Source organism: Cynocephalus volans, chromosome 8 (assembly GCF_027409185.1).
Source record: "Cynocephalus volans isolate mCynVol1 chromosome 8, mCynVol1.pri, whole genome shotgun sequence".
Classification (NCBI taxonomy): domain Eukaryota; kingdom Metazoa; phylum Chordata; class Mammalia; order Dermoptera; family Cynocephalidae; genus Cynocephalus; species Cynocephalus volans.
Window position 1 is genome coordinate 32341482 of NC_084467.1, and position 111081 is coordinate 32452562.

The 111081-nt window shown below is 37.2% G+C and overlaps 1 protein-coding gene and 1 pseudogene across 1 annotated transcript; one reads left to right on the forward strand and one right to left on the reverse strand.

Annotated features, from left to right (window-relative positions):
* Positions 1 to 25301: 25301 nt before the first annotated feature.
* Positions 25302 to 26891, reverse strand: LOC134384978 (elongation factor 1-alpha 1-like; annotated as a pseudogene).
* An 8276-nt stretch (positions 26892 to 35167) lies between these two features.
* On the forward strand, positions 35168 to 106068 carry RLF (RLF zinc finger). Its single transcript, XM_063106350.1, has 8 exons — positions 35168 to 35405; positions 57062 to 57216; positions 58608 to 58689; positions 62054 to 62186; positions 67460 to 67662; positions 91073 to 91209; positions 95699 to 95840; positions 100925 to 106068. Exons 1-8 carry the CDS (start codon positions 35169 to 35171, stop codon positions 105578 to 105580), a joined length of 5745 nt encoding a protein of 1914 aa, XP_062962420.1. The 5' UTR covers position 35168; the 3' UTR covers positions 105581 to 106068.
* The last annotated feature ends 5013 nt before the right edge of the window (positions 106069 to 111081 follow it).

Sequence of the window (111081 nt, forward strand, 5' to 3'; positions counted from 1 at the left end):
CGATTATAACCACTGGGAAAAAAAATATCGACAGGTAAGAAGAAATTGGATAAGTGCATTAAAAGTTTCTGTCAGGCTATATGAAAATATTACAATAGGAAACTTTTGGAGAATGTAGCTTTTCTCAACCATGCCTTCTATTTGGGAGTCATCCATTTTCTGCCAGCAAATGTCAGTGGACTAAAACTTTATCAGAGAACATAAGCTTCAACTCTCTGCTGCCAACACCCATTAAAAGTCTATAGTATTAAGTGTAAAAAAGTATTTTTCAACTACAAAGTTAACTTTTAAAAATTACAGTCTAACAGAAAGAGCTTGTATGTATGGAGGATTACGTGAGGGACACTCATTTGTTCATAGTTTTTTTTTTTTTTTTTAAACATGACCGGTAAGGGGATCTTAACACTTGACTTGGTGTTGTCAGCACCACGCTCTCCCAAGTGAGCAAACCGGCCATCCCTATATAGGGATCCGAACCCGTGGCCTTGGTGTTATCAGCACCACGCTCTCCTGAGTGAGCCACGGGCCAGCTCCAAACATAGTTTCTGAGTGCCTATTATATTCCAGGCACAATGCTGGTCCTGAGGATACAGAGATGAGCAAACACAGACAGGTTCCTCATGGAACCTGTTGATTTGTGGGAAGGCAGATACAATGAAATAACTATGTAAGAAATTGTAAAATTACACTTCCGATCAGTTCTATGCAGAAAAGGCGTAGAAAGGGAATTTTACATAGACTCGGAGGTCAGTGAAGGTTTTATTATGGAAGCCACACTTGAAAGATAAGTTTACTTGCACAACTAGGGAGCATTCTAGGCAGAAGAAGGAGGCCCTGTGGGAGAAGTAAGTACAGAATCTGCCTCTCATGTTGGTGCTGTTAACATCATTTATGGGTCAGATCAAAATCACCAGACAACTACTTATTTGTTAGTAGCATAGCCTCCGGGGAGAAGACAAAGACTAATAATTGTCATTAACAGTTATTGACCACTTACTACGAGCCATGAACTTTGTTAGAGGCTTATGGAAATTATCTAATGTAAGCCAGCATCAACCCTGTGAAGTGAACTCAATCATCCTCGGTTTTCAGGTGAAGAAACTGAGACATGAAGCTAAGGCCAAGGCAAGAGAGCTAGGAAGAAACAGAACTTCAAGCCAGCAATTCTGACTTCACAGCCCAAGTACCTAGCCTCATCGCTCGTTTAGGAGACTTCATGAACTCATGACGCACAATGGCATCTTGGGGTCAGGCACAATTCTGAGGAATCAACTTTTACAAAGGACTTTATATGATCTGAGCTTGTACGTGCTAAACCATTCCCTCCCAGCCCAGCTCACCTCCTCCATCTCAGGTAGGTCCTATACACCAGTAGCATACAAGCAATGGTGGGTGGAGAAGATTTTTGACCAGGAGAGACGGGAAAAAGAAGCCAGTTTGCCCAAATTAAGAGATATTTTCCTGAGGAGGAAAATATCTCTTAATATTTCCTGAGGAGGTTCTTGCTGCCTTACGTCCTGTGGTGAGTTCTTGGTGTCTCGGAATGTTGTAATGTCGAGCATGTCCTATAAGCATTGGTAAAGCTCTCAGATGGACCTCCGGGAATGCCCAATACTTTCTCCATAAGGCTATTCCTTCCACGGTATCTAGCAGTACATCAACAGAAAATAAATTGTGGCAACATTTTCTAACCATTATCCATCTTCCAAAGGAGGATGTAAAATATGCTATTGAAAGAGAAACAAAGAAGCACAGAAACTAAAGGAAGAGAAATGCTGTGGACTGATTGAATTGTGTCTCCCAAAGTTAATATATTAGAAGCTTAATTCCCACTGTAACTGTTGAGGGTGAGAAATCCTATTATGGTAATTGAAATGTGAGGACTTGAAGAGGTGATTAGATTGTAGGACCATGCCATAGGAAATGGATTAGGAATGGTGGCCAGGGGTGTGGTTCTGAGGGCTTTAAAAGGAGAGCACATGTGGAACTATCTCTCTGCTCTGCTCCATTTTCTGCCATGTGAGACCCGTGGGTCACTGTCGCCACCACCAAGACCCTCACCAGATGTGTTCCCTGCACTGTGGACTTTCCATCCTCTAAAACTGTAAACGATAACATTCTTTTTCTTTGTAAATCACCCAGTTTCAAGTATTTTGTTATAAGCAACAGAAGCAGACTAATACAAGAAATTAGGCCAACGTGTCCAAGGACTGCAGGCCCAAAGCTGGGTGCCTGCTTTTCTCAATAAATATGATGCTCCATTTTAGCTTCTACTTTATTGCATGTGTTCTTGCTATAAATTTCTTCAAACATCTTGAGTTAGGACACAAATAAATCTATTTAGTAAGTCATATATTGTTAACACAGAAACCTCTTCTTTACTTATTAGACCTGAAAAAAAGATAGACCCCAATATGATAATAGTTGGGGACCTGAATACCCCTCTCTCAGCACTGGACAGATCATCTAGGCAACAAATCAACAAAGAAACACAGGATTTAGACTGCACTTTAGACCTATTGGATCTGGCAGATATCTATAGAACATTTAATCCAACAACTACAGAATATATATTCTTCTCATCAGCACATGGAACATTCTCCAGGAAGACCACATGTTACGTCATAAATCAAGTCTCAACAAATTTTTAAAAATCAAAATCATTTCAAGTATCTTTTCAGACCACATCGAATTAAAACTAAAAATTGAAAACAAATGAAATTCTGGAAACTATACAAATACATGGACATTAAACAACATGCTCCTGAATGACCTATGAGCCCAAGAAGAAATTAAACAGGAAATCAAAAAATTTCTTGAAATTAATGAAAATAAAGACACATTATAGCAAGACCTGTGGGATACTGCAAAAGAAGTACTAAGAGGGAAGTTTATTGCAATAAATGCTTACATCAAAAGAATAGAAACATTTCAAATAAATGACCTAATGCTAAACCTCAAAGAACTACAAAAACAAGAAGAATCCAACCCCAAAATTAGTAGATGGAAAGAAATAATTAAGATCAGAGCAGAACTAAATGAAATAGAGACTCCAAAAAAAGACAAAAGATGAATGAAACAAAAAGTTGGAATTTTGACAAGATAGACAATATAGACAAACCATTAGACAGGCTAACTAGAAAAAGAAGACAGAAGACTCAAATAACAAAAATCAGAAACAAAAAAGGAGACATTACAATCGATACCCCAGAAATATAAAGAATCATTAAGACTATTATGAACAACTATATTCCAACAAATTTGAAAACCTGGAGGACATGGTAAATTTCTCACACATACAAATTACCAAGACTGAACTAAGAAGAAATAGAAAACCTGAGAAGATGAATAACAAGCAACAAGATTAAAGCACTAATCAGCAGCCTCCCAGCAAAGAAAAGCCCAGAACTGGATGGCTTTACTGCTGAATTCTACCAAACCTTTAAAGAGGAATTAATACCAATTCTCTTCAAACTATTTCAAAATATTGAAACAGAGGCCATTCTCCCAAACTCATTCTATGAGGTCAGCATCACCTTGATACCAAAACAAGACAGATACAACAAAAAAAAGAAACCTACAGGCCAATATCTTTGATTGACATAGATGCAAAAATCCTCAATAAAATATTAGCCATCAGAATACAGAAAAACATCAAAAAAATTATACACCATGATCAAGTGGGATTCATTCCAGGGATGGAAGGGTGGTACAATATGCACAAGTCAATAAATGTGATACACCACATCAACAAGACCAAGGACAAAAATCATATGATTATTTCAATAGATGCAGAAAAAGCATTTGACAAAATTCAACATCCTTCATGATAAAGACTCTCAGCAAATTAGGTATAGAAGGAAAGTATCTCAACACAATAAAAGCCATATACAACAAACCCACTGCCCATATCATCCTGAATGGGGAAAGGCTGAAAGTTTTTCCCTTAAGAACAGGAACAAGACAAGGATGCCCACTCTCACCACTCCTATTTAACACAGTATTGGAAGAATTAGCAAGAGCAATCATGCAAGAGAAAGAAATAAAGGGCATCCAGATTGGAAAAGACAAAGTTAAACTGTCCCTGTTTGCAGATGACATGATCCTATATATAAAATAAAAACTGAAGACTACAAAAAAAAAAAAAAAAATTCTTAGAGCCAATAAATGATTTCAGTAAAATTTCAGGATACAAAACCTACACACAAATATCAGTAGTGGTTTTATACTCCAATAACAAACTAGCAGGAAAAGAAATCAAGCCCACTTACAATAGTCACCAAAAGAATAAAATACCTAGGAATAAATTGAACCAAGGAGGTGAAAGAACTCTACAGTGAAAACTATAAATCAGTGCTGAAAGAAATTTAAAAGGACACAAAAAGATGGGAAGATACTCCATGTGCTTGGATTGGAAGAATTAACAAGTCATATTTTCAATTGTGAAAATGTCCATACTACCCAAAGTGATCTACAGTTTCAATGCAATCCCCATCAAAATACCAATGACATTCTTCACAGAAATAGGAAAAACAATCTTAACATTCATATGAAACAACAAAAGACTGCAAATAGCCAAAGCAATCCTGGGCAAAAAATAAAAATTAAAATAAAGCTGGAGGCATAACACTACTGGACTTCAAATTATACTACAAAGCTGTAGTAACCAAAACAGTATAGTACTGGCATAAAAACAGACACTTGGACCAGTGGGACAGAATAGAGAACCCAGAAATCAACTCACATGCTTACAGCCAACTAATCTTTGGCAAAGGCAACAAGAATATACAATGGGAAAAGGACTGCCTCTTCAATAGATGGTGCTGAGAAAACTGGATATCCATAAGTAGAAGAATGAAACTAGACTTGTACCTCTCTTCATATACCAAAATCAACTCAAAGTGGATTAAAGATGTAAATATAAGACCTGAAACTTTAAAACTCCAAAAAGAAAATATAGGAGAAACACTTCAGGAAGTAGAATTGGGCAAAGACTTTATGAAGAAGACCCCCAAAGCACAAGCAACAAAAGAAAAAATAAACAAATAGGATTACATGAACTAAAAAGCTTCTGCACAGCAAAAGAAACATTTAACAGAACAAAAACACAGCCTACAGAATGGGAGAAAATATTTGCAAACTACACATCCAACAAAGGATTAATATCCAGAATATACAAAGAAATCAAACAACTTAGTAAAAAGCAAGTAATCCAATCAAAAAATGGGCAAAGGAGCTGAATAAGCAATTCTCAAAGGAAGATACACAAATGGCCAATGGACACATGAAAAAATGCTCAACATCACTAAGCATCAGGGAAATGCAAATCAAAACCACATTGAGATATCATCTCACCCCAATTAGACTGGCCATTATCAAAAAAACAGAATAACAGATGCTGTTATGGAATATGTAGTGGATTGAATTATGTCCCCCCGAAACTCATTGAAGCTTAAATTGCATCCCCCATGTTTTATGTATTAGAAACTTAGCCCCCACTGTGACTGTTAAGAGGGTGGGAGATCCTATTATGGTAACTGAAAGGTGGAAGCTTGAAGAGGTGATTGGATCGTATGCCTGTGCAGTAGTGAATGGATTAAAAATGGTGGTCAGGGGCATGGATTTGAGGGCTTTAAGAGAAGAGGAAAGTCTACCTTTTGCTCTCTCTGCTTCCACCATCTTGCAATGTGAGACCCCTGGGTCACTGTCACCTCCACCAGATGGACTTTGGACCTCTCAGACTCAAAAACTGTAAGCCATAAATTTTGTTTTCATTGTAAATCATCCAGTTTCAGGTATTTTGTTATAAGCAACAAAAATGGACTAATACAGAACACTACTCTGCCATCAAAAAGAGTGAAATTCTGCCATTCGCAGCAACATGAATGAAATTAGAGAAAACTGTGTTAAGTGAAGTAAGCCAGGCACAGAAAGAGAAATACCATATTTCCTTACTCATAAGTGGGAATTAAAAAATAAATAAGTTGGGCCGAGCCTGTGGCACACTCGGGAGAGTGCGGCGCTGGGAGCTCAGCGACGCTCCCGCAGTGGGTTCGGATCCTATATAGGAGTGGCCGGTGCACTCACTGGCTGAGTACCGGTCACGAAAAAGACAAAATAATAATAATAATAAATAAATAAATAAGTTTAAAAAGTAAGAAAGATAAAACAATCACAATAGTTCACTAAACTTTCAAAAAGAGAGAACAGAACTGAGGCCACCAGAGGTGGGAAAGTTGGAGGGGGGATTAGCAAGAAATTGGTAAAGGACCACAAAGACTGATAAATGATTCTATTGTGTGATGTTGAACATACTTATCCTGATTTAAGTATCACATAATGTACATAGGGATATTCAATGCTGTACCTCAGATATGTACAATCAATTATGTTTCAAAAAAAAAAAGGAAAAAAGTAAACGAAAATTGAGAGATGGTATGTTGGAAAATATAAGTATTATGGGAAAAGTAGAGCAGGATAAGAGAGATTGTGAATGTTGGAGAGGGGGATTGCAATGTTAAATTATTAGAATTTTAATTTTTATTTAGAGTTATTATTTGCATTAGATTAAGATGAAAATAATGAAGTTTAGGTTAAATTGAACTCAAGACTCTGAAAGGCGTCCACTCAGTGAGTGACATGGTTAATGTTTGCTTTGTTTTGGGCCCTGCCGACACCCAACGTGTTGTCACTGAGAATGATACAAATGCAGCCCTGGTGTCTAAATCCTTCACACCATCCTTCACATTACCCTTAAGGAACTAGGGCTTCTTGTGCCAAATCTCCAGGCAGAGAAACTCCGGTACATTGTGTTCCTTAAGGGAAGCAGCAATTCTTTGGGGATTTCAAGTATAGTGTTGGAGAAGCTAATGGGATAGTCTGAGAAGAAAGTTTTCACAACCAGGGTCAGTCAAGCCATGACAAGTTGAATATTGAAATCAATGACTGTAATCAACTGGAACAAGTTGAATGTATAAAAATGCCCTGAATCTAAGATAATATGGGAAAAAAAGATGTTAACATAAAGTATAGTTAAAATACATTTTGCAAGCTGATAGAGTTTGCATGTGTTGTCCCCACCAAAACTCATGTGGAAATTTGATCTCCAATGTGGCAGTGTTGGAAACTGATTAAGTCATGGGGCAGATCCCTCATGAATGGATTAATGCTCTCCTTGGGGGAAGGGGAATTAAAGAGTAAGTTCTCACTCGACTAGTTCCCACGAGAGCTCATTGCTTAAAAAAAAGACCCTGGCTCTCTCTTGCTTCTCTCTCTCTCTCTTGCTTCTCTCTCTCTCTCTTGCTTCTCTCTCTCTCTCTCTCTCTCTTTCTGCCTCTCACCATGTGATCTGCTTGTACTCACCGCTCCCTGCCACCTTCCGCCATGAGTAGAGGCAGCCTGTGGCCCATGCCAGATGCAGCTGTCCCAGAATCGTAAGCCAAATAAACCTCTTTCCTTTACAAATTACTCGGTACCGAGGAGTGGGGTGTTGCTAAACAGATACCTGAAAATGTGGATGCAGCTTTGGAACTGGGTAATGGGCAACGGTTGGAGGAGTTTGGAGGACTTAGAAGAAGAGAAAAAGATGAAGGAAAGTTTGGAATGCCTTAGAGACTTATGTAGTGGTGAGCAGAATGCTGATAGAAATGTGGACAGTAAAGGCCATGCGGACGATGAGGTCTCAGATAGAAATGAGGAACTTATTGGGAGATGGACAAAAGATAACCCTTGCTACACCATAGCAAGGAACTTGGCTGCATTGTGTCCATGCCCTTGGACTTTGTGGAAGGTGGAACTTAAGAGTTGTGAACCAGAGCATTTGGCCAAAGAAATTTCTAAGCAGCAAAGCATTAAGAACGCTGCATGGCTACTTCTAACAGCCTACTCTGAGTTATGGCAGCAAAGGCATAACGTAAAGCCAGAATTTAAAAGGGAAGCAGAACATAAAGATTTGGAAACTTTGCAGCCCAGCCATGCGGTAAAGAAGCGGAGAGCCGGAGAACAATGCAAGGGTGAAGCAGATAAACTGGTTGCTAAAGACATTATCTTGGCGATGAGGCAGCCAGATGCTAATAATCAGGACAATGGAAAAAATGCCCTAAAGGCATTTGAGAAGTCTGGAAGGGTGCCCCACCCATCACAGGCCCTGGGGCCTAGAAGGACTGAGTTATCCTGGAGGAAAGACCTGGGGCACAGCTGTCCTCGGGATCCTGCTCCCTACATTCCAGCTGCTCCGGCTGGAGCGGCCCCAAGTGTGGTTCGCCCAGCAGCTCTGGAGAGTAGAGGCCCAAAACCTCGGTGGCACCCACGCTGTGTTAAGTCTGCAGGCCTGCAGGACGTGAGAGCAGTGGAGGCATGGCAGCCTGGTCCACCCAGATTCCAGGGGATGTATGGAAAAGCCTGGAAGCCCAGGCAGAGACCTGCTGCAGGGGCGGAGCCACCACAGAGGTCATCTACTAGAGCAATGCCAAGCAGGAAAGTGGGGTTGGAGCCCCCACAGAGAACCCCTACCAGGGAAATGTCTAGTAGAGCCAAGGCAGCAGGGCTGCCGCCAGGACCCCAGAACTGTGGCTGCCGCCAGGACCCCAGAACTGCAGGGCCACTGGTAATGTGCAATGCAGGCCTGGAAAAGCCACAGGCACTAGCATGGCCCACTGGGCCTGCCTGATGCTTTGGGGGCCCAGATGCCCCAGTGTGCCCAGGACGCAGGAGTTGGAGTCAAAGAAGATTATTTTGGAGGTTTAAGACATAATGTCTGCCCTGCTGGGTTTCGGACTTGTTTGGGGCCTGTTTTTCCTTTTTTTCTGGCCTATTCCTCCCTTTTGGAATGGGAATGTATGCCCAATGCCTGTTCCACCATTGTATCTTGGCAGTAGATAAATTCGGTTTTGTTTTTACAGGTTCAAAGCTGGAAGGACTTTTGCTTTTGGTCTCAGATGAGATTTTGGACTTTGGACTTTTAAGTTGGTGCTGGAGCAAGCTAAGACTTTTGGGACTGTTGGGATAGAATGATTGTATTTTGTATGTGAAATTGACATGAGTTTTGGGGGGCCAGGGGCGGAATGATGGAGTTTGGATGTGTTGTCCCCTCCAAAACTCATGTGGAAATTTGATCTCCAATGTGGCAGTAGTGGAAACTGATTGAGTGTGGGGACAGATCCCTCATGAATGGATTAATGCTCTTCCTGGGGGAGGGGAGATTAATGAGTGAGTTCTCGCTCTATTAGTTCCCGCGAGAGCTCTTTGCTTAAAAAGACCGTGGCACCTTCTCTCTCTCTCTTAGTTTCTCTCTTGTTTCCTCTCGCCATGTGATCTGCTTGTACCCGCTGGCTGCCTGCCACTTTCCGCCATAAGTAGAAGCAGCCTGAGGCCCGTTCCAGATGCAGCTGTCCCAGAATCGTAAGCCAAATAAACCTCTTTTCCTTATAAATTACCCAGTCTCAGGTATTTCTGTCATAGCAACACAAAACGGACTAAAACACAAGTAGAGGTAAATTATCAATATATGTTTACAAATATTTGGAAATACTACTTATTGATTAAGACAAATCATGGGAAGTCCACCTTAAAGCTCTGGTCATGACTTGAGTAAATAATCACAAATTATAACCGTATAAGGCAGCACTGTGCAGTAGAAATAAAATGAAAGTCACATATGTAAGAAACAAGTAAAATTAATTTTAATAATATATTTTTTAATCTAATATATCCAAAATATAATTTCAACATGTGACCAATATAAAAAAATTATTAATGAGATTTTTTTTCTATTCTTTTTCTCATACTAAGACTTCAGAATCTGGTGTGTGTTTTACATTTGTAGTTCATCTCAATTTGCACTAGCCATACTTTAAGGGTTCAATAGCCATATGTGGCCACAGCCTACCACATTGGACAACTCAACCATAAGGCCTCAAAAATTAGTTGCTTGGCTGAAAATTAACTATGAAAAAAATCAGTGTTTATTATGGTAACAAATTTCCCATATATCCAGTTGTGAAGAAAGGTAAGTTGCACCTAAAGGTGTGGTCTTCATAGGAAATCATACAAGTATCTGTTTATAGTGATAGCCAACATTTACTTAGCACTTTCTATGTGCCAGGCTCCGTATCATGAGCTTCACAAGGGTTGTCTCATTTACCTTATTTCTTACAACACCTCATAATGTAAAAATAATGTCTGACATTTATATAACACAGTCCTAAACATTTTGCATATATTAATGCATTTGATCCTCAGGCAACCCCACGATGTCATTTCTACTATTTTTTTCAATTTTAAAGCTCTGAGACATGGTTCTGGTCAAAATGGTGGAATAGCATCGCTCTCTCCCATGAATCAACCAATTTACAACTATAAAAATGTAGCAACAGCCAAGCTGGGGCCACTGGAGCTCAGGGGAAGAGGAGGAGAGACCTACGGAGTTCATGAAGGGGGAGAAGCCACATGAGAGAAAGAAAAAATTGCTCGGAGCATTTTGGGCCACAGCCACTTTAAGACTGGAACTGCTGAGTGCATGGAGCAGGAGCCAGCAGACGCCACAGCTGTGCCCTCTTAGATGGAGCCTCTTGAAAGCAGCAGGGGAGAAGAGGGTCTTGGTGGCCCACAGGACAGTAAGACCACTAATAGGGTTCCTGTGGACCCATGCAGGAGCGAGGAGCCAGAACAGCTGAAAATGGCGAGCCATTCAGAGGCCTGTGAGTCATCACAAGGGACTGGCACAGGGCCCATCCCATGGGAGGTGTTTGGAGCACGGACAGTGGGAAAGACAGGCCCACCAGGGGAACACTGGGGTACAGCAAGGACAGCCGATCCGCCTTCTAATCACCACAGGACCACTCAGAGGAGACTGGTCCGGAATGCAGAATTTCATGGGGTGGAGTTTGATGAAAAGATTCAGGCCAAGATCAGAGTTTCTTTTTTTTTTTTTTTTTGTCGTTTTTTCGTGACCGGCACTCAGCCAGTGAGTGCACCGGTCAGTCCTATATAGGATCTGAACCCGCGGCGGGAGCGTCGCCGCGCTGCCAGCGCAGCACTCTACCAACTGCGCCATGGGCTCGGCCCAAGATCAGAGTTTCTACACAACCCAGGTACACCTGGTCTTCCAGAGCCAGAAGTACCTATCAAGTCAACCATTAAACCCTGAGCTGCACAAAAAGTCTTCCCTAGGGAAACAGCAGCAAAGCAGCAATTTAGCTCAACTACACAGCTCAAGTACTGGTTCCCACAAGAAATTCCCCCATTTTAGAAGTAAGCAAAGGACAAGAAATTAGTTCCAGCCTAGGCATACCACCAGTGCCTCAGGCCCACCAGGGGATCTGAGGTATGGAGCCAGGGACCAGACCCCACTCCCACATCCAGGCACAGGGCTAGTGCCTTGGGCCCCACCCAGGGGTCTGGGGCATGGATCCAAGGACTGGGACCCCACCCACAACCAGGCACACCACCAGCACATTGGGGCCCCAACAGAAACATCACCTCCATATGGGTGACCCACCATAGCCACCACAGTAACCTTGGCTGCCGTGAAAGTGGCTAGATGTCACAACCACCACACAGATGGTCCTCCAGCCACTGGAGTGCATTGACACAAGGAGAGTCACCAGCAGAGACCAAAGAAAAGGATAGGATGTCTCTTTCCACAAAGACCATGCCAGATTGACAGAAGAAGCAGCTGCTCTATGATAATATTGGGGGACCTGAACACACCTCTCAGCATTGGACAGATCATCTAGGCAACAAATTAACAGAGTAACCATTACTCTTTCAGAGGGAGAGAAGAAATCTAGAGTTATCAGTGATGGGAGGGGGGACAGAGAGGGGAATAGGGAGAGATTAGACAAGGGGCATAAAGAATAAGTATAATTTGTAACAATATACATACTAGTAATATTGATTTTTTTTTTTTTTAAGATGACCAGTAAGGGGATCTTGACCCTTGGCTTGGTGTTGTCAGCACCATGCTCAGCCAGTGAGCTAACTGGCCATCCGTATATAGGATCCAAACCCATGGCCCTATTGTTATCAGCACCACACTCTCCTGAGTGAGCCATGGGCTGGCCCTTACTAGTAATACTAATTTGATCAACATATGTCAACATCAAATCCCAAATATATGTATAATCAATTATGATTCAATAAAAAATAATAATACATACATAAATAAATAATAATAAAAAGAAAGCCTTTAGCTCACCAAGTAAATAAATAAATAAATAAATAAATAAAGCTCTGAGAAACAAAAAGTTTAAGAACCTTACCTAGCAAGTGCAGAGCCAGAATCTGTGTACATATATTTTAAAAGTATACAGTTTATTCTTTTTCTTCTCTTAGAAAGAGAACGGTCGATTTCTTGTACATTGTTTGAAAAATAAAAGAAGTTATGACTGTACAGTACTTGTTAAATTTTGTCTCCACGAATAAGATAAAGCAATCCTATCAAGAAGCACTAAACTCTTCTTGACTCTGAAAGGGCTTGTGAAGCAAACCGATGAGAGAAAAGCTGTCTTTTCTGATGTGATAGCCTTGGGGAGATGGGCCAGAGGGTTGCTGAGCCTGCTCTAATGTACAGAACCAGGCAAAGAATATCTCATAAATGTTAAATCTTAGGCTTTTCAACTTTATCTGGACGGGAGTCCAGTACTATTAAGGCATGTCTCAAAAAAGTCTCTAATTTCATGTCTATGGCCAGTCATGACCCTTTTAAAGACATCCTGAATTATAAGAATAGGTGATGGGTACCATTTCCTTCTATAGAAAAACATTTTAAAAACTTTTTAGTTTTATATAAAAATCTATCTTAAAATTAATATGGAATCTCAAGGAACCCTGAATAGTCGAAACAATCTTGAAAAAGAAGCACAAAGTTGTAGGTCTCACACTTCCTGATTTCAAAACTTATCATGTTTCATACCCATTGTAGATAAAATTTTTTAAAAAACTCATCACAGGGCCGAGCCCGTGGCGCACTCGGTAGCGTGCTGCGCTGGCAGCGCGGCGACGCTCCCGCCGCGGGTTCGGATCCTATATAGGAATGGCCGGTGCACTCACTGGCTGAGTGCCGGTCACGAAAAAGACAAAAAAAAAAAAAAAAAACTCATCACAAAGCTCAGGTAATTAAGACAGTGTGGTACTGACATAAAGACAGACATACAGACTAATGAAATAGAAATAGAGCCCAGAAATAAACCCTGCCATATTTTATCAAATGATTTTTGACAAGGGTGCCAAATTTATTCAATAGGGAAAGAACAGCCTTTTCAACAAATGGTGCTGGAAAAACTGGATATCTACATGCAAAAAATGAAGTTAAACTCTCACCTTATGCCATACACGATAATTAACTCAAGTACCTAAAATAATTCATCAAAGACCTAAACATAAGAACTAAAACTATAAAAGTTTTAGAAGAAAACATAGGAGAAAACCTTCACAACATTGGATTTGGCAATGATTTCTTGAATATAACATCAAAAGCACAGGCAACAAAAGTAAAAATAGATGAATTAGATTACATTGAAATTTAAAACTGTGCATTAAAGGACAAAACAGAGTGAAAAGGCAATGAGGGGGGAAAAGGCAATAGGAGAAAATATTTATAAATTATGTATCTGATAAGAGATTAATATCCAGAATATATAGAGAATTTCTACAACTCACCACCAACAGCAAAACAAACTACCCATTAAACGAGAGGGCTTATTGGGCCAGCCCCGTGGCTCACTCAGGAGGGTGCAGCGCTGGGAGCGCGAGGCCACAGGTTCGGATCCTAAATAGGAATGGCCGGTGCACTCGCTGGCTGAGCGTGGTGTGGACCACACCGTGCCGAGGATTGCGATCTCCGTATCGGTAAAAAAAAAAAAAAAAAAAAAAAAGCTACACTTATGTGAGGTACTCAGAGTAGTCAAATTTATAGACACAGAAAGAAGAATAGAGATTGTCAAGGACTGGGAGGAATGGAAATAGGGAATTGTTTAATGGGCACAGAATTTCACTATTGCAAGTTAAAATGAGTTTTAAAGGTTGGTTGCACAATGTGTATCTATTTAACACTACTAAACTGTATGCTTAAAAAAGGCCAAGACAGTAAATTTTTTGTTATGTATATTTTATCAAAATTAAAAAAAAAAAAAACTTTTTAGTTTGGAATAATTTCAAACTTACAGAAGATTTGCAAGAATAGTAGGAAGAATCCCAAAGAACCTCCACTCAGAAATCTTTTATCATATTTGCCTCCTTATTGTCTCTCTAAATGTATATATATGTAAATTTCTCTGAATCGTTGGAGAGTAAGTTGCAGACATGATGCCTCATTACCCCTTAAGACTTTAGTATCTATTTCCTAAAAATAACTGATGTTTGAGTGGGGGAGGGGGGCCAATATCAGTCTTCAAGCCACCTCCTCTCACCAGGTTCTCGACTCCACCAGAGGAAAGAGTTCAAGAGCAGAGTAACCGTAGAAAGTGAGAACAGGTTTAATATAATGAATAAGAGATACATATTTCACAGAGAGTGCAGCCTAGCTCCAGAGACTTAGCAGGGCTCACATCAAGTTTAATACAAAAGCAAGAAACACACACTTAAAGTTCAGTACAGCGTGCAGGCTGGCTCAAGAGAGTGAGCAGCCGCTTGCTGAAAGTAAGTTTGATACAAAAGAAAGCATACACGCTTCAGCCTGCAAAATGTGGGTTGGCCCCAGGAAAGTAAGCAACAACTTGCTGAAAGTAAGTGTGATACAAAAAGAAAAAAATACATATTCCACAGGCAGAGTGTGGGCTGGCTGCAAGAGAGTGAGCAACAACCCAGCCTAATGCTGGAATTCGGCTTTTATAGTTACACTGTCCAATGAGTATTCAATTAAGGAGTGGTTCCTTGTTGGGTAACATGGTCTTGCACGTGCTCAGTTGGTCTTTTTTTTGGAGTGTGTTCATTGGTCAAATCCCATCACATGCACCAGATATATTCAAGAACATTCTGTGCTCTTTAGCACCCCTAATAGAAAGTCATTCAGCTACCAGGGTTATATAACTCTTCTCTACTGAGCATGCCCAGCCACTGGATTTACATAAGCCAGCCCCCTGAGTCCCATTTTCCCCCCATTGGTGCCGATAATGTGTCCAACTAGCAATAGTCACTTTCCTCTAGGGAAGGGCCTAGAAGAGGGGCCTGAATCCTTGGGGAATGGCTTGAAACCTAGAGGTGTGTCCTGTAACTGAGCCCAGGGAAACTGAGCACCTCCTGTCTCATAACCAGTCTTCTACAAAACCACTATACAATCATCAGAATTAGGAAATTAATGTTGTTATAATGCTATTATCTAACCATCTATTGCTCAGACCCTACTTAAAATTTGCTGATTGCAGGGAGCTGGCCAGTTAGATCAGCTAGTTAGAGCTTGGAGTTGTAACAACAGATCCCTGTGCTGGCCAGCACACACACAAAAAGAAAGCTGATTGTTTTTAAAATGTCCTTTCTAGGTACTGGATACCATCCAGTTGCCAAGTATCTTTAATTGGGAACTACTCCTTAGTAGTTTTCTTGCCCTTTGTAACCTTGACATTCCTAAAGAAAATATAGGCTAGTTACTTTATAGAATGCCTCCAGTTTGGTTTATCCAACGTCTCCTCATGATTAGATTCAGAGTACACATTTTTGACAGAAATATCACAGAAGGGAATTGTGTTCTCAGTGCATCAATCAGAAGGTATGCAAAACAAATTTGTAGTAATCTTGGTGATTTAAGATGATGTCTGCCTGGTTTCTCCAATAATTATTAGTAAATAAGCAATTAATATTGTCTTAGTCAATTTGGGGTGCTATAACAAAAGATCATAAACTGGGTGGCTTATAAACAACAGAAATTTATTTCTTACAGTTCTGGAGGCTGAGAAGTCCGAGATCAAAGTGCTAAGCAGATTCAGTGTTTGGTGAGGGCCTACTTCCTGGTTCATGAACAGCTGTCTTTTCACTGTGTCCTCAGTTGAAAGAAAGGCAAATAGCTCTCTGGGGTCTCTTTTATAAGAGCACTAATCCTATTCATGAGGGCTCTTCCCTTACGACCTAATCACTTCCCAAAGGCCTCACTTCCAAATATTCCCACATTGGGGGTGAGGATTTCAACATTTGAATTTTGGGGGAATATAAACATTCAGTCTATATCAAACACTTTGGGGGCAGGGGGGATTCTTTAAGAATCACTTGTTCCTCGTCAAACTTACACCCAGTAGTTTCAGCATCCATTGATGATTCTTGCCTGAACTAATTATTACTATAATAGCTGCCAACTAGTGATAGAAGTCTGTTACTTCTTCTACATTTATGTTAGAATTCTACTGTAGAGTAGAACTTTCCTTTATCCCCTTTTAATTTATTTTTTGTTTATGTTAGTATGAACTTAAGGATTCCTAATTTATTCAATAAGTTATAATTCCTCAGTATCATAATTTATTTTGATGACTAAATTGTCCCCAGTTTGGGGCTGGCCATTTAGCTCACTTGGGAGAGCGTGGCACTAGTAACACCAAGGTCAAGGGTTCAGATACCCTTACTGGCCAGCCGCCAAAACAAAACAAAACAAGCAGTCCCTAATTTGGCCAGTGGGAATCATTTTACACTGGCTCCTGTGGTTTTTTGACATTTTTCCATCTGTATTAGCTTCCCGTGGCTGCTGTAACAAAGTACCACAAACTTAGTGGCTTAAAACAACAGCAATTCTCATAGTTCTGGAGGCCAGAAGTCCGAAATCAGTTTCACTGGGCCCAAATCAAGGAGTTGGCAGAGCCATGAGGAGAATCTGTTCTTTACCTCTTCCAGCTTCTGGTGGCTACTGGTTTTCCTTGGCTTGTGGTCACATCACTCCTATCTCTGCCTCTTGTTTTCTCTTCTGTATAATCTTCCTTACAAAGACACTTGTACTTGCACATCTCTCTTACAAACACACTAATGACTGTGATTATCCACTTGGATAATCCAGGATAATTTCCCCATCTCAAGATCCTTAACCATATCTGCAAAGATTCTTTTTTCCGTATATGATAACATTTACAGATTCCAAAGATTAGAGTTTGGTATCTTTAGGGGCCATTATTCAGCTTACTACATCATCATTCTTAGAGTACTTTCTTTCTTTCTGAACCAGTAAGATTTTTCACTGTTGCAGTCATGGAATCAGCCATTTCTCCAAGAAGCTTTGGTTCCTTTTTAGTGAAGAATGATATTTGGAAATCAAGATGTAGGTGTTAGGTGTGTGCTCATTGTTATTGGTGTGTCATTCTTACAGGTCCTTTCAATAAGACTAGGAAATAGGACATCAACAAGGAAAAATGTCTGGATATACATACACACAAATGTACATATTATGTGCATTCTTAAGTGTTGTGGTGAAGTTGGCTCACGTGGGCTTGCAAAAAGCAGATTGTTAAATATTCAGGAATTCTGTGAGTGGCTGTTAAACTGATGCTAGTTCAAAATCAGCCATGCTGGGAGTATTTACACCATGGAAATCAGCAAAGTCTACAAATCAGTGTTTTTTTAAAATCAGAAAGCCACTTTACCAGCACACTGCTACATATATATCACACATATATACAACTACCCTTCTCTCTCTCTTTATATATAATGCACAGTATTATTCACACACACACCACAGGCTCACACCTCTAACTCTAATTCTAGTCCAACATCACAAGGTTTGTCCTAGTCTTCCCCTTTCCATACTTCTTTTTCAAGAGTGGGAAACCTGGCTCCCATTATTCTCAATATGGGAATTATCTCTAATTATTTGCTCAATCTCCTGACCACATGGTCCATCTTCCTGGCCCATCCCAACTGACCCTGACCAAGAAAGCTGCCTCCTTTGCCTGACCTTGCCAGTCCTGATGGCCATTTATTTTGCCCTGGACCTATTAGTCCTGATCTTGTTAGCCCCTACCTCAGCCCCAGCCCTGCCAGTCTAGATGACCAAAGTTGTTTCTTTGGTCGGGAATCTACCAATCTAAACTCACTAGACAAATCTTTTTTTTTTTAAAGATGACCGGTAAGGGGATCTTAACCCTTGACTTGGTGTTGTCAGCACCACGCTCTCCGAAATGAACGAACCGGCCATTCCTATATAGGGATCTGAACCCGTGGCCTTGGTGTTATCAGCTCAACACACTCTGAGCCATGGGCCAGCCCCCTCGCTAGGCAAATCTTGACCCTAGTCCCACATTTCCTTCTTTGTCTACTCTTCCTATTAAAAATGCATATTTCCTCACTGTTTTTAAGTGCATGGTGTTGAGTGGTCAGTTTGATTTATTCACATTGATTCACATAGGTGGGTTAAATAAGGTTGCCAGATGAGATACAGGATGCCCAGTTAAGTTTGGATCTGGGACATAGTTACACTAAAAAATAATTTATTTATCTGAACTGCACATTTAACTCGGTGTCCTGTATTTTTATTTGCTAAATCTGGCAATCTTAGTTAGAGAGACTATGACTAAGCTTCCTTTAATTCTTCTAATCAATGCCTGGGTCATCTGAAATACTATAACTCAGGACTTCCCTGTACACACTGGGCTTTCAGTTCTTCCTATATTAAGCTCTATCCACCCCACATCTCTGCTCAAAAGGTACAGGGCATGCCCCTGTCCGGTCTTACTTTCTGTGCAACACCTTTTCTCCACCCTTAGCCTGCACATACTGTTTTTGCTCCCCTTCAGACAACTATCAGAGTGTTAGCAGCACACAGTTTAGTATACAGCTAGAGAGTTTGGTTTACCAAATAGTTCGTGTATTTTTTTCTTGTAGTACTCATAAAAGAGATAAAGCAGCCTTATCAATTCTCCAGGAAGCTTTGCTTTTTATTATGTGCCAGTAGTCTGTATACTCACAGCACTTTTTTTATTCTGTTACCACTGTTCTTACCTTCTTATATTGAAAGCTATCTGTTTGATATGTTTTGTTGTGGAATTATCTCCAGGATAGCACGTTAAGTTTTAAAAAAATAAAAGGCAAAGAGGAGAACTAGAGTAAAGAGAGAGTAAAACTATCACATACAAAGGTACCATATACATATACTATGTACAATAGAATATCTCTGAAAGGTTGTAAAATAAGCTGTTTTCAGTAGTTGCTTTCAAGGAGGAAAACCATAGGACCAACGGACAGGGGTGGGGGTGGAGACAATTTTACTATCTATTCCTTTACATAGATTTTTAAAAATTACTTACATATTTTAATTATTCAAGAATATTTAATTTTTTAAAGGTAAAATTATCTGTTTATGTGTGTGTCTCCCTTGCTGGACAGTAAGCCGCTGCTTGAGGTCAAGAACCATATCTATTTCAATTTGTATTCCAAGAGCCAAGCACTGTGTCCAGGTCAGAGATATAGATCTGGGCTCACGCTCACGTGAGTTGTCTCTCTCTCTCTCTCATTTCCCCCCACTGATTCATCTCTGTTGCTATTACAGATAGCATTCAAATTAAATTTCAAATTCAATTATTACTTTAATTAATTTAAATAAAAGTTATTTGAAAAATAAAACCAATGAAACTAATGGAATTTTCAAAAATCAATTCTATTGAGGTATAATTTATATCCAGTGAAACACTCATTTAAGTGTACAGTTTGATGAATTTTGACAAATGTATATATCCATGTAATAATTACCACAATTAAGATATACAACATTTCTTTCACCCTAGAAGGTTGCATATACCCTTTCTCAATCAATTTCTATGCCCACCATGTCCACTGGCAACCATTTAGTAGTCACATTATTGTCTATGAATATATTTTCAATATATTTAATTAAATATATTTATTAACATAATGTCTATATTTTATAATTAAAACAGAAAAGCAAAGGACTCCCTATAAAAAGTGCATAGCTTGAAAATATTCTTGTTCTAATCCATTTTTTCTGACTCTCTTTTATTAGATAATAAGTTTGTCATGCTGCATAAGAAAGGAGAGTGGAAAGGCTGCCTTATTTTCTACCAAAAAAACAGCAGTAGCCATTTATTGAGCAAGTATATGTATCAGACACCATATTAGCACATTACATGAATCTGCTTTCTCATTTGATCCTCACAGCAACCCTGAAAGGTGGTCACTTATTATTATCTCCATTTTACATGTGACTCAGAAATAGCCCTGACCTCACCTATGGTTAGCACAAATGTATCAAACATTTAACAATATTATAAATCTTCAAGCACTGAACAACCCACCACAAGCTTAAATAGCCGTAAAGGCAGGCTTTCAGCCAGGACCCCCCTCCAATTCTCAGAAATAATTGGAACTCCCACTGTCACTCTGCTGCTCCAGGGTTGCTGACCTTGCCAGTGTCTGCGCTACCCTGTCCTAGACCACTAATCTTTTCATCCGTGGCCCACTGCTATGCTGGGGCCAACTTCCCCAGGGTTGATCTGGAGCCTTCCTCTCTTTCAGGTGTGTTTAGGAGCTCAAAGATCCTCAAACAGTCCTGGGGGTCAGTCATTTGTCCTAGAAACAAAAGCCCTCTAGGGGGCAGTGTCGATCAACTCCTTGGGCCCACCTAACAGGTACCCTCTGCCCAAGTTAAAATCTATACACATAAAGGATAAAGGCTGAGGCTCAGAGAAGTTAAAAACCTTGGTCAAGATTACCAGCTAGTCAGCAGCAGGGCTAGGATTCAATCTCAGTCTGTCTGACTCCAGAACAACGACTTCTTTTCATTCTGTTGGGCTATCTTCCTGACCATTCATTAGACTGGAGAGAAAAGGACATTGACAGTAAATAGTAATTAAATAAATTATGTGGAGCACCTACTCTATGCCATGCACTAATCTATGAAGTGAACAAAAGAGAAAAGAAACCACTTGGGAGAAGCAGTATACTTTGGAGAGAGCCAGGTCTAAGTGAAAGCAGAGAAGCAATTGAGAATATATGGGATTTTGCTAATGACAGACCATGAATTCTATGCATTATAACCCGTTCAATCACCCACGCATTCAGCAAATATTCATGCTTACTATCGCCTGATACTGTGCTAGGTGTTAAAATACAGTGGGGAACAAACAGACATGAACACGGTCTGCACAGTCTAGCAGGGAATTAGACAAATAAATGGATACTTAAATATATAATTGTAGATTTTGGTAAGTGCTCTAAAGGAAAAAAGAATAGGATGCTAGAAGAGGGAAAATCAAGGGACTTACTTTAAGTGAAGGGCCTGGAAGATTGAGAAGGAACTAAACAAGTGAAGAAAGTTCCAGAGAGAGAGAAAAGCAAGTACAAAGGCCCTCAAGTGAAAAGAAAAAAAAAAAAAAAATTAGGGCTTGAGGGGGTGAAGAAAGGCCCATGTAACCGGGGGCCACTCTGCCATGAATGGATGATACTATTCCATAATTCCATTTAGTGAAAACAGGAGAGAGTTCCAGGAAGAGGTGACAAGTTGACCAGACACAAAGGCAGGAAAATGTTTAGACTGGGGGTTAGGGTAGCAACATGTTTGGGGAGCTAGCAAGGAACTCTGGTACCCTTAGGACTAGCAGGTGATAAAGCTGATTGGTTGGACTTAAAAGGCAGGCTGAAGATTTTTGATTCTATTTGAAGCAAGAACAGGCTGAACAATTTTAATCAATGGAGTGAAACTTATGAAGATGAATCTCAGGGGGTAAGGGAGTGAACCAGAATCAGGGATAACTGTTGAGAAGCTCTTGCAAAAGTCCAAGCAAGAGAAAAGTAGGACTTGTGTAAGGGCGGTGGTACTGTAAAGGCATAAAGAAATCCTCCCTTAAATCCAACAAATATAAAATCCCCTAAAGGGCAGAGCAAAGAAGTGCTCTCCAAGGTGAATCTCTGGCAGGAAGGGAAAGGCTGTAAGAGCGTCTGTGAGATTTTTGAGTTTCTATCTCCTTTGGGGGTTCTCTGACTTTGCACCCTCAAACCTTCATCAAAACACAGCAACAAAGCGTCCTGGGGAACAATCAGAAAGCTCTTGGGGTCTCAGTGAGGTGACAAAATGCGGTTCTGGAGCACATACACTCCTCCTCCCTCACCTGACAGCTACTCTCACCTTCGAGTTCTTCTCCCGGTAGAGGACATTATGCTGGGGTATCTATATAACAGGCATGGATAAGCAGAAATGGGGCAGAAGATTTCCTGAGGACAAATTGATAGAACTTGTAATCTGATCTGATCAGATTTTCAGGAAGAGAAAGAGAGGGAATAGAAAATAACTGTGAGACAAGCCTGGGTGTTGGAACCATGGTGATTTAAGATCTTCTAGCTCCATTTTCACCGATTCTGCCCTCCCTAAGCAACCTTCTGGTGCTAATTTTGTTTCCCAAGCTGACTTTTCTATAGGGATGCCATTATATTTCTTAGGGTAAATTAGTAAACTGGGCTCTTGTGACTTAATCACCACCTACGTGAAATGGTAGAATCAAGTTCTTGAACTTGTAAATCAGAAATTCTAGCCTAATCACCTCCTTTCATGATTCACAGCATAGGTCTGTCCTCTGATCATTTTGTCACTCCCAGAACAAAATCATGAAAATAGAGGGCTTCCACAGTCAGTATGTGTGGAGGGTCTACAATAAGAGCCACTAAAGTTATCCTCTGGAACTGAACCTTGTAGAATTAGTGGTAATAACTTCCGTTATTATTGAGTGCTTCGTATGTGTCTGGCCCTGATCTAGGCACTTTGGATGCGTCTCATTAGATCTCACAACATTCCTGTGAGATAGAAGCTATTATGCGCATCTCAAGTTGAAGAATCTGAGGCTCAAAGAATTTACCAGCACCATGCTCTAACCAACTAAATAACTGGCCAGCCCTCAAAGAAATGAAAGAGTCTAAAGGCACACAACGCACAAGCAGTTGGAGCTGCAATACAAACATGACAAACTTGACCCCAGGACACTCTGGTTTTTACTGATATTGGAAAAAACTTACCATGACCATAGTAGGTGTCCACAATGTTTCTTTTTCTTTTTTTTTTTTTTCTTTTTTTTGACTCTGAGTAGATGAATCTTCAAAATTTAACTACCCTGGGGCTTCACTTGTAAATGTCTGACTGATGGTGTAATGAAAAATACCGTGTTCAATCAAGGAGAACTGGGAGTATCCACAGAACTGGAATATAACTAAAGAAAGTTGCAATTAATTCTAGAAAAGAGCTCTCACAAAAAAGAAAGCAAGAAGGAAGAAAGGAAGGAAGGAAAAGAAAGTTGCAATTACATTAACTGTATTGTATCTTTTGAGAAAAAACGAATACAAAACCCAGGACTTGTTTTATTCATGATGTATTTTCAGCCCGTAGGATAGTGCCTGAAACATAGTAGTCTGTCAATGAATATTTGTTGAGCAGATGAATGGATGCCACTCAATGCTGCCCAGCAATCTTCCTGCACATGCCTTGTATGTGTTCTTTCCTGTCTCACTCTGGAACAATTCTAGCAAAGTTTTTTCTCTCTCCACAAAAGCGCAACATTGCCTCTCTCCCTGCATCTCAGCTGATGACTTTATCTCATATTTTGTGGAGTAAAAAGAGACTCAAGCAATGACTCCCAGATCTCCCACTGCTGAATCTACACACCTGACCACATCTGCACCCACCGTCTAGATTTCCTCCTGTCGAAATAAAAATGCGTCTCTAACTTCTACCTGACACCAAACTTCTTGTATTTGAGATGCCATCCCCTCTTGCCTTCTCAAGGACTTTTCTCCTGCAGTTCCCTCTCTCCCCTTTTCTGCATTACTGTATATTTTTTCTCTGCTTTTCTGTATCAGTTCCATACACATACAACCATGGTCTAGACCTATCTTTAAGTATTATTTTCAAAATTTCATATCCCCCAAAATGGCAAAGCTCCACTTTTATTCTCTTCTTTCACGGAAAAACTTCTTAAAGGGGTTAACTTCCCCTCCCCCCACACACTTTAAAAAAATTTCCTTATCTCACATCCATTCTTCAACCCTCTCCAATCAGGCTTCCATACCCAAGACCCACAAAAACTTCTCTGGTTGAGATTATCAACCATACCCATGATGTCATATCACATGATTACTTTTGTGTCCTCATCTTACCCAGACTCTTGTCAGCAGTCTACACAGTTGACCGTCCTCTTCTTCCTGCCACTTTCTTCTTTTGTCTTGAGGAACATCACACTCTTCTGATTTTCTCTCTACCTCTGCTGGATTCCTCTCAACATTCTTGCTGCCCGGATCCTACTCTTCTGACATCTCTATGTTGGAGTGATCCTGGATCTTCTTCCCTTTTCTTTCCTTTTCTTTCCTTTTTTGGTGGCTGGCTCATATGCGATCTGAACCCATAACCTCGGTGTTATGCTAGCTGCGCTCTAACCAGCTGAGCTCACTGGTCATCCCTTCTTCTTCCTTTTTCTGTTTTGAGGTTGCAAATTGTTGGCTCATCAGCCATATCAAATTCAGAGATGGGTGTTACTTGGCCTTCAGTTTTTAAAAATAAAGAACTGTGTTAAAAAATAAAACACCTGGATTTCCAATTTTTCTTGTAGAACTAGAAGATCTAGCAAAATGGGATCTGCATTCTCATGTGGCAATAATTTTCTGGAGCTGAGTACCTGCTGCCTGGTTCCTTTTTCAGTCAGTTCACTCCTTCCAAACATCTTATATCCAGCTTGCTTCACTTATTTAGGTTCCCTGACTAAGGAATGCAGCAATATCAGTTTGTTGCCCTTGATTTATACTTTCTCTAGGTGATCTCATCCAGTCCTATTCGAATACCATGAGGTTTTAAAATTTCTTCTTTTGTTTAACAAATATGGGTGCCCATAGTATGTCAGGAACTACTGTACCAGATACTAGGGATACTGCAGTGAATAAAGCTAGTCATCCTACTTTCGAAGAATTTACCTTCTAGTGAGGGGAGATACACAAAACAGTGATAATTTAAAGCCAAATAATATGAAAAGAGAGCAAGGGGATAGAGAAGGTGCTTTTAGATAGGGTCATCAATGAAATAAAAAAAGGAAGGGTCTCCCCAGGCAGAGGGAACAGTAGGTGCAAAAGTCATGGGGCTTGTTTGTCTTAAGAATGGCAAGGCCAATGTGGCTAGAGCCCAGTGAGTGAGATGAAGTGGTGAGAAGTGAGTTTATTTTTTTAATTTATTTTTTATTTTTTATTTTTTTTTAATTTTATTTTTTTTCTCATTAAACTCTGTTTTAATGGGTCTCAAAATTCTGTGACAGATTTTTGGTCAAGTTGTTTCCATTAAAAAGTACTGATTTTTTAAAAACTAATAACTTAAAACTGCCACACACACACACAAAAAAATGGTCCACAAAACATTCTCCTTTCCTTCTGAAGGTTTTACGATGCATTGTTATCATTAACCAGTCTTTTACTATTAAACTTAAATGGCCAATTGTGATAAACAGTTCTGAGACCGTTCTTCCACCACTGATTAAGACTGGGGTGGCAGGTATTAGGGATAATATTCATTTAGCCTTCTGAGCTTTCTGGGCAGACTTGGTGACCTTGCCAGCTCCAGCAGCCTTCTTGTCCACTGCTTTGATGACACCCACAGCAACTGTCTGTCTCATATCACGAACAGCAAAACGACCCAGAGGAGGATAGTCAGAGAAGCTTTCAACACACATGGGCTTGTCAGGAACCATATCAACTATGGCAGCATCACCAGATTTCAAGAATTTAGGGCCATCTTCCAGCTTCTTACCAGAATGCCGATCGATCTTTTCCTTCAGCTCAGCAAACTTGCAAGCAATGTGAGCTGCGTGACAATCCAGTACAGGGGCATAACCAGCACTGATTTGGCCTGGATGATTCAGGATAATCACCTGAGCAGTGAAGCCAGCTGCTTCCATTGGTGGGTCATTTTTGCTGTCACCAGCAACATTGCCGCGACGAACATCTTTGACAGACACATTCTTAACATTGAAGCCCACGCTGTCTCCAGGAAGAGCTTCACTCAAAGCTCCATGGTGCATTTCAACAGACTTTACTTCAGTTGTAACGTTAACTGGAGCGAAGGTGACCACCATGCCAGGTTTGAGAACACCGGTCTCTACTCGGCCCACAGGGACAGTACCAATACCACCAATTTTGTAGACATCCTGGAGGGGCAGACGCAAGGGTTTGTCAGTTGGACGAGTTGGTGGCAAGATGCAATCCAGAGCTTCAAGCAGTGTAGTTCCACTGGCATTGCCATCTTTACGGGTGACTTTCCATCCTTTAAACCAAGGCATATTAGCGCTTGGCTCCAGCATGTTGTCACCATTCCAACCAGAAATTGGCACAAATGCTACTGTGTCAGGGTTGTAGCCAATTTTCTTAATGTAGGTGCTGACTTCCTTAACAATTTCCTCATATCTCTTTTGGCTGTAGGGTGGCTCAGTAGAATCCATTTTGTTAACGCGGACAATCAGTTGTTTCACACCCAGTGTGTAAGCCAGAAGAGCATGCTCACGGGTCTGCCCATGCTTGGAAATACCAGCTTCAAACTCACCAACACCAGCAGCAACAATCAGGACAGCACAGTCAGCCTGTGATGTGCCTGTAATCATGTTTTTGATAAAGTCTCTGTGTCCTGGGGCATCGATAATAGTCACGTAATATTTGCTGGTCTCAAATTTCCACAGGGAGATATCAATGGTGATACCACCCTCACGTTCAGCTTTCAGTTTATCCAAGACCCAGGCATATTGGAGGAGCCCTTTCCCATCTCAGCAGCCTCCTTCTCAAACTTTTCAATAGTTCTTTTGTCGATTCCACCACATTTGTAGATCAGATGGCCAGTAGTAGTGGACTTGCCCTAATCTACGTGTCCAATGACGACGATGTTAATATGAGTCTTTTCCTTTCCCATTTTGGCTTTGACTTAGCGGTGGTTTTCACAACACCTGTATTCTGGCGGCAAACCCGTTGCGAACAAGCGAGTTTATTTTTTTAAATTATTTAGTTTTGTGGTGGCTGGCCAGTACAAGGATTAAACCCTGGACTTTGGTGTTACTAGCACCACACTCTAACCAATGGAGGTCAACAGCCAGCCTGAGGAGTGAGTTTAGAGAGGTATCAGGGGCTTTGTGCGGGTAGGACTTTGTGGGCTCTGGTAAAGATTTTTGCATCTTATTCCCGGAGTGATGAGAAACCATTGTAATATTTTGAGCAGGGAGAGTAAAGCAATCTGAATTATGTTTTAAAAGGATTAATGTGGCGATTGTGTGAATGACTGACTTCAGGAGAGCCAGAAATGAAATAGGTAGTCCACTAAAAAGGTTATTTCTTAAATTTGGATGGAACCTGGCAGGTTAGCTCAGTTGATTAGAGCACTGTATTGATAATACCAAGGTCAAGATAACCCCATACCAGCCAGCTGCCAAAAAAAAAAAAAAAAAAAAAAAAGAAGAAAGAAAGAAAGAAAAAGATTTTAGATGGGAGGTGTTAGTGAAGGGTACTGGGGGGTAGAGCTGGAAGAAGTGGGAAGGGATCAGATTTGGGAATATATTTTCAATCAAGAGCTTGGATTGGATATGGAGTGTGAGAAAGAATGGGGTTGAGTACAACTCCAAAGTTTTTTGCTTAAGCAACTAAATGAATAGAAGTGTCTTTCCCGGGAGAGCAGCAAATTGGAAATGTTTCAAATGAGATTCCATTAGATATCCAAAAGGAGATAGTTAGCAGGCAGAGATGCAGGGCAGTGGTGATAGTTAAACAGGCTCGCTCTTATTATCATAAGGTCTGGGAGCAAGAGCACAAATGGAGGCTCACATACGATCTGTCTAAATACTTAGAAGTTGTAACTGAGCTAACAACACACTGTTTGATAAAATAAGTTCATCCTCCTTGTTAAATATACCTTTACAACAATAAAATTTTAAAAACATTGTAAAGCTGTGATTTTTATGACTGAATGTTTGAAAATATCAAAGATGACTGAATTTAATTATTATTGTGCATGTCTGGGTGTTTTATACTTGGGCCAGGGATGTTTAGATAAATTACAAATTATATACATAATTAATATATTAGTTTATATTTTTTCCATACAATTAATTTTTCTTGCCTTAGCAAAATCACTAGTTATGTCGTTACAATAAATTTTTTTCACATAGTTTGTGTCTACTGACAATAACAAGCTCAAAAGGATTAAAAATAAAATGTAGTTGTATTTAATGTGCACAAAATTTGAACATATTTTCATAAAAGTAAAAAATGTAAAATGTCAAAAACTATTTTTCATGTTTTCAAAAAAGTTATTTTTGTCTTAAAACATTCAAATTACCTATGAAAATTGAAAGGTCAAATACAAAATATAAAAACATCAAAATTTTAAATCAAAATTATATAAATAATACTGGAGATTTAAATTTAACAACCGTTAATTTAGTCTTGTTAAATATTTTATATGAATAAAGTTATTCCCAGTGCTAGCAATCATTGTCCGTCTATTAAAAATGTAAATGTTCAGCCTCACTCTTCACTCATGTTACATCTAGACAAATATTTGTATGTATTGCTGAAGATTTTGTAATATTAACCAATTCCTATTACCCTTACTATACATATATAGTAAACTGTTGTGAATACTGTGCTAACTCATCAGTTGTTTCTGAACCATAAAAAAAGGAACATTTGCCACTACCAGGAAACAATACTTGGCTATGCAAGAAAATTGCATTTGAATAGTCTGAGAGGAAGGGTATGACAAGTTAATTTGTGTTTTTTCCCACCGAAGTTCTTCTGCTGTTTAAATTCTCTCTGCATGGCACTTCAAAAGCAGTGCCCATTTCTCTTAAATGATGTCTTCTGAAGACTGATACTGCCCTACAGGCAAGAGGGGCCTTGCCCTGGGTCCCACGTCCCAAGTGGCATAACCCCAAACCTTTAAGGCATTAGGATGCAGTTGCCTTTCATTTTTAAAAAATTGTGGCAAAGGGCTGGCTGGTTGGCTCACTTGGGAGAGCACGGTGCTGGTAACACTAAGGTGAAGGGTTTGGATCCCCACACCAGCCAGCTGCCAAAAAATAAATTGCGGTAAAATATGCATAATGTAAAGCTTACTACTTTAACTATTTTTAAGTATACAGTTCAGTGGCATTAAGTTGATTCACATCGTTGTGCAACCATCACTGCCCTCTATCTACAGAATTTTTTTCATTTTCCTAGGCTAAAACTCAATAACCATTAAAGAGTAACTAACTTCCATGCCTTTCTCCTCCCCAGATCCCGGCAATCACTATTCTACTCATTTTACTTTCTGTGTCTGTGATTTTTTTTTTTCTTTTCTTTGATGGCTGGCTGATACAGAGATAGAACCTTTGATCTTGGCATTATAAGCACCATGCTCTAACCAGCTGAGCTAACCAGCCAGCTCCATGTCTATGAATTTGACTACTCTAGGTACCTCATATAAGTGGAATCATACAATATTTCTCTCTTTGTGACTGGCGTATTTCACTTAGCATAATGTCTTCAAGGTTCATTAATGTTGTAGCATGTGTCAGAACTTCCTTCTGTTTTAAAGCTGTGTAATATTCTGCTGTATGTATACATCACATTTTGCTTATCCATTCATTCATTGACAGACATTTGGGTTGTTTCCACCTTTAGGTATTATGAATAACAGTACTGTGAACATGGATGTATAAGTATTTGTTCAAGTCCCTGCTTTAAATGCCTTTCAGTTTTGAGGACACAGAGCAAGAGATGTGATGAAAAGGTTCCATAAAGCCTGAATAGTGGTAGTTATGAAAGCAAATATCTATGGTTGTATTTCATGCTGAGTGCTGCATCTTGAACTATGGGGTGCCTATGTACTTTTTTTCCCCACTGTCTCTATCTCGCCTTTCTTAGCTATTCTGAAGTAACCAAATAAATAGTTGTATATGTAGCCCTTTACATCTTTCTCTTGCTCATCTACATATACAAACAAATATACATTGAAAGCTTTTTAAATATTTATTTATACAAAAATTCTGTTATAGTTTATACATTTATTTGCAACTTGCTTTCATACATCATGTACATCCAACATCTGCTTCATTGCTCATAAAAAACATGTAATGTGTGCTAGAATTGGCATCTATTCTTACTCCCAAATTATTTTTTAAATTTTATTTAAAAGTTGTTATTACTATATTTATCATTACACAGTATAATCATTTTTTGTGGCCCTTTACCAATTTCTCGCTAACTGCCCCAGCTTCCCACCTCTGGTGGCCTCAGATCCATTCTCTCCTTTTGAAAGTTCAACGAATTATTATGATTGTTGTATCTTTCTTTATTTTTTTTGTTTATTTTTTTTTCAGCTCCCACATCTGAGTGATGATATGTGGTGTTTTTCTGTGCCTGGCTTATTTCACTTAACATAATTTTCTTTAAGTTCATCCATGTTGCCATGTATGGCAGTATTTCATTCCTTTTATGGTATAGAAGCATTCCATTGTGTATATATGTCACATTTTCTTTTTTATTTTTTTTTTATTATTTTTTTTTTTTAAAGATGACCGGTAAGGGGATCTTAACCCTTGACTTGGTGTTGTCAGCACCACGCTCAGCCAGTGAGCGAACCGACCATCCGTATATGGGATCCGAACCCGGGGCCTTGGTGTTATCAGCACCGCACTCTCCCGAGTGAGCCACGGGCCGGCCCCTATGTCACATTTTCTTGATCCAGTCATCTATTGTACATTTAGGTTGGTTGCAACTCTTAGCTATTGTAAATAGAGGTGCAATAAACATTGGGAGTGCAGGTATCCCTTTGACATGATGATTTCTATTCCTCTGGGAATACACGGAACACTGGGATTGCTGGAGGAAACTCCATACTGTTTTCCATAATAGCTGCATTAATTTACAGTCCCACCAACAGTGTAGGAGGATTCCCCTTTCTCTACATCCTTGCCAGCATCTGTTATTTGTTATACTCTGTCTTTTTGATAATGGTCAGTCTAACTGGGGTGAGATGCTATCTCAATGTGGTTTTAATTTGTGTTTCCCTGATGCTCAGTGATGTTGAGCATTTTTCATGGATCTGCTGGCCATTTTTATATCTTCCTTTGGAAAATGCTTATTCAGCTCCTTTGCCCAGGGATGCAAGAATGGTTCAACATATGCAAGTCCATAAATTGATGCCCTTTATTTCTTCCTCTTGCCTGATTGCTCTGGATAGTATTTCTAATACTATGTTAAATAGGAGTGGTGAGAGTGAGTATCCTTGTCTTGTTCCTGTTATTAAGGGAAAATTGTCGTTCTTTGCAGATGACATGATCCTATTTATAGAAAACCCTAAAGACTACCAAAAAACTCTTAGAGTTGATAAATGATTTCAGTAGAGTTGCAGGATACAAAATCAGTAGCATTTTTACGCTCCAATAACGAACCAATAGAAAAAGAATCAAGAGAGCAAGCCCATTTACAATAGTCACCAAAAAAACAAACAAAAAAACCAGGAATAAATTTAACCTAGGAGGTGAAAAACCTCTACAATGAGAACTATAGATCACTGCTGAAAGAAATTAAAGAGGACACAAAAGATGGGAAGACATTCCACACTCTTGGATTGGTACTACCCTTCAACCTCTTTTCTATCTACACCCGCTGCTACACTCACTCAGTCCTAATATGATTTATATACCATTTATATACTTATGACCATTAATACCACTCTTATCCCAGGCAAGAGAGGCCCTGCCCTGGGTCCCACACTTTAGAGGGCACTTAGAAATGAGAAAGAGAAGGGAGAATAAGAAAAGAAATCAAGAAAAAAATACCAGGAGAGTGTGGAGACTTGGAAACCAAGTGGAATTAAATTCTGGGGAATGATCAACAGTGCAAATACTGCTAAGAGACTGAGTAAACAATGATTGAGAACTTACCATGGGACACAGCAAAAGTGGAAGTCATTGGTGACGTTAAAATGAGTAGTTTCAGTGAGTGGTGGAGATGAGAGCCTGATTGAATAGGGTTCAAGAGAGAGTGAGAGGAAAGTATGTGGAAACAGATGATATGGTGCTCTGTAGATACATTTGTATGTTTGTTTGTTTCTTTAGTAAAAGGAAGCAAAGAAGTGGGATGGAAGCTAGAGGAGAATGTGATCGAGTCAAGGGAGTTTTTTTTTTTTTCTTTTTCTTTTTTTGGTATAATAATGGGAATGTAACAACTGATGGCTCTACAGCTTCAGTCCTGCCCTGTCTGAAGCTCCAAAATCATATACCCAAGTGCCTATCTGGCATTTCCATTTGGACGTCTCAAAGGAAAATCAAACTTAACCTGTCCCAAACAGAACTCTTGGTTCTCCCCTACTCTCTCCTCAATCTTTCTTTCCTAAGTCTTCATTTTCTCCATAAGTATCATTGCCAACCATTCAAACCAAAAGCCATTCCAAATTTTTCCATTTTTCTCACTCCTCAGAAACAACACATCACCCTGTTGGTTCTACTTCCAAAGTACATCTTTAACCTCTTCACTTTAGTCATCTAGACTACTGCAATAGCTCCCCTGCTTTCATTCTTGCCTCCTACTACCTATTCTGCATATAGCAGTATCTTAGTTCATTTCTGTTATTTATAACAGAATACCTGAAACTGGGTAATTTATAAAGAAATGAAATTCATTTCTTACAGTTTTGGAGGCTGGGAAGACTGTGGTTCAGGGGCTTATCTGGTAAGGGCCCTCTTCTGGGCAGGGACTCTCTACAGGGTCTCACAGCAATGCAGGATATCAAATGGCAAGAATGGCAAGAGCTAGAGATCTTACCTTCTCACTCACTCTCCTTATAAAGCCATCAGAACCATTCCCATGACAACCCATTAACTCCATTAATAGATCAATCCATTCATTAGGGTAAAGTCCTCACGAGCCAATGACCTCTTAAAGGACTCACCTTCCACCACCAAATTGGGGGTTAAGTTCCAACATGAGCTTGGGGGAACATTCAAACCATGGTCAACAACAAGAGTGTAAATCAGGTGATATTACACCTTCACTTATAGTTTTCTAGTGGTTACTTGGTACACTTTAAATCCCACTGCTTACCTTGAGCTATTACCTTGAGCTATTCTATATGATATGACCTTTTCATCTTCTTCAATCTCATGCCCACCTCTTTCCCTCTCCTACACCATACTCCAGACATTCTGGTTTAAACCTGATTATTTGTACTGAAAAGAAACAAAAAAGAATATAGAATATTATTACCAACAACCATGTGCCTACCACCCATATCTAATACATTAATACCTAGCTACATTTGACCATTAAAATGTAAACTACACATTCTCCGCTAAATTTCTATTATCTGGGAAAGTTCTCAGCACATAATAGATGCTTAAAGCATCTGGTATAATTGATTGAATGAATGTTTGCTTCAGATTAAAAAAATAAATAAAACATTACGGATACAGCAAATGCTCCTTACACCTCCCTCCCTTACTCTTTCCTCAAGGGAACCTCTTCTAAAGGTGATATATGTCATTCCTATGCTGTCCCTTGTTTTAATAATTTTATTACTTGAGCATTTGTTTTCTAAGTTTTAAAAGTTTATACTATGGAATAGTACATCCTATATCCCTTGCAACTTGCTTTTTATTATGCTTTATGTCTATTATGTTGACATATGAAATTTTAATTCCTTCTCTTACTGGCTATATAATATTGCAATGTGTGAATATACCATAATTTGTTTATCCATCTCTTACTGTTGAACATTTAGATCGTTTCTAATTGTTTTTAACTAAAAATAGTGCTGCAATGAATATGAACAACATAATAGTTAAGAGGTCAGATTCTGGAGGCAGACTACCTGGGATTGAATTCCAGGCACCATCACTCATTAGTTGTGTCACTTTTGGCAAGTGACTTAGCTTCTCTGTGCCCTAGTTTCCTAAATTGTAAAATGAAGGTAATAACAGTAACTTTGTATGATATTGTTAGTAGAATTAAATGAGTTAATATACGTTAAGGACTTAGAAAAGTGCTTGGCACATATTAAATCCCAGTGAATATTGACTACAACTATTATTACTCTTATTATTAGGAATTACAGGACATGTGCATTTCCAATTTTAAGTATTACAAATTCTTCTCCTAAGTGATATACCAATTTATATTTCCACCAGCAGTATGTAAGTTCCATTTTCCTAAATCCTAATACATCATACTAATTTAAAATTTCTGCCAATCTGATGGATATAAAATTATATCTCATTGCTGTTTTACCTGTACTTTGTAATAGTTAAGTATCCTTTCCTGGGTTTATTGGCCATTCAGTTTTTTATTTATTTATTTATTTGGTGAACTGCCTCTTTATATCCTTTATCTACTTTTCTATTGGACTGTTTGCTTTTCTCCTTTTGATTTTGGGAACTGTTTCGGATACTAATCCAAACAATGGTTATATGTGTGGTGAATATCATTTAGTCTTTGGCTTGTCTTTGTGTGCCATCTTTTTTAACATCTGCTATTACAGAAGTAACATATTTTAATGCAGTCATATCTAACAATATTTTTCCCTATGGTTTGTGCTTTCTGGGTCTTATTTAAGAAATTCTTCCCTACTTTGATATCATAAAGCTATTTTATATTTTCCGAAAAATGTCTGGAGGTCTTTAATCCATCTGGGCTTTATTTTCGAATATGGTTTGAAGTAGAAATCTAATTTTATTTTTTTCTCTTTTGGAAAAAAGGTCTCAACGTCATTTATTGAAAAGTTGATCTTTTCCCCCACTGACTGGTAATGCCATCTCTGTCATAAACCAAGTTCCCTTGTAGTTAGTCTTCATTTCGGCCTCACGGCTTTGCTTCTTATTTTCCTTCCACTGGGAATGCTTTTCTCTAGGCTCCTCTCAGGGATAACCTTCCTCTCGTTCTTCAGATCGCAGCTCAAATGTCATCCCCCTCATGTCTAGATTATCTGTCTGCATTTCCGGCTCCGGGACGCCATGAATCTAGAGGGTCTCGAAAAACAGGTGAGTACGAGCCTTTGGACAGTTGTTACTAGGCTGTTGCTAGGGCGGCTGTTGCTAGGGCGGCCGTTGCGGAGGCCGTCAAGAGGAGTGGCACTCGGAGTCCTAATGATGAAATCAGGCGGGCGCCGGCGTCGCCAGAAAGTGTGTCATCAGGCGCGGGCGCCTGGGGGCGGGGCCAAGGCTCAGTCACGTGGCTTGGTTGCCTACGCGCTGCTGGGCCGTGGGAAGATGGCGGACGGAAAGGGAGACGCCGCCGCTGCTGCCGGGGCCGGGGCTGAGGCTCCGGCAGTGGCCGGAGCCGGAGACCGAGCCGAGACTGATTCCATGGCTCGGGGCCATCGCCCCGTATCTCCTGCGCCGGGAGCCCTGGGACTGCGACCTTGTCTGTGGCAGCTGGAGACAGAGCTGAGGGAGCAGGAGGTGTCGGAGGTCTCATCTTTGAACTATTGCCGGAGCTTCTGCCAGGTGAGGGGCTTGCTGGCTGGCTGAGGGCTGCGGGGCGGGGAGGCCAGGGGAAGAGGCCCCGGATCTGTTGCAGCAGCCGGGGCCGGACTGAAAGGCGCCACCTCTGTGTCTCGCCGCGCCCCCGGGCTGGGAAGGCCCAGCTCGGAAGCTCCACCGCTGGCCCCCCTCCGCCACTGCCCGACTTTAGCCACCGCCGGGGCGGGTTGCACTGGGCTAGACAGAGAGGCTGAAGGGCGCCGGCGGCTCCCTGGAAGGGTCGTGCCCTGTCCCCGTTGCCTGTGTCCCGGCCCGGGTGGTTGAAGCGCCACTGCCCCCTGAGGGACTGATTGCTCGTTCCTGCCGGGAGATCCTTTTTTTGAGTAGAGTGCAGATATCCTAACTGGAAATCCTGGGTTTTTCTGAATAAGCCGGAGAGGTGTGTTGGGTTCAGAGATTTATGTTTGGAGTCAAAGTCTTCTGGGCCCCTAAAAGGTATGACAGTTGGCTTTGAAAGGCATCCAAGGCTTTCTGATTAGGGATCGCGGAGCCAGTTGTTTTGTTTTTGCCTTTTTTTTTTTTTTTTGACGTTTAAGCCGTTCTTTTGCCTTTTCTATATTACTTTGGAGATTGCGCTACCAGGAATGAAGCTGGTGAGCTTTGTAGTAGCGATTAGGGTCTTTGAGTAGAAGAGAATAGGGAGAGAGATGTACAATGTGTCCTCTTCTGGCAGTCGTATCATCCTTTCTGTACCATAGTGGTCCTAACCTAACACATGTTTATTTATGGATGTGTTTAGTTTCCATGGTAACTCCGAGATTTTTCTCAATGTTTTCAAGTCTTTTACAAATGTAAATATTTGCCATTATTATTTCTATTTCTTAACGTTTGTTATCAAGTTTGGAACCACCCTGTGCTCCTCACGTGGTGTACCTTAGAGAATGCAAAATAATCGTAGTATGTTGGCACTTGGACACTTAGTGAGTAGTCGAGCGTGCTGAGTAAATCGCGGTGTTCCAGAGTTATAATTTTGGGAAGCAGTTTGCTCTCTTGATCCGAAGCAGAATCAAGAATTGACTTGCTTGATTGCTTTTCTTCTTCTCTCCTGAGCCAGAGCACCTCATTTCTTTGAGTGGAATTCTGTTCTTGCTAATATTTTCTGTACATTGTATCACTCCAGTTTTTGTGGTACGATCTGCAGCATTTCCCTGCACTATTACATGTTAAAGTGTAATTGTTCTCTGCTTCCTTGCTAGTAATGATTGTTGTTATTTAATACACTCATTTATTAACTTTTACTGACCCCATAGGATGGTGCCAATGCTAAGAAAACATTAATAAGACACAGCACTTACCCTTGATGAGTTTACAGTTGATGGGAGGTGGTAGAAGTGACAGTATTTCCAGTGCAGTTTTGGTAATGATGGAAAAGGTGGTGTTGTAGAGACAGTGGTGAGGAGAGAGCCTTTATGGTACATCCTAGTGGGAAAGACAGTTAAGGAGTAAAAAATGAAAGGATAATTGTAGATTGTAATATGTGCTCAGAAAGAAGTAACTGGAAGAGGCCATTTTAGATAGGGTAGGCCCTATGGCTGAAAGGATGAAAATGAGTCGTTTGAAGGTCTGGGAGGGAAGAGCAATCCAATGCCAAAAGTAGAGATGAGAAGGGACACAGAATGCTATGAGAAAAGGGGGAGTTAATGGACAAGGCAGAGGGCAGGAAAACAACCGTGGGTTTTGGGTAAGTTGTCTCCCTTGAAAGATAAGAATGAATGTAGCCTGTCGGATTGAAGCTTGTCAGAGGATGCCATGTATATGAGGGGTGTTCAAAAAGTTCATGGAAAGATTCTTACTATCTCTTAATTCCATTTTTCCACGAACTTTTTGAAGTACCTGTGTATGTGTTCCGCTTTATGTGTAGTGTGTGCAGTTCCAGTTTCCTTTTAACGGAATGTTCTAATGTCTTGAGTATTGGTGATACCTAGAGATGTGAGGGCCCAGAAGAATTTTTGAAAGAAAGTTCTTTTGTAATTTGTCTTTTCTATGAAGTTTTTGTTTTGTTTTGTTTTTCCTGAAATTTTTCCAAAAATGTTTTTTGGAATAATAAATAAAAACAGGTGTTTCTGTATGTTGGAATGGAAAGCACATTTGATTGGGAGTTAGTTGGGTCCTAATTGTGACTACCACTTCTTAGCTAATAACCTTGGGCATACCATGACTGTGAAATTGTGTCTTGTTTTCTGACCTTTTTCTCCTTATAATGGTTTATACAAACAGTAGAGTAGAAAATTTATGAACAGCTCTTCACAACATTTTTCATAATATTTTTGTCACATTTTTTTCCAGTAGCCTGGATAAAATCAACTATGTTCTTGATTGCCAGATACAGAAAAAAAATTAAAAAGTTTATGGCAAATCAGGAAAATTTTCGCCATCAATTTGAATAGCTCTTGGGTTCACATTTGAAAGGCAGAATGAGATTTATTCATCCACTTAAGGAATACTGTGTGACTAAGTGCTGAAGGTAGGAACCTAGTTAAGATAGGATTTCTGTGCTGTAGGAGAGAAGCACATAATATGTAAAGAAAGGTAGTAAGCATTTATTGCATTATCATAAATCCCTGACCTGTACTCATAGAATGCTTAACTATCACAAATGTATTTTCATCAGGTGTTTAGTTAGAAATGTCCTAGAAACTTAGATTGTACCAAGTAGATCCCTTCTGCAACATACTGGGACTGTGTTCTCTCCATCTCTTGCAGCCCTTAAAAGAAATGGTCGGAATTGCATCAAATCAAGAAATAAACTAACGTATGAGTGAACAGAGAAGCTTGTTTCATTCTGGGCATGTTTTCAATTTTCATGAGTTTTGAAGATGATAAAATGAAACTCCAGAAGTAATAGTTACTAAGAAAATGATACTTAGATCAAATTGTATATTCAGTGAAAATTTGTATTCAGTGACTGTGGGATGTAGGGACTTTTTTTTTTTTTTTTTTTTTTTTCTTTCCTTCAGTTCCTTTTCTGAAAACATTGTCTGCCAGACAGTGTGGATAAGATTAACTTCAGAAAACAGTCTTTTTTTGTTTTGCTGAAAAATTGATGATGTCTTCTCAAGTTTTTGCTTTATTTTGGGAACCGAGATTTCTAAAGTTTTACAACTGGCAGCTCTATTTGTAACAAAAGTTTTGAAGACTTTTTAAATACATTTCATTAACAAACTTAAAATTACTGGGTGAATGATTATGCTTTGAGAATACCAGGCAAAGTGATTTTATCTGAGACACTTTTAGGGTCTAGTAACTAAGAGTGACTTTGTGGATTTTTCATGGTTAAAATAAGTAGTGCATATATTTCAGATTTTTCCTGGATTAGTGATTGAGTACAGGGGCTCTGAGTCAGATGGGCCATACTGGCTTTACCATTTAAACTAGCTGCATGACCTTGGGTATGCTGTTTTCTTTAAATCTTAATTTATTCATTTGCAAGTAGAATAATAGTACCACTTATTGTTCTGTATGTAAATGTATTGTTGTGAGGACTGAATAAGACAATCTATTACAAACAATGCCTCTGGAATTGTTTTAGTTATCCAGTTTTCTTAGGTTTGAAATAAAAAAAATCTTCACAATCTTGGCCCCACTGCTTCTTAGCTCTTACCTAGTCAATCACATCACCCTAATCCTACTCTTACTGGTATTTAGTGGTTCTTTACCTGGAGTCCTTGCACAAAAGTGTGATCTCAGTTATTCCTGTGATTAAAATTTTGCCTGTGAGTTTCCAAGTGCATTATTTTGGGGAAGGTGATTTTATTTTCATTTGATTCTTTGAGGTCCAAGACACATATTAGGCTTTCAGTAAATATTTACCAACTGATTGATCTCTAAAAGGCAGAGAATTGCTACTTTAACAAGCTCTCTGGTCATCAAGCATTCTTGTCTTTCTCTTTCATTGTGCTGTTCTATCATTTTCTTTTTTTTTTTTAAAGATGACCGGTAAGGGGATCTTAACCCTTGACTTGGTGTTGTCAGCACCACGCTCAGCCAGTGAGCGAACCGGCCATCCGTATATAGGATCCGAACCCGGGGCCTTGGTGTTATCAGCACCGCACTCTACCGAGTGAGCCACGGGCCGGCCCTGTTCTATCATTTTCTGCATGGCAAATTTTCTTTCTTTAGAGCCCAGTGCAAATGTCATCTCTGTGAAGCTTTTCCGATTTCACCAGGTAGATTTCCTCTTTTTTTTTTTTTTTATGCTGTACATGCATATAGTTTTAACTCTTATTTTTCTTGCTGTCACTGTCTTAGTTTAGGCTTTCTTCTGTTGCAGTGACCTTTTCACTAATCTCTCTTACCTTCTGACTGTCTTTATCTACATTCCATCTTTGTATTCTTTCTAAATTGTGAATATAGTCTTTTTAATCACTTTATTCTCTAAAATACTTCAATGGTTTCTTTTCCCAAAGGCAAGATAAAGTTCAGATTTATTAGCCTGGCATACAAAACCTTTTAGAATCAGAACTCCCAACTCCTACCTTTTCTGCCTCATTTTTTAAAAAAATTTTTTATTTTTGGTCTGCCTTCACCACAGTGTCCATCTCTCTGCCTGATTAACCCCAGGATCCTCCCTTCCCCATCTGCCTATTCATCCTTCAAGACCTGGATCAAATATTAGGACTTTCAGAAGCTTTTTCTTATTTCAGCAGACAGAATTAGGTGATTCTTTGACCAGTATATTCTCAGCATCCTGTTCATAAACATGCTACTTAAATATTTGTTCCCATGTTTGTCTCTTGTATTGACTAGTAAGCTAACAAGAGCAGGGATCTTGTTTATTCTTTTTTGTATACTTTGTACCTAGCAAATTAATACAATGCCTGGCACACAAAACTAATTTCTTGAATGAATGATATTGTAGGTAATTCATGATACACTCAAGAGATGAGTACTTCAAAAGGAACACCTAATGTAAAATCTAATGTGGAAAAATAATTACCATAAATGCTGAAATGGAACAAGATAGGAGATTGTGGTCATTTCTTGAAGGTATTACTTATCATCGTAAGCCTACATTTATATAATAATGTACACATTTACATAGTGCAATGAGGGATAGTGTTGATGGAGAGAGAAAATGGGAGGCATTATAGCATTGGGGAAGAGTTAGCCACTTAATAGGACAAGTTTGCAGGTGTTGAGATGAGGAAGATCAGTCTCCCTAACTCCCTGAAGTTGGTGACCGTGAAGACTCTCTAGCTTAACCTCTTTCATATATTTTAAAGAATTTTTAATTCATTAGCTTCTCTTCTTGTGCTGCCTTCTTTTGGGAGTTGTCTGAGTAGAACTACATGATAAGTAGTTATCATAGCAAAAGCTAGCTTTATGGTGCATATGACCAAAACATAGAATAAATGTGACCTGTGAAGCAATAAAAACTCTTGGTGCTGTCATTTACTGTGGTACCATCCTGTTTCTTGCTGTGTACTGTGGCCCCTAGTGGTTTCTCTTTCTTCCTGTGTTTCATGCCCTCCTGAACACTGTTAAATAAAAATCTAAATAGAAAGTGCTACTCACTGCAAAACTGTGAAGACATTGGTAAACTAATGTGTTTTGTTTTCATTCAGGTCCAGACACCTGTCACCTCTCCCAGAGGCCCTGACTATCTTATCTAAAACAGCACTTCCCCTTTACATTCCACTTCCTAACTGCTTAATTTTTTCTTCACATAACTGACTACTACTATCTGACATACCTGGCTGTCTTCCCACTGGAATGTAGTGCCATGAAGGTGTTGACTGTTTTGTTTACCAGTGCCTAGAAAAGCTCCTGGCACTTAATGGGTACTCAATAAACTTGTTGATCTTTATCTCCTCCCTGCCCTAATCCCCCCACTTGACTTTTTGAGGCTAACAAGCAAGTCTTACCTGTCTTTATCAAGAAATAAGGACATTTTTTGTCAATTAATTTATGCTGCCTCCCAGCAGGGAGCAAGTCTTGTTGTTCTTTGTATCTTGATGACCTAAGAGTAGACTCTCATTTTCATTTTATTATAATAATAAAACTTAAGTAAATAAAAATTTGTACAATAAATTTTATAGAAATAAGTAATTTAATATAACTTTTAACAGAAATAAAATTTTATATAATAAAACTTTCATTGCTGGCACAAAGCCAACATATAAACCATTATATGAAAAATTAGAAGGGCTATATAATTTATTGACCATCTTCTATGTGCCAAGCACTCAGGTGGATGGTGTTATTTTAATTTTACAGATAGAAAACTGAGGCCCAGGGAAATTAAGTAACTTTCGCAAAGTCACACAGCTAGTAAAGTGGTGCAATGTCTTTAGACTCCAGAGCCCATGCTCTTTTCCCCTATATCAGCATTTCCTAAACTGTATTTTGTTCCATAATATACTGTATGTATTAGTAAGTGCTTCTTGAAGTAAAGGTTCTGTGTTGATATAATTTGGGATAATGTTGGGATAAACATTTTTTAATGTGTCTTTTATATGTTAAAATGCATTGTGAATCTCCTAGAGAGACATTAAGTATTGTGCAGCATTTGCCAAACTTACTAGGTCCAAAACATTTTACCATGTTCTAAAGCCTGTATCAGCCCAGAAGTCACATGCTTTTTTTCACTACAGTAAATCAAAACACGTAAGTGAAGAGTTGATTGCTTTGTCTTTCTGCACACTACTGAGTTTTGAGTTTTTCGTTTCAGTGTAACACATGACTGTGAGCTTTTTTATGAAAAGATTTCCCCTCCAAAGTTCTTGTGGGTTTTAAATTATACTTATTGTTCCACATGAAAAGTATTTCAGTGTATTATAATTTGGGGGAAGTTGTGAATGAATTGTTTTTGTTTCAAACTTATCTTGAGTTCAAGGTTTATTTCTCTGGGTTTATCTATAATTTCTGCAACATGGCTAGCCTGGGAATTACTAATATATTTGTCTGTTTCTCTCCACTTTTGTGCTAAGTCTGATTTCTCTGTTGCCTTGTTGTTTTGAGTGCTGTTCTTGTCTTTTTTTGGGGGGGGGGGATCTAGTAGCTTATAGTGCTGACATTTGATCTCATAGTAAGTATTTTTACTCCAAAGGCAATAACCTGAGAGTGTCACATTAGTCAGCACAATAATGTCTTCTTAATGTGGACACCAATTATAAGAATTATTACCGGATATGGTAAAATGGATAGCCTAAATTGAGAATTGCAGGCCTAGCTGGCCAGTACAGGGATTGAACGCCGGACCTCGGTCTTATCAGCATCATGCTCTCACCAACTGAGCTAACCAGCCAGCACTGTTTTTTATATGTATGAAACATTTAAATTTTTTTCTTGTGATGTTTTTGCTTTTTTATACATGACTATTTTGAAACTTTGTTAATTAAAAGTCATTAAAACTAGATTTTGTCGGGCCGAGCCCATGGCGCACTCGGGAGAGTGCGGCGCTGGGAGCGCGGTGACGCTCCCACCGCAGGTTCGGGTTCGGGTTCAGGTTCGGATCCTATGTAGGAATGGCCGGTGCACTCACTGGCTGAATGCCGGTCACGAAAAAGACAAAAAAAAAAAAACAAACAAACTAGATTTTGTCTGATCAAGTATGACGATGTGATCTTGAGATTCCATGCTGCTTTGAGGTTCTCAAGAAGCAGAACATATATCCTAAAGAGTTATAACATAGAGTCGAAGCCTAATCTGAAGCCATTGGAATGTATGATATGATTTAGTGATTGCTTGTGACCATGAGAGATTTGTCAGTGTATTCATTTATCGATCAAACATTTATTGATCTTTTGTATATTAACGCTACTAGACTCTGGAAAGACTAAGTCATAGCTGAATAACTGGAAAGCTAACTTTTTCTTATATTTTGACCTTTGTATGTTTTCAAATAGAGTGTTACTGAATGGATGTGTGACCTTGGACCAAATCAGTTTGTTATTTGGGGGTCTCAAATTGCTGCTTAAATGAGATGACATTTTAGGGTTTGATTCTACTCTAAAATTATATAATTCTATTGAGAAATGTTTACTAAAGATTATTTTCTACGTCATCTCCAAACATTTGTCTTGTGCATCCTTATCAAAATAAATGAGTATCTGTAAATTTTATTTATGCCATGCTGATATATTGTATAAGTTACAATGCAAATACAGACATACATAAAATGGATAAGATTTTTTAAAAACTTAGTTAAATACAAGTATTAATATTATATTCCTGCCCTCTGATGGGTTATTATTTACTCTGCTAGGGTAATTACCCATCCCAATGGAAACTACTGTACTAATTTGGACTGAAATTATTTGTTTATATTAGTTCTTATGCTCACTCTCTTTATTTGGCTTTTTCCTTCATATTGAAATCTTGATTTTAGTCTTTGAAGGGCTTGGTTAAACAAAAATGTTAAATCTAGAGCAAATTATCCCATAATGTTCTAACAGTAAATGTGGGAAAAAACATCACATTTGGATCAACCTCATGTATTGTTGCCATATGAAATGAAGAACATATATACATAGATTTGAAGTTAAGAAATTTCACTTTAAATCTTCATTCTATCACTCTGTGACCTTAAACTTGCCTTGGATCTATATTCTTGTCTATAAAATTGGGGGTAATAGAAAGCTACCTCTTAGGTGGTTGTAAGGATCAAATAGGACGGTATAATGCTGCCTTTAGCATAGCTTTTGATAGAAGATAGGTGCCTAGTATGTCAATTTCCTGTATCCTTTCTATCCTGAAGATTGTTTCAAAAAGGTATTTCATGTCGAGCAGCTTTTCTCTATTTTCTATTTTGTCGCTGTTCAGCCCATTGAAAGAAAAATGGTTTCCTAGATGTTTACAGAGCATTTGTTTAGCATAATTTTAGATTCAGATTGCCCAGGATGAGCTTTGTAGAATGGAACTGTAGATTGCAGTGAATTTCTGTTATATTGAAGCAATATGGTAGCCCTTTGGAGGTTTATAGTGAATATAATGGATTTGACCTGTTGCAACCAAGAGATCATTCTATGTAAAATATTTTTTATTTATTTGGCTATTGGCTTTAACTTGGTTTATTGTTTGGTATTTAAATTACATTTTGTTTTATTGAAATGTGCACATATCCAAAGTGACTTGAATTTGTAACACATTAAATTTGAGTCCCTGTGGGAAATGTGGCCATGTTTTCATAAAATCATAGCATCTCATATATGGAGTAAAAACTTTAGAGCTCATCCAGTCCATTCACTTCCCAGCTTAAAATTTTAAGGGGGAAACTCCCTCTCAGTCTAGAATGTCAGCTGACGATCAAAATAGGCTATACTATCAAAAATACTTATCACCAAACAAAATTCAGGACTAGTATATCGTTGTAATCTGCTAAGCACCTTCTAAAATATAAGATCTAAGCATTTCCTTTTTAAAATTTTCACAAGTGCAATTTGGTCAACATAATGCTGTTTTCCTTTACAGGATTTGAATGAAGCAGTGAGACTTGGGAATCATATTTCCTTAATTGAATTTGTTTTATTATACAGGCATATTTCACTCTGATCAAAGATATATGTCTGAAAAACTCTTCAACTTTGAAATAAGCATATCCTTTAACAAAAGTGCAAAATAATCAAAAGCAGATAATTACGGGAGTGCCTGCTCTGTGGTAGTCAGTGTGCTGTTGTCTGGTTTACAGTACTGAAAAAACAAATGTGGTTCTTGCTGTCTATCGTCTAATACAGAAGATAAACATAATTAATTTTTCATATTATATTTGCTTACGTGGAATAGAGCAGTAGTCAGTGTTTGAACACGCATATTTATCCACCTTCTAACTAGTTTGGCCTTAGGGAACAGGAGCATAAGTAAAATAACAGTGCCTAACTATTGTACAACAATTTTGAAGTCTAAATATATGAATGGTTTTGGAAAGCAACATTATTACTCTTTTCCAGTTAGTATAGATTATAAAGTGAGGATTATTTATGCACCATTTCTATAGTCAGTTTCAGCGGAGTTGGTTGCCAAACTAAAACTTTGAAGGAAGTGTGTGATTAAGAAGGGAAGACCCTGCTAATTTAAGGGAGAGGAAGAATGCTGGGAATTCATCTTGGACTGGATGAGGGGTTTTATAAGATATTTTAGGTTTGGAGATGCCAAAAAATAAGTTTGCGTTGAACATCCCAGAGCCATAAAACATTTGAGACCTACAAAGAGAAAGCATGCCTATGTATAAAAGGCATTAGGAACCAAATTGTAGGGGTTAGTTGGGGATGGAGTGGAATTAGATAAAGCAGAGGTGTGGGCTTTCACTTATTTATTGTATGCAAAATTTTTAAAAGGTGGGAAAATGTGTGACTTTTACTTTTTGTGTATTTTAGTATTTTTTCAAATAAAATTGAAACAGGCAAAAAGGTAGTGCTGTTGTATGTATTGCTCTGAAAGGATAACCAAGATACGTTGTTTAAAAAAAAAGGTTAGAAAATTATATTATCCCAATTTGTAAAGCAGTGATGTATAGGAAACATTTTTAAAAACAGTTACTAAAGTGTTATTCGTTACATTATCAGTGAGGAATTAGTGGGACATTCACCTTGTGTCTCTTGTGTTTTTGTATGGTTTGTGCTTTTTATGATATCTATGTTACTCTTTTTAATTACTTTTCTTTTCATCAGTTGTCTCAGTTCTCATTGTTTCTCTCCCTTGTTTAATCCTGTTTCTTGGCTCTTGTGTCTTTTTCTTGTTTTACTTTCTTTCTTTGAATGTGGGGGGATTCCCTCCAATAAACTTTCTGTGGAGGTCTCTCTCTTGATTATATTAGACTGGCAGGGTATAGGAATGTAGGTTGAAAAATCAGTTTTGTGTAAAACTTTGAAGGGCATGTTACTTTTTAGAAAATCAAATATCTCCAACACACAATGTACTAAAGAGCGTGCTATAATGAACACAACCTAAGAAATAAAACAATTGAACCTGCCTATGTATCCCCTCACCAAATCAGGATCTCACCACCATCCTGATTTTGGTATTTAATCATTTCCCTGAATCTCTTCACTTTGTATTTGTGCATGTTAAAACAACATGTAGTATTATTTTATGTGTTTTTCACTTTTACTAAATGTACTCTATATATTCTTTTGAGACTTAAAAAATTCAACATGTTTCTAAGAATTATCTATATTCATATGTGTAGCTTTGTTACATTCATTTTTCACTAATGTGTAGTATTTTTGTTTGTAAATATGTCATAATTCATATCTTCATTCTTTTATTGATGGATTTAGAGGCATTGACTTCTGTGGTGGACATCCTTCCAATCCTTACGTATGTGCAAGAATTTCTCTAGGGTATATACCTACAGTGGAATTCTGGGTTCATGTATAGGTCTATCATCAACTTTAATAAGTACTACCAAGTTGTTCTCCAAAGTATTTGTACCAGTTTATGCCAGTTATCAGTGTCTGAAAGTTACCATTGCCCAACATTCTTGCCAATACTTGGTGTTGTCAGCTTAATTTTAGCCATTCTGGTAGGTGGACTGTGGTGCCTCATTGTGATTTTAATTTGTATGGTTGTGTTTACTAGGGAGAAATTGCTTCTCTTTTAATGTATTTGTTGCTATTGAGATTTCCTCTTCTTTGAATTGCCTTTTCTTATTTTTTGCTTATTTTTTCAGTTGGGTTATTGTCTTTTTCTTGACAATTTTTATAAAATTGTTATGTATTCTAGACATTAATTTTTGTGGTTTATATGCTTTAGAATTATCTCGTCTCCAGTTTTGTTTTTGTTTTTGTTTACTTTTATATTATCCTAATGCACAGAAGTTTTACATTTCATTGTAGTAAACATTAGAAATTGTCAGTTGAAATGCAAAATTTATTTCCTTTTATGATTCTTTGCTTTTTGTGGCCCATTTGCTTTTTTAAAAAACAGCTTTTTGACATACGATAAACTTCTTCAATTTAAGATGTACAATTTGATAAGCTTTGGCATGTCTTTACACCCACGAAACCATCATCATGATCAAGACGATGGTTGTATCCATCATCCCTAGAAGTTTCTTCCTATCCCTTTATATTCTCTTTCTTACCCTCCTCCCTTTACACATACCCTTCCCATTCCCACTTATCTACTGATCTGCTTTCTGTCTCTATAGAACAGATTGCACTTTTTAGAATTCTATATAAATGTTATTTTATATAGTCTCTCTTTGTTTAGCCTGTTTCTTTTTTTCCCCCCTTCATACTTCTTTTTATGTTTGGCTTCTTTCACTCATTATAATTATTTTGAAATATTTCTTTTATTGATGAGTATTTGTTGTATGGCTATATCATGATTTGTTTGTTCATTCGTCTATTGATAGACATTGGGGTTCCCAGTTTTTGGCTACTACAAATCATGCTGCTATGAACATTCAGAGTATAGGTCTTTGTGTGGACAAATGTTTTTTTCCTCTTTTTTGGGTAAATATCTAGATGGTATAACTGGGTCACATGACAGGTTTTCCAGAGTACAGTAGTTGAATCATTTTACATTCCCATCAACAGTGTATGAGAGTTCTAGTTTTCCACCTCCTGGCTACTACTTGGTTTGACCAGTCTTTTTAAGGTTAGCCACTCTAAAATTAGTGGTAGCTCATTGTGGTTCTAATTTGCATTTCCCTAATAACTTATTATGTCGAATATCTTTTAATGTGTGTTTTTGCTGTCTTTATATCTTCTTCAGTGAAGTATTTGTTCAAATCTTTTGCCATTAAAACAAAATGAGGTTGTTTTCTTATTGATGAGTTTTGAGAGGAGTGTGTATGTGTGATTCTGGATACAAACCCTTTACTAGATACCTGGTTTGCAAAGATTTTTCTCCTAGGTTGTGCCTTATCTTTTTATTCTCTTAAAATTGCATTTCAAAGAATGTAAGTTTTTAATTTTGGTAAAGTGCAGTTTGTCATCTTTTAATTTTATGGCTTGTGTTTTTCACATTATATCAAAGAAATTTGCCTAACCCAAGACCACAAAAATATTCTATGTTCTCCTCTAGAGATTTTATAATAGGTTTTACATTTAGGTCTGTGATACATTTGAAGTTCATTTTTATGTATGGTGTGAGGGATGGATAGAAATTGTTTTTTGTTTTGTTTTTAAATATAAATATCTAAATGTTTCAGCACCATTTGTTGAAAAAACTGCCCTTTTCCCACTGAATTACTTTTGCACCTTGATGACAATCAATTAGCCATATGTATGTGGGTCTATTTCTGAATTCTGTTCTGTTCCATAGATCTCTTGCCTACTCTGATACTAATACCACACACTTGTTTGCTTTTCAAACAGAAAATATAATATTATGAAAGCGATATTGCACATAGAGACAAGAAGTAGCATGGTGGTTGCCAAGAGCTGGAGGGAGTTGAGAGTGGGGAATTATGTTTTAATGGGTTCAGAGTTTCAGTTTTGTAAGATGACAAGTGTTCTGTTGATGGAAGTTGGTGATGGTAGCATGGCAATGTGAATATACATAATACCACAGAACTGTACACTTAAAAATGGTTCAAATGGTAAATTTTATGTTATATGTATTTTACCACATTTTGTTTAAAAGCTCTATTGCACAGTGTCTGGTTCAAAATGGGTACGCAGTCAGTTTCAGTTGACTGATTTAAAAAAATCAAAGCCCAGAGAGGTTGTCTGGTAAATGAGGGGGCAAAGATTTGAATCCGCAGCCAAAAGGCATGTTATTTCACTCTATTACACAACTGCCTCATAATTGTAGTACTTTTACCCAGTGTGATAAAGCTTGGATTTTAAAATCTAGAGACTTAAGAAGTATTATAGAACAGTCCTTTTTGTATTAGTGACTCACTAAAGCAGAAATGGGGGATAGTTAGAATTTATCCGTCTTCTCTCCTTTCAGTCTTCCTTTTGGCATACTTACTTCAGTCTTTTGGAAATTTCTAGTCTAAAATCTTAAGACTTAAACTCTTTTTTGGTATTTTTTTATTGTGGTAAAATATGCATAACATAAAATTTACCATTTTAACCATTTTAAGTGTACAATTCAGTAGCATTAAATACATTCACATTATTTTGCGACCATCACCTCCATTCATCCATCTCTAGACCTTTTTTAACTTCCCAAAATGAAATACTGTATCCATTAAACACTAATTCCTCTCTCCCTCCTTTCTCTAGCCTCTGGCAATGGCCATTCTACCTTCTGTTCTATAAATTTGACTTTTCTAGGTATTTCATGTAATGGAATCATACAGTATTTGTCCCTTTGTGACTGGCTTATTTCACTTAGCATAATGTCCTCCAGGTTCATTCATGTTGTAGCATGTGTCAGAAATTTCTTCCATTTTAACTGAATAATATTCCATTGTATGCATATACCACATTTTGTTCATGCATTCATTGTTGATAGACACTTGGGTTACTTCCATCTTTTGGACATTGTGAATAATGCTGCTGTGAACATGGGTGTCCAAATATCTCTTTGAGGCCCTGCTTTTAATTCTTTTGGGCATATACCCTGAAGTGAAATTGCTAGATCATATGGTAATTCTGTTTAGTTTTTGCAGGAACCACCATACTGTTTTCCATAGCAGCTGCTCCATTTTACAGGTCCACCAGCAAAGCACAGGAATTCCAGTTTCTCTACATCCTTGTCAACACTTGTTATTTTCTGATTTTTTGATAATAACCATCCTAATGGGTGTGAAGTGGTATCTCATTGTGGTTTTCTGTTTTTGTTTGTTGTTGCTTTTTGTTTTTTCATTGTGGTTTTGATTTCCATTTCCCTAGTTAGTGATGACAAGCACCTTTTCATGGGTTTGTTGGCTATTTGCACATCTTCTTTGGAGAAATGTCTATTTATGTCTGTTGCCCATTTTTAAATTGTTTTCTTGTTGAATTTTAGGAATTCCTTATGTATGTTAGCTGTTAATCCATTAACAGATACATGATTTGGAGATTTTTTCCCCATTCTGTAGGTTGCCTCTTTACTCTGTTGATAGTGACCTTTGATGCACAGAAGTGTTTAATTTTGATGAAGTCCAGTTTATCTATTTATACTTTTGGTGTCATATCCAAGAAATCATTACCACATCAGTTGTCATAAAGCTTTTTCACTATGTTTTCTACTAGGACATTTAGGTCTTTGATCCATTTCATGTTGATTTTTATGTATGGTGTAAAGTAAGTGTTCAACTTCATTATTTTGCATATGGGTATCCAGCTTTCCTAACACTGTTTAATGAAAAGGCTGTCCTTTTCCCACTTAGTGGTCTTAGCATCTTTGTCAAAAATCATTTGACCATGTATTTATTTGACAAGGATTTATTTTTGGGTTTTTTTCTGGGCTCTCTTCTGGATTCCATTGGTCTGTATGTCTTTTATTGATAACTGTAGTAACTAAAATTTAAGACTACATCATTACTGCAACACATGGAAAATTTTTTTCAACTGAAACAGTGATGAAAGGATTATAAACTGAGTAAGTTATTTCTCTTATCAAACTGACCCTCATAAAATTATATTCAAATTGTAATGTCCAATAATTGCGACAACTCCTCAATCTGTCATTATCTTACACAGATAATAGGAATGTAAATTGGAACAAATTTTCTGGAATAGAATTTGACACTATGTAAAGCCTTAAAAAGTATGCATCCAGTAATTCCATTTATAGGACATTATTCTAAGAAAATTGTCATGGATACATGGAAGAAGTTAGGTATGGAGTGCTCATCTCAATGTTATGTAATAGTGCATAATGTCCATATAGAGAATTGGTTAATAAATTGTGGTATCCACACAAGGTTGTGCAGCCATAAAAATACTGATGTTGGAGAAAACTTTACAATAAATGAAAAGGCATATAGGATGATTATTAAAATGCTTTAATTTAGGCATTTTAAAAACCTTCAAACTTAATATTAACTGTTAACAGTAGTCTGTTTCTGGTGATGGTATTATTGGGTTATTGAAATTTTTATTTTTACGTATGTATTTAACAATAAAGAATGGTACTTTTATGACAAAACAGCAAATGATATTTTTAAAAATTGAAAATGAAGCTAGAAGGCATAGTTAAATCCCATGACAGTATCTAAAAATAATCTTGGTCAGCAGGGACGATGGACTGAATCCAGTGAAATTTAATCGGGATGGAAGAAAAAGTGTAGATAGATAGAGTAATAAGTAAGTCATATTTCTGGCTTTAAAAAATCAACTGTAACCAATATAGAACGTGTGAAGGGGGGGGCATAGTGGCAGGATATGTAAAAGACTTCGGGGTTTTAATTTACTCTAGACACTTTCTCAACACAAGTAGCTAGCTGTTCCCTTCCCATTCCTTTTCATCTCCCACCCAGTTTAGTCTCTTCATGGGAAACCTTTAGTGCTTCCTCATTAGTGACTGACGTTTAAGTCTCTTCACATTTATCGCCATCTGTTGTAGTCTTCTAGTCATCTGTTCATCTTTTCTGACTTTGTTCAAGTTGTTCTTTCTTTGGAGTTTTCCTGTTCTTCTCACCTTTGCATTTTAAAACTTGACCCATACTTCACAGATGCAGCACAAGTGCTGCCCCCTCCTGGAGGTCTACCTCTTGTAGTGCAATCACATTTTAGTTAAATTTATAATTCTGGGAATTTCATGTGTTGAGAAATTTAAATCAAAATAAGGTTTCTTTATTTTCAAAAATTGAAATAATACAAACCCCCTTCTTAAAAAATCTTGTAACTTCCTGTTGTCATAGGACATACAGCTTTAAGAATAAACTCCAGGTATCTTTTTGTCAGTTTTCTTTCTTTTTCTTTTTTTTTTTTTTTAAAGATGACCGGTAAGGGGATCTCAACCCTTGGCTTGGTGTTGTCAGCACCACGATCAGCCAGTGAGCTAACCGGACATCCCTATATAGGATCCGAACCCATGGCCTTGGTGTTATCCAGCACCGCACTCTCCCGAGTGAGCCACGGGCCGGCCCTTTTTTGTCAGTTTTCTATGAACCACCAGCATTCTAAATATGGGATGTCAGGCAGCACCATTGTTGGAAAACTTTCCCCAGAAACAGTCACTTTAGAATAGAAGAAGGCCAAATGATGACCATGGTACTACTTGCTTCAAAATATTAAAGATAATGCTTGGGGGGGAGCGGGGAGGCAGAATTTAAAAGCAAACTTAAAATAGTTGTAGAATTGTGCATTCTAAAAAGACATAAAGCATAGTGATTAAGTGTGGGTTCTGGAGCCAGATGACCCTAGTTCAAATCCTGAATCCAACACTTACCTACTGGATAACTTTGGGCAAATAACTTAATCTCTCTGTTTCCTTGTTTTAAAAAAGGGGAGATGTTAAATCACTTACCTCATAGAGTTGTTGTGAGTATTTAATAAGTTAGTAGCATGTAAAGCTCTTGGGAAAGTGCCTAACCCATACTGTGTGCTCAATAAATGTAACTATGATTATTGCATTGGGAAAATTAGTCCTGAACTATGTGAATTTCAGATTGGAATACATCCCTGCTATAAAACGTGACCATCCTGAAAGACATTCTTCCTCCATCATCATTTCAGAGGATAATCAGGATGCTGCCAAGCTCTCTGAAACCATGTAGTGAGAAGTGTAGATAAAATTGGGGGTGAGGGGAAATATTTTTTCCTTTGTAAATGTAATAATGCTTATTAACGAAAGTTTGGGAAGTTTAGAAAAGTGTGGATATAACAAAAAAATGCTCATAATTCTATTACTACCCCAGTGCCAACCATATTAGCATTTTAGTTAAGCTTCATTTAGCCTTTTTTTCCCTGTGTATTAATTTTTTTATGTACAAATATGTTGTGATTATAACACATTACAGAACTGCAGAGTCTTTAGCCTAGGGAATTGTAGCAGTCCAGATGAGGGATGTTGGGGGTCCGTGAGGTCAGTGATTATAGAGATGAACCACAGGGACAGGAGACAATGGTATGTCTGAGGTGGATCAGCAAGCTTTGGTATGGTGGTTTCAAAGGTAGTTTTTAAAGCTCTATCTCCTGAAAGGAGGCAGATGGAACATAGGAGGACAAGCATATTTGCTGGAGAAGATGTTTGGTTTTGGACATGTTAAATTCGAAATTTGAATAGGACATCCAAATGGAAATATAAAATAGGCAGTTGAGGTACATAGCCAGGACTTGAGAGAGTGATCTAAGGGGATTCTGCCTGGGGTGTGAATGAGAGCACCCAAAGAAGAATGTTGAGAATAGTCAAATATGATGCCTAATTGGGCTAATTTTCTACCTATGTATCTGACCTCTCAGTATACATAGCTCTTTAAGGCAGGAATAGTCTCCCCATCCCCAGTACCCAGCACAGTACTGCTACATAGTAGATGTTTGTGGAATAAATGAGTTTGAATCAAAGGGAAGAGGGCATTAATTTGGTCTTTGTAGAATGCCACTGAACTTGAGGAGGTCGTAGTTATCATTTATTGCCCCTTTTTTCTTTCAGAATTGTTGGTGTCTTCTAAAATTTAAATTCCTAAAGAGAATAAGAGACCTCTGTTTTTCTTTATTGTTGTGATGGAATTTTGTTTACCTGGGGTACTTAAAATGTTATTTGGATGGCTGTAGTTCATTCAGCCTAATCTTGGGTTTTAAAAAAAGATGGTAGTGAAGATTGTTCCAGTGATTCTTCAAAGGCCCGGGGTATGCTTATAGGGGGCATGTTAAAAGAGACTTCACTATTTAATTTCTGCTGACACATGAGGGAGTAAAGATGTAGAAATATAAAAAAGTATAAATCCGTATAGGGCAAACCGTAAACTTAAATTCCATCAGGTATTGAATCTTTGAAATTGTGTAACTGTGGAAGTCTTAATGGAATGTCAATGTAAGAAGATACTAAGGTTGGTGGCAGGAGCATTCAGAGTGGGCAGATGGATTATGAAAAGACCAACCCCATCTGTATGCACTCTGCCCTTCTCTTTGCATACTTTACTTAGTAGTTGATTAATTTGCATGCGTTGTTTCCACTATCATTTTGTGTTGATTCATTCTGAAAGCCCATGAGGATGTCTTTTCCCCCAGCACCTAGCACTGTATGTATGAAAGGCTATCAGTAAATATTTGTCAAATGAATGAAATGGTGAATGTATTCAGCAAACATTTAGAGAGACTTGAGAATGTTCTGTGGGATGTGATGGATGTAAGTGGTGGAGGAGTGGTAGGCCTATAAGGATTGATAAGACATGATATGTTGACTTCAAGGAACATAAGATCTGGTACCAAATATACATTTTTGGTTTTATTTTTTTTATTTCAATTTTTAAAAATCTTTTTAAAATTTACATTTCTTTGATAGCCAAGACTTGGAAGATAGTTTCAAATTTTGTTTGCAATTTGTATTTATTCTTTTTGGATTGTAATATTTAATATTCTGTGCTCATTTTTTCTTTTTGGTTTTGGTCTTTTTCAGATTTATTTATTTTTGTGGCTGGTGACAGGGATTGAACCCTGGACCTTGGTGTTATTAGCACCATGCTCTACCCGGCTTAGCTAACTGGCCATCCCAAATACACATTTTTAAAGTTCACTGATTGTTAGAGTAGCCGATGCAGACAATAAGTAATTGGCTGACCTAAACCAGAATTTCTTTGTAACATAGATTTTAATAAATTTCTTGAAGGCGATTAGGTAAAATCTTATTTATACAAAAGATAAGCACATATGAGAGCACTTCAAAAAGTTTGTTGAAAAAATAGATTTGAAAGATAACACAAATCTTTCCCTGAACTTTTTTTTTTATGGTGGTTGGTCAGTATGGGATCTGAACCCTTGACCTTGGTACTACAACACCGTGCTCTGAACCAACTGACCAACCAGCCAGCCTTCCAAGAACTTTTTGAAGACTTCTTGTAATCTGCATTTCTTCTCTCTAATCATGTAGCTGAGAAACAGGATTGTTTTAGGGTCAGTTTTATGATCCTCAGTTATTTAGTTTCTTTCTTTTGTTAAAAGTTGGGGTTTGATTAAATGGCAACATGATGCTCTTCTGAAAATACAGAAACCCACTTACCTAAAGTGACTGTGACCAAGTAGTAAGGTACTTAATTGAATGGGTGTACTAAAGTAGCTTAACTGGCTCTGAGGATTCTGGTATGCAAAGATCAGATAATCCAATGAGTTAGTTAAGAGAGCCTTATGGTGTAATGATTTATCATGTGTTTCCTTGTAAGGTTTTTTTTTTTTTTTAAAGTAATCATGACAGTGCTAACAATCAATTCTCAATTATCAGAACTGATATAGGGAGCATTAGTGTAGAAACTAAAGATGCAGAAAATTCAGTGGAATGCCATTTGTAGTTCTTTAGGCTTGAAAATCAAGGAAAGACAGGAAGTTAGGAATCTTCGAAGACATTTTTCTGGAGTAATAAATTCAGATCAGATGTAATTCACTCAATATAAAACTACTCTCTGAAAATAAGATTTGCCTATAGAAGTAGCCCTAATCAAAAGGCTACTGTAAGGAACTCCCTAGCCTAGTCAGAATGTGTATTCTAGGAGGAAAAATGGTTGTATCCTGCCTGTGTTAGGCTATAACACATAATTCAAGTCTTAACCTAACTAGATCTATCAGTTGAGCATAGGCAAAACCTAATCACTTATCAGAAGAAAGAAATATATTAACAGGAGAGAGAACAATTCCATGAAAACTTCCAGAGCCCCAAACAAAAATCTGGCACTGGTTTTTCAGCACCATCCAGGGAGAACATAAGCCAGCTGTCCACCATTATTTAAACAAATTCTTAGTATTAGAATATGTTATTTATTAGACTTTATCATGATTCCATTTTCTTTTGGTTTAGATTCCATACTCAACAGATAACTTCTCAGATACCACAATGTGGGGAATTGGCCACTCTGGGTGGTAATATGACTATCCACCATTGTAAACAAATAAACTGGCATTTGGCCTACCTGATTTATTTATTTATTTATTTATTTATTTTTTAAGGTGACTGGTAAGGGGATCTTAACCCTTGATTTGGTGTTGTCAGCACCACACTCTCCCAAGTGAGCTAACCAGCCATCCCTGTATAGGGATCCGAACCCGTGGCCTTGGTGTTATCAGCACCACACTCTACCAAGTGAGCCACAGGCCAGGCCCTGTATGATAATTTTTTAAATAAACTTTTTAAAAAGTAAAAATATAACATTAAGTTGGTTAGCATAAATTAATCCCTGAAAGCCTAATCAATTCTATTCAGAAAAAAATGGGTTTTATGGAGCTGTACAGCTGAGGGCCATACTCAGGAATGTCTCTTCTTGTAGAAGAAAGGGATCAGTCTTATACTTGGTATATCCAGTACTTGGCACATAATTGGTTCTCAATTTAATGCTGTGTTAATGAAACTCATTATTGAATTTCGGAGATGGTAACTCCAGACCTGCCTAGTGAAAACAACCATAGGTATTTTATGACTCTACTCTTAGATTTATTCGCATGTCAAAAGAGCAGTTCCGTTTTTTCTTTAACTCAGCAGAAACAATTCATCAAGTGATGAAAATAGATAGGACAGTGCTAAAAGGCAAATAAAAGGTGTTTGTGTCTGTTAGAAAAAAAGGGCGGGGTAGTGCATTTGAGAACAAAGACAATCTATTTTATTATTTTTATTTGTAAATTAATTAAATCTTTAATTTTACTTTTTAGACCTTATTGCAATATGCAAGCAACAAGAATGCATCAGAACATATTGTGTATCTTCTGGAGGTATATCGACTTGCCATCCAGAGCTTTGCCAGTGCACGTCCATACTTAACTACTGAATGTGAAGATGTCCTCTTAGTGCTTGGCAGACTAGTACTGTAAGTTTAAGAATTTAAATCATTCTTAAAATTGAGTATCCTTGCTCGTAATGTTTGCCTGACCTCTCTCTAGAATGGCATCATATTTATTCTCCAAAGCACCATTAGAGTCATACCTTTTAGTTTCCTTTGTTCTGAGCCCTCCTATTCAGGTCCCAGGAGATACAGTCCAAGTGAAGCGCCAGGCAAGCAACGTTATCTTTAACCGCTTCTAGAGTCTTTTTTTCCTACTTAGGCTTGGCATCCGAGAATGGTACATTTTCTCTCCGTCCCTTAGTTATAGATTAATTCAAGTGACAGAGTATCTGGAAACTATGGTGGTCTTTAAGCAACACTGTATACTTTGGGGAAAACACCATGAAGTTCTGAAATTTGCTTATATTATTTGAACTAAGAATAATTTTACTAGCAGGAAATAATGGGGTAGAGTATAAGATTGCCACCCTAAGAGTCCATGATCTCCTGTTTTAATATTTTCCTGCCTAGTAGCAGAAAAAATTACACCTTTAATGTAATTTTCATCTTCAAATTGAAAAAATACAACAGCCATTTCAGCTGGGGATTACCTTGTTCAGCTTACAAATTGTGTAGTGGGATAACTTCTAGTCTAGGTGGTTCATTTTAAAATTTTTCTCTGGCTTCACCTGTTTTTCTTTCCTATCCTCCAAAGCCCAAACCCTTTTAAACACCATGCCTTTATGGAACACAGCACTCCTGGTTTTATAATCTCGTTGTTCCTTCTACCAAGTCCCACTTTCTGTGTTGCCTGTGCTAATCCCTACGGGGTAAAGTAATATTCTGCAAGATTTTAGAGAAAGGTTGCTTGATTAGTATTTTGAGTTGATCTTTATTCAAGTTGTTATGGATTTCCTTTTCAAAATTCTTCCTGTTATTTCTTCTCTGTGCCTTCTGGGGAATGGTTAGGGTAGAAAGAAGAAACTCTTTTTACTTGCTTGGCTTGTTAGAAGTAAAGAAATGACTTTGCCGATCGTTCTGCTTCCTCTGCAAGTGACGGAAACCTGTATAGATGACAGTTACATGTATTTATCACTTTATCGGCTGAATTCTGTTTTTGTCTTCTGGAATTAGAATTGTTCCTATGTGGGAATTCTGGAATTAGAATTGTTCCTACCCCCACACACCTCCACCCCCCCAAATAAACTAAATAGAACCACTTGGAATATGATTTCTAAAAGGCTTATATTATTAGCAAATGTATTGTGGGTTTTCTTTTTTTCTCTTTTTTAAAGTCAGAAAGCCAATATAACAACTTTGAAGAGTAAAAAAAATTTTAAGTAGTCTAAACAAATGTAAAATATACTTTCAGTATTGTGGTCATATTGTACTTAATTATTACTGTACCCACCTTTATATACTTATTTATATTGTAGGAGTTGTTTTGAATTACTGCTTTCAGTGTCTGAAAGTGAACTGCCATGTGAAGTCTGGGTACCATTCCTTCAGTCTCTACAGGTGAGTTGATTTTAACTATGAAACATTCTCTGTATAGGTATCTAAGACACCTGGCTAATTACTCCCAGCAAACTAAAATTGGAAACTTAGAACAAAAACAAGTTCATTATATGTTGATTTTAAGTTCATGAAATGAGAAAAAGGCCCTCCACATGAAGGGGATGTGTTAACATATTTCATCACATCCAAGATTCACTTTTTCCCCTTAACACTTCAGGGATTGTGCCAAGCATTATAAATCTCTGAAACAGCCAAACTAAGTCATCATAGATTCTGTTTATGCATTTTACTTACAGGCAAACTACTGGGGCTCTCACATTGGCTTGATTACCACCTCTCTAGGTGAGCATATCAGAAAGTGGCAAGTTAGGGAGGGAGAGTAAGGATTGGAGAAGAAGCAAGTACTGTAGTGCCAACAACAGGAGGCAAATTTGCCTGTTTATAATGGGAACAGAAAAACTATTTTTAAAAATAGCAATCATTCTTTTATCAATTACTAATTATGTGCCAAACACTGCCCTACACTATGTTTTACATATTTTATATCTTTTAATTAAATTACAAACTTTATAATGTGGGGTATTATTTGAATCTTCCATTTACAAATGGGGAGACAGGTGCAGAGAGGTTCATTAGCTTGCCCAAAGTTACATCCAGATTTAAACACAAAGCCTGCTCTGTAAACTGCTTCCTTGAGGACACAATCTCCATAGTAGCTTGGACTGTTTCATGTATGTACAGATAAAGATTTGCATATTAACAGACACACCTCATTATTTGGGAATTTCTTTCCTTTGGGGTACATAACCGAAAATGAAATGATACAATGTTAATGTTTTTCTCTTTGTCGAGAAGAGGGTTCTTTGTCATGTTCTTGACCTATTTTAATCCCTGTAATGCTAGTCCTGATTTCTCACATATCCTTAAAAAGCTGCTAAAATTATCTTTCATGCATAGTATATTGATTTTTATCACTGTGTTTTGAGGACCACTAGTGATTTTGTCCTGGCATATGGCATTCTAGAAGGGTAAATCTACTTATTCTTATTAGGACTGTTACTATTACTTTTTAAAATATCCTTTTTAGAGAGAATGCTCTCATATTTCTTCATTCTTTTCTTAGATTGTTCACCTGAATGAGATAATTGCCTTTTTTCCCATCTGTGTCTTTTCAGTATTTATTAGACATGTAGGATATATCTTGAATATGTGTTCAGTAAAATAAATGCAGTAGGAGTACAGGTAAATTTAAGATGTAGTTCCTGTTGAAATTTGAAAGATAAAACCCTGAATTTTTCTTATTTTATGTGATATGTGGACAAGGCAGCAGATGGTATTGAGGATACTTCTGGTAAGAGAATAGTTTTTATCAGAGCAGGCCACAAATAGATCTTTTCTCAGTTGCTGTTTACAGCTGTATAACCCTTCCAGACTTTTTCGCTATGGATAAAAAAATAATCTGAAATGGGTTTTTTAATAAAGAAAGATGAGAGCCTATTTTCTGCAACTTGTTTTTTTTACTTAATAATTATCATGGATACATGTCTAGGATTGCATATGTAGATCTCTCTTTTTGATGATTGCCTAGAATCCTGTTTTGTGGCTGTACCATAAATTATTTGACTAAATTTCTTTGCTATTTGTTGTAAATGGTGCAAGAGTCAACATCTTCTGCTAGTATTTCTGTATTGTAGATTTCAAGATATGGGCTAGGATATTTTCATCTTAAAAAGAAACAAATCTTAGTTTTTAAAATTATTTTTTAAATGCCACGATAGTTTTTAAAGACTCTATGTAATGTTACTTTTTTAGTCAGTTTGCTATAATAAATATATATCTATTGGTAACAAAATATTACACATCATTTTCCTGAGTAAACTGAATTTTGAACTTTAACAAATGAAAAAGTAGAAAACTTTTTTTAAGCCATGCTGTGGCTTTTTATTTCAGTTGCTGTGTGTGGTGGTGGGTGATAGTATTTTCTGCTAAAATGTAATGTAGAGGTCTGTTAGGTATTATGAATACAGTAACCTGGCACAGCAAATTCTGAAATTTTCACATAGAGTCATTTTCTCCTTTGCAAAGAAAATGCCTGTAATCTTAAGGACAAAGAAGCCTGAGGACAGGTCAAGCTGTTAAAGGAAAATTGCTGCATTAGGTGCATTAGTTAAATATTTCTATTAGTAAACTATTAATTGGAAATATGGCTTACTGTATTAGTTTCCTATCTTAAACCTTTTCTCAGCAGAAGATAACTCAACAAATTGTGTGTGTGTGTGTGTGTGTGTGTGTGTGTGTGTGTAGTAAAAGCCTGTCTTATTTTAACATGAAAGTTAACGAGGGGAAAAACTTTATATCTTATATTTCATTTGAGTGGATATAAAACTATATCCTTAGGTCTGTGAACATTTTTGGCTTATGTTTTCCAAAGGAATATTGCTGTAAATGGAAGCTCATGTTCCTAGAGAATTTCAGCAGTTGAAAATAAGGGAAACAAGTTAAAACCTCAGTGTAATCAATAATCCTCACTAATATACAGGACAGTGAGATATGTACAGAATCATTTATATTGAGTTAAATTCTTGACCTCTTTTTCCCCTTATCCTTTGTGGATAGGTACTTTAAGGAACAAACTATTGGTAATTACATTTTGTTTGTTTGCTAAGAAGATAGAATGACAGCTAAAACCCTACACATTTCATGACATTTTATATAGAATCACCTCTCATTTAAATAGTAATTTAATAGAAGAATTTAAACAATTATGTAACAGTTGGTCTCATTAAATAATATTTCTTTTAGAAGGAATAGACTGCGTGTATGAATACTGCAGAATCCTTTAAAAGAAAGCCATACCAGTGGGCTTACAATAGTATAGTCAAGGGCTGGCTGGTTAGCTCAGTTGGTTGGAGTGCAGTGTTATAACACCAAGGTCAAGGGTTCGAATCCCAATACTGGCCAGCTGCCAAAACAAACAAATGAAAATAATAAAATCAATTACTACTAGGGCTATTGGTCTGGTCTTCAAAGAGTCTTCTAGTAATGTAAGCCGTCTTAATAATAGGGCACTCCAACTATCCAGTAGGAATGCAGGGACCTAAACTGAATTGCAGTAATAATTTTACCTGAGAAGAATTCAGGAAAGTATTTTAAATGTACTCTTTAACTTTGTTAAAGCATCCAAGTTTTGTAAAAAGTGACAACAGAATTTCACAAAGTGGATAGTGTTTTTTTGTTTATTTATTTTTAGGAAATTCAGTTATAGATTCTTCCAATTTATAGATGTTCAGATATATTGAACAGGCAACGTTACTTTTTATATAAATCATTAGCTTGTTTTCTAAATATACTGTTTTTGTTTTAGGAGTCACATGATGCATTATTGGAATTTGGAAATAATAACCTACAAATATTGGTTCATGTTACCAAGGAAGGTGTATGGAAGAACCCAGTTCTTCTTAAAATTCTGTCTCAACAGCCAGTAGAAACAGAGGAAGGTAAGTCTTAAAACTTTTTGACTATACAGGAGAATGGTTTAATTCTGAGAGAATTGAAATTGATTATGGGTTAAAATTTTGTGAATTTCACATCTGTATGTAAGCCTGATTATTCTGTTGTATTTTCAGTAGAAAAAATTAAGTATTAGCATTTAATATTTTGCTTATTTAAGTAAGGATACTTGTATTTTTAAGAGGTGTTCTAAGTGTCCCTTTGCACTTATTTTAGAATGTTGCATTGAGTAACAATGTTTTCATACAAATTTCCTGAGATAGAAATGAATAATCTGCTTCTAGTCTTTGGTATTTGGTGGAGTTCTGCTATACTTTGTTCACTGGTTGCAACAGCTAAGGGCCATGAAAAAAATTGCTTTTTTATTTTATACTCATGAAATAATTGGAATTCAGTGTTTCATAGAGAAAGGCAAAGAATGAAATTTTTTATTTGCAAAATTGTCAGTTTAAGACCAGAAGAATTGTAAATTTGAGTTGATGTTTGAATTTAGACACACAAAAGTATCTCATTTGATAAAGTCAACAGCTGTAACTTTATTTGCACCAAGTTAGTGGAAGTTCAAAGATCATATTCTGTTACATATATTTCTGGAATAAAAACAGATTTCAGAACAATTATTAAATTTTTTGAGATATCTTTACTGTAGGACTTAGTACAAACAGTTTGAATGTTGATGCCTTAAAATATCCCAGGAAGCTTTTTCATTCACCAAGTTTGACTGCCTACTACATACATGCCATTAAGGGCCTTTCTGTATAGTGAGAAGTTTGGCATAAGCTCACTTAGATTTTCTCTTGGTCCCTTTCTTCTGATAATTCTACTGCTTATCACTTGCACCAAGGAAAAAAACTCTTAAGTAGAAAATAGATCGGTGTTTATTGTTTTCCATCTATGTCCTAAATAAGTGGCATCCCTTTGTAAATATAGGCAGATGGAAGCTAAAATGTTACTTTTATTATTAATAAAAACTGTTAAAAGACAGAGCCAAGTAGTTTCAGAAGCATCCAGAATTAGGCAGATCTCAGTCCAGGTAAGTCCTGACTGGGGAAGAGAAGAATGAATGCTCTGTGCAGGCAGCCCCAAGCCCAAGAGGAGAAAGGGTGGAGTTGAATTAAACATTCCCAATATATTTTCCCCTGATATACTAATCAGATATGTCACCCCACCTTAAGACTTAACTGTGTTTTTTCACATAGAAAAACATCAAGAAATGGGGAGAAGCATTGCTTCTCACGTAGCATCTTGTGTGGTATCTTATGCATTTAGTAAAGATTAGTTAAGCACCTTCTATCTGTAAGACTCCAAATGGGTGCATGATAGCTACATATCTAAGGAATTATACGGAGGACTGTAGTATAACTGGTGAGCAACCTATGGCCTGCCTACTTCCTCAGTTGACCCTTAACCTAATTTCAGGTCAAAAGATTAGAAAGCTTCCTTTATGTCTCCACTGCCTCTGCAGCCCAAATATTAACATATTTGACACCAAAAAGCAGTGATTGTCATCTCATTGATTGTCTTTTGTTCAATAAAATAGTTATCAGATGCTTAAAAGTACACATTTTTTTGACCTCCAAGGAGCTCAATAAATGTTTTTCAGTTTAATTTTTTGAATTAAAAAAAGGCCTATAAACAAATGTTTTTGTTTTTCTGCCTTGAATTTTGCCCCCCTCTCCCCTCCATTTATAACTGAAGTATGTAATAAATGCCAGTTGTTGGCATTTCTGCCTGGCATGACCAGTAAAGGCACTATGGAAGAGCTGTTTCTTTTAACTGGACCTTAAATGTTATTGTTTTTACATAATGAAGTGTATTCAAGATAAAATGTCACAGTGTCTATAGCTTATTTTTAAGTGGTTCAGAAAAGGAAAAGCTAGGTAAGGAAATATAGCAAAACAGTTCAGTTTTTGAATCTGGGTGGAGGAGAGGGTTATAGGGTTTTCTATATTAAAATGTTTGGAAAATAAAATACAGAAAGGATCACGATTGGGAGTGAGACTTCTCAGTGTATACTTTATTATATTATCTTAAATATTGAAGCATATGATGGATTTCCTTTTAAAAGATAAATTTAAATAAAGATTGGTATCTTAAAATTATTTTTAAAATTCAAGATTAAGGTATGTATCAAAAACTGATATAGCAACGGTTTAACTGTAGTTGTAATATATTGAGTAAAATAGTTTTACCTCATAGAAATAATAGCTATGATTTTTAGAGTGTCTGCTATGTGTCAGGCACTGTATTAGTGCTTTTTTCATATCTCATTTAATCCATAAAGTAGGTGAGAGATTACACCTGCCCAAGACCAGTTGAAATTGCAGAGGCAGAATTTAAGCCCCAGATGAGGAGATGTTAAAAGTTTTTGATTGGGAAGTGATACCCCTTCAGTTGTTAAGTACATGGTTTTATTCAACATATAATATACAAGGCATTGTGCTTAGTGCTTTGGGGAATACAGAAGTTAACAAAACATGGTATTTGGTCACAAATTGCTAACAGTGTAATAAAGGAGACATCAGAAACAAATAATAGCGAGTATTATTGAACATTTACTCTGTGCCTGGCCTTGTGCTAAGTGTCTTATCTGCATTACTGGTATTTAATTTATGATTCTTTCATCCCTATGAGGTGGACATTACTAACGTTTTTACAGATGAAGAAATTTGAGGCTCTGAGAGGTTGTTTAATTTGTATAAGGGTCTCACAGCTATGTGTCAGAATCAGGATTCAACCTCAGATCAGTGATTCTAAAACCTGAGATCTTAACCTCGTACACCATAATTATTACCGTAATCGAAGAGAAAAAAGAAAACTAGGTGTGGTCAAAGAAGTAAAATGCTGTGGGAACTTAGAAGGAGCATGCCTGTTTTCAGGTGTGTTGCCTCCTGTGGGATTTCTGTAATTGCTTACAACCTCATAGGTCAGATAAATAGAGCAGAATCTGATGTTAGGCAGAATAGGATATACAGGGGACAGATGTGACAGGAAATAATATGGAGGAATTAGATTGAAGAGAGTTTAAAAAAAAAAAAATTGCTAGGACACAATAACCAAGTTAATCTCCTTAAGGAAAGGAGGTAGCAAGGAAAGATAATGCCAAACTTTTATTTTTATATAATTGAGAGAATACCATTACTGAAAATAGAAGTAAGGAATGAAGAGCTATTTGAGTGGGAGGTATGAGTTTATTTTGTGGAGTTTAGTGACCGTAGGACTGAAATAGAAAAGTCCAAGTGAATGTTATCTGTTTTCCCTCCATGCTTTTTGACCTTGGCTACATATTAGAATATCTGTGGAATTTAAAACTGAAAAACACACACACCAAGTTCCAGACTCCACCTGTAATATCAAAATCTCTGGAGTTGGAGCTCTGGAATCCAGAACTTTTTGCAGTGCCTTAGGAAATGGGCACTTATATGTTGCTGCTGGGAGTATAAATTGGTACAGTTTCTGGAGAGTAATTTTGCATTATTAGTATTACAAATGAACAACACCTTTAATCTAGCAATGCTACTTCAAGGAATTGTCTTATAGATGTATCACATGTGTGAAATTACCTATGTGTAGGATTGTGAATTGTGAATTGATGATTGCCAAAGATTGGAAACAACTTGCAAGTACATCAATAGGGGATTAGTTAAATGAATTACATGTACATCCATACAGTGGAATACTCTTCAGTTGTTAAAAATAATGAGGTGTCTCTAAATGTGCTGATGATAGAATGACCTGTGTGATACATTGAATGGGAGGGAAAAATTTCTTCTGTACTCAGAGTATTTCTGGAAGGATAAAAAAGTGGAAACAATTGTTTCTTAGGGAGGGAAACTAGGACAGTGGGGTCAGAGTAGAAGGGAAACTACTTTTAACTGTACGCTTTTTTGTGTGCCTTTTGAAATTTGTGATATATATGTTTATCTGTTTTAAAAAGGTAATTTAAAAAACTATACAGTTGATTGTCATATGTAGTTAAAATTGGGCTAGTGGCTTTATCCTTCGCATAGATCATTGCTACTCCATATATATATATATATATATATATATATGAGGGTGCTTCAAGAAGTTTGTAGAAAAATAGAATTAAAAGATAGTAGGACTTATCCATGAACCTTTAGAAGTACCCTTGTATGTAGGCCTGCAGACCTAGAAGCATGGTTATCACCTGGGAACTTGTTAGACAAGCAAAATCTCAGGCACCATCCCAGACCTAATGAATCAGAATCTGCATTTTAATAAGCTCCCCAGGTGATTCAGAAGGCACTTTCAAGTTTGAGAAACACTATTTTAGATTAACCATGTAAAGCAGTTTGTTCACTCACCACTAGGCTTGAAATGCAATATTCCCACCTCTGTCATTTAAGTAATACTACGTAACAATGTTACACACTTACTGAGTATCTACTATTTAAAACTAGAGGGCTTGTCCAGAGCACTGTACAATGAGTGCTTGGGTTCTTAATAGTACTGGTCAGAGCAGCATTTTCCAAAGTGTGTACTGAACCAGGAACATTATTTTGTAGGGTAATAATAATACATGTAAAAGGGTTCTCTGGTCAAATCAGTTTGGGAAACATTGGGTTAAATAAAAGTGAACAGTTTTCTTTATTGCAGGACTGTTCAGAGATTTGACCAAGGAATCCTTTTTTTTTCTAGGACTATCTCTCAGGTCATTTGGTCGGTGGAACACACTTTGAGAAATGCCTGGTTTAGAGGAAAGAGCACCACTGGCTTTGGAATCCTTGGCAAGTTACCTAACTTCTCTAAATATTAATTTTCCTTACCTTAAACTGGGGATAATAATACTTGCCTTGGTGGTGGTGTGAAGAATAAATGAGAGGTATATAAAAACATTTATCTTAAAACTTGGTACCTCATGAGTGTTCAATTGATAATTATTAATAATACATAGATTACCTAATTTTCTTGCACTAAAGTTCATTTTACTGTTCCTTACTATCCTCATCACAAAGTGAGAGGAAAAGTTCAAATAATTAATTTTGATAAAATGTTGTTAGTTTAATGAAAGGTTTGGTATTCAAAATAAAACTACTAACTAATGTGGAAATCAGTAGCAAAATGAATTTTCTTCTCATCTCTGTTGAATATTGAGACCAGAATAAACTTATCATTTATATCAACTGAATTTTAACTAAAAACAAATCAATAAATGTAAAAAAAGGTATCAAACTTTCAGCTTAACAAGCCTGACATTTTTGTGGTATGTTGTCAAACTTTTATTTTTCCTTTTTTCTAGTCAATAAATTGATTGCACAAGAAGGACCTTCCTTTCTGCAGATGCGAATAAAACATTTGTTGAAATCTAACTGCATTCCTCAGGCTACTGCTTTATCAAAACTATGCACAGAATCTAAAGAAATTACAAATGTGTCATCTTTTCAGCAAGCTTATCTCACGTGTTTATGTTCCATGCTCCCTAGTGAAGATGCTATTAAGGAGGTGAGTAAATTAAATAACTGTTGTCATTCACACTTAGGTTTTGATAGATGTTTCATGGTATGTTTTTTCCCATCGGAATGAAAACCAAGACATTCTTTTTCAGGCTACTGAAAAGTACCATTTTAATTGTATATTTAACTCTTCAAGAAATTGAGCATAAAGTTTTGTTTTATAGGTGGATTTGAAAAGTAGGTAGTTAAAGAGTATATTAAGGAATGTTTACATGTTTGGGTGATGGTTTGCTGTGGCATCTTTAAATGTGAAAGTTGTTTTTCTCCCTAAAGTAATGATTTCTCTATGTTTGGGAAATGCAGAAATTGTTAATAGTGGTGTCAAGAGATAAACTAAAGGAATGGCACTTAATTTTAGCTTAAGTTACACTATACATTTAACTTGTTAAGCAGAGAAGTGTAAGACTCTAGACCCCATGAATACATTTTGAACAACAATTAACTGGCCAAACAGGATGCCATTTGTATTAGTCCGTTCTCTGTTGCTGATAACAGAATACCTGAAACTGAGTAATTTGTAAGAACATGAAATTTGTTTCTTACAGTTTTGGAGGCTGGGATGTCCAGGGGCTGCATCTGGTGAGGGCCTTCTTTTTGGTGGGGACCCCTGCAGAGCCCTGTGGCAACATAGGGTACCATATGGCAAGAATGGCAAGAGTGCTTTCATGTGCTCCTAATAAAGCCACCAGTCTACACCCATGATAACCCATTAAACCATTAACTCATTACTCCATGAATGGACTAATCCGTTCACAAGAGATAGTCATCACCATCCAGTCACCTCTTAAAGGCCCCACTCTTCAGATAACATAATTGGATTTCCCACTCTCTTAACACTGTTACAGTGGAGATCAAGTTTCCAACACATGAACTTTTGGGGGACATATTGAACCCATAGCACTATGGAATAGTGGTTGAGTCTTTTTTTAAAAACTATCAAGTAGATTGCATCTTTTTTTTTTTTTTTTTGAACCTGAATCATCATTTTCCTTAGAAAATTTGGAATTAGTTTTCTCTAATAGTTAATCAGAAAAAGATTAAGAATTCCTAGGCTTTATTTTGTCATCTGCCTTTAATTCTCTCACCTGCCATTCAGATCTGAAACATGGATTCTCATTTTACTTCTAGCTGAAGTTTCTTACTAAATGTAGGAATGCCAAGGATCTGATTCTGTGGTAATTCTTAAACTTTTATGATAATTTTACCCTTAAATATTCTACATTCCAGATACAACACTTTTATCTTGTTGCCACACTCCCTTTAATATACAGGTTCCACCAGGACCATCCAGGATCTATTGCTCCTATCACCTTATCATTCTCCCTTAACGCCCTCAAGTATCACTTTCCTCCCTCCTCTGCTTTTCCACAGTCAGTCATCTTCACTCCCTTGCATATACTCTCAATTCTTCTGCTGGTCTTTTTCTTAATTGTACTTGTTTGACTACCAGTATCCTGGTTATCCATAAGTCTTCACTTGCTCTTTATATTTACCTGCACTCATGGAGCTAAACTTACGTGAAGGAAAACCTTCCAACTAATTTCACTTTAAATCAATCATACTATATTTCTTTAGTCTATTTACTCTCCTAGTCTCTTAGATTACATACTTTTCCCCTTCTCTTGAAACCTGTACTATAATAGTCTCTGCCCCATGTCACTCTCTGTTCATGAACTTTCTCCCTGTTTGTCTGAGGAAATTGAGGCAGCCAGAAGAGAACTTCCGTAGGCTTCCTCCATGACATCCACTAACCCCCCTGCATTCATGCATGTAAATCTTCCCTGCTGTTATTACAGATAGATTATATCTGTTCTCATAGCTGATGCAAACCCCTCCGTTTCTGTGTCAGATTCCATTTGTTTTTGCCTCCCATGAGGTTAATGCTACAGCAGTTTTCCACTTCTCTACTATATCATTAGTTTCCCCCTCTCTGCTGTAACCACTCTACCAGCATTTATGGTCTTACTTCCATCTTTAAAAAAGGAATCTTCTTTCTTTCTTTATTTTTTTAATTTTAATTTTTATTTTTTTATGTGGTTGATTATTGTGGCCCATTACCGAAACTGCCCTCCCTCCCCCCTCTCCCCCCTCCCTCCCAGCAATGTCCTTTCTGTTTGCTTGTTATTTTTTTATTATTATTTTTATTTTTTTTTTAAAGATGACCAGTAAGGGGATCTTAACCCTTGACTTGGTGTTGTCGACACCATACTCTCTGAAATAAGGTAACCGGCCATTCCTATATAGGGATCCAAACCCGTGGCCTTGGTGTTACCAGCACTACACTCTCCCAAGTGAGCCATGGGCCGGCCCTAAAAAAGGAATCTTTTTTAGATCCCACTTCCCCTTCCAGCTACTACCCTATATCTCTCCTGGCCTTTTTAGCATAATTTTTTGAATGAATTGTCTAAATTTACTGTTCAACATTTTTCTCCTTTCAAGACATTCTGATATGATGTTCACCCCTGCCAATTTACCACATCACTAAATCCAGTGATGACTTTTCAGTTTTTGCCTTACCAGTCTAACTTCTCAACTTTGACGTTTTTCACTTGGCTTCTAGGGTACCACACTCTCTTGGCTTTCTGTCTGCCTCACTAATGGCTCTTTCTCAGTTCTGTTTTGCTCTCTGCTTAGTAAATGTTGCAGTACCCAACGATTCTGTCATTGGGTCATCTTCTCTTTTTCTATCTACACTAATTCCTTTAATGATCTCATCTAGTCTTATGGCTTTAAATACTAACTATGGTCTGAATTCAGATATTTTCTCTCTAGCCCAGTCCTTTCCTCTGAACTCCAGGCTCATATCCAACTGCCTAATTACCATCTCTGCTTGTACAGCTGATAACATCTCAAATTTAACATGTTCATAACTAAGCTCCTGATATTATTAGCGCTTTGTTTTTATGAACTCTCTTTTAAATGAACTCAATTGCCTTCCAACTATATTCTGTGTTGCAAGTTGAGGGGAGGTGTGGGCAGTAGTGAATAACTAGCTACCATTTTTTTAGTTCTTACTGTGTGTTAGGCACTGTGCTAAATGCATTACAACTTTGTCACTTTTAAGCCTTACAACAACTCTGAGGTAGTTTCATTTTATTGATGAGGAAAGTGAGTCCCAGATTAAGTAATATTTTAAAGTTACAAAGCTAAAGTGGTTAAGCTGGGATTAAAACCTGAGTTTGGTATACTGTCAAGTGATACATAATATGAGGGTTACCTTAAGTCTTTATTCTATGGGCCTTGGGCCTTAGCTACCTTTCTAGTCTCTGACCATATGTTAATGCTCACCACTCTTCGGTCTCCTTGTCTTTGCTATTCTTTAAACAAGCCAAACTTGTTCCTGCCTTAGAGCTTTGTACTGCTATTCCCTCTGCCCAGAATGCCTTTCCACAGGATAATTTGGGTGGCTTACTTCCTTACCTGATGTCTGTTCAATATTTATGTCTGTTTAATATTACCATATCAGAGAGGCCTTCCTCACTGTCCCATCTGAGATAATCCCCTATCCTGCCTTATTTTCCTTCAATAAATATCTGCTGTCATTATTATGAATACAGTTGGTCCCCAGTATCCATAGGGGATTGGTTCCAGGACCACCCATGGACACCAAAATCCATGATGCTCAGGTCCCTGATATAAACTGGTATAGTATTTGCATATAACCTATGCACATCCTCTCATGTATCTTAAATCATATCCAGATTACTTATAATACTTAATACTGTGTAAATGTTATGTAAATAGTTTTTATGCTGTATTGTTTAGGGATTAACAACAAGAAAAACATGTCTGCACATTCAGTACAGATGCAGCTTTTTTCCCCGAATATCTTTGATCAGTGGTTGGTTGAATCCGTGGATGCAGAACCCACCAATATGGAAGGCCAATTGTATATACTAACCCATCTAAAATGGCTTCTGTCACTCTCTGTCCTCCTACCTAGCTGTATTTTCTTTATAGCACATATTACTACTTCCACTGAACAGTTTGCTTTTTCTCTATTTCTTCCCACTAGATTATAAACTCTGTAAGGATGGGAAGATAGATTGTTGACTGCTACATTCTTATATTCTGGAAGAATGCTTGGCTGCATAGGCACTAAGTACTTATTTGTTGAGTGAATGAGTGAAAGGTACAGCCCCATACCTTGATGTTTTGTTACTGGGATTTCTAGCTGTCATTACATGAGTTATGACCAGAATATCAAAGCTGAAACATTCCACTCACGCTTTGTATGCTTTAAATTTTTGCTTGAAGGTCTTATTCAGTCCTAAAATTGTGATTCCTATTTTTCTTATCAGCCTTATTTCACTTTGAAATATAAAACTTATGTTACATGTGTATTTACCAAAATGTGGACCAAGGTGAAACCAAGTATAGTGCAGTGATACACATTTCTGTATAGGTTGACTGAATCAATGTTTGGGTTAATAGTTATTTCAAATGGCTGAAATTTCCTGTAGCCCAGATCCTGTTCCCCATTGCGAGAAGCTTGTTTGTCAGAGTACATACTGAAATTTAAGATGTACTTACCAATGGCCAAAATAGTGACAGAGATTTGATTCTATCCTGGACTAGTAGCCTTTGCATTTCTATCAACTACCTTACATTTTCAAGTGTTCACAAACTCTTTATTCTGGGATATTGGATTAGAAACATCCCCGTGGGAAGCGATGTAGCCTGGACTTTGAGATTTATTGGTTAACTTGAATCTGAGAGGATTGTGCAGGCAGGGAATGTGTGGATAGAGACACAGAATGCTTATCATCTTTGTTTTGGGAAATGGCCCTAGAGAGGAGGTCTGATATAGGATGCAGAGATGAAACAGCCAGGTGGTTGCTGTGAAGTGGCAGACATGTAGTTTCCCCAAATGGGGATTGAAGCTATGACCCCTAGCATCCTTAATTATTGTTCTAATTTGTTGGACTTTAATCAAAGGATAAAATATTTTGCCCTGTCTTTTCAGACTTCCCACTTCAACCTTAAAAATAATTACAGAAAACATTTATTGAGCACTTAGGTCTATTCCAAGCACTGTGCTAGGTTCCTTAAATGTGTTGGCATTTAATCTTTATTACAATCCTATGAATTTTATAACAATTAACTGAGACTTAGAGAGATTATATAACTGGCCCATAGTTACATATCCACTAAGTGGTGGGCCCAGGATTTAAATCTGAGGTGGTCTGCCTCTGTTTTGCTTTTGTACATATTAATCTTACACTCACACATCTCCTTATATCATGATCCATTTCACTCGCACTGCCAACTTCCTGTTATGGATGTCTGGTTATTTCTGAATTTCGGTTCTGAGTTAGAGTAGACTTGTTCCTTAGGGGGGTTTTTCATATTTCTTTTGTTTGCCCAATGGGGAAACAAACAATCAAACTTGTGACTGTTATGTCAGAAAGGATGAGAGTGGACTTTGGAGTTCTGAGACTTCTGGATGGCTCATTACTGGATTGGATTGACTGAGAGTGTAGGAAGAATATGTTTTTCACAAGACCTCTAGAGAAGGAGAGCAACAGTCAGAATATGTAGGTTTGAATCCTGGCATTGTTATTTACTAGCTATACAACCTTCGGCAGATAGCTTCATTTTCTTTATCTGTAAAGTGGGCGGAACAATAGTAGCTATCTCACAAGATGGCTGGATAGTTCAAATGTGATAATATTTAAAGTGTCTAATACTGTTTTTGGCATGTAATAAACACTGTACAAATACAGACTCTAGTATAAGGATGCTTTAGGCCTAGAGTACAGAAATAGGGATGAGTGATTGAGGAGACTGACCAGAGATGAAATCTGGATTTGATGGAGAATTGTGGTATATACAGAGATAATTAGCCTCCTATGACTTCATCCACATTTTTAAAAGCATTCATAAGGGACTGACTATAAACCTGTATGCTAATTTATTTATTTGCCATGTCGGATAGGATAGGGAAATATACCGCTTCACTCTTATAGCAGCTGCAATATTTTGTTTGGGAAACTTAATCAGAGTAAAGTGTAGTAATGGTTATTACTACAGAAACTTAATCAGAGTAAAATGTAGCACTTGACACATGTCAAAAGAATTCAACAGCAGGAGCAGCAAAAATGGTACACCTTAGATTTGATTCATCCTCATCCTATAACAACTTTTCCTTTAATCTCTCAGCCTTTGTTTTTTTAAAACCTAGCATTGTATCAGTCATTGGCAAGTACGAAAGTATGCGTATGGCCTAGTTCATTTGCCAGAAACAATTATAGGAAAATAAGTACTAAGCTGTATGATACTGCCCCTAAGTTCAGTAGGAGTGTAGAGATAGAGAATATCTGTGTAGACTGGCAAATAAGGCTTTATAGAAAAATTGATCCTTGAGTTGGACCTTGATGTAATGATGGGGTTTGGATGGATAGTTTGGGGGTAACTGATTGTGGTAATAAAGGCACAGAAAGTAATGTGTACTCTTCAGGGACCCTCCAGAGAATATCCTGCCTAGGGCAGAGAGTGGGTGTTGAGGTCTTGTGAGAAATAAGACCTGTTGGGTGGGGAAAAGGAGGGCCTTGGAAATTCCAGGCATTAGAGCTTATATTTGATGCAGTAGAAATTGGGAAGGTTTTGAAGGTAGGAAGTGACATGATTGAGGTGGTGTTTTAGAAAGATGAGATTGAAAGAGTATAGTTGACCTTTGAACAACACTGTTTTAAACTGCACAGGTCCACTTCTGTGGATTTTTTTCAATAAATATACATACAGTACTATATTTTCTCTTCCTTATGATTTTCTTAATATTTTCTTTTCTCTAGCTTACTTTATTGTAAGAACATATGTATTATATTAATATAACATACAAAATAAGTATTCATCAACTTAGTAAGGCTTCCATTTAACAGTAGGCTATTAGTAGTTAAATTTTGGGGAAGTCAAAAGTTATGTGTGGATTTTGGCTGTGTGAGAAAAGTTATGTGGTTGGCACTTCTAACCCCCACATTGTTCAAGGGTCAACTGTATGTATTAAGTTTAGGATAAGAGATTGGAGTTTCAAGAGACGATAGCACAGGGCTTGCTGACAGGGCAAAAATAGAGGATGATGCCTTCAAGAGGCTCATAAGGTGGCTTCTATCCTGGAAGAATGGTAGTGCTCTGCTACTGGCTAGAATGGCAGAGAAGGAGAGGAGGGGCAGGGAGGGCATAGAAAGATACAGCTTTGTTTTGTACATCTCTTTCCTGGTTTATTGATAGCAACATAAGGAAACAGGGTTTTTCCTAAAGTTATATAATGTTTTTTGTCAACCAATGTGTTGAGTTTGCAAGGAACTCTGTTATTTATAGGAAATATGATCTGCTACTACTCTACAAGTTTTGTTTTGTTTTGTTTTTTTAATGCTCCATCTTATAGTTCTTTTAAATAGCTTTGAAGAGAAGACTTCCCAGGACTTAGTATGTATCTGGATCTCAGGTCTAGTCTTACTTTCACTTGTGAATATTTTGGCTGATGTGTGATTACCCTGGAGGAGTCGTTACGGAGTGGTTGGGAGACTATGGCCTGTAGGACAAAATCCACCTAACTGCATGTTTTTGTAAATAAAGTTTTGCTGACACACAGTCAGGCCCATTCATTTATTGCCTGTGGCTGCTTTTGTGCTACAATGGCTACTCAAGCTACAGGTGAATAGCTGTAATAGACTGTCTGGCCAGTAAAGCTGAAAATAATTTGTATCTGGCCTTTTACAAAAAATGTTTGCGGACCTGTGCTCTACAAGAATCAGATTTTTTGGTCTATTACAGCCATTAAATATCAGTTAGTCTAACCCTTCATGATTTACCAGTGAGGAGACTGAGGCCAAGATGGTAATTTCCAAGGCCCTTACCTACAGTAAGCTGATTATAGAGTTGAAGCCCCTGCTAGAATGCAGCAGGTCACCTGTACTCCACACCAGGCTCCACTGTACCACTTATTTCCATTTGGTAGACACTGATGAGTCATGTTCCACTTCATATTTATATATACATACAGCTATAATTTAAAACATCTTTTATCATGATTTGGATTAATTTGTTAAATATATTAATGCAAACAAAATTATTTTAAAAAGAACACTGGTACTGTCACAATTAGTCAGTTTTCTGATCTAGTGATGCTTTCTTTTGCAAGTGACAACAGAATTAGAGAATCTTTAGTTTGCTTTGGAAAAGTACTAATGAATCACTGGATGTTCATTAATTGGAATTTAAAAATCAGCATATATTCTAAGGTAGCAGAGTTACACACACATTTGCCATCTACCTCAGCTGAGTTCAGAAGAGTTAAATTAACTTGAGCAACAGCTGGGAATAAAAGTACGTTGTATGTTGGCACCTGTGGGTATCCTAGTAATGGGTGTGTGTAATGGGAAACCTCTGCTGGGGAAGATTTAGCCAGACACGTACAATTAAGATTAATTGACTGGGTCATCTGAAAGCCAAAATTCAGAATCCAATGCATAAAGAGTCCTTTCAGAAATCTAGAAGACAGAAGAGTTCCATGGAATCCTGGAGTTCTAGGTTGTAATACTTCATTTATATAGAATTGGAATGAGATGACATTGCTATTAATTTTACGTGTGAAAGGATTTTTAATGAAAGTTACAGACTTGGCAATGGCTTAGTGTCCCAAGTGGATGTTTCTCATATTTTTTCATTACTGAAAGGGGAAATCTTTGCCAAGATCAAGTTTTCCACATGTGAAAGAAAGGGTAATAATGTTTTAAACATCTTAAACATGAAGCACTTCTATTATTTGAAAGAACCAAGAAAGAATTCTTGGCACAGTTAAGGTAGGGGTCTATTTCAGTCTTGATTTCTGAATGAACTATATCTTCAGTGTCTAATATGGTTGACAGACAAAATAGCAGAGGCTTGTTTCTTCTTTTGATGGGGAAAGGAAAAGACAAACAGGATCTAGTTTACTCACCAGTCTAATACTATTGGGAATTGACACTAGGTATAAGTGATAAACAGAACAAATACATTTAAATAGGACCCAGTGGGAATTCAGTTTGGGAGTAAGAGAAAAAGTAAACAACAGAAATTCCGAGTGTATCTTAAATAAGAATCAAGATTTTAAGAGGAATCCTGAACAAGTAATAATTACAAAGTGTGTGATTAAATTTAAAATTGCAATCTTAATATTTTTACTTTATTTATCCTTATGATTATATGGGGAATGTGATGTACACAAAAAATACATTAATGATAGGCTGTATGAAAAATTGAGGATTTGCCTATTTAAATATTTTATTTCCTAAAGCAGAGTTCTTTTAAATAGCTTTGAAGAGAGTTCCTTTGAAGGACTTATAGTATGCATCTGGATCTCACTTCTAATCTTACTTTCATGGGTTTATATGTGAGTATGTTGGTTGGTATATGGTTACACTAGAGGGTTCATTATGGAGTCAATCAGAGCACATCATTTTCAAGAATCAATAGGACATTTCAGAGTTCTCAGATACACACAGTCATAGAGTTTAAATAGAAGCATCAATGAAGGACCAGCCCGTGGCTCACTCAGGAGAGTGCGGTGCTGATAACACCAAGACCGTGGGTTCAGATCCTATATAGGGATGGCCGGTTCGCTCACTAGCTGAGAGTGGTCCTGACAACACCAAGCCAAGGGTTAAGATCCCTTTACCAGCCATCTTTAAAAAAAAAAAAAAAGGCATCAATGACCATATATTTCTTTAAGAAACATACAAGTGTCCACATGACAGCATGGTGCTGCTCAGTGGCATTGCTGCAATCTAAAAAAAGCTTGATGTTTTAAAAATTGTGGTGCATAGCCTTTTCCCAGGTGGTGTCTATGAACCTAACACATGATTTTTCTAAAGATAGACCCAGGTTTCATTGAAATATAAGCTTGCTAACTGTAACTGCCACCTTTCTTGTAGTCAAGGATGCAAGTGGCAGGAATATTATATGAATAACCTTAAATCTATTTTGATTCCTTTTTGAAAATATAAACCAGTTACCAACTTGAATTTTTAAAATCTATTATTATTATTGTAAATTATTTGCAGTATACCTCAGAACTGATCTGGAAATACTGTATCGAAAACCACTATTTTAGACAAAGGTAAATGATAAAATATTCCTTTAATGGCACTGGCCAGAACACTAGTTTACATTGGTAGCCTGAGCAGGAAAATAACTTAGAAAGACAAATGTGCTGTCTCTACGCACCTTCTCTTATGCCAGTCGGCTGACTGTTATTGCCTAATTATTTTGAAAGCCTCTGTTCTTGTCCCCCCAATTCATTTTCTACAGTAGCTAAGGTTATCCTTTTTCTTTTCTTTTTAAAATAAAATTAAACATTTTATTTTGAGATAATTTTAGATTCACATGTAATTGTAAAAAATAATATAGAAATGCCTTCTAGTCATTCAGTATATATTGGAGGACTCTACTAGGCACTGGGGATGCAGAGTTGAACAAGACATGCTAGGGAGAGGGACAGCAGACAGTGTTCACACAGTGCGAGACTTAGGGGAGAGGTCTGAGCTGGAAATTAAAAGTTCTAAGTCATAACAGGTACAAAACTATGTATCTACCCTAAGTGAGTCATTGTGCAGTATAGATAAATACTGAAACAATATATTGTACCCCACAAATATGTATAAGTAGATGTTAAAAATTTTTTTAAAATAGTTCCAAGTTATCAGCATTTGAAACCAGAAAGTGAATGAGATTAACTTTTTCATAACTCTGGAAATTAAAGGCTTATAACAATCTGAGGTTTTATTCAAGAAAAACATAAATCTCAGTAAGAACAGTGAGGTTGGTGGCATTTTAACTTACCCTACTTCCCATCCCCCTTTCCCCAGCTCCACATAGTCTTGAAAATGAACGGCCTCACGACTACAGTAGATGTGAAAACCAGCAGTGTAGCAGCTACCCAAGGAGTCAGAATGGGTTTGGAGTTCCCCAAAAGCCCATTTGCAGAGAATTGTCATTATTTGACAACTCTCAGGAGTTGTCTTTATTTGACCCGGTGTGAGCACTGTGCCAAAAGCCCTATCCCCAGGGCATGTCAAAAATGATGAGTGAGAATTGTTTAACATGACAGTTGCCTGAGGAGTCATCGCCAGTCGGGCTAACAAGAGACTGGCCAAAACAATTGAAAGAAAACCTGGAATACGGGATGTCCATAGGGGACTTTGAAAGCCTCTGATATATGTTGGGGACTCTAGCAGGAAATATGCATGTGCAGGGCTGTTGTGTGCCTGCCACAAATGACCTGAGGAGGCCTTATCCCTCCTTTCTGGTTTACCTGAGGCTCTGCAAAGTAGGAAATAGGGGCAAGGCAGAGTTCTAAACTGCCTGCTGAAATATTGAAAGCACGCCCCAACACATACACAGAGCCACTCAGCAAAAGCAGTCAGACTGGATCCCTGTCCTGGCCAGCTGCCAAAAACAAACAAAAAAAAGCAGACAGACTTATTTGTTCAAGGTATTTAAGGAAATTTCTCTTGAATATATAGCTGATCGTTAAGCTAACTGAGCAGAGACTGCAGTGGCCACACATGACAAAGAATACAGACTTTACAGAATTATTCCAGAAAACTCTCTAAATGAACAGTAATAATAACAAACCCTAGTGAGGTGAGGGAAACTCAGTATTTCCAGAGTTGCCACAATGTATTATTTAAAATATCCAGTTACTATACAAAGAAACATGATAGCGCATACACAGGGGAAAAAAAGCAGTCAATAACAACGGTTCTTGAAGAAGCCCAGATGCTAGGTTTTACTAGACAAAGATTTTAAATAAGCTATTACAGATACAGTCAGTTCTCATCATTCATGCTAGTTATGTCCTATAGAGTTGCTACAAACGCTGAATTAGTGAATACTGAACCATTGTTCCTCGGGGAAATACATGGTTAGGATCCTAGGAGCCTCTAGTCATAATATTTCCATCAACCAGTCATTGCATAACCTTGTTTTATGTGTGTTAAAGAAACCTTATTTAATTTATATGTTGCTTCATTGACAGTGAACTCATGGACTGCAACACTATAATTTATGCCTGAATGAAGCTTATCTAACATGTATTTTCTACATAAGGCTCATAACAGTCTTCTCGCACTTAGAAACACTAGACAGCACTTCAGTTCCATATATGGGGGCCATTTTAAACAGCAAATTTACCAGTGAAAAGCACAATAGTGAGAAAAATATGACACTAAATAGAATGCAAACAGGACCTTATTTACAGTATGACAGTTGAAATAAGAAGGCAGAATATCACCTTGTTGACCTCAGCTGGTGACATGTACATCATCTGACTCAAATTTTTTACTGCTCTTTGCATGTTCATGAATGACCACAAAAATGCCACGAGTATTGATTTCTGGGGTTATAAGTAAATTTTATTTTAGCAAGTAGGCTAACTCACAAATACAGAATCTGCATTTAATGAGGATCAACTGTATGTTCAAAGAACTAAAGAAAATGTATGTAAAGAATTACAGGATAGTATGAGAACTTTTCTTTAAAATAAATGTCTCAGTAGAGAATATCAGTAAAGAGACAGAAATTATATAAACAAACCAAATAGAAATTCTGGAGTAAAAAAGTACAATAACTAAAGTTTATTCACTGGAGAAGCTCAGCATCAGATTTTAGTTAGCAGAAGAGTCAACAAACTTGAATGAAACAGGTCAAATTGAAATTATCTAGTCTGAGGAATAATAGAGCCCCCAAATACATAAACTGACAGAATTGAAGGGATAAACAGACAATTCAAATATGATAGTTGGAGACTTTAATAATACTCACTTTCAGTAATGGATAGGTAAGGCAACAAGGATGGAGGACTTGAACAACACTATAAACCAAGTAGACTAAGCAGTCATCTGTAGAATACTCTACCCAACAGCATCTGAGCATACATTCTTCTCAAATGCCCATGGAATATTCTCCAAGTTAGACAATATGTTTTGCCATGAAACAAACCTCAATACATTTAAAAGGATTAAAGTCATAGGCGGTGGCTCCATAGCTCAGAGGTCAGAGCACTGGTCTTGTAGAAGGATTAAAGTCATGTAAAGTATATTCTCTGACCACAATGGAATTAAATTAGAAATCAGTAACAGAACGAAAGTTGGGAAATTCAGTAACATGTGAAATTTGACAGTACCTTCCCAAATAAACAATGGATCAAATAAAAAAAATAAGGGAAATTAGAAAATACTTTGAGATGAATTATGAAACAACATGCCAAAGTTTATGGAATCCGTCTAAGTAATATTTAGAGGGAAATTTATACTTGTAAAATGTTGATCTGAAAAAAAAGATCTCAAACTAATAACCAGAGCATCCACATTAAGAAACTAGAAAAAGAAGAGAAGATTAAACTCAATGCAAGCAGAAGAAAGAAAATAATAAAGATTGGAGTATAAATAAATGAAATAGAATACAGAATCAATAGAGAAAAGTAATAAACAAATTTGGGTCTGTGAAAAGATCAACAAATTGATACATTTTCAGTTAAACTGAACAAAAACAAAGAGAATACTCAAATTATTAAAATCAGGAATAAAACGGGACATCATTATTGACCTTACAGGACTGTTTGTCAACAAATTGGATTACTTAGATGGAAATGGACAGATATATAGAACGATTAAAACAACTGAAACAGAGTCACAGAAAAATAGAAAATCTGAATATACATAGGACTAGTGAAGAGACTGAATTGGTAATGTAAAAATTTCCAACACCCACATGATTTCACTGGTGAATTGAACAAAACATTTACAGAAAAATTAATACCAGTTCCTCATAGAGTCTTCCAAAAATAAGAGGGAACACTTCCCAACTTATGCTATGAAGCCAGTGTTTTCCTGATACTGTAACCAGACAAAGACATCGCAAGGAAGAAATTACAGACCAATGTACCTTATGAATATAGATGCAAAACTCCTCGACAAAAACTAGCAAGTTGAATTCAGCAATATAAAAAGAAGTATATACCTTGACCAAGTGGAATTTATCACAGGAATACAAGATTGGTTTAAATCATGTATAAAGTGTATATGTATACCATGTTAATAGAACACAAGACAAAAACCACATGTTTATCTCAGCAGGGACAAAAAGCATTTGACAAGATCCTACACTCTTTTCATGTTAAAAACACTCAACCAACTAGGAATAGATGGTAACGTTATCAACCTGATATGAAAGGCACCTGTGAAAAACCCACAGATAACATCATACGTAATGGTGAAAGCTTATGTGCTTTCCCCCTAAGATCAGGAACAAGACAAGGATGTTCTCTCTCACCACTTCTATTCAGTATTGTGCTGGAAGTTTTAGCCAGGGCAGTTAGGGAAGAAAAGAAAAAAGAGGCATCCAGATTGGAAAAGAAACTATAAAACTATCTCTACTTGCAGATATCATGATCTTGTATACTAATAATTCTAATAAGATCAATATACAAAAATTATTTTTATTTCTGTACACTTAAAAATGAACAATGCAGAAATGAAATTAAGAGAAGTCCATGTACAATAGTATCAAAAAGAATAAAATATTTAGGAATAAGTTTTTTTAAAGATATACGACTTATAAACTATAGAGTTCACATTGTTGAAAAAAATTAAAAATCTAAGTAAATGTATTGACACTCTGTGTTCATGGATCAGAAGACTTAATGTAGTTAAAATGGCAGTATTCCCCAAATAGATCTGTGGTGCTATCCCTATCAAAATCCCACCTTACTTTTTTGCAGAAATTGACAAGCTGATCCTAAAATTCATGTGGATATGCAAGGGGCCCAGAATAATCAAAACAATCTAGAAAAAACAAAGTTGAAGGACTCATACTTCCTTATTTCAAAGCTTACTACAAAGTTACAGTAAACAAAATAGGGTGGTACTAGTTTAAGGACATAGAGATTGATGGACTAGAATAAAGAATTCAGAAATAAGCCCTCATACTTACAGTCAATTGATTTTTTACAAGGATGATAAGACAGTTCAAGGGGGGAAAGATCAGTCTTTTCAGTGAATGGCGTTTTAACAACTGGTTTATCCACTTGCCAAAGAATGAGGTTGGACCCTCATACCTTATGCAGAAATTAATTCCAAATGGATCATAGACTTAAATGTGAACAACCAAAACTAACATCTTAGAATAAAACAGGAGTAAATCTTTAAGACCTTGGATTAGGCAATGTTTTCTCATGTCTGATACCAAAAGCAGAAGCGACAAAAGAAAAAATAAATAGGACTTCATCAAAATGAAAATGTTTGTGCTTCAGAGGACATCATTAAGAAAGTGAAAAGACAGTTCACAGAATGGGAAAAAATATTTGCAAATCATGGGGGGCTTGAATGCAGAATATATGAAGAATTCTTAACTCAGAAATAAAAACACCTCATTTCAAAAGTGGTCAGAGATTTTATTTGTTTGTTTGTTTGTTTATTAATTAATTAATTAATTAATTATAAAGATGACCAGTGAGGGGATCTTAATCTTTGACTTGGTGCTGTCAGCACCACGCTCTCCCAAGTGAGCTAACCGGCCATTCCTACATAGGGATTTGAACCCGTGGCCTTGGTGTTATTAGCACCACTCTCTCCCAAGTGAGCCACGGGCTGGCCTCTAGTGATCAGAGATTTTTAAAAAATTAATAGACTTTATTTTTTGGACAGTTTTAGGTTTACAGAGAAAAGTTGAGTGGAAAGTACAAAGAATTCCTGTATTACATGCTCTCCCTTGCCCCCAGTTTTACCTATTATTAACATCTTGCATTAGTATGGCTAAGTTTTTACAATTGTTGAGCCAATATATTATTAACTAAAATCCGTGGTTTACATTATGGTTCACTCTTTGTGCTGTGCATTCTTTGGGTTTCAACAAATGTATATGGCATGTATTCACTACCACAGTATCGCACAGAAGTTTCACTGTCCTAAAAATTTCCTGTATTTCATCTATTTATCCTTCCCTCCCTCCCCGAGCCCCTGACAACCACTGATCTTTTTATTGCCTCCATAGTTTTGCCTTTTGCAGAGTGTCAGATAGTTGGAATCAGATAGTTTGTAGCCTTTTCAGATTGGTTTCTTTCACTTAGTAATATGTGTTTAATATACCTCCATGTCTTTTTGTGGTTTGATAGCTTGCCTCCTGCCTTCCTTCCTTCCTTCCTTCCATCCTTTAGACTCACATTACGATCTATTTAATTTTTTTTTTCTAACCAATTAAAGTTCGTGGTTTATACTAGGGTTCACTCTTTGTGTTGTATATTCTATGTGTTTTGACAAATGCGTTTTGACATGTATCCACCACAATAGTATTCTACGAAATAATTTCCCTACCCTTTTCAGATGTCTCCTTTCCCTTAGCAATATGTATTTAAGCTTCCTCCAAAGTGCTGAGTAATATTCCATTGTATGGATGTACCACAAAAATCTATAAAGTAGATTTTGATAAGGTAAGACCTTGAGGGACCTGGTTAGGATTTGGAAGAGGCTGAAGGTGAGAATAGGGTGCAGAGTGAATGATCTTGAATATTCTTTTAAATTCTTCGAAGTTCTTATCTGGCTCTGCTCACAGTCCATTCATTTCAATTCAGTAAATGTTTATTGACTACCCTTGGAAATAAAACAATCAACATATTCCTTGCCTTCAAAGAGCACACAATTAGGGGAAGCCAAAAGTGTACAGGTTTTCATTGTATTTAATCAAAATGTGTTATGGATTCTTCTTTTAAAACATCTTAATGTAGCATAGTGGCTGAGAGTATGGACTCCACAGCCAGACTTTCTGGGGTAGATCCTGGGTCATTTGCTACCTGTATAACCTTTGGCAAGTTATTTAACCTCTCTGTGTCTCAGGTTTTGTCGTCTGTAAATGGGGATAACAATAGTGTACCTGTTTTGTAGGGCTGTTGCAAAGATGGAATGGTTTGGTATATGTACACTTGTAGGACAGTGCCAGGCATACAGTAATGCTATATAAATGTTAGAAATGTTATCATCATTATTTTTACTTTTTCACTGCCTTTATTTCTTCATACTGAGCATATTGATTTCTCTGTCTCTTTATACTCTGCTTGCTGTCTCCTGTCTATCTTGTGGGCTATTGAACACATCTATAAAAATTTTTACTTAAAAAAACAAACAAAAATTCTTACTTAAGTTACAATATAACGTAAGAAAGAATACACAACCAGCACAATGCCACCTTTCTTTAAAATATGTACGTATTTTCAGTAGTCATATATTGAATCCATGCTGTGCATTGTGTATAGACATAATACTAGAAGAAAATTTACCACATCATTAACATTGGTTACCATTGAGTTGTAAGATCTAAGGATGATTTTTACTTATATTTTTCAGGTTTTCTATGATAAACATTTTTATAATCAGCAGAAATCTAATAAATAGAAGTCAGTTAAACTAAATACCGATTTCAGGTGATCCCTTTTGATGTATGTTCAAATGAAAACAACAAATCCTCTGACTTTCCCCACAAAACCCCATAGATAAATTCAGTGTCCTTCAGTCTCTCATTGTCATTAGCCTATATGGGTACCTTTATGGAAATCAGCAAAAAGTACCTTGCCCCCCATCTTCCACTTTGTTTGGTTGCCTTTCAAAGGTTGTCTTCTGTGGGGAAGAGCCTCATGCCAAAACTTAGAGCTTGGAAAGTGGACTGAATTTCAACCCCCACTAACTCCCTTGGCTGGTTACTTTTGTGCTGTGCAAAATTGCACAACTCTGTGATGTGGCCTTATTCAGGATGTCTTTCAAATAGTGTGCAATTTAGCTCTGTCCTAAGTCTAACCTTATTTAATGTCGTCTTCCATTCACTGAGTGCCAGCTAAGTGGTATCACTCTTTACAGTTACATTAGATAGCCTTTCCCCTCTTTATATGTCATGATTATTCTCACATTTATTAGTTTGCTCATTCTGGTATCTTGTTTTGGGGCTGCACCCTCCCCCATCCATCTAAACCCTAATAGTCCCCCAAGAGCTATTTTCCTTGAAGTCATCTTTGCTTACTCCAGTCCATGTTATTCTTCTTGTGTTCAGTCTTCCGTCCCATTTGTTCTTCATGCCACTCATTTTGTGGCCACTAGATTATTTATCTTGTAGTTATCTTTCAGTCCAACAAATTTGTATTGATGTTTCCTTATATGCTAGGCACTGAAGATACAGTGGTGAAAGAAACAAACTTTTGCTCTCATGGAACTTATATTCTAGTGGTAAGATAGGTAATAAACAAAGATTTGATTATTTGGTGCATGTGTTCAACTTGTCCACAGCTATAGAATATAAGCCCCAGGGATAGGAATCATATTTAAGAACAAAAATTTTTTCAGTATCTATCCAGGTACAAGGTATTTCCTAGATACTTATTGAAATTCTCAAAAGCTTGTCAGTGACCTTCATTTTAATTTAATTTAGCTGAGAGGTGTTTTGTAGCATATATATTTTTTGGTTTTTAGTGTGGTCTTAGCTATTTATTGCAAAAGGTTGGGGACAAGTAGTGTGACCGTATTGTATTACTGGTGAGGTGTTAAAAGTGTGTCATTTTAAGTTACCTGAAGTTTTCCAACTATTACTTTTATCATATCTTTTTTGCCTCCGTTTTCAAGAAGGAATAGGTATTTGGGACATAATACTGAGATTCTATTCAACTAGAAAAATTTTAACCGAGTTCTTACTTGTCATGTGAAGATCTTAAAGCAGGCACTAAGCAGGATAAAAGTATAAAATAAGTTCTGGTACCTGCTTTCAAGGGAGTCTACAAGGAGGGACAGATAACAGACTGAAGAAACTCTGGCTTCGATTTCCTCATCTGTAGAAATGATCAGATGTCTTGTTATTTAGTTAAATGAAAGTGGCAAATAAGTCTAGAGTTATGTTTCTGTGTTATTACCTCAGATAAGTATGTATAAGGCAAATGAGTTCTTGAATTGGAAGGTCGAACAAAAACTCCACCATAAACTAGTCCTGCTTTCTCAATAGAAACCTTTATGGAAGTAAAACAATCAAGCTAATAGATAATAAAATGTGTAAGATACCATGTTTAGGTGTTACGAACCTCTTAGAAACCTCATTATCGGCATATAGTTATGTTTTAAAGTGCCAAGTAAACAGCAATATTAAGTACTAACTAAGAGAAGGTTAGTATTTCAGGTTTACTGGAAAATGTATAATATTTGGAGAAGATTGAGATTAATCCGAGAAGTTGGTAGAGAAAGTTAAGCCAGTACAGGGGCATGGTTACCAGCAAACATTGTGGTAGACTCAGAAGGCACTGAGTTACTAGAAAAACAAAAGTGCTTCTGCTCCTAGCAGCTCCCTAGATTTGATGCTCTAACACTACTACTGGTTACCCTTAGCTATACTGAAATACCATATTTCTGTTCCTCCAGTACTTGCTCACTCTTACCCTTTGGGCCCTTGCATGGTTTTTTCTCCCTGTCTGAAATATTTTTCTCATTTCACTCTCCCCTTTCTAATAGTTTATTCCTACTCATTCATTGATTCTCATCTTAAATGTTACTTCATCCAGAAAGTCTTTTTTGATTCCCCAGACATGGGTTGGATTCTTCTTACCAAAGGTATTTTAAAAATACTCTATACTCCCCCATTGTAGCTTTTAACATATTTTATAATTCTTAGTGACTGTGTCTTATTAATTATCCCTCATTAGACTGTGATATCCATGAGGGCAAAATCAGATTGGCTGTATCCCCAGTACATAGCCCAGTGCAGATATTTAGTAACACTGCTTTGCCTGGCACATACATTTGGACATGGCTGTTTTCTTTCTTACAGGATTTTGTGCACAGAAGATTTTGGATGTTATTTATAGGGTTGTGCTCTTGTCCTCAAGGAGTTTATAGTCTAGTTGAAGAGCATAAAAATGTAAAAGCGTATAAAAAAGTAAACTAATAAAAGGTAAAGGCCAATGTGAGTGACTAGTAGCCCAATTTAAAGTGTTGACAAAGGCTGGCCAGCTAGCTTAGGTGATTAGAGCACAGCCTTATAACACCAAGGTTATGGGTTCAGATCCTTGTACCAGCCAGCCACCAAAAAAACCAAAAACAAAATGTTGACAAGATGCCATGAATTTAGAGCAGAGTAAGAGATCACTGGGTGCTGGAATAGTCTGTGAAGGAAGACTTCATAAAAAAAAAAAGACCTTTCAATTAGACCTTGAAGGATGGGAAGAATTGTCTAGGCAGATGAGAGAAAGAGTGACCTTTTAGGCCTACTATACACTAATCATTAGACAGTTTTCATCTGTAAAGTGTTTGTAATAAACAGAAGTAATAAAACTGTAGGTCTTTTAAACTACTAATCCAGATTTTTCTTATCATTCTGCCATTATTGTAGGTTAATGAATTTTTACTTCAAATGCATATTTCTAAATTACTTTTGTCTCTTTTTTCTTACCACTTTGTTTCTAAAAGGTGAAAGCATATATATCTTTGAAACGTAAGGGCTTCCCTGTAGAAATAAAATAATGTAAGATTAGTTTTTTATTTTGTTTACTGTCACCTCTGATTTTTTGCCACAGTTGATTTGAAACCAGAAGCAGCTTCTTCTTAGGCTCATTTTTTATTTGTGGAGTAGAAATGATATATTGCCTGCCTTGCCAATTATATAGATTTGTCAGTTGAAAAATGACAAAAAATGAGATGATACAGTAAAACTTACTTGAAAAGGATAAAAAAAGTTCTAGAAATGCAAGTTGTGTACTATTTCCACTCTAATTTATATATCAGGTTTAGAGAGTTTTCCTTGCTATTTCTCAGCTTGGAGATATTATGTTGCTGCCCAAATTGGATTTTAGAATTCTTAGTTTTAGGGGCCGACCGCGTGGCCCACTCGGGAGAGTGCAGCGCTCCCGCCGCAGGTTCGGATCCTATATAGGGATGGCTGGTGCGCTCACTGGCTGAGCGCAGTGCGGGCGACACCAAGCCAGGGTTGTGATCCCTTACCAGTCACAACAAAGACAAAAAAAAAAGAATTCTTAGTTTTCGGTAGGAGTTTTAAAATGGCATGGGTGGTAAGTGGTGTTTGCTTTTGGAGCAGATATTTTCACTTAGTATGGAACTCTGATTTAGGTCTTTGGATCAGTGCAGTTTTAAGTGGCCATGTGGTAGGCATTTTCTCTCTGGATGACCCTTCTGATTCCTTCAGCTATGAATGAGGACATGGTTATTTAAGGCATCACTAAAATTTTCATCTTCATGATGGGGTCCCCCCCCGCCCCCCTAAAAAAACCAGAATTTAACTTTATGTTTTTAGCTTTAACAACTTGACTTTACCTCTCAGTACTCCTTAGATATAAATTTGCTTCAGGGCATTTTCTGAGAGTGATGTTTATCTTTTGCAATGTTTTCTAATATTCTTAAGGTTCACTTACTTTTTTTCCCTCTCTTTTTAAGATTTACATATTTCATGAAAACAATTTTTAATAACACCTATAAATTGCTCCCTATTTGCCAATCCCTTGTAAAATATAGTATTCTTAAAATAACACTACAGGGGAAATTCTGTTATTAGCGTTTTACAGTTGAGGAAACTGAGGCAGAGAAGTTACGTAACTTGTCCAGTTATGTAACTAGTAGCTTTAGTACTGGGAATAGAATCTGTACAGTTAGATTTTGTATGACTTATTTTACCCAGAAGCTCCAAATCTGGCTCTAAAATAATTGCTCTTAATCACTACTCTATACTGCTTCTAATGTCATCACATTGTACTTCTAAAAAGATTAGAAAACACAGAATTGTTCAAGGTGGTTCACTTTGTAAACTTGAATTTCTTTCCCTGATTAAACTTGACTCATTTATTCCATTCATCACTGCTTATTTACTGAGTATCTTTTATGTTCCAGACACTGTGGTAAGTACTGAGTTTTGAAGAAGACATAACTAGCCCTGGACCTCATGGATTTTATATTCTAACAGATAAGTCAGATGCTAATAAGTTGCTCAACTAATCGTTGAATTGGAGTTGTGATAGATGCTACAAAGTAGGAATTTCAGAATGTTTGAGCAGGATTCTAATAACCTGGTCTTAGAAGTTAGGAAAGGATGCTGTGAGGAAATGGCATTTGAACTGAGAAAGAAAGAATCCTTTCTACGCCTACCTGAGGATATGACTAAAATTAGAGATTAGAACCACCCCTTGGAACTGCATAGCACTATAGAGGAGTTGAACTGTTTGTCCTCATTTGTCCTGAGATTATCACTGTTTTGTGTATTTGATGCCTGATATAATTAATGGCATATGCTGACAGTCATGAAATAGATTGTGTTCTTCATATTCTGTTTACCAAGCAGAGAAGCAATAAAGAAGAGAGTGAGAAAGTGTCTTTAAAGGTCAAATTCTCCAATTTTATACTCTTTCAGTATAGAAAAAGATCCCCAGAAAATTTGACTGATTTGCCCAGTTTTTAAAAAAAATTTTTTTTATTTTAAGATTTCCTAAGTAGTATAAGTGAAAAGGTATGTTTCTAAAAAGGGTCTTAATTGTTTGAAAAGCTCACTTTACAAAAGATTTTTTTCCTTAATTCTGTGAAAAAGTGGTATGTTAATACATCATTTGTATTTACAAGTTTCTGGCCTATTTTAGCCCTTCTGGTAGTAAGGGTGAGCCCTGTGTTTTACTATTTGTAACTAGAGTGACTTATCGTAGTGTCTGGAACATAAAAGATACTCAGTAAATAGGTGTTGATGAATGGAATAAATGAGTCAGGTTTAATCAGGGAAAGAAATTCAAGTTTACATAGTGAACCTTGAACAATTCCATGTTTTCTAATCTTTTTAGAAGTACAATGTGATGACATTAGAAGCAGTTAGAGTAGTGATTAAGAGCAATTATTTTAGGGCCAGATTTGGAGCTTCTGGGTAAAATAAGTCATACAGAATTTAACTGTACAGATTCTATTCCCAGCACTGTAGCTACTAGTTACATAACTTCTTGAATAAAATTGGGTAGAGGGGAATGAGAACAAGAAAGAAAAAAACAATAAAAAAGATGATGGTACTTGAGGTGCGAATAACCTGAGGTTATTATGCATAATTTGACTCATTTAGCAATGTTCTTGAGTAGTTTTTTTTTTTAACTGTACAGAAATGTTTATCTGTGTTGAGACTATAGTGGAACTTCCTTATAGCGTCTATTTTCTTCTGTGTTTAATATTTTCTTATCTGAAATATTCATGCCAGAAGACTCAGCCATTAGTCAGTAGAAGAAAATTATGTCTTTCTAATTCTTGCCACGCCAATTATCAAAAAATAGAAAACGCTATAAAGAAGTTTCACATTATATAACAAAAGTTTACTGGAAAGTCACCATTTTCTTTTTGACTTAGTCATCTCATTTTTGATAGATTGCAAAGGTCGACTGCAAGGAAGTACTAGACATCATATGTAATCTGGAATCTGAGGGTCAGGATAACACAGCATTTGTTCTTTGTACGACTTACCTTACCCAGCAGCTCCAAACTGCAAGTGTATATTGTTCTTGGTAAGTATATTTAGTTTTTATTCCCTTTATTTGTTAGTACACAGTATAGTATTTAGGGTTTATGTAAAACACAATTTTGTTTCAGATTTAAAGTTAAGCCAATTAAATGATGAAGTGAATAAAATCTTGCTTCCAAGGGAACTCATTTAATTTAAAATGTCACTGGTTTAATCTAGTCAGGAAAGTAAAAGTTTCTCTTGATCATCCCATAAAGGTTTGTCTGTTAACTCCAGTACATGTCTTCTACCTTGAAGGTGAAATTTTGTCGACATGAAACAAATTAGTATTAGATTGTTTTCCTTTACATCTATTGGTATCTTCTAGGCTGCTGTTCACTCTAGAGCCAGCCTGCACTTTGTCTGTGAATGTGTATTTCTTACTTTTGTATTAAACATGGTGTGGGCCCTGCTCAGTCTCTGGAGCTAGGCTATACTTTCTCAGGGGGTGTTGGTGGAATCTGTTAGTTATAATAGCTAGATTCAATGCAAAGAATAAATCATATTACACATATATATGGAATGTGTTATAGATTATAAGTGTTTTTTAAAATATATTCACATAGTTCTCTTAATATTCCTGATACAGCTTCACTTTTACAGTGCCCGTAAGTTTTTTTCTTTCTCTCTTTTACTCAGCCATCATTTGCTCTTCCAAAGATGTTAGTTGCTCTAGGATTAGTGCTGTTTCCCTACAGCAGGAAGGGATTAATAGGGATTTCCCTCTTATTGGCCTCCTGAGGAGCTATAATGAGTAAAGGAAAGATCTTAGTCATTTCACACTTTGTTAAAAGTAGTTTCTTCCAAGCAGTTCAAAGAGAAATAGTATCTAACTTATTTTTTTCAAAGGCTTTTTTTGGGGGGATAGTGGGATATTGGAGTTAGAATAGCCCTAACACAAAACAATGACTTTTACTACAGAAAATTAATCCCAGGAATTTCGTTCAAATAGCATAGATCCTTTTGTTGTGCTGGAGGTTTTCTGTGTTTAAGATAGTGAGACATATAGCGTATTTGTTTAAAAATCTTTTTTCGAAGTTGTATTTTTGATGAGAGATATCAAGATTTTAAAAAATGTGATAATAAAATTGAAATACAATAATAAAAGCAGTCATTTATTTTTAAACATATATACTAGAATTTGTTTCTTAGAAGTATCATTCCTGAGTGTAGCCACCATGGAAGGCAATATTTGAAATGTAAACTATGTAACTATCACCCTATATTTTTTGTTCTTTTAAAAATTTCCTTCAGAGATGTTTACAAACCACAATAAAAATTTAGAAAAACTTGGGCCGAGCCTGTGGCGCACTCGGTAGCGTGCGGTGCTGGGAGCGCGGCGACGCTCCCGCCGCGGGTTCGGATCCTATATAGGAATGACCGGTACACTCACTGGCTGAGTGCCGGTCACGAAAACGACACACACACAAAATAAATAAATAAATAAATAAATAAAATGCTTTAAAAAAAAAAATTTTTTTTTGAAAAACTTTACAACATTGACCATATTATTGATCTCAAGAGATATATTGCTTAGGAAAATGATTTTTGGCTGTCTGAAAAAACCAAAGAACTACTAGAGGAGTAAGCACCCTGTAGATGTCTGGTAGTGGTAACATAATTAGAATAGCCATGCAAGTGTAAAAAGTAACCAGTTTGAATGAGGTGATGTATATATAGATGTGCAATTACTGCTGCTACTTTAAAAATAAAATCAGTTGAAACTTGAACCTTCTACACTGAACTTTCAGTGAGTATTTCATAGTCTGGTCTTTGCTTTCTGTAATGTCTCAGCTTAAATTTTGTGTGTTATAAGTTTGTGTTTTTTCAGCTGTATTACTTGTCTCTTCTGCCCCAATTAGACGGTGATATACCAGTATCATGTATCTTGTCTAATTCACTGTTATGGCCCCAGCACCTGGGGAAGACCAATATATATGTTATCTATAACTGATGTAATTTTGTAGGGGAAAAAAGGGGTCATGGGGATCGATTACTATTGTAGTAGCCTTCTTTAGGAGATGGTCATTCCTTAATTCCACAAAGTTTTCTTTGCCTTATTTCTAAAATATCCAAATTCTGGATCTCAGTGTGACATGTTAACTGGACTTCACGGGCCTCTTGCTGTACAGAAAAAGAGTAGTTTAAAGTTCTTGCTTGGTAGCTAGATACCTGCCAAAATATGTTTCCTACTATTAGTAGAACTAAGTTTCTTTTACAATTTTTATAAATTCATATATAATTTGTTGACTTGAGCGAGGCCATGACTAATTCGAGGGTACAGTAGATCATCTGAAAATTTACAATGGAAACATTTTCAGTATGTTTTTTAAATGGTTGTCCGTTTTTAAAAATCACATCATTGTATTAATTGAAGAAGGATTATACCAGTGAATGTATGATCCAGCAGGTAAGTTATAATTGGTTGATGATTTCAGTGTTTCAGTGTGCAGATAAGATTGAAGTGACATGTTGGCATTCTCATGAGTAAACATACTGGTTGTCATGGTTTTAGGCATGTTTATATGTTTGGGTGGCTAACCATAGTTTTAAATCATTGATTTGTAACTATGCAAATATTTATACAAATACAGAATATATGATAAAATGCCGTTTTTTGTTCATGTTTATTTGGAGTTAAGATACCTGGAGCCTGAAATACTTAGTTTGGAATAAATCAAGTTCTAGACATTTCGATTTAAAAATTATTGTTTTAAAAATTATTTGAGACCTTAATTCTCAATCTGCCTTTAATCATTTATCAAATTTGCCTAACCTTAGCTAGTTAGTGAATTTTAGATAGTTTAAATTGTTTACCCTTTTATCTTCATAATCAGGTTTTAGTGGCTTTGGTAATTTTGTCCTGTTCAGGTGGGATAAACTTCACTTATATTTTGGAAGGTATTCCTTTTTATCTCTGAGCATATGTTCTTTCGAATTTTGCACTGTTCTCAATAGCTTTTATTACCTAAGATGCTTAAATCTGAATAAAGCAGTCTTGTTAGTTTAAAAATTAATAGTCATCTCAGCTTTCCTGGCTGGTAACTATTTTCAAATAAGCTGGCCTATATCAATTTTCACTTCCTCTGATTAGGAAAGCAGCAGTAGTCAAATAAATAAAGACAAATTTTTAAAGGTCTTTTAAATTAATTTTATTTGTTATAACTCAAATCTGCCGTTATTAAATATTATAAGCTTTAATCATACATTTTTTGAGATACTGTTTATTCATTTCAATCTTTAAAGCAAGTTTTATACCTACATAAGAATTTTACCACTCCTTCATATTAACAAACCATTAAAAAGAAAAAAAAAGAATTTTACCTTATGAGAGGCCCAGTTACCTCTTTAGAAATATAAGAAAATAAATTCTGTTAAATACATTTATTTTCAGTCTGTTATAAAAATAGGTGTTTTCATTTCTTAAACTGACTTGTGAAAAAAATTTTTTTTAAGAAAATCATTTATCAGATATACAGTATCCATTGAAGTTGCACTTAAAAGAGCCATATTTTACACACACACACACACACACACACACACACACACACACATTTATTTATTTATTTAATATTTTTGCAGCTGGCCAATACAGAATCTGAACCCTTGACCTTGGTGTTACAGCACCACGCTCTAACCAAGTGAGCTAACCAGCCAGCTCAAGCCACATTTTTTTTTCTTTTTTTAAGTGATAGCATTCTCTTCAGTTTCATTATTAGTTTTCCTTGCATTCACATTTTACATTCACATTAGCATTTTTACCCTTGGCATTTTCAAGTTTCTAGTGCTTTTGCTTGAGCGTTTTCTTACTCATTAAATATTTTTATTTAATTTATTCTTTTTTATTTACAGAAACAGTGTGTGTGTCTTTGGGGGACAGTTTTTCTAGCTTTTCTTTGTTTAAACAAGTTTTGTGGGATTTCTATATGTTAGCCATTTCTAAGAGTGCCATTTTATTTTATTGGTGGTATTTAAACACCCAATGTACAGGTCCAAGTAGCATCATGACATGTCAGAGCTTGGAAAGGGCCTATAAGGTCAGTATATAGAAGAGTACCATTATAATATTTATTAGTTGTATACATTTTGTTGGTAGTGTAGTGATGTCTGATGATCCCTACCCACTAGGACAGGGTTTAATTCAGTCAGTATAATTAGTCACCAGTGTAAAGGATAAAACCTTTTGGAACAAGATGGGATCTAAATAAGTTTTATTGTGTCATCATAAAGGAAGTAGTCTTCTGTTGTTTTTATTTTTTCCCAGATACAAAGAAGAAAGAAGTCAGGGAATTTTTAGGGAGGATTTTTAACAATTTTACCAGTTTGGGAGGAAGCAGTAGTGAATATAGACAGCTTTCATCTAGTTTTTTTTCTCTACTCTCAGCTTACTTTCACAAACCAAAAAATGGAGTTGCCAGGGGCAGGGCAGCAAATATCAGTTGCTTTAATGTTTTACCATAATCTTTTTTTTTTTTTTTTTTTTTTTTTTATAGGGAGCTGACTCTCTTTTGGAGTAAACTGCAAAGAAGAATCGACCCTTCTTTAGATACTTTTTTGGAGCGCTGTCGCCAGTTTGGTGTCATAGCTAAAACACAGCAGCATTTATTTTGCCTGATTAGAGTTATACAAACTGAAGTGAGTAATTTATGCTTCTATGCTGATTATGGCTGGAGGGAAAAAATGAGTGGGAAAATAACTTCTCAGGCAATTCCTTTTAGCTAAGGGAAGATGAGAAATAATGGGTTTGATAAGATTATGGAATTGGCCATATCTAGCTGTTTCTACAGATTGGCTTCCTAGGAATCCACAGTGTTCCTCAATAGAAAGTAGTGATTTGAAATGATAGACGATCTCTCCTGGGGGAAGAGAAGATTATGTTTCTTGGCTGTTGCCTCAACCACCCTGTATCTATTTCCTGAAACAATGTTCTGTATTTTATACAGGGCTTTTAGCTTGCTAGTTAGCAAAATAATTATAAATGAAGAAATTTGTGTTTTCAGTAACCTAGAGGGAAAGTGGTACCTTTTCTAGGTTTCGGAGTAATAGAACAGTTCCAGAATCAACTGTACGTAAGTTGTAAACTATTCTGCAAACAAATAGGAAACAACCTAGGTATTTTTAGGAAATGTGCATTTCCTAAATGAAATGAAGTGCCATATGTAAAACTTTGTTCTTTGAGTTCAGCCTTAACAGGGGTTTGGGATGAATCTTATGCTGTGCTCTATTTTTGTTTTGGTTAGTTTTTAGCATCTACTCATGACTGAGATTTCCATGTGCCCATATTTATAATGGCTCCTGATTATGTTTTATGGGTTACTTCCTATAAACATCCAAGGGTTATTTGTTTAAAGTCAAGGCACAGTTGTATCTTTGATACTTCGCTCCCCCACCATAACCTTTCACCTCCTGAACTTTATTTGAAATATATTGATCTAGTCTTCTCCAGTGAAAACAGGAGAGGGTAAAACAGTTATCAGAAACAAATTGATGGCCAAACAAGTTTAGGTGATAATTTTTTTCTAATAACTGAATGAAGAGATGACTCCCATCACAATAAAAACATTTTCAAGTAACTACAGGACTTGCCTTGTTTAAAAAAATAGTTTTACAACTGCCCTTTTAAAAGTTTTGTTTTGTTTTTTAATCTTTAATGAAGGTATTAATTTTCTATTGCTGTATAACATATTACCACAAACTTAGCTCTTAATACCCATCTTTATTAGCTCACAGTTTTATAGGTCAGAAATCCAGCACAGTGTGGCAAGATTTTCTGCTCAGAGTATCACAAGGCTAAAATCAAGGTGTTGGCCAGGATGCTCTGTGGAAAATCCACTTCCAAGCTCATTCTTATTGTTGACGGAATTCATTTTCTTGTGGGTATAGGACTGAGGTTCCCATATCTTGCTGGCTGTCAGCCAGGGTCTGTTCTTAGCACCCAGAGGCTATCTTTATTCCTTGCCTCCATTTTTAAAGGTACAAACAAATCCATCTTGTGCTTCAAATCTGACATCTTCCATCTCTCATTTCTAGGCCTAGATTTAAAGGGCTCTGGTGATTGGCTCAGGCCCACCCAGATATCTGCCTATTTTAAGATCAACTCATTTGGGACTTCAGTTACATCTGCAAAGTCATTTTTACCATAACATGATAACAAGAGTGTTATCATATTACATGTTCTACCCACACCCAGGGGGAAGAGATTATACAGAGATGAGGGTCAATAGGGGTCATCTTAGAATTTTGCTTACTGTAAGGAAACACAAAAAATGGGAAAGCTGCTAGAAGATCAGGGAAAGTGGGTTTCTGAAACAGACCAAGAAATTTGCTGTCCATCTGTAGAACAAGAACCACTTCTCTTGAATCCAAGCTTAGGGCACTTTCTGTTGTAATACTTACTTAGTATATTTGACCTGAAGGTTAGAAGAGAAATGGACTGTAAGGTAGAAGAGGGGTGAGTGTAGAATCCCTTTCAAATTGAGACTCTAGCTTTCTTAAAGACAGAAGTTATCTAGCCTGTATCAACTAGGATCTGGTTCTGTTGTGAATGGCAGATATCCCACAGTAGTAGTGGCCTAAAGAAAATAGAAGTTTCTTCCTCTCTCATATAGGAATGTAGTCCAGCAGGTAGACAGGCCACTTGCTTTAGTGGCCCCACATATCAGAAACCCAGGTTCTTTTTATCTGCCGTTGACACATAACTTCCATCTAATGTTCTAAGACCTAACTATTCCAGTCCCAGCTGTAATATTTCCATTCCAGACAGCAAGAAGAAAAAGGTGGGAAGAAGACAAACCACAATGTGATACACTTTTCCCCAGTCCCCCAAAGACACACACACTCACACATGTGGCCACATCTAGCTTCAAGGGAGGCTAGGAGATATGTTTATTATTACAGGTGACTTTGTAACCAGATAAAAATCGGTTTTTCTGTTTCTGTAAAAGAAGGAAAGGATATTGGGAGACAACTGGCAACCAGTCACATAGCCCTTAAGTTGGAAAAGATTAATGATGCTGAAGAGCCTGTATGGGCATTTATTTGGTTTCTTACAGATGTCAATAGTGTATAATAGAGAGGTCCTTGTAATCATACTTCTTTATTTTCTGGGTTTCAGTTTTCCATAAATAAAGAGCTTAAACTAGATTGTCACTTAAAGGTGCTTAGAGTTGTTAAATTTTGATTCTGTGACTGGGAAAGTCATAAGTGGAAGGGATAACTTTTGAGAATCCATGATATCTCTCAAAACTTTAAAATTAGTATGACAGAATGAATGTAGATGTGGTTATATTTTGAGGTAAAAGATATAAGATGTGGGGTCATCTTGAATCCAGTTTACTTGGGCATGGGGCCCATTTTCATGGGACGTGTCATGGTACTACTGTTTTGGAAAACGTGATTCTCTAGTTTAATCCCTTCTCCTTAGTAATAAAGAAGCTGAAAATTAGAGATGTGTGACTTGTAAGGATCATACACCTAGTTCACAGCAGTCAGGACTAGATCATGGGTCTCTTGATTTAATAGCATAAATGTGATATAAAAGTATCATTTGTAATTAAGAGCACAGAGGACTTGGAGAAAATCAGGTTAAGTTTTTAAATAATTCACAGGTTCTCAACAAGTTATTATTACTTCTTTTGGAAGACTCTGAGGTAGGCAGCAAAGAATGTCCATTCTTTCTTAAAGAGCCTAATGTGGTTGAGAAGGTAAAATTTGTGAAATTACTAACAACATTTTTCAAAGAAAAATAATTAGAAATACCATTGTGCATTCTGAACCAGATATACCAAGAAGTTACTGGCCAAAGGAGTGGTGAATAAATTAGAATCAGGATATAGAATGTGGAGCTGAATTTTGAAGAAATTGGTGGACACGAAGAAATTTGTGGATTTTAAACCAGGAAGCTGAGAGGACAAGAGTGGGTTGGCATATTGTATCCAGGGCACATGGGATATAGCCAAGTCAGTTAAGCTTTGGAGTCAATATGAGCTGTAAAGGGGTTAAGAGCTCAGGGTCTACAAATAGATTGCTTTCAGTTTAAATCCTTGCTCCACTGCTCACTAGTTAGTGACATTGGACATCTTCACTTCTGAGCCTTGATTTTTTTCCTCTGTAAAATGAGGATAACGTATGCAAAAGAGTTTATTTAAAATAAGTGCCTAGGATGTAGTAAGGGTTATATAAATTGATGGCAGTTATTTCTTTGTGTTTCTAGCATTTGGAATGATGCCCAACACCGAATAATTGCTTAGCAAATTGTTTACTAATTTGAACAGTGGAATTTACTCTGGTTTTGCTTTTTGTTTTTAAATGGTGGATGGCTGGTACGGGGATCCGACTCTTTACCTTGGTGCTTGGTGTTATCAGTACTGCATTCTAACCAAGTGAGCTAACCAGCTAGCCCTACTGTTATTTTACATCATATTTTGTTGAATGTTTATTGTGTGCCAGCATTATAGTAATAACTTTATATAATCTTATTTTATTTTTATGAGAACTTTAGAAGAAAACTCTAATATTGCCACTACTCTTATCATTTTACCAATTGGGAAACAGGCTTAAAGGAGTTGAGAACTTGTCATTGTAGTGAAGCTGGAGTTCAAAGGCAGTCTGACTCTAAACTCTATGCTCTTAGCCATTACATCTTAAGCCACTGCACCATATGATCCCAATTTTCTTTGCTCGTATTATTTTCACATTCCATTTCAGCCTTTCAAGATAAAAGAGTTATCTTCTATGCACTAATCTTTTATCACATATAACAGGTTTTCTTCCTGATTTTTGATGTTTCTGAGAACCTGCTGCTGTAGAGAGATTTTATAATTGCTGTTGTTTTTCCATGGAAAGCTGAGATTCAATACAGATGTGACTATAAAGTACTAAATTCTTTCAGGAGGAAATGGAAAGGATCATTTGTTTTAGCTGTGGGGTTTTGAAAAATCCAGCGGTTCATGGTACATGGCGTTTCTTCAACTGAATTCAGTCTTAGACTCACTTCTATACCTGTGTTTCCTCTTGCCCTCATTTATTTAAACCCTATCCCTTCTAACCAGCTTAACATCATTCTGTTTTTTTTTTTTTTTTTGGCTGGGAACTGAACCCAGGCCTCCTGCGTGGTATATAGGGATCCGAACCATTGGCCTTGGTATTATCAGCACCATACTCTCCCAAGTGAACCACAGGCTGGCCCTAACACCATTCTTTTTTGAAATCCTTCAGTGACCTTTTTTATCTTGAATTCCTTTGAATTCACGTGCACTTATTTTTTATTTTTTTATTTTTTTTTTGTCTTTTTCGTGACTGGCACTCAGCCAGTGAGTGCACCAGCCATTCCTATATAGGATCTGAACCCGCGGCGGGAGCATCGCTGCGCTCCCAGCACCGCACTCTCCCGAGTGCGCCACGGGGTCGGCCCTGCACTTATTATTTATACATTTGGCACATAAATAAATTCCCTGAGGGTAAGAGACTGCTTTAATATGCAGTGTCTTGTAAAGTTGGATGTTCTATAAATGTACATTATTGTGTTCATGGTTATAGCATCTAGACCAGTCCTTGCATTGAGACAAGAAGGATCTAAATGTAACTTGCATGAAGAAAGATTTAAGATAAAATGTAAGAACTCTCTAAAGGTTTTGAGAAGATGAAGTATCTTATCAGTGAAAGTTACATAATCTTTCCATATATGAGAAAAATAGCTTTTCTTCCCTCTTTTTCTACAGGCACAAGATGCTGGTCTTGGGGTGTCAATTTTACTCTGTGTCAGAGCTCTTCAACTCAGATCAAGTGAGGATGAGGAAATGAAGGCGTCAGTTTGTAAAACAATTTCCTGTCTTTTACCAGAAGATTTAGAAGTTAGACGAGCCTGTCAGCTTACAGAATTCTTAATTGAACCTACTTTGGATGGATTTAATATGTTGGAAGAACTGTATTTGCAACCAGATCAAAAATTTGATGAAGAAAATGCACCAGTTCCGAATTCTCTCCGATGTGAGCTCTTACTAGCTTTAAAAGCCCACTGGCCTTTTGATCCTGAATTTTGGGACTGGAAAACTTTAAAACGACATTGCCACCAACTGCTAGGACAAGAAGCCTCAGATTCTGATGATGATTTAAGTGGCTATGAAATGTCTATTAATGACACAGATGTTTTAGAGTCATTTCTCAGTGACTATGATGAAGGTAAAGAAGATAAACAATATCGAAGAAGAGATTTGACAGATCAGCAAAAGGAGAAAAGAGACAAAAAACCTATTGGTTCTTCTGAAAGATACCAGAGGTGGCTTCAGTATAAGTTTTTCTGTCTGTTATGTAAACGAGAATGTATAGAGGCCAGGATTCTTCATCATTCTAAGATGCATATGGAAGATGGAATTTACACCTGTCCAGTTTGTATTAAAAAATTCAAGAGAAAAGAAATGTTTGTTCCTCATGTGATGGAACATGTTAAAATGCCACCAAGCAGAAGGGACCGCTCTAGAAAGAAATTACTGTTGAAAGGCTCTCAAAAGGGTATTTGTCCCAAGAGCCCCTCTGCAACCCTGGAGCAAAATCAGTCACTGAATGAACAAGCCAAAGGAGAATCTCATGAATATGTCACATTCAGCAAATTAGAAGATTGCCACCTGCAAGACAGAGATTTGTACCCATGTCCTGGTACAGACTGTTCCCGTGTGTTTAAGCAATTTAAATATTTAAGTGTGCATCTTAAAGCTGAACACCAAAATAATGATGAAAATGCCAAGCACTACTTGGATATGAAAAATAGAAGAGAGAAGTGTACTTATTGTCGACGACATTTCATGTCTGCTTTTCACCTGCGAGAGCATGAACAAGTGCATTTTGGTCCTCAGCCATATATGTGTGTATCTATAGATTGCTATGCTAGGTTTGGATCAGTGAATGAACTGCTTAACCATAAACAAAAACATGATGATCTGCGTTATAAATGTGAATTAAATGGCTGTAATATTGTTTTCAGTGACTTGGGACAGCTTTATCACCACGAAGCACAACACTTTAGGGATGCATCTTACACATGCAATTTTCTTGGCTGTAAAAAGTTCTATTATTCCAAAATTGAATACCAGAATCACCTCTCAATGCATAATGTTGAAAGTTCAAATGGAGACCTAAAGAAATCAGTGAAACTTGAGGAGCCTGCAGCAGGTGAAAAGCAAGATTGTATTGATCAGCCCCATATACTTGACCAAACTGATAAATCACATTTACCTGAGGATCTTCTTTTCTGTGCAGGATCAGCTAGTTCTCAAATAGATACAGAAACTGTAGAAAACCTGAAAGAAAACAGTGACAGTAATTCTAGTGATCAGTTAAGTCATAGCTCTTCAGCTTCAATGAATGAAGAGTTAATTGACACACTGGATCACTCTGAAGCCATGCAGGATATACTCTTATCTCATGAGAAAGTCTTTGTGCCCTCCACTTTAAAAGAAAAATGTTCCAATGTGGCAGTTTGTTTTGATGGGACTAAATTTACCTGTGGTTTTGATGGCTGCGGTTCCACGTACAAGAATGCGAGAGGAATGCAAAAGCATCTACGGAAGGTTCATCCATACCATTTTAAACCCAAAAAGATAAAAACAAAAGATCTTTTTCCCTGTATGGGTAATGAACATAATCAAACAACTGAAAAATTTGATGCAGAACCTAAACCCACCTCAGATACAAACAGTGACTCCCCAGATGAAGGTCTAGATCACAATATTCATACTAAATGTAAACGAGAACATAAAGGTTATTCCTCAGAAACCTCCATTTGTGCTTCTAAAAGACCATGTACAGAGGATACCATGTTGGAACTTCTGTTACGCTTGAAACATTTAAGCTTGAAAAACTCAATAACACACGGATCTTTCTCAGGGTCATTGCAGGGGTACCCATCCAGTGGTGCTAAGTCTCTTCAATCGGTTTCATCCATCTCAGACCTTAATTTTCAGAATCAAGATGAAAATGTGCCAAGTCAGTACCTAGCACAGTTGGCAGCTAAGCCTTTTTTCTGTGAGCTTCAAGGATGCAAATATGAATTTGTGACCAGAGAGGCTTTGTTAATGCATTATCTTAAAAAGCATAATTATTCAAAAGAAAAAGTCCTTCAGTTAACCATGTTTCAACATCGGTATTCTCCATTCCAGTGTCATATTTGCCAAAGGTCATTTACAAGAAAAACACACCTTAGGATTCATTATAAAAACAAACATCAAATTGGCAGTGACAGAGCAACTCACAAATTATTAGATAATGAAAAATGTGATCATGAAGGCCCATGCTCGGTAGACAGGTTGAAAGGTGATTGTTCTGCAGAACTTGGAGGTGATCCCAGCAGTAACTCTGAGAAGCCACACTGTCATTCTAAAAAGGATGAATGCAGTTCAGAAACAGATTTGGAGTCATCTTGTGAAGAAACAGAAAGTAAAACATCCGATATTTCATCACCAATAGGCAGCCATAGAGATGAACATGAAGGAAGAGAGGGGAGAGGTAGCAGGCGAACTGTTGCTAAAGGAAATCTGTGCTATATTTTGAATAAGTATCACAAACCATTCCATTGTATCCATAAAACTTGCAACTCCTCATTTACCAACCTAAAAGGCTTGATTCGGCATTACAGAACTGTACATCAGTACAACAAAGAACAGTTATGTTTAGAGAAAGACAAAGCAAGAACCAAAAGGGAACTTGTCAAATGTAAAAAGATATTTGCTTGCAAATATAAGGAATGTAACAAACGCTTCCTGTGTTCCAAAGCTCTTGCTAAGCACTGTAGTGACTCTCATAACCTAGACCATATTGAAGAGTCTAAAGTACTTTCTGAAGCTGAATCTGCAGCAAGGTATTCCTGTAACCAGCCTCAGTGCCCTGCAGTTTTTTATACATTCAGCAAATTGAAGCACCACTTGATGGAACAGCATAATATTGAAGGAGAAATACATGCAGATTATGAAATTCATTGTGATCTTAATGGCTGTGGCCAGATTTTCACCCATCGCAGTAATTACTCACAACATGTATATTATCGACATAAGGACTATTATGATGATCTGTTTAGGAGCCAGAAAGTAGCAAATGAAAGGCTACTAAGGAGTGAAAAGATATGTCAAACAGCTCACTCTCAGGGGCTTGAACATCAGACTACCAGGAGATCTTTTAATGCTAAGGCTAAAAAGTGTGGCTTAATTAAAGAAAAGAAAGCTCCAATTAGTTTTAAAACAAGGGCTGAAGCCCTCCATATGTGTGTAGAGCACTCTGAGCACACACAGTACCCCTGCATGGTTCAAGGATGTTTATCTGTGGTGAAGTTGGAGAGCAGCATAGTGAGGCACTACAAACGTACCCATCAAATGAGTAGTGCCTATTTAGAGCAACAGATGGAAAACCTTGTTGTTTGTGTTAAGTATGGTACCAAAATTAAGGAGGAGCCTCCTTCTGCAGCAGAGCCCTGTATAAAGAAAGAAGAAAATACAAGCTGTGAATCAGAGCACACAAAACACAGCCATTCCCCAGGTGACAGTAACACTCCCCTCCAGAACACTGATTCCTCTCATCCAGGAGAAAGGGATGGAGGTCAGAAAGGGTGTACAGAAAGCAGCCCAGTATTTGATGCAGATACTCTGCTCTACAGGGGAACTTTGAAATGTAATCATAGTTCAGAAACCACTTCTTTGGAACAATGTAATATAGTTCAGCCTCCTCCTTGTAAAATAGAAAATTCCATACCTAATCCTGATGGGACTGAAAGTGGGACTTATTTCACAAGTTTCCAGCTGCCTTTACCAAGGATCAAAGACTCAGAAACGGGGCAGCATAGTTCAGGGCAGGAAAACACTGTAAAAAATTCAGCCCATGTCCCAAAAGAGAATTTTAGGAAGCATTCACAGCCCAGGTCATTTGATTTGAAGACTTACAAACCTATGGGATTTGAATCTTCATTTCTGAAATTTATTCAGGAAAGCGAAGAGAAAGATGATGATTTTGATGATTGGGAGTCTTCAGAGCACTTAACATTAAGTAATTCTTCACAGCCCAGTAATGAATTAACAGGGAGTGGTATGGAAAATAATATGTTGGATGGCAATGACCCTGAAGTTGACATACCTCATTCTTCCAGTGACTGTACAATTCATGAGAACCTGACTGCAATTCCACCTTTAATAGTAGCTGAAACAACAACAGTTCCTTCCTTGGAAAACCTGAGGGTCGTATTGGACAAAGCATTAACAGACTGCGGAGAGCTTGCCTTAAAACAGCTTCATTATCTTCGGCCAGTGGTTGTCCTTGAAAGATCTAAGTTTTCCACACCAATTTTAGACTTGTTTCCAACAAAAAAGACAGATGAGCTTTGTGTAGGAAGTTCCTAAGTAGCAATTTTGTTTTAGAAACAGACTGGCTCCAACATTGCAACATGGGGACTATTGCCAATTCGAACAAAGGCTGAGAACCAGCCACACTGTTGTTTAGGGTAGAATAGGCTGTGTATTTACATGAATGTATAATATCTATGTCAGCAGTATTGGCTGAGTCCATTAGCTCTCCAGTTGGTATATTGATTGGGGTTTTTTGTTTGTTTGTTTATTAAAAAAAATGGAACTGTACTCTTGTTTGGTGCTAATTAATATATCAAAATATACTGGGGCTTCCTTTTTCAAATTAAATGTGCATGATTGTATATGGAACAAATACTAAGGTCCCAGGGTGGGAGGGCTAGGGAAAGGGATATGGAGTTCTTACTTGAATTGAATGTGCACCTGAGGGTGCTTTGTGTAATATATTGTACACTACAGCATCTTATATTTTTTGAGTTGAGTTTCAATAAATTACAATTTTTCACCCACTTCTTGTTTACTGAAAATGAGTTTTCATGCCACATGTAAACTGGAATTGCACTTGTATTTTCTGAAATGTGCAGTCATAATTTTCCCCAGTAACTTTTATTTCTTGATAAGTAAACCATTTAGATCAAGATTCTTTTTGAATGATCATTGTCTGAAAAAATTTTGTGGAAAAAAAAATTCTGAGAGTGCATAATTAGCCCTGGAAGTCAAGATAGCTCCCAGAGGAGGATGTCCAGAAGTTGGCCAGGTGGGAGAGGGTATGCCAAGCAGAATGCGAAGGGCATAGCAAGTTCGGTTATGAAGGCTTGTTTCCAGGGAACTACAAATACAGATTGAGCATCCCAAATCCAAAAATCTGAAATTCAAAATGCTTCAAAATCTGAAACTTTAAGTGCTAACATACAAGCTGAAAAGAAATGCTTCATTGGAGCATATCGGATTTCAGATTTTGGGGCTTGGGATGCTCAACTGGTAAGTATAATGCAAATATTCCAAAATTAAAAAAAAAAAACAAACCCAAATCTGAAACACTTCTGGTCTCAAGCATATCAGATAATGATACTCAACCTGTAATTCGATATGCTTGGCAGTAAAAGGGAAGCCCAAGATGGGATGAGATTATTGCAGGTAGGCAAGAACCAAACTATGAACAGTGAGTTCAGACTTGAGTCTATGGGATGCTGAGAACCTTTAAAGAATGTTAAACAAAATAATACATTCAAATTAATTTATGGGTTACTTGAAATGTGGAATGTGGTTTGAGGAGCTGTGAATGGAAACAGCAGATAAGACTGTTGAAGTAATTGAGGCAAACTTCGTGAGGGTCTGTACTGACGATGAGCAGAGGGAAGAGTAAATGAAATCAAGATATTTAAGGAGACAGGATTGTTGGAGCTTGGAGGTAAAGGATGTGAGAAAAATTTTTTAGGGCCGGCCCGTGGCTCACTCGGGAGAGTGCGGTGCTGATAACGCCAAGGCCCCGGGTTCGGATCCCATATACGGATGGCCGGTTCGCTCACTGGGTGAGCGTGGTGCTGACCACACCAAGTCAAGGGTTAAGATCCCCTTACCGGTCATCTTTAAAAAAAAAAAAAAGAAAAAAAAGAAAAATTTTTTAAATTTGGAAATGATGCAATGAGTTGAGGTGAGAATACAAAAGGAGGAATGAGTATTTGGGAAGAGGATGGAAAGGCAAGGTGAGTTTAGTCCTTGAAATGTGTTGCGTTTCAGTGGACTGTGGGACATCTCTGTCTAAAGACAAGGATAGTGATACGTTTTTATAAATACAGCAGCTTTAGTCTTGATTCCTTGGTGACATTTTCAACCACTTTCAAAATGACTCAAACACACTCCTAATGTTCTTTTCTCATCTCTGTGGTTAGGTTTCTGAGACCTTTTTTCTGATCCTTAACTTGTTTCCTTGTTTTGTGAGCTCTTCAGGAATTTCAGTTTGCCACCTCCTCACCCTGAGAGTCTAAAGGACTGTACATTTCAGAGCCCAATTGACAGTTTGCTTCAAGCCTAAGTGGTTAATCCTAGAATCACGGTCTATTCCAGTTGGAGCAGCTTGTTACATTTGATCTTTTTTGGAGACCATGTTTTATGTTTCAACCATCGTGAGTGATTATATGGTATTACAGAAGGTTAAAGGGTTGTTTTTGTAGCTTTTATAATCATTTAAACTTGATGACTCTTTGGAATTTGTCCCAACCCTGGCACAGACATGAAAGCATTGACTTTGTTTTCAAAGCCTTTTTCAGTTCAGACCGCCCCCTACAATGGTGAATAGGAATATTGAGTACCAGACACTTCCATTCTTGCCTTTTACCCAGAATTCTCTTGCTTCAGTGTTTCCCCCATTTTCATGTGGAAAAAAGTTTTTTATTTTAGCATTCTCAGGGGCATCCCATTCCCAATCCTTTCTCAGGCCCAGATTTCCTACTTTTGAGCTACACTGCCAAGGACATAGTCCTTGGGGGACATAGTCATTCACCAGGTGTTTAAGTAAATACATATTTAAAGACAGTTTCAGATGCTTTGTGAGATAAAAATATCAAAGAAAATTGGTCAAGGCCATTGTGGGGCTTTAATGTAAGGTGAAGGGAGGGCTGGGGTGGCTTAACATGTTGTTACTCAAGTGTGGTCCTATGCCAGTGGCCTGTGCATCACCAAGGGGCTTGTTAAAAATGCAGAATTTCAGGCCCCACTCCAGACCTGCTGGACCAAAGTCTGTATTTTGCTAAGACCTCTGGATGATTCATAGGCACAGACAAGTTGAGGCACTGGACTGGAATACAAAGTGAAGTCCTGTGAGAATTCAGGGTAATTATACTTTTTTAGCACTTTGCATAAAACGCTTGTTGAACTGTTATAGCCCCATGAAGTAGGTGCTGTTATTATCCTTATTTGACAAAGAACTTGAGATAGAGGTGAAGTGTCTTGCCTAGCTGACACAAATAAAAAAAAAAATTATTAAATGAATTCCTTACCTGTGAGACCAGTTTTCAATCTCTTCTAACTAGAAGAATATCAGGGAGGGGCACTTATTGTGAAGGAATAACAGGTGGAAAGTTGCAGATGATATTTGAAGTACCAAAAATTAGGCTTGAGTGTATTCTCAATGAGTGAACAGTGAGAATAAAGTTTGAAGTATAAGCAAAAGCCAGGTGATGGACATCCAGCTCCACAGTTACATGTTTCCTCATTTGAGTAAAGATGGAAAATTGGTGCATATTGTTGCTGAGAATGACATGAAAAAGTCAAGTTTTCTTTGTCTCTGAAAGAAACAAAAAAGATAAGTTGTACCTCCCTACTTCCCACCTGAAGATAGATTGTCATGCCTACTGGTTTTACGCTACTGATTTATACCCTATTATGGAGAGCTAGGACTAGAAAGAGTAGCCTGTAGGAGTGGATTCTGTGACCAACTGCATTTGGAGGTCTGAACCACTTTGAGGAAAATAACCAGGATAGGCGGGAGGTTTTTAAACCTGTCAACATGTATTTGGCAGGTTTCTCCTAGAAAAGAGAAGACCTGAGACACTGGAAAGGTACCTGAATAGTTTGTCAAAAGCCAAATATTTACTAAGGACATACCATCTGCTAGCCCCGGGGTGATAGGAGTGTTGAACAAGAGTCATTGTTTCGTGGAGATAACAGTCTACTGGTAGGAAAGATAAACATTAAACAAAACACTACAAATAATTAAAGTAAAAGTGGTACCAAACAAAAACTCTGTGAGATGGGAACCAAAAAGGAGGAAAGAAAAAGCTTCCTTGAGGGCTGAGCCCGTGGCGCACTCGGTAGCGTGCTGCGCTAGCAGCGCGGCGACGCTCCCGCCGCCGCGGGTTCGGATCCTATATAAGGATGACCGGTGCACTCCCTTGCTGAGCGCCGGTCACGGGAAAAAAAAAAAAAAAGAAAAAGCTTCCTTGAGAAAGTGATATTTAATTGGATATCTGAAGAATCGATAGAAATTAGCTAGGCAAAAAGGGTAATCCAATTACCCTAACCAAAGGCTATGTGGTGCAATGATTTAACATGTTAGTGGCATTGACAAGACTACTACTGTAGCTGGAGTTGAGAGAATAAATGGAAAAGGGAAGGGGGATAAGGCTGGATAGGTAAGCAGGGATCAGGTATTTAGTGCCCTGTTCTAGATTTTGGATTTTGTTTGAAAGGCAATGAGGAACAACCTATTGAAGGCTTGAATATAGGCATTGCCTAAGTCAGTAAGTCCTAACAGGATGTGGAAGACTACTGAGTGGAAGTGATTGAGTGATCGATGGCTGGCTGGATGGATATATTGGATGGATGACACTATCAAAGGTGTGTTCTGATGCCTGCCATAGACAGTGATAAGTTCATCATTGGAGGTGTTCAGGTGTCCAAGAGGGGAGTCAAATAATAAATGGGTTTTTTGGACTAGATTCTCTTTGAAGTGCTTTACACTCTTGAAATGTATAATACATTGTATTTGGTCATGAATGTCACTACTAATAATAGTTGCTCTCACCTGTGTGTGTAGCATGGTTCTTTTACACAAATTATCAAATCCTCATTACAGCTCTACAAGGTAGGAATTATTCTCACGTTACAAGTGAAGATATTAAGTCTCAGGTTAAATAACTTGCCCAGGGTAACAGGGTTAGTGAATAGTAAAGCCAAAATTTGAACTCAGATCCATCATACTCCTAAGGCCTATCTAACAGCTAGTCTGTAACGCTTCTGTACAATTACACAAATATAATACTAGCCACATGATGAATGAACAGTTTTGGCTGTAAATATATTGGCATTTACTTTAAAATATTTGAATGCCTGCTGTGAGCCAAGCATTAGCGATATGGGAGTCAATAAAATGTGGTTCCTGTCTTTCTTGAGTTTACAATAGTCAGGGAAGATAGACATTAAACCAAAAATTGCACAAATAACTATAATTGGGTCAAGTGCTTTGAAAGTAAAGTATAAGGTGTCAGGTAACAGTTTACCTTATCTAATCTAGTATGGGGAGTCTTAGGAAATGGTTCAGTTGTCACAACCCTATTTTTCTCCAAATACTTTCTGGCTACCATTCTTTAATGGTTTCTGACCTGTATTTAACCTGTTATAGTCAAATCCCAGGTCTTAGCTGAGTAACTTTTATTCCTTACTAGAAAGGATTCTGACTGTGGTCAGTCACTAACTAGTAGACTATGGTCACTCCTAAATCACTAGGTCATTTCACCCTGACATAAGTACTGTATTTTCAACAGAATTCTAGACCCATTTTCTGGATGTGCCCCTCACACCTCAAGAAACCTGCCTCATCTCCCTTTCCTGCATAAACGAAACAGTTTCAGTAAAAAAGGAAAAGAAAAAAAAAAGTTTTTCCTTTTCCACCAGGCTTCTCTATTCCTGTTCTTTCAGTCAACCAGAATTAACAAATTGGAACCTGTGGTGTCTGGCTCCTATGTCACCACCTTGTATAGCATCACACAATATCTTTTTTTACATAGTCACAACTGACCCTTTCCTTCCTTATTGTG

Bases quoted from the DNA above. Each gene is read 5' to 3' on its own strand.
- RLF (XM_063106350.1), top strand. From the start codon at position 35,169: ATGGCGGACGGAAAGGGAGACGCCGCCGCTGCTGCCGGGGCCGGGGCT. The intron at 58,690-62,053 runs GTGAGTTGATTT...TTTTTGTTTTAG, and splicing joins CATTCCTTCAGTCTCTACAG to GAGTCACATGATGCATTATT. The intron at 62,187-67,459 runs GTAAGTCTTAAA...CCTTTTTTCTAG, and splicing joins GCCAGTAGAAACAGAGGAAG to TCAATAAATTGATTGCACAA.